Genomic DNA, 132,153 nt, shown 5'->3' with positions numbered 1-132,153 from the left:
TAGCATAGTATTTGCAATATTTAAATTAAGGAAAGAGTTTACATAGAGCCGAGGCCCTAAACAATCAAATTAGAGCCTATCTCAAAATTTTCATTATAAAAGGTTGTTTGATACCCAAATATCCTCAAATTTATCATCTCGACATCAATATGCATGGACAAGAGAGAAAAATGGATTTCAAGTTTTGTAAATAGTGCATCTTGTAATGCATTTTAGACCGTCAATTTTCAAGTTTTCATAGATAAGCTTGATTTACATTACTTTTTATGCTTTAAATTTTATAATTAAATATGAACATATATTTTAAGGCTAACAAAAAGATTTTCATTATTAAAACTACATTTCTCGATACTATTTGAAGGCGAGCTCTACTTTGATTGTTTGCACCCTAAAGGTTCCTGGTGGTGATAATTTTCTTTTTGATTTGCTCCAAAATATAAAATTTGTTAATGGGAGCTTTGAAGTGTGAAATAATGTTTTGAGTGAGAGAAAAGCATGGGAAATTTCCTCTTTTTAAAGTGTGGTTAGGTAAACATCACTTTCTCATCGAGTAATTGTCTCGCTCGATTCCTTCCATGTGAATTTAAGAACTTGATTTTAACGGGTGCCTCGGCTAGTTGGATTACTAACTCATGCCACTTGCTTGTTGTCGTATAATAAATATTGGATATGATCTAATATTAGCCTAAATCAATATTTTATTTTGGTTGGTCTGGCCGGCAAAATAATATTGGTGATTTTTTTATTTCATATTTTGATATGGATTATCTCCAAATTATATATATTGTCCTTACATTATTCTCTTTTTTTCAAAATATAGTCAAATTAGTTTAATAGTCGATCAGGGCAGTTTTGAATTGACTAGATCTCTAATGTTGTTGTTGTTGAACAAAGGTGATCTAGACATTTTTTTCATAATATGCTACTTGAGGAAATACAAATTAACAATTACGGGGTTTGTATACAATGAGACTATTCAAGCTAGTCACAATTTCTTACAACCATTTGATGTGAAATTTGAAAGATAGATCAATGTGATATTGTCGGGGTATTTATATATGGGCAAGCTTTCTATGCTTCCCCTACAGCATAGAAGTTCTATCTTTCCCCTTATCCAACCTTCCATTCTGAATGGAGGGCTAAGATTGCCCCACTCACAATGTCACGTCTCTACGTTATTTTATTTTTAATTTTTTTATAAACTATATTGACACCAACTTTTGGACGTCCATTCTTCTATGAAATCCGCACTAGAGAAAAATATTAAAAAAAGTTAAAAAATTAATAAAATAAAATGACTAAAATACCCCTGAATTTTTTAAGGGGTATTTTGGTCATTATATTTGATGGAAAATTTATTTTTAGTATTTTTTATAGGTGTGCCCCAATGAGAATATGGCACATACCAAATTTTATATCCATACAATTTGTATAAAAAAAACTAAAAATAAAATACTTTGAGATGTCGGATCTAAGGTCAAATGGTTAGTGGATGCTCTCTTGATCAAAATTTGATGGCTGGATGGTAAGAGGGATAGAACTTCTATGCGGCAGGAGAAACATAAAAAGTTTTCCCTTGATATATATATATATATATATATATATATATATATATATATATAAAAAATAAAAAAGTAAAAAGCTTGGGTAAGCCCACTAGCTCACAGGAAAAAATGAGCTCAACGGTCCAGATTGAATTTGGGCCGATCTAACGATCACGGATGTCCAATAGTATTTTTTTTTTTTTTTCTACAAATCCAAATCATTTGAAATTTTAGGCGTGTGTTATTCTCATCAAGCCGCACTTAATAAAAAAATATATATATATATAAATATTTGTGAAAACAATTGATCAAATACCCCAAAAACTTTTTGAAGGTATTTTGGTCAATTTATTTAATGTAAAATATTTTTTTTATATTTTTAAAAGATTTACCCATTTTTTATGTATACACGTTCCAAATTTCAAGTGATTTGGATTTGTAGACAAAAAAATTAAAATTCAAACACTATTGGACATCTGTGATCGTCAGATCGGCCCAAATTCAATTTGGACCGTTGGACTCATTTTTTCTTATGAGCTAGTGTGCTCACCCTAGCATATTATATATATATATATATATATATATATATATATATATATATATATATATATATATATATATATATATATATATATATATATATATATATATATATATATATATGTGTGTGTGTGTGTGTGTGTGTGTGTGTGTGTGTGTGTGGAAAAGTCTTCGCAACTCTTATAGGCGAAAGTAAACAGTGATTTCGTCTACCCTCATCACCGTCTAAAGTTCATCGCATGGTCACAATTGTCCGGTAGTATTTTACTTTACATTTTTTTTTTCTACACATCGGAATAGCTTGAAATTTGGAACGTGTCTACATATTAGTGAGGCGCACCTAATAAAAATATAAAAAAAATAATTCGTGAAAAAACAATTGATCAAAATACCCTTGAAGCTTTTAGGGGTATTTTGGTTAATTTTTTTATTTAAAATATTATTTTGATATTTTTTGTAGATTCACCTATTTTTTATAAACACTTTCTTCAAATTTCAGGTAATCCTGATTTGTAAATAAAAAATAAAAAATAAAACACTACTATACAATCTTGACCATACGATGAACTTTGGACAGTAATAAGGGTAGGCGAAATTACTGTTCATTTTCGCCTATAGGCATTTGTAGTATATATATATATATATATATATATATATATATATATATATATATATATATATATATATATATATATTTATTTATTTATTTATTTTTATTTATTTATTTATTCTTTTCACCCTTTTTCTGTCAGCAAATATCACTTACAAGCGGTCTTGTTATAATAATTATTGCTTTAAGACAATAAAAGTAAAACTAACAAATCGAATATCTTAAAACCTTGATGTCATTAAACTAATTTTCATTAAACAAATAAAATAATGGCTACTTCTCTCGTGCATGTGAATGTAAATACAATATAATTGAAAAGACAATAATAAAAAAAAGTATGTCGGATATTACCTCAATCGGACTAATTAAACCCCACACGGAGTCACTATAGTCCGATGACACAATCTCAACCGGAAACCAAGTTTCAAGGCAAACCCTTTAATGGCACTAGAGATTAGGAAGCCCCTAAAAATTGGGGTGTGCCACCATGTGGTGGCTTTGTTACCCCCCCCCCCCCCCCCCCCCCCCCCACCAATTCAGGCCACGGTGGGTCCTTGTGGCATCCAATGTTATTTTAAAATATTTTTAAAATTAATAAAATATTTTAAAACTAATTTGAATATTTTAAATATTGAAAAATTAATATATCCGTTTTTATAAATCTAAATTTTATAAATAAAATATCCAGAGATTTAGAAAAATTCAAATAATAAGTCTAAAATCATATCATCATAAAATAAATACAATTACATTTATTAGATAGGATAAGGATCTATTTGGTTTAGGAATAAATATTTTGGGGCACTCCACCTTCAATCGTGGATTACGGTCCACACTTGCTTTATCAACCGACCCAGTATTTCCCATGACACACAGTCCGGACAATGGCCCATTAGTGGGTCACCAAAGTCTGGTTGATGAGCCAATGGGTCGTAATGTCAGTTTGTGGATTTCAGGCTCTCCCTTAGAGATGTGACAAGGTCACCTAGACCTGATACGACCATGGCTCTTATGGCGCATAAGGGTATCTCTCGCATGTATGAGGTTTACCCTAAAAGGTGGTTTGCTTTCCCAAAATGACTATCATTATGCATGTCGTATGATGGTACATAGATGAGGCTTTGGCCCCCGTCTCTGAAGGCCGCCATCACACACAAGGGTCAGACAATCCATCAGCTCACTCATTTGGAAATGCTCAAACCTCTTCAAAGGATGACCTATTAACACCCTTATCGGATAGCTTTCTATGCCCAAGTAACATAGGTTTTTCCTAACCGACTAGCCTAGACCGTCAAACACAGTTCGGTATCAGGAAATGTTATTTGCTTAGTATGGTCACTCCCACTGAGTTCATGTTCTGAGGCCTTTACTGACCACACCATCCAACAAAATTTGATAGCTTGGATATATCACAAAGATGGAGAAAATTTATTTTGAAGTTTGAGCTTGGTCAATGGAATAATTGCATCAATCCAATTACATATCCAATGGTCAAGATTAATGTGACTACCTTGTATCAAAGGTAAATGGTAGCATCATATACTTTCCCATAATTTATGTATATAATTTTTTACCATTGGTTGGGACATCGAGTGCTCCATTTATTTCATTGACCATGCTCAAAGATCAAAAGACATTTTCTTGAACTTTGTGACATACCCAAGTTATCAGTTTTCAGTAATAAATAATTGTGACATCTTTGTATCAAAGGTAAATGGTCTCATTGTACATAATCCGTAAAATAAACCCCGCAATGTTAAATGAAATCATGTGACGCCTAATGGATATTTTTATTTTTTAGTTGGAATTACTATTTTTCTAAAAAAAATCAAGAAGCTACAAGGCGAACCTATTGCAAAATAAATTAGAAAAGATTACAGGAAGTTTTGACCACTCAAGTGCTAAGTTAAACTAGTAAAAAGTATGATAGCTAATGCACTTGGACAACAATTGTCCACGAAATGGAATTTGCCAAATACGGACCTCGTTTTTTTTTGTGTAATCGATTGGCACTAATAGAAACCTCATAATTGGGATAAAAAGTATTTTTGGCCATAGCGTATGGCACAATTATCAAAATTGGATTGAATCAGTAGTCAAATCAGTTGCACCGTCAACTAATTTGTTCAATATAAAAATTGGTTTTCATTGAAAATTAGTCAAAATTAATGTTTGACTGGTTTTGACAAAGTCAAATCAGCCTGATTTAATTCATTCACCCCACAAAATGAATTTGGATAAATTTTGAAATAGTAATGATCCTATAGGACCCTCCCATACCCATGTGTATAGGACTTCAAAGGATCACCATTAAAGTTAGCACATATCTCTAAAAAAGTTATCACATGATTGTGGGACTTGACTTTTATAGAAATCCGTACCAACTTAATGGTGATTTTTTTGGGGTCCTACACACATAGAGGGTTATATAGGACAATTTATTATTTTTAAAATATATTTTATATTATAAAATAAAATATTTATTTTGTATTCATTTTTGTTTTTTTTTATATCTGATCCAATTGGTTCAACTGACTTAACTAAACGCTTGAGATGTTAAGCAAAGGGAAAACAAACAATAAGTTTGATTAGATCTTAAATAACGAAAAGAGGTCATTAGGGCCATGCATTTAGAACAAAACAAACAAGCAAAGTTTCGTCATTTAGAAAACAAATATTTATGTTAAGAAAAACTAGAGGAAATATTATTTTCTTTTCTTTTTTTTCATTAACACCATCATTATGAATCGTAATCTTTTTCAAGGGGCTTGCCCTCGAGGCTTCGAGAGAAACATCGCATCCCCCCCTTTTCTCCCCCCTCTTTCAACAAAGACCAAATAAACTCAATAAAGATGCATTATTCCAAAGGTGCAGTTGGCATACAAATGCATCTGTAGCTGTAGAGGTAAGATGCACCTTCAAGTTTTATCATGGTATATAATTTTGATGTAAAATGTTCATAGGATTATCTCAAAATCTATTTTTATATCTAATGATAAAATTTTAAATTACAAAAAATGTTAAAATCAAGTAGATCTATAAACATATGAAAATCTTGAAAATTGATGGTGTAGATAATATGTTGTAAAATGCACTATTTATGAGGCTTAAAATCTTTTTATTTTTCATGGTCATACATCTCGATGTCGAGATGATCAATCAAAGGGTTTTTCAGCATTAAAACTACCTTTTCCGATGGATTTTTGAGGTACATCCGTAGTTCTAAATTATAAGGTTGAATCCTTATATAAACTTTTTTTCTTATACCAAACCATTCAGTGTGATCCAAAAAGCCCAAAATATTCCTAATTAAAATAGGAAAGGAAAGTTGTACTATCACTATATAAATGCACTATACAAATGCATAATCTCCGGTTCCTCTACTGTCCCTTCAATGGGACGGTAATGGATAAAGAGTGACCGAGTTCAACACATGAGTGACCTCTAATGTTTAAACTCTAATGTTTCAACACCCAGATCAATGGGGTGGATTGTTCATCTATATATCAGTGTGCGATTGTTGGATCAGCAATTCGGATCAAATATACATTGGTCTGAATTAGTGATCTAAAAAAATTAAAATAAACAACATAAAAAAAGTTTCAGGAAAAATCATGTAAATATCCGTTTTGGTTTATGTTATTAACAAAATACCAAATACTTTCTGTCATTACTAATATGTTTGTTTTTTTGACTTCATAATAATTATTTAAAAAAAAAACGGTTTTTCAAATATTGAAATGAGGCTAATTTCGGTTTTTAAAAAGCTAAAAATTTGTTTTTCAAGAACCATAATTTTTAAATTTTCGATTTTTTCAATAACCATTACCAAAATCATACGACTTGCTACCGTCTCTCCCTCTCTACTTCTTCATTTAATAACCTATGAACTCTAACGAAGATCATACAATTTGAAATATTTGAAAGAAGACATAGAATTTAAAATGAAAATCATACAATTTGAAAGATTTAAAAGAAAGAATTAAATTTAGATTAAAATTGGGAGATCAAACAATTTGGGAGCTAAATTTTGCAGAGAAAAGCTCAAAGATTGATAGTTTAGCCGGGTGTGCTCTTGTAGCAAAACCAAACTGTTTCATGGTTTCCTCTATTTATTTTTTTACTCGAATTACTCAATCTACTTTCTCTTCATGACACCGTATGGGGCACCCTATGCGGCTATATCCCATGGGACCACTATCTCACCATCCCATTAAAACCCCTCTTCATATGCTCTCTGCAAATCTATGGAGAGTGGATGTTTTAGTGAGAGAAAGCAGACCAGCCCCATCGAAATCCCTTTTTTTTCATGATACTCTATGAATAGAGGGAAAGGTACAGAGAGAATACGTAGAGGACCTACAAGAAAGAAAAAGTTTGGGTTATTGAAAACTCGAAATGTTTTTTAAAATCAAAATTGATCTGATTTCGGTTTATAAAAAAATAAAAATAAGTAGTTTCATATTTTTTAAAAAAACTTGTCATGAAATTAAAAAAACGGACATATCAATAACAACAGAAAACATTCGGTATTTTGGTAATAACATAAACTAAAACGGATATTTATGTACAATATTTTGAATTTTAAAATAGAGATCTAAGATGGGGATTTAAATGGATCTAAAAGAACATTAAATAAGTTTTAAAAAAATAAAAAATAAAGAAAGGCATGAGAGGCAATCAGGCGGGTACACGAAGCATCTCAAAACCAGTTCGGTTCTGATCGATTCGCTTCTAAATCAACAATTTAGAGTTTTTCAAAACAACGGTGCATTTAAATGAAGACAACGGAAAGCAACATTAGCAAATTAAAGGGTTGCGATCTTAACCACCGCACGGCGTGAGGGAATCCAAACCGCCCATTTCCTTCCCACCGGCAGTGCACTTGCAGCACGTGAACATGCACAGCAAAATCCAATGAAATACTAACGGAATACGTATGACGAGGTGTTCAATGCAAAATTTGTGGCTGGGTCGCAACAAATATCCTTAGGTTGTAAGAATGACCAAATGGTCTCCAAGTATTTTCTACCAGGCATTATAATAATTTTAGGCGTATTTTGATATGAACCGAAAATCATGCCCAAACCCAGCTTAGTTACTCGGACTCGACTATTGCCGAGCCAAATACTCGGGTAAAAGTCGGGGAAATAATAAAATAATAAAGTATAAAGCACTCGTATTAATTTGTATAATCATGTTATATATAAGGAAACAGTTTATTTAAGGATGGTACCTTATAATGTAGAACCACGGATGCCCCTCAAAACTCTATCGAAACAGGTAGTTTTAATATTGAAAAATCCTTTGATTGATCATCTCAACATCGAGATGTATGACTATGAAAAATAAAAGGATTTTAAGTCTAAAAATAATGCATTTTACAACATATTATCTACACCGTCCATTTTCAAGTTTTTCATATGTTTATAGATCTACTGGATTTTAACCATTTTTTAAATTTAAAATTTTATAATTAGATACAAAAATAGATTTTGAGATAATCCTAAGAACATTTTACATCAAAATTATGTACCATGATAAAATTTGAAAGTGCACCTTACCTCTACACCTACAGATGTGTCCGTATGCAAACTGCACCCTATATATAATTTCAAAATTTGATGATAATCTGTGAGTTCTTTTTGCTATATGCCTTATCTTTACATTGTCCTTTAAAATATCTCCATAAAAAAAAAATTAGAGTATTAATTTTATATATTTTTTAGCTGTTTGGTTTTTTAAATGTTGCTTTTATTTCCACATGCTTTTTCCTATTTTACTTAATATATAGCAAATTTTCTCAATTTTTCAATTTTTAGGCACCTTGAGCCCATGCACACTACTGGGGCGAGTTCAACAACACTCGAGTCACGCTCACCCAAGTTATTCAACTCATGCAGGGCCGAATCTAAGTTTTTAAACTTTAATTTTTATAAACTTCCCTAAAACTTTACCATCCCTTATTCGGTTAACTTCTTAATTTGTCATATGAAGATTCCTGGGCTTCCAAAGATATGTAGTTTGTTGTGGGATATATTGAGAGTGCTATTATATGGGAATTATGGTTGAAAAGGAATAGGCATACCTTTGAGGTCGTGGCTATTGGAATTGATGAATTAAAAAGCAATTTTTTTTTTGTGGAGTTGGTTAAGCATTTCAAATGTGGGTTGGGGGATTTATAGGAGTGATGTTGAACAAAATTTTGATAAATTAGTTTTGCAAAGATATATTAAGGTGAAGCCACGATATGTTTGGAATCTATCAACAATGGATTGTATGAAATTAAAATTTGATGGCTCTTCTTTTGCAAATCCTGGACCTTTAGGAGTTGGGGGTATTTGTCGCAATCATGAAAGTCAGATAAATTTGTTATGATGGGCCTTGTGGAGAGGTATCTGCTAATCATGCGGATTTGAATATTTGTTACGAGGATTGCTGATCTATAGGGATAAATATATGCCGAATAATATGATAATTGGAAGAGACTCTCACAATGTCATTAATTGGTGTAAAGGTATGTCAAGACTTCATTGGTGGCTTTTAACCATATTATACAAAGTAATTGAGTTATCTTCGGATGTTCTTGTTGCCTTTCATCACGTCTACAGAGAAGCAAATTCCACTGCTGATGATTTAGCCAAGAAAGGAGTATTGTTGGATTCGTATATGTTTTGTTATTTTAATTCAATTGTAATCATTTTTTATTTCTAATAATATTCATTAGTCCTGTAAGAAAAAGAAAAAAAAAAAAAATTTCCTAAAACTTTTTAAAATACAAAAATTAAATAGAGGAAAAGTCTTATGTAGAGCGGAGGCTCTAAACAATCAAATTAGAGCCCACCTCAAAAATTTCGCTCGAAGTCATTGTTTTGATGCCCGAATACCATCAAATTGATCATCTTGACATCAAGATGCACAGACATGAGAAAAAATGGATTTCAAGTTTCGGACCGTTAATTTTCTAGAGTTTTAAGTTTTCATATATCTACTCATTCTACACTATTTTTTAAACTTTAAATTTTATATTTAAAGATGAAAATATATTTTACAGCTATCACAAAGATTTTCAGTATTGAAACCGTATTTTTTTTTATAGTGTTTGAAGGTGAGATCTAATTTGATTGTTTAGAGCCTAGGTTCTATACAAACTGTACCCCTTAAATAAAGGGAAGAGTTTATATAGAGTCCAAGCTCTAAACAATCAAATTTGAGTCTATCTCAAAATTTTCACTAAAAAAGATTGTTTTGATGCTCAAATATCTTCAAATTGATCATCTTGACCTCAAGAAGCATGGACACGAGAAAAAAATGGATTTCAAGTTTGGGAAATAATGTATTTTGAAAAGCATTTTTGGATCGTCAATTTTCAAGATTTTCAAGTTTTCATAGATCTGTCGATCTACACTATTTTTGAAACTTTTAACTTTATAAAAAACTATTTTAAAGCTATCACACATATTTTCAATATTGAAACCACATTTCCCTATACCATTTGAAGGTAGGCTCCAATTTGAACCGCACCCTTAGAAAAAACACACGTGCGATGTTTGGGTTCCTTTTGGCGTTTACGAAGATGTTAAGGGTGTCTTGTCTTTTTGAGATTTTAGAAGTGCATGATATCAGGCTTCACATCCTCCGTGCCTTTCATTTTCCATCCCTGTTTGCTCAGACGCTATTGTTCTCTCTCTACGGCCGAGAACCCTAATCATTTACTCTTCTCTCTTCTCTGCAAATTCTCTCATAGCAATGGCGGCTTACTCTGCAAATTCTCTCAGTTTCTCTACTATCTATACACAGTCTCGTCAGTTTAACCAGGTTTCTCTTCACCTGACAGTCTTTGCAAATTTGTAGCAATTTTTTTTTTTTTTTTTGAGGTCCAGCTACTATTTAACGGTGGATCTGTTTATTTTCAGATTCAGTGTTATTTTCCTGTGAACTTTGGGTAACTTTTAAAAAGAAAAAGGTGGACTTTATATAGCGATTTGATTTTTTTTTCGTGCCCATGGTATTGATTTTTTGTCTGTGATAACTTGAATATGGATTGTTCATGAATGTTAATTTTCATGGGAAAGAACAGGAGTAGAGGCTGCATGCTTGTATGCTATGGCATCGAGTGTCATGCATTGGAGGCATGACACTATCTCCATTTGAGATTATATCTAATGAGATTGCAATTGCAATTGCTAAAATTCTATTGATTTGGTGGGAGAATGATGGAGTTATGGTCGACTATGTATGTGCATGTGCATGCATGTTCCCATGTGTATGAAACATGTGATGTAAAATGCACATGAGCATATATATACTTGTACAGTATGTATTGGCCACAGGTGTTAGATTTGATTTGATGAATGCATACTCTCTTATTTCTGGTGTACAGTTAGTAAATTATTGATGGAGTCAAAGTCTTTGAAGCAGAAGAGGGAGAATGCAACACTTCCCTTTTTTTCCTGTCTATTTTCAATTTGCCTACCATCTCATGTCCCATTACATATATCGGTATGGATTGACTTGGAGGAATTGGAAACAAGAGATTATTAGATTACAAGGGGTCAATATCTTTGAAAGTGTTATCCTATTGGATTTGCCTGAACCATTAAACTTGAACTTCGCCTGAGTTTTGTTGGGGTTTTGATTTCCTCACTTTGATTGATAAAACTTGTTCAACCAACCTACCTTCTATGGAGTAATGTGACCTTAGGTAGTCTCACATTGATATAAAACTATTTAACCAGGAAAAAGTTGAATGGGATGATTGAGGAAATGTGGTTTAATTCTATGTGAGGAGAATGGAGATTTTATGCCATATTTTGAAAAAAAAATGGAGTGATGGAGGTCAATTGGTGTTGATTGAGGGCATTGATGAGTCATCTCACTCTCTCTCATTCTCTTTCTTTTTCTTTCTTTCCTTTTTTTTAATGTTTTTTTTTTGGAGAAAGCGAAACCCTGTCTCTTTCCAATTTATGCCAGTGATATTAGTGGTATAATTACAAATCTTAGCTGTACTTTAGATGCCACTCAGTAACTCAAATGCTGCAGGCAACACGAGGGGCTCGGCCAATGTACTCAGTGATCTCTCTCTCACCCTCCCCCTCTCTCTCACTTTTTTTTTTTCCAGAAATTTGTGATGGAATGTTTGATGCGTCCCAATGGATTAGCGAGCGTCAGGAATTTGTGTTTAGTTTGCAAAAATTTTAAATTTTTTTATTTAAACTTTGGAAGTGTATTTTTAGTACTTTTGTCTATATTTTTATGATTTCTTTGGACTATGTGGGTGATAAAATTTGGGGTTAGTCTAAAAATCTGATTATTCTGAACTCTGATTAATGTGTTGATTTTACCTGAAATCTTAGGTTTGGAATTGCTTGACGATCTTATGGGTGATTACATATAGATTCAGATCTCCATGACATAAAAATTTGAAAAATAAAACATGGGAACAGAGAACTGGTAATAAGAAATGAATTTCATGTGGTTGATCAGAATTTACCTACCACAGCGGACGATAAGAAATGAATTTCATGTGGTTGACCAGAATTTACCTACCACAGCAGACTTGGATCCTTTTTTCTGTTTAAAAGATTCTGGTTGTTGAAATAGAATCATGAGAATTTACCTACCACAGCGGACTTGGATCCTTTTTTCTGTTTAAAAGATTCTGGTTGTTGAAATAGAATCATGAAATGGAGGTCAACCTAATGGCATAAAGTATAAACGATATGAGCATGTAGATGCTAAAAAAGTACCAGGCGATAGAGAAGGATCACCTACAGTTAGAGAACCTATTATTTTATTTGAGGCTATGTGTCTCTGCCATCAGGGTGTTCCTTTTTACTATGCTTCTGATGAATGGGGCTCCTTAATTTTTTGCCCTGAAAGCAAAGTTTAAACTAGTGATTCTGTGTTTCTTAAGGAATGAATGAGATGTCAAGATATTGTTATGAATTTCAGAGATTAGGGTTCAGGGAGAACATATACCTGGGAAAATTGTTTGACATGAAGTGGCCTCATGGATCATAACACTAGATACTAACTTCATAGCTTTTTGACATGTGCAAATAAAATTATTGTCCTGGTGTTTATTAGCTTGATTATGACCTATTAAAAGGACTGGATTGTTGCAGTACTACTGAAAATATTGGTCTTCTTTGTAGCAGTTTTGGAAAACCCTTTTTTCCTAACTAGACCATTGGTGGTCATCACCCACGACTTCTTATGAACTTGTTAGTTAGAGGACTGCCCATGGCGCTGTGTGTCGTGAGCACTCTGCTTATGTTATCAATCAAGTCTTATTTTCTTGTCAATTTAGGAGAAGCCTTACACATTCTTATGTTTTGTCCACTGCATTGATTTTCTCTTGATTCCATAGATTTGTACTTTTTATGAACCTTTATGTTGACTGTTGAGACATGGTATACAAGCAAAACCATTTCTTTCTGCTTATATGCTTATACTCAATTTGAACTACTTTGAATTGTGCATGTGCATGTTTGTATGTGCGTGCGCATGCGTATGTGCATGCGCCATAGGGTTATGTGCCGGAGACACACGTGTACACATACATTGAGGGCCTTTTTTTGAATCCAGGATCATTAAAATGTATGCTTCCTTGGAACTTTTTAACAGGCAACTGGCAGGCAATCTTCTCTGAAACCTTTCTCACTGTGCGCTCGTGGGAGTACATTTCAGTCCCTCCGTGCCTCTCCCCAGAGATTCCGAGTTCATTGCGCTGTATGTTCTCCATCATTTTTGTCAAATCTTTATTCTTTCATATTTAAATCATATGTGCTTCTATTAACCCATGCTTCTCCATCAAGGGGAAGTACGCTATAATCCAATGGTATATGATTTGCAGTGCTCCAAAGTGCCAATCACTATTGTTTTCATCAAATGATGGTGGATATTAACTGTACCTGGATGCATGCTAGGTGGGCCTCACCATGGTTAATCCGAAGTTGTCACCAAGAACGTACTGAGGATGCCCCTTTGGAGTACTGTAGTCCATTGGACTATTGTACAATAGGATACCCTTTGGAATACCCTAGTCGATCGGACTATAATATACTAATCCTTCTCTTAATTTTGTGTTTTCATAATTGTCATTTATGGTGTCTTGGTTGTGATCTTGCTTGTCTAATGAGACCAAGGCTTCCTAATCACGTGGACAGGCCAAGCCAGAAACAGTACAAAAGGTGTGTGAAATCGTGAAAAAACAACTAGCCCTATCCGATGATACTCCTGTCTCGCCAGAGTCGAAGTTTGCTTCTCTCGGTGCCGATTCCCTCGACACGGTATATATACTGTTTCTTTGCTACTCTCCTTTCTTTTTGTTATACATTGTTTTGCACTATCAAGTGTAATTGAGTGCTCTATAAGCTAGATTTAGGCCCCGTTTGGGCATCTTGCTAGTCATGTTAGAGCCTTATGTTTACCTGCTTTTATGAACAGTCATGAATTTAGGCACACTTCAATGCTCATAGACCTGTAACAATACCCTAGTTTTTGCCAACACCTATTGGAAAAGCCTCTCTATGGGTGGTGATTTGCCAAATAGCATGGTTACATTCCTAGCTCTTGAATAGCGCGTGCCAAGGTGGCACACCTCCTATTCAGTTGCAACTACGGAATTTTATTCCCATGACTCAAAAAATGGACTTTTGAATGGGGCTTAGTGAACTTGCGTGTTTTCATACGTGTGTGTTCATACATGCATGTGGATACATGAAAGCATGTTCTTACTTGGGAATTAATGTGTACTTGCATGTATGTTTTAATATATTATGTGTGTATTTATTCAATGTATGCGTGTCAATTTTTTATTGTAAAGATTGGAGCTTCTTTCTAACTCTTTATTTTTTTATTTTTTTTGGGGTGGTCGAGTGGTGGGGTATGAATCTCGGGTGTAGTGTTGCGATGGTCTACACCTCAAAACAATTAAGCCCAAAGCTGAATCTCAACTTCTAATGCATCGTTTCTTATTTTATCAGTCAGTGGATCTTTTATGTAATAGTAAAACATTTGAATTCAGGTGGAGATCGTGATGGGATTGGAAGAGGAATTTGGGATCAGTGTTGAAGAAGAAAGCTCTCAAAGCATCACCACAGTGCAGGAAGCTGCAGATATGATTGAGAAGCTCGTGGAAAAGAAGTCGGGCTAAAGAAGAAATAAGTTGAATTGATTGCTTTGAGGTCTCTTTTCTTTCCTTTTCTTGTTGACTGTTTATGGAGCCGAAGGGGTTTTTTCCATATTATTGCCTGATGCTTTGTTTATTTTGTTGAAGTTGGTTTTTCATTTGTTGTTCCTGAAACACTGGTTATATTTTTCAGCCATTGTTACACCATATGTAGGCTTTTCTTGCTTGTCATTCTCTGCCTTCATTCGTTCAAAGTCCCTGGTTAAAGTTAGGCGTGTTCATGAGTGATGATCTGACTCATGAAGGTGATCCGATTCCCCGAAGTTGGTGATCTGACTCACTAAGTCGGCGACCATCCATTCTATATCATGAATTAGGTTTTGTTTAAAATTTAGAGCTGAAGTTTTGAGACCATTGAAATTCCCCATAGTGAGGCTCCATCAGGGGTTATAAATACTAAATAGTATAAGCTTGGTTGGTAAATGGTTTTTTCTTAAAATTGGAGAAGAGAAAAATCCATTACTCGTTTGAACATGACCTTGAGTGGACTGGCAAATGGTTGGTATATCGTGCATATGAAGGTATCCCAAAACAAATTTAGGTATCCCAAAACAAATTTAGGTGAATTTATGGAAATCTTTTTAAAATATTATATTAAAAAGGGTGGGGTTTGCATAAGGTTGATACCCTGTTTGCATAAGGTTGCAACCTTAAGCAAAGGAGCACCTCCAAACTGAGTTACAAGATTCAATTGTGGCATAAAAAGCTCTTAGGGTTGTGTGAAAATCTATTTTTATATCTAATTATAATATTTTAAATTCTAAAAAATCGTTCAAACCCATAAGATATGTAAACAACATGAGAATCTTATAAATAGATGATCCAGATAATATGTTGCAAGATATATTATTTTTACGACTTAATTTTTTTTCTTTTTATCATATTTATATCTTCGAGATGATCAATTATATATTTTTTCAACACCACAACAACCTATTTCGAGGGATTTTTGAAGTTGTCATGTCTTGCGCTAAGAATTTATAATACTGATATTCTTGAGATGTGACGGTCAAAACATATATACATCTCTTGATAAGACAAATTTACAGAGGCGAATTCTTACAAAGTAACAAAAGAAAGTTTAAGCACAACTATAATATCTTTCAAAGTTGATTTTGACGAGCACTCAAAATGAAATCGCAGTTATCTTGAAAAAAATGTTTACTATAGTTTGATGAGTTTGGCTACTCAGTAAGTAATCATCATAATTCTAAAAATAATCATGATTGAAAGATATCAATATTTAAAAAAAAGAGATCTATTAACAGAAATGCATTAACAGTTTAACTTTCAAGAATGCATAATTAAGTATAATCCGAATAATTGAAATGCATATAACATTTTAACGGCAGTGCATAATTCAAGGGATTTTATAAATTACCCTACTGACGTCCCAAGAAAGTCACATATATACCCCATCAGCGTTCTGATGGGTCCACTTAATCCCTACAGGTCCATTTATACCTTACCGGCGTACCGGATGAGTCCACTTAATCTCAACCGGCGTACCGGATAGGTCCACTTATACCTCACCGGCGAACTGGATGAGTCCACTTGCATACTTAAAGTATTTTTACATATCTTTAAACATTCGAAAACAGCAATATCATGTACTCAACATATCACTGAAATTATTAATATGAATTTCACTGAAACCATTAATAACAGTCACTTTCAATAATATTTCAAAAGTAACCAGTCAAATATTTTGGGCTCAAATTTAGAAAGGTAGTAGTTCGTAAAGACATTTTAGCATAATTGCCAATCTAATATGTATAGAAAAACTCTTATAGAAATTCAAGAATACGGAATTATCACAATTTATGGGATGTCAATTCGCAAATAAACATTTCACAGACAATCCTATAATTAATTGTAAAAATATCAGTTTTCAAATAATAAGGCAGTCATTTGCATATGAAATTTATAATGTCTAAATATTCAAAACAGTAGAAAGAAATCTCACAATTTTACTAAAAGCAGAAATATCACATTTATTTTTAATAATTTTACAGTATCTAAAATTTTCCAACAATAGACAAAAAAAATAAATAAATTTATTTTTCTAAGAATTTACAGCATTTAAGATTTCTAACATAGATAAAATATCACAATTTTATTGAAAAGATTATTTTTCAAAATAATGAGGTAGCTTGCGCATAAAATTTATCGCGCTTAAAATTCATGATAATAAACGGAAGTAATTGTTTCATTTCATTTTTAAAAAGAACGGATCATTTTTCAAGATAATGAAGTCACTTACCTAAAATATTTGAGAAGGAGCTTCCGATAAAAATTCGGTTAGAAAGAAAGAGCTCACTGCGTTTCAACTAGAGAGAGAAAGATCTCGAAAATTTTCTTGGGTGGGAGTCCTTGTCTCTCCTATTTAAATTCTTAAGATATTTTATTATATTATTTTATTAAGTTACACTTCATACATGAGGTGTAACAATTATATTACACCTGAGCTTTTAAAGCCCATATCGACTAAAGGACGTGGTAATGAAAGGAAAGGTTAATCAAAAGTAGTGATGGTCCCTAAGGACCATCATACTTATATGGACCATCACTTATTAAAAGTTTTTTTTTTTTTTGAAAGTTTAGGATTGTTACATTCTTCTTCCCTTAAAGAAATTTAGTCATCTAAATTTGTGTACCTGATTACTGAAAAAGATAATGATATTTTTCTTTGATATCATCATTCCTCTCTTAAATGGTACTGCCATAATATACAGACCAAAAGAATTTCCTTGTTGCACAACACTTGTACCTTTCTATCTAGTATCAAAATTGGCTGCTCAATGAAGGATGTCCTTCCTAATCGGTAAAGGTTCATATTTCAAGATATGAGATGGATTTGGCTGATATTTTCATAGTGACGATACGGAAGACATTATGGATGTTTGCCAATTCGGGTGGTAAGGTAAGTCTATAAGCGACATCTCCGATTCTTTCCAAGATTTCAAATGGTCCGATGTAACGTAGGCTCAGCTTTTCTTTCTTGCCGAATCTCATAATGCCTTTTATTGGTGAGATCTTTAGGAAAACTTGATCACCTTCCCCAAATTCAAGATCTCTCCGTCGGTTATCGGCATAACTCTTTTGCCGACTCTGAGCTGTCCTGAGCCTTTCTCGAATTAATGCTATCTTATCTATGATTACCTGGACAATTTCTGGCTCCGAAAGCTTTCTTTCACCAACATCGTCCCAACAGATGGGTGACCTGCATTTCCTTCTATACAGGGCTTCATATGGTGCCATCTGAATACTGGCTTGTAAGCTATTATTATAAACAAACTCAATTAGGGGTAAATGATCATCCCAGCTTCCTGTAAAGTCAAAGACACAGGCCCTCAGCATATCTTCCAAGGTTTGGATGGTCCTCTTCGATTGTCCATCAGTTTGGGGATGCAAGGCAGTGCTAAAGGTGAGTCTCATCCCTATGGCTGACTGTAGCCTAGCCCAAATTTAGAAGTAAACCGCGTATCCCTGTCCGATACAATATTGACCGAAACTCCATGCAACAGCACTATTTCCTTAATGTACAACTGGACCTGTCGATCCAAAATGTACGTCGTACGAATCGGTAGAAAGTGGGTAGCTTTGGTCGGTCGGCCCACAATGACCCAAATGCTATCATGTCCTGAATTTGTTCTAGGCAAGCTAGAGACAAAATCCATAGAAATGTGCTCCCACTGACTCGAATTTGCACAGAAAAGTGAAACTCAAGCGAAGAAACATTTGGCACATGATAACCCAAAGGTCATCTTCATCATCATATCCTTTTTCCAATTAATTGAGGTCGGCTACATAATAATCGAAAGGTAAATGGTAATATTTCCAATTGGAAAAACTGCCTTACCAACTTTCCTTCCACTCGAATTGCGTATGAATTGGAAGAACCTAATGGTGTTGGGACCTTTCTAGACCTCTGCAAAGTGTATCTTAACTTAAGAGGTACAGTTTGATTTTTTGGCTAGCCTAGTTTGGCAGGCTAAATCTTTGACACTAGGAATCTGGGTTCTATCTCCCTTCGACTTTGTGGTCCTATTGCAAAAATGTCTTTTAAGCTTCAAATCATGTAGATAACAACCAAAAAAATAATAAAATTTGCAGAACATGAAATTATTCTTAAAACGAGAGAGAAAAGAATGAAAGAAAAAAAAAAAAAAACATAGAATAGGATGTTATCATACATCACCGATTTCGATCATTTTGTCAAGTTTAATGGGTTATGGCTAATTTATGGTATTTGATTTATTATTATTAATATTATCATTATTATTATTATTATTATTATTATTATTATTATTATTATGATTATTATTATTTTCATTTGTAAGATTTGGTACATCAAAATTCATTTGAAAGTCTTTTTATCCCCGTAATCTTTCAAAAAAAAAAAAGTTTTTTGGTCCGCGTTGATGAAAATATATGTAAATGTCGTGTGTGTGTGTATATATATTGTAAGCATCGGAGCTTCTATCCAAACTCTTTCGTTTTTTCCTTTCTGGGGTGGTCTATGGTAGGATACGAATTTAGGGTGTAGCATTGCAATGATCAACACCTCAAACAATTAAGCCCAAAGCCGAATCTCAACTTCTAATTCATTGTTTCTTATTTTATCAGTCAGTGGATCTTTTATGTATTCGTAAACCCTTTGAATTCAGGTGGAGATTGTGATGGGATTGGAAGAGGAATTTGGGATCAGTATTGAAGAAGAAAGCTCTGAAAACATCACCAAAGTGCAGGAAGCTGCAGATACGATTGAGAAGATAGTGGAGAAGAAGGGCTAAAGAAGAAATAAATTGGATTGGATGCTTTGAGGACCCCAAGGGGTTTTTTCATATTATTGCCTGATGCTTTGTTTATTTTGTTAAAATTAGTTTTTCCTTTGTTGTTCCTGAAACACCACTGGTTGTCTTTTTTTAGCCATTTGTTACACAATATGCAGGCTTTTCTTGCTTGTCAGTCTCTGCCTTCATTCACTCAAGTCCCCTGTTTGGAAGTTGAGCGTGTTGAGGAGTCCATCCATTCTACATCATGAATTTAGGTTTTGTTTAAAATTTTAAGCTCAAGTCTTGAGACTTCCCCATAGTGAGGCTCCATTGTGGGTAAGTAACTAGTACATATACTTGGTTGGTAAATGGCTTTTTGCTTAAAATCGGAGAAGAGAAAGATCTATGGGCCGTTTGAATACCTGGAAATACATCCCGAAATTTTGGGACATGAAAGTATTCGTTATAAATTATTTTCCTTATTTCAAGCCAAAACTAAAGAAATATGTATTCTTGTCTTTTCCCTTATAATTTGTCTTCCAGCTTGTTTTCTTACGGAGAAGCTAACTTTATAAGATATAATTAGTTTTGTCAAAACACCCCTACAAATTAAAATTCGAGAGAGAAACTATCTCAAATTTGGAATTTTACATAGTTTTTTTAACTTTTAGATAGAGAAACTACCAAAGAAAGTTTAGAGGGAGACTATCTCAAAATTCTTGATTCAAATTTGACGTTTTAGATAGAGAAAATAATTTAAAATTTAGAGAGACAGCTTCATCAAATTTTAGTGAGTACCTAAAAAAGTTTGAGAGAAATTATCTCAAAATTTGTAGAGAGAAACTATTTTAAATTTTAAATTTTAAAGAGAGTATTTGAAATTTTTTATAGAAACTATATTAAATTTTAAGTTTTAGTAAGAAATTATCTCAACATTTTTAGAGAGAAATTATATCAAATTTTAAGTTATATAAAGAGAAAGTACCTGAAAATTCATGGAGAGAAATTATTTCAAATTTTAAGTTTTATAGAGTACTTGAAAATTTTTAGCGTGAAATTATCTCATATTTTAAATCTTAGATAGAGAAACTATTTTAAATTTTACCTTTTGGAGACATGGTATTTGAAATTATTTAGAGAGAAACTATCTCAAATTTTCTAAAGAGAGATTCTCAAATTTTAAGTTTTAGAGAGAAATGATATCAAAGAGAAACCTTCTCCAATTTTAAGCTTTAGAGAGAAAAAGTGCTTTGAAAATTTTTAGGAAGAGAAACTATCTCAAATTTTAAATTTTAGAGAACCAAAGTACTTGAAAAACTTTAGAGAGAGAAACTACCTCAAAATTTTTAAAGAGAGACACAATCTCAAAAATTTTAGAGATAATATCAAAATTTAACTTTTAGATAGAGAAAATAACGGAATTTTTTTAAAGAGAAACTATATCTCAAATTTTAAACTTTACAGAGATAAAGTATCTTAAATTTTTTGAGAGAGAAATTATATCAAATTTAAGAGAGATAAACTACCTCAAATGCTAAATTTTAGAGAGGGAAAGTATCTTAAAATTTTAGAGAGCAAAACTATCTCAATGTTTTAAGTTTAGAGTAAGCAAGTACTTGAAAATTTTGAGAGAAAATATCTCAAATTTTTTAAAGAGAGAAACTATCTTTAAATTTTTAGAGAAGGAAACTATCTTAAATTTTAAGTTTTAGAGAGAGTATCTTACAATTTTAGAGATAAAAATTATATCAAATTTAAGAGAGGAACTACCTAAAAAGTTTTAGAAAGAGAAACTATCTCAAAATTTTTAGAGTGAGAGAGAGTATTAAAAATTTAGAGAGAAACTATATCAATTTTTAGACATAAAAAGTATGTTAAACATTGTTCAAAAACGCCGACCGCCTAGCATTTAGGCGGTCGAGAAGGCCTGGGGGCATCGCCCTGGCCTAGGCGGCCAAATTGGGCGGTGGTCCCTAGGCGGTACAGAAATGGCCCATGGCTTGCGCCCCGCCTAGAGGTGGAAAAGTTTTTTTTTTTTTTTTTTCATTTTTTTTCAAGATATAAAAGTTTAGAAACCTCAAAAAAATACATTTCATTGGATCAATCATCGAAGTGTTCTTACAGTTTGGAGTTCGAGCAACCAAAGTAAGTGTAACTTTTAGATTGCTTGTTTTATTTTAAGATGTCTTTTCCAGGAGTTAGTCAAAGTGGAGATCCAAGTTGGAAATATGGATACAACCCGATGTGAAAAAGATACAAAAGGAGGCATAAACCAGTTTCAGAAATATCTTGTCGGTATTAAGGGGGATGTTGCCCCTTGTAAAAATGTTCTTAAGCTATCAGAGATGAGATTAAGCAATTTATAAGTTATGTAAAACAAAAACAAGAAAAAAAATCCTTGCCAGAGATCTATTTCTGCTACTCCTAGAAAAAATGTTTCGGGTTGGAAGTAAGGGTACAACCCAAAACCAAACGATAAAAATTGTATAAGGTGTAATTTTTGTGAAAAAGATACCAATGGGGTATTAGCTGATTCAAAAAACACATTGCTGGTGCTAGAGATAATGTTGCTTTTTGTACAAAGGTTTCTGAAGCAATTCGGATGAGATTAGATATCTTCTGAATTTGGAAGAACCAGAAAATGATGAAAAGAAGCTTTGTTTTATGGAAGTATCTTCTCCAGGTTCTAGATGAAGTGGTGATCCGGGTTAGAAATATGGTTATAACCTGAATCCAAGTGATAAAAATCGTATTAAATGTAATTATTGTGGAAGTGATATTAATGTGGGCATTTACCGGTTTAAAAAACACCTTGCCGTTATTAATGGGGATGTTGCTCATTGTAAAAAAGTTCCTGAGGCTACCAAAGAGGAAATTATATAATATTTGATTTCAAAAAAGCACAAAGAAAATGGTAGAGCAGCCAAGACTTCTTGGGCCTCATCTGCATAAACTAGTAAGATGAAGGTAGAAGAAGAGGAGGGAGAGGAAGATTTAGAAGAAACAGAGGAGGACGAGCGTTATATTGAAGATGGAGATGACTCTGATGATGATGACCTCGACTCTGATGCGTATGATGAGGCTTGGCATATTAATATTCCTTCTGATGATGATGATGATGACGACGACTGAAGACTCTTGCCTCTTGGTGCTGAGTGTTGACTGTTGTGTCGAGTCATGAGTGTTGACTATTATTATACTGTATATTTTCTAAATTTATGTTGTGTTGAGTGTTGACTTTTATATCTTACCTACACTTGTATGGTTTTACAGTTTACTATTTTAACAATATGAATTATCAAAATTCTCTTCTCAACGTCTATATATGTATTTTTTTCAACTTGGAATATGATATATATTATATTGGTAATAATTTAGTATGGTTTTTACTTTTTTTCAAATTTCAACTGGCAACCGCTCAGGTTTTGGGCGCCCGCCTAAGTGCTGGGTGGCCTAGACCCCCAAGCCGCCTAGCGCTTTTTGATACACTGATGCTAAATTTTTATAGAGAAACTTTCTCAAAACTTTTAAGTTTTAAATGGAGAATATCTTAAAAGAGAAACTATATCAATTTTGAAAGAGAAACTACTTGAAATATTTAAAGAGAAATTATCTCAAATTTTTTGGAGACAAATGATATGCAATCAAACATTTAACGAAAAAAGTAAAAAGAACAAAGAACAGCCATGAAAATGTTATACATCCATATACCATCCAAACAAAAGAAATTTATTTTATAAGAAATAGTTTTTTCAAGAAATACATTTTAAAAAAATAGACTTTTTTCTGGTAATATTTTTCCATGGTTCCAATGGCCCCCAAAACTCGTTTGAACTTGGCCTTGAGTGTACTGACAAATGGTTGATATGTATTACATGTGGTATCCCAAAACAAATTTTGGTGAACTCTTGGAAATCTTTTCCAAAAGTATGACAAATATGACAATGTTACAATTTCTTCATAAAATCAATACTCTTAGAAGCAAGGTTTAAAAAAATGGATAGGTGACTTGAATCGGTCACACCCATGCATGTGTCGGATCAAGGGAATTGGTGGATCGAATCGAAAGAATCGATGGAATCGGTAATTTTTGTTTCAATTTTTTAAACAATAATTCAAGAAAAAATTGATCATCCTTTTTTTTTTTTTCGCTTGACTCGGTGAAGAATCAATCGGACTCCGTGATCGGATTCGGCGATTCCACAGAAAATTAGCAAATCCTATTTTTTGGCCTAATCCGAAGTGTCTTGGGCTATTCTCAATCCGGATCGACCGATTCCGAATCGAGTCACCGATTTTTTAAACCTTGCTTAAAAGTAATTTTGAATACTCCTAGTTTCAAGGTGTTCTTTAAATATTCAAAGCTCTTTTGAAAATAATGGGGTCTACATCTAGACTAGGAGATAAAATAGTGCGGTCTACACCAAGACTAGGAGAAAAAATGATGGGGTCTACACCTAGACTAGGAGATAAAATAATGGGGTCTACACCTAGACCAGGAGATGTTTATGGGATTGCAATGTTTATGGGATTGCAACTAAATTAAGGTTTAGACCAAAGTTAGCAAGTCAGAGATGGTGAATCAAGATATTAGTAATAAATTCGTTTTATTTTAAAAAGTCGGAGAAAAAATTGGGTAAAAAATATGGATCGTCAAAAATGAAGTTATAGAATAGTGAATATTTCAGATTTGGCTAAAAAAATGAAGTTTAAAAAACCGGATATGTAAATATGACATATTATAAGATTATGATTTATAATTAGAGAAAATTTCATATAGACCCCTATATCCTCATATTATTTCATGGTAGATTTTCGTTCTGTTTTTCTTTCAAGCAGGCATTAAGAAATCTTTAAAGATTTCACTATATCCTATCATCTCTTATCTCCCTCTTTTATTGAATTTTGACTATAAAAATTAGCTTATAACAAATCTTTTTATACCATTTCAACCCAAAAACTTTTTAACCATCTTTTTCTCTTTTCACCCATTAAATTTTTTTTTGAGTTAAAATAGTATAAAAAGATTTGTTGGAGCTAATTTTTGTGGTAAAAAAGTCAATAAAAGATGACAATAAGAGATGAGGGGGTACAGTTAAATCCTTAAAGATTTTCTTATGCTGCTTGAAAGAAAAATGGAAAGAGGGTCTACCATGAAAAATTAGGGGCATATAAGAAAATTGCCCTTATAATTATTGTATAGATGCATTAATGCTATTGAACAATAATTTTGGGGACGTACGTGGTGTCACTAGAGTAATAAATAAATCCAATAACAATGCTTACTCTATCGTCACAACATAAAACATATCATAAATTTATTGGGAGCATAAAATGAAACCACAAGAATAATGCTAAACATAAATACTACATTAGTAAATAACAAAAAAACAACTTAATACAGTGGCAACATTGTAATTTAACTAATAGTTAAGTGACGTTCCTTTGCTTTTTTAGGAGTTAACTAAGTACAAAATTCAAGCTCAAGTATAAACCAAAATCAAATCTCATGAAGCTTAATCTCTGATTTACAGTTATTTTCGTGTAGAGTGCTTTGGTTGAATGAGTGTTTTAAAATTGGAAAGGTATTCATCGTGATCATTTACTTTTAGTACAAGAATGTCACAATTACTCTTGTCCGTCGATTTTTAAATCGGGTGGTTGTAAGTGTGTCATTGATAATACTCGAATTTCAAAAAAAAGAAAAAATCTCGAACCTTATGGCATATTACAAATGATCCAATTTGACATCTAATGACTAGGAGCAATGATTTAAAAAACGGATCGGTGACCTAGATCGGGCACCCAAAAAACCGGTCTGGATTGGTGAATCGACGGTTCAAATCGCCATTCTACTATGCAAAAAAAATAGTGAACCGGCGAAAAAATATGTGATAAAACGGTGAACTGGCCAAAAACTATTCTGGATCGGTCACTGACAGTCTGAATTGCTGTTTTACTGTGCAAACCGCCGGTTCCCTTCTGGACTCGGCCATTTCCTATACATACACAAAACCAGAATGGGGTGACTGATTCCTTAGTCGGACCGGGACACTCCATTTCCATGCCGACCTGGCATTTTTTAAATCACTAGCAAAGAGTAATTGCGACCGCTTTGTAATAATAGCCAATGGTCTCATAATATTGGGTTATTGATCAACCACTCACTATACTTATCCGAATCAGCAATTTAGATCAGCCAAACCGATGAATAGTTGGTAAAAAAAAAAAATTGGGGGATCAATGGGATGGGGGCTAGTTAGGTTCCAGATCCGGATTGCCCTTGGATCATTGCACCCACTAAATACTCTTTGACGTGTATATTCTACCCTAATTCAGGTTTAGAGGCTCTTATCGGCGATGCATGAATGGGATTCATTGATCGTTTTGCAATTAATAAATAAATAGGCAACGGGCATTGGAGCGGAAGCTGAAGCTCCAATAATTCTTGGTATTTTAAATTTTGAAATTTGAAAATCCAAGCCGTCAAGGCTGAAGCTCTAATAATTCTTGGTATTTTATTTGAAATAATTTCGTGAAATTTGAATTTTTTTTTTTGGAATTTTCAGTCTTCAATAAATATAGGCCAAAGGCATTATGCCGAAGGTAACCTAATTTTTTATGGATTTAAATGGAATAAAACAAAAGTGTCAGATCCTCAAGAGAAGCTCCAATTTTTTGTGGTATTGTATTTTTACTCCCTGGGTTTATCCGATATAAAACGAAACTCATGCAAGTTAAATAGTGCAGTGTTATCCTTGGGCCTTTTGCCTGAATGAGACATATTTCCCCTTCTAATAATAGTTATCAAGATAGGACCAAATCAATGGTTTGACCAGTGGGACCATTAACTTTGGCCGATCTATTCCTAGATAAAAATTAGGAAAAATTACATAAATCCTTCCAAAATCAACTATTCATTCAACTTACCTCCACCTAAACTTTCCTCACTACTTTCTTTTAAAACCCACCTAAAAAAAATAGAAATCTAAGATAATACTACCCCTCCCTTACCCACCTAAAAAAAATAGGAATCTAAGATAATACTACCCCTCCCTTACCCACCTAAAAAAAATAGAAATCTAAGATAATACTACCCCTCCCTTACCCACGAATCTATTTTTACTCTCGCTCTCTCGAAGAAAATACCCCCTAGTTTGGCATTTTGAGGGTTAGTCTGACATTTTGGGAGGTCAGTCTGGTATGTTTAAGGTGTAGTCTGGCGTTTATGTCACTGGAACTGCCCCGTCCGGCATTCTGAGGGGCAGTCCGGTGGTAAGGGAGGCTAGTCCGGCATTCGTTTATTGCGGTCCGAGGATTTTTTCTATTGGAAGGGCATTCAGGTGTTTTACAAATTCGATCCGATAATTTCATTTTATTGGACCTAAAAATGACTTTTAAAAATACAGGAAGGGTATCTTCATCAAAAAAAAATTCACTTTTTGTATTGAGGGTATTTGCTAGGAAACATAGTTTTTGAGAAAATTAGGGAAGCTTAGGTGGGGGGTGAATGAATAGTTATATTTGGGGTTATGCAATTTCACCTAAAAATTAAATATAATTGAAACCCAGTCACAATCAGTATTTGACTAGTGAGACTAAGCGATGTAACCAGTTAGACCAGCTAAATGGTGTTGGGTAATTTTTTTATTTATTTTATATTTTTGGAAAAATTATAGATACCCTTAGTGTTACACTTTCTAGGTACTTGGTTTTAACCCACATTTCCAAATTGTGACACCCAATATGTGCCAGTTTGGTGGCACAAAATGTGTTGGATCGACTTTTGACAAAAAATAGAGCATTTTGTCGATGCACTACAAAATGCGCTAGACCGGATTATATTGAATTTATGTCAGTCTTGCACGTTTTGTGCCAAACTGGCTTATATTGAATTTATGTCGGTCTTGCACATTTTGTGCCAGACCGGCTTTCATATTTAAGTTTTGCTGGTCCAGCTTAGAGAGAAAAAATGGGAAACATGGGTTAAAATGAGGGAATCTTGGTAAAAAACAAAAAGAGTAAATATTATATGGGTAAGTATAAAATCAGACCATTTCTCTTTGGTACAAGGTGTTCACATTAATCTTGATCATTGGATGTGAAATTGGGTGTCTGCAATTATTTTCATTGACCAAGCTAATTTTCTCGAATGTTGTGATACATCCAAGCTATCAAATTTCACATCGGATGGCTATAAGTAATTTTGTCGACCTTGTATTGAAGGTAAATGGTCTCATTGTATACAATCCCATATTATATTAGGGGGTGGAATATCTATTATTTTTCCTATAGTTTTAACATACGATATCTATTTTTCTTTCTTCTCCTTTCTTCTCTTCTTAAATCCAGTCCAATCAGTTCGACCAGTGGTTGGAACAATTTTGATAAGATCAATCCCTTGCTGCTCGATGGCCAGTTCGATCCTGATAACCTTGCTTCAAATACGTCCAATATTAAGCATACCCCATGCATAGCACGAGTGTCATGTCGTCTATACTGTACCCTTAAGTTTTCGTGCTCAAGTATGGACAAATTTTTAGGAATAGGCTTAACGCTAGGTGCCTAAGGTGGTGAAGCACTTCAATATAACATCTAGAGTTCTATTTATACCATAGGTAGGAGATCCCCTCCCCACTAAACTACCCCTAAACGAAAAAGTATGGATGGTTGGGATTAATTGTGCATCTATTTGAGGAGATGATGATACTTTGGGTGGTACCAAAGTTGATCTCAGTCGTCGGTCTAAACAATTTCTGTCAACAATCGGACGGTCAATCTCAATTGAGATGGCTAGTAATAGTTCATGTACCACCCATAGTACTTGTAATATATTATTGAAAGGAAAGATTTAAAAACCAGTGGTCTAGATCGGGAATCACAGTCCAGATCGAAAGCACCTAGTTCATTGTCAGAACTTGGATCGGTCCGGTTGCTATTAGACTCACCCAATTCAGTTTTGGAATTGGGTGTGTCTATCAAGGATCCATATGATGATTTGTACTAGCTAGATCAAATTTGTATTTTTTTTTTTCTATTTTTATCTTTTTACTATGTTTTTTTATCGCCATTTCAAAGTGGATTTTTGGTTCACCGGACCCAAGGGTTTTCAATTCAAAGTGCCTAGCCAAGCACAACAAAGGAAATTTTTTTTTTTTTTTTTACTATGTTTTAACGCCAATCCAAACTGGATTTTTGGTTCCCCTTAATTTAGGCCTCATTCTTCTTAAAATAAATTATTTGCAAATATTTTTCCCTATTTGTCCGTATACATCCCATCTCCTCTGACAACGTGGCGACTAGTTATTGGTTCATTGCCAGCATCAAGGCGGAAAATTCGAATTTCACGAATCTATACTTATGTGAATTCAAGAAGCCCGTATAAAACGGCTACTTGTTCAGTCTTTCTCTCTATGCTTGGGCTTTGGTCTCGACTTCTAATTCCAAAGCAGGTATCTCCCTCTCTAAATTTTTTTATTTTTCCTGGTCTCTCTCTAAAAGTTTTTATTTTTCCTGGTTTTCTCTCTTGAAAGTCTCTATCTTTCTAGGTCTAGGAGAAAAAAATCTTCATTTTTTTTGCTATACCTCTGTTTTTAGTGGTACAATGATCTCACCTGCTGATTGTAATGTTGGGGATTATAGTTCACTGGAAATTTTTTATTATTTTTGTTCCTCTTTTTTGTGTTGAAAGTTTGAAAGTTTATTGGAAAGGTATGATTAATCATTATTCAGAGCTAAGGGCCGAAGCTCCTTTTTGTTCTTTTGTGAACTTCTCTTTTTGTTCTTTTTCACTTCTACTTTTCTATTTTGTTGTTGATTTTAGCTTCCATGAACATAGATCCCTGCATATTCTGTTAAAAATTTCAGATCCTAAAGCTTAGAGAGGTTTAGGGCAAAAGGGTGGTTTATTTTTGGTGATTGCTGAAAACAAAAATTGGGTTTTGGGTCGTTTAGAGAGAGAAAGAGAGGAAGAGGAGGAGAGAGATTGAGAGAGAGTGAGAGGACGTGGAAGAGAGAGATTGAGAGAGAGAGAGGAAGTGGAAGAGAGAGAGAGAGAGGAAATAGATAACATTCAAACCCAAAAGATAGGAAATAGATTTCGTTGATGATAGCTCTCTTCATATTCTATTCTCAATTTCTATCTCTCAGCTTATTCAATAAATTTATCTCTATCTCTAAATTCAACCAAATTCTATATTTTCTATATCTTAAGTGTAAAGAAAAGTAGGACTCCGGCCTTACCTATGTATCTTGAAATTTCAATTCTCTTTTTTTAAATTGGCATTAATAATTTAGATACAAAGAATATTAACGGTTCAAAATATTAAAAAAATTGCTATAAATAGTTGATCTCCATAACAGGTTTTGAGTTCTTAGAATAGTTAAGTATCCTATATTTTTATTATGGCACACATTACATGAAATAATTTCAAAATATTAAAACCTTTGCTATAAATAGCTGTTCTGCATAATAGGTTTTGAGTTTTTAGAATAGTTATTCCGTACATTTATCATGTCACAAATTAGATGAAAATAATAGAATTAAAATATGAAGAATGGGGTATGTTAGGACTACATCTCATGTCTTTCATAAAATTTTAGATCTATTATTCTAAATCTTTTTTAAAGAATATTCATCATTTAATTTTAAAAATTTTGTGGTTGATTAGATGATATACATAGGGTATTTTTGAAAACTAGTTGAAAAACCCAATTGATTTAATAGTGCCATAAATTAGTTTAAGCTTCGAAATCATAGTAACAATCAAAACAAGAAATTGAAAAATTAGGTCAATTTCATAAACTAATGCCCATCAATCCGAGAGAGAGAGAGAGAGAGAGAGAGCTTTCTCTTTGGTTAACCATGCTAGTGATATTCCCATTACTTGTTTCATTCATATGAAGCCCTCTTTTTTTTTTTTTTTTTTTGGAGAGAGAGTAGTTAAGTTCATGATCTGTCTGATATATGCGTTGATGATTGCAGATTTGCAGGTGATTTAAGTGATGATGCCTCAGAGGAAGCCATCTTACTCATGGTGGTGGGATAGCCACAATAGCCCAAAACACTCTCAATGGCTCCATTCCACTCTCTCTGGTCAGTATAAAAATCCCCATCACTACCATATTCACTAAAAAGTCCTCATTATTATTACCATATTCACTAAAAAGTTCTCTACGCTTCTGACTTTTTATAATAGAATAAGCTTTATATACTTTTTTTTGCTCTGATGGCTTCTTCTTTTTTTCTGAAAACGATTTCAATCTTGAAAATGAATACTTGGAAAATTCGTTTCATCAATTTGAATATACCGTGTTTGGTAAACATCAAACAAGAAATTTATTTCCAGGAAATATGTAAACAATACATAAGAGTGTAGGATTGAAATTTGAGAAATTTATCAAATTATCGATTAAAGATTAATAATTTAATACTTTACCCATATCTTTTGATTTAGTTTCAAAATATTCATGAAATAACACATGGTCCAGAAGAGTAAACTTGTTAAATAGTTTATCTCCTGTGGGTATTTTGATAAATTTCTCTTGAATTCTCATCACCCGATCATATTCTCACTCATTAAAATAGACATTGGATCATTTGAAAACCAAACAATGGTGCCCTGTCTTTCAAATTTTAGTGATTGGAGTTGCACCTGATAAGAATGTCATCCAGATGGCTGGTAATTTAGGGTTAGTTTCAATCTTTCTTCTTCAAAAGATATACATTAACACCATCAATTTCCTTTCTCTACATCTCTATGGGTTCTCCCCTGTTCAGACTTCAGAGGTAGATCATTGCATCTCTCTCTCTCTCTCTCTCTCTCTCTCTCTCTCTCCCATAATACTATTATTATTTATATGCTTGAATCATCATAAATTTCTTCAACATAGAATTGGATGAGAAGACTAAGGCGATGCTAAAGCTTATAGAGGAAGATGCCGACTCATTTGCCCAGCGAGCAGAGATGTACTACAAAAAGAGGCCTGAACTCATAGCCATGGTCGAGGACTTCTACCGTGCTTACCGATCTCTTGCCGAACGTCATGACCAGCTCAAATGTGAAACCGGGTGCTCTAAAACTCCACCGCCCCTAGAACTTTCTCACTCTAGGAAGTATCGGTCCCCCCCACAGCTTTCTTTCCCAACAAAGCCCTCACCGCTGTCAAACTCTTCTCTATCTACAAAAACCCAACCGAAGAAACTCAACTTTTCGGCAACAAGCATCAAGACCACTGAGCCCTCTGAGTCTTTTGATTCAGAAGAGTCTGAGGCTCCATCTACAAAAACCCAACTGAAGAAACTTGACTTCCCGGCAACAAACATCAAGAACACTGAGCCCTCTGAGTCTTTTGAGTCAGAAGAGTCCGAGATAGATGATGCTGAAGAAGAAATGGCTAACGTGGAGACTGAAGAAATGTTGATGTTGAGGGAAGAAGTGATGAGGCTAAGGGAGGAGAACAGGCAACAGAAGGAAGAGCTGATGGAGAGGAATGAAGAGAAGAGAGAAGTTATTAGGCAACTTTCTCTCTCTATAGACATACTCAATGAAGAGAATCAGGGTCTGGTCAGGTGTTTAAGGCAGACTAAGTTGGGTTTGTTTGAATTCATGAGATGGAAGGGAGCTGGGAAATCATCTAATGGCTCTTCACTGTGTCGCCGTAATCTTGTTGCTCGTTGATAAACTTTAGTTTGGTAATATGTGATGGGTTACTAGGGTAGTCACAAGTTTACAACTAAGTTTGCTTTAAGGTAAATTTGGGGGTAAGTGGTGATGGGGTTTTCTTTTGACCACTATATACTTTAATAGTTATTTATTCTTTATTTCTAGACATCATTTTACTGAGACTCTATCTAATTTAATGTATAAACTTTCCTCTAATGTGCGAACATAATTAATCTCTCTCTCCATTCCCTCTCTAAATAAAGGATAAGGTTTCTACTAGTCGGCCAACTCATCTATTTAAATGATTCCTCGGTTCAAAATCTATTTTAGAGATAGATTTGGATTCAAAAATTTTAGGTATGAAATGAGTATGAATTAATAAATTTTAAAAATAAAACATTAATATAATTCTAAGTTCTAACACATCAATTTGAAATCTAGATGTGACAACTATTTTCCAATCGGGATTGTTTACAAAGAGATTATTTATCTTTTGCATATAGAGGTTACAATCATTACCACTCGGATGTCAAAATGGATGGCTTGGAGTGAATCATAAGTCCGAAATTTTTTTTTTACAACTTTGTGTCTATTCAATGATATTTTTACAACCAACCATTTTGAAACTCAATGGACAAGAATGATTACGATCTCTATGTATAAATGATAAATTGTCTCTTTGTAGACAATCCCTTGTCAAATATCCACTTGTAGATACATATTTAACTTTTGTTTTCTCCTCAATAAACGATAGAAAATAAGTTAGCTTTTTTCTGGTTCACTTTATGTGGAATGGCCCAAAAAACATGTGGGAAAGAGAAAATAAGAAAAAGAGAATAAAAATGCTAAAGCTTAGAGCAACTAATCAAACTTTAAATGCCAATTAAATCAATAGAACTCATCAGTTGTCATATACCAATCATGTATTTATGCTACGCTACCATGCTTTTACATATGAGAGAAAGAGAGAGAGATAGCACAGAGGGAGAGATGAGCATGTATCAGCCAGTGCATTACAATTGCAATTCCAATCCAAAGGCATTTGAATTTAGCAGAACAAACTGCGAAATCCAGCGATGCATCAGATGACATTGAAGGCGGTGTCAAAGAATTCCCAAAGTTTTGCTCATCTGGGTTTGGTGTACTAGGAGAAGAGGGAATAGATAGTTGGAAGTGCATTTGGCGGCGAGTTGCCATCTCCTGCTGGAGATGGAAGTAGTGGAGGAACTATACCGGTGCCAAATTTAGATGGGAATACGGTGATGGTGCCGAAACCAAAGGAGACGATAGAGGAGATTTCACATTTGGCAATGAAACAGATGCCAAAGAATGAGATAGGCTGGACATGGAAGCTAAGATAACCATGACTAAGATGAGAGCTAAAACATCAGGGCCTCGAAAAAAAGTAATGGGGTTCGTCATGAATGAGTAGATACTTTCTTTTATTTTATGTTGCCTTTTTATAATTTGAAATTGAAAATGGGGGAACAATGTCCTCTAAAAAGGGAAAGCCATTTACCAAAAATAAGGATAGGATGGATGTAGTAAGATGCGCAAGATCTCATGGGATAATTAACAAGTCGAGGGTGTTTTGTTTTGTTTTTAGGTATTTTTTTATTTTTTCTAGTATTTCGTTTTTATGGTTGAAAGGTGGAAGAGGGGAATGGTGCCCTAAAAATGGAGAAATATCTATATGAATATAAAAGGGGAGTTGGCCAGCTTGGCATCGTGGTATGTTTCTAGTGAGAGTGTTGACAAAATTTGTTGGTTTCTCTCTCTAGGTTGGCAGTAATAAAAATGATAATATTTACATCTCTCTGTTAATTACTTGAAAGTACAAAAACTAGGTCAGTAAAATAGTTGAAAGAATGAAGGCTTGACAAACAAAATGAAATAGAAAACCAAAGTAGAGGGAAGTTTTCTTTCAAAAAGGAAAACATCTAAAACTTCTTGCTTGATGAATTTATGGAAATAGCATGTATACTATGCTCCTGCAGAAGCATACTGTACTTATTTCCTTGGGGAAATAAGACCTACTTTGGAAGATTTTTTTTATCTCAAATTTGGGAACTCCATAATATTCACAAATGATTATTCTCTAAATAAAAAATTTGGATGAGGCCTCTAACACTTAAAAAATTGGACGCCTTCTATTAAATCTTTGAGACATTATTATTCTTAAGCCCATAGCAAATGTAGTTCGAGAAAAAAAAAAGAAGAAAATTATTGGAGTTAGTCAATTGACTTGAAGAGGTTACATTAAATTGTAGTCATAAAAAAACTGTCAAATAAGATTTTATCAGAGGGAGTAAATAGACAGTATGCTCCTGCGGGAGCATAAATTCTTTTGGCATTCAAGAAAAATAGAAGACTCAAATTTCTTGCCAAAACCGGTTTCAATTGTGCAGTTTCCCTGAACAGATCATCGTAAACACAAAAATAACACCACCAAGTTTCATTGGAAGAACAAAGATACTATCGTACCAATAACATTTTTGCTTCTTACATAACACAATTACCCAAAATTTATAGAAAAGTGGAAGGAATACAGAGAGATTAATTGCACATTGAATGACATACACAAATCTTGAGAACAGTTCAATTTCTCATCGACTGAGAAAGACAATTATTTTACATATATATAAGCATACAGGGATTACCAAGCTCAACATATTTCCGCAAGGAAGTTTTACCTTATCTATAACCAGCTTGCAGAGAATACAGAGTAATAACTGCTCACCTCTTTAGGGCCCCATTACTTGATGAACTACCACTGAAGATACAGTAGATAAGAGAAAGCCTTTCAGAGAGAGATTTCGGGGTTCAACTCAAGCACAGCGGGGAAGCCTCTGTAACTCCGCAGCCACTTCTAAAGCAGCATCCACAATGGCTGAAAAGCTTGAGTTTTTAAGCTCAGATATAATGGCTTCAATCCTTGCAATATCAGGCAAAGATAAAGAGAGAATCATGGCCTGACTCCGGTATTCTCGACAAGAGACACCAAGGGCATGTAGAATGCGCATCAAAACCATTCGGGCTTGTTCTGACCCCTCATATTGAAGCCTATATGAATCCAGAACAGGGGTAATTTTGGGAATATTTGTCAATACACCAGTTGCCGCCTCCCTTGGTGCCACCTTTGCTAATAGTGAAATGCACTCAGAAGCCAAATCTGCAATTCTCTCCACTTGGTTTAGGCTCAGCTCCAAGAAAACTCCAACATAGGACCCAAAATCAGATATGTCCTTGATATTCCAGGACCCTATGGCACGCTGGATGAGGGTTTTAGAGAGAGAAAGTGTTGGTTCGAGGAAATCTTCCATGTATTTGGCAGCCACGAAAGATAGTAGATCACCAATTCTCCTCACGACTTTGAGCTGAGAGAGAGTCTTGACTTCTATTTCGGGGGACGATGCTAAAACTAGACAGAGGTTAACGTTGTTCACATTGGCTCCCGAGAGGTCATTTAGAAGAAACTCGAAGCACTGAGAGATGAGGTTAAGGTGAAGAATATCTGAGACTTGGATGTAATTGGAGTTGAGGAGCATAACCAGGAGCTTTTGAGCATAGACGGGAATTGGATCTTCGTCGTTTAGCAATGCTGGGTATAGCGAGAGAAAGTGAGTGCGTGAGATGGACTTGAGGTCTTTCTCTCTCTGGTCTTTGGAAGAGTTGGGGGTTTCATTTAGGAAGATTACAGTGATATCAAATAGAAGTTTTAGGCAGAGGAACCTGCCTTCTCCATCTGTGTTGGTCTTGTATAGGATCGTGAGGGTGGGGAGAACTTGGCTGATAAAAATGTCTGGACCCTCGAGGACAACAGAAGGCTCTTGTGTGACCGATTCAAAAATTCTTAATAGGGTGATTTGGAAATCATCCCTTCCCTGTTTGATAACAAGAAAACATCATGAATGATATCTGAATCTCTCTCTCTCTCTCTCTCTCTCTCTCTCATATCATGACAACCATGCAATGAAGATGAAGTAATGGAATACCTGGAAAGAGCTGGACTCCAAGAGCTTAAGGAACATCAGCAGCTGTTGCAAAATCTGGCTATTAATCACTGTATGTTTGAAAACAGAGCTTTCAAGGAGAAGGTGAATGACCGGGAATAAATGGATGCTGTTTTTTGGTTGAGTTCGGCTGGGTGTAGAAATACCAGGGCGCTTACCACCCATCGATTGCTGAATATCTGTTGCTATACTCTCCAGTATCCCAGGCACAATGCTTGCTACCACCTGCACCCAAGTTTAAGATTTTTTGCTGCTAAGAACCATGGCTTAATTATTACTGAAAGCCTGGGCTAACTTCAGAATACAATGCTTTGACTGATAAACCATTTTCAACTCTCTCTCTCTCTCTCTCTCTCTCTCTCTCTCTCTCTCTCAACCTAGAAACCTAGAAGAAACATATCTCTGAACAGATGCACACTTCCTGCAGCTAGTGGCAAGGTCTTTCCGGCTGCCATCTTCCCTCTTCTAAACAAACGGGTTATTTTGGCATTTCCAGAAATGATCTCAGAAAACAAAGGATTGATCAATTTAAACTCCAAAATTGATAACTTCCTAATATTAAAATTTGGTTAACCTGTTTCCCAAGGTACACGTGAATAAATAAAGCAAATTTAGGAATCTTGCCCAAAATTCAATTAGATTTGGACAGATAAATGTGTAAAACTCAAAAGTTGTGCTATATAAATTTTCTGAAATTTAATACCCTAAGCATAGTTGAAATTTAAAAGCCTAAAAATAGTTCAGCTATTCAGAAAAAAAACATAGTTTGTGTAATGTGGGCACCTGAACAAAAGCCTCCATACATTGCTGCACATAACCGTCTTTCTCCTTGGCCATTCTCTCCAATGCCGATAGCAACCTAGTGGTGCAAAAGAAGGGCAGCCATCTCCGGTTATTTTTGCAGAGAAGAGCCACAAATACAAAGGCTTTTCCACGCAAGCCTTCAGTTCCATGTTCGATATGAGAGAGTATAGATGGAACTAGTGATTTCTCCTCTGCTAGTGAGAGAAGATGCCTGCCCATGTTTCCCAACATATGGCTTCCAAACATAGCCATATTCAAAAGGTTTATGCTAATTTGTTGCTCCTTTGGCGTCCCCTTAACCAAGCCAGGCAAGATTTCTTTAAAGGGTAGCTTCTCCACCACTTGTTGAATGCTTGGTGGGTTGAACCGAACCAGGCGGACCAGGCAGGACCCAGCTGTGAGACGCATGCTCTCTTGTTTCCCCGACGCCTTAAATATGTAGCAAAGATTTGCTATAACATCTTGGGTGTTGAATCGAGATGCCCACTCCCCACCTTGACTGCAGATGTTCTCAATTGTTCTCAGTGCGTAAAGCTGAGTCGAATCATCTTCTCCTTTACGGAGAATGGATGACACAAATGCAATCAATGGGCTAGGAACCTAGAGAGAGAGAGAGAGAGAGAGCCCCCTAGGAAACATTAGTCCACATAATAAAGGAAGGAGCAAGCAAGATAGAGGAGAGCCAACCTCACAAAAAGGGGAAATCTCTTAAACATTCTCATTATAAACACAAGCTGTAATTAATTTTATTGCTCGTTTTCTTTATTTAAGAACTACAAAGAAAAAGGTTGTCAAACCATGTTCAGGAAAAAATATTACTTTTCCAGGTTAAAGGACACCACTATTTGTAACTGAAAAACTGTGAGGTGTTTTGGCATTTTGGAAATATGGAGGTATTTTGCTTCATGCAAAGAAATATGGGAAGTTTGACTGCACAAAGTTGACGAGACTCATAAAAGCATAGATGGGTTTACATTTGGTGAGTGTAAGTATTTGTATACTAAGGCCCCTTATATGAAATATTGGGCAGAGGCAGGAGAAGGGGGAAAGTTTTAATTAATGTTAGCCACAAGAAATTCCAGTATTTAAACCCAGCGAAACTATCCAAGCAAAGGGGATTGTTGGGATTCACACTAGATTCATAAGTTGGATATTCATTTAACCACCAACCATAGATTCCTGGTCATATAGATATTAATAGATCTGGCTACTTAATGGAAAGTAGAGCTATAACAGCCCAATAATGCAATTCAAAGATCAAAGACTAAAGAAAACAAACAGGAAGTCAAACTCTAAAATTTGTAGAACAGGATTATAGAAGACAATAAAGAAGATCCCAAAATGGTCAAAGCCCACAAGAAGCCACTTATAATTATGCAGGTATCAATAACAAGGATGAGAGCACTCCAGTATGATGTTCAGTCAAATGGTTGGAGTTGATTGGCAGTTCAAACTGGAGATGAGTTTATCTTTCCAGAATCAAGGACAGCAGCATTGAAGATCGACTTACAGATATGCAAAAAAGGAAGCGAACATGGACTCTTTTCCTACTTTAGACCACCTAATAAGCAATATTTATAGTCCCCCTTTGTTTTTGATAAAGTTTTCTTTATGTGCATGAGTCATCTTCACAAGTAAAAGAAAAAGGGAATATAATAATAAGGAAATATATATAACAAGACCATTTACTTTCGATACAAGGAGGCCACAATTATTATTGCCCATTAGATGTGAAATCAAGTGGTTGGGGATACGTCATTGATTGTGCACAAGTCCAACATAAAATTTCTCAAATATTGTGACACATTTCAATGTCAGATTTCACATCCAATGGCTAAGAATAATTATGACGGGTCTAAGAAGGGTGAGGACATTAAACTTTCCCTCAACCCGTCTCAATCCCCGGTAAAGGCGGTGGGTTGTGTTAGGTAGTAGCCAACGTAAAACTTTGCCAAAACTTCTCATGAATCCAGAATTGCAGATCAAGATTCGTGTAGCCGATTCCAATTAATTGGGAAAAAACTTTGATGATGATAATGGCTAAGAATAATTATGACATATTTATACCAAAAATAAATGGTCACATAGTATACAAACCCTAAAAGTGATCTCTTAAAATTATGGAAAAGCCATTGTGCATTGGGGCATCACCATTCGATAAACTGGATAGTGATGGAGAGAGAGGGACCACCGAAAGTGACCCTAATGGCGGGTACCATTCCCTTGCCATTGCCATCTATTGTTGAATTTGGCGGCGATGATTCAATAGACTATAATTTATCGGTAGTTCAGAGATAACGCTATACTTTCAAATGCAAATATCAGTTGCAATCCATAGTTACAACTCTAGACAAGTTCAAGAAATCAATGAGTAACAAGACAATCTCATAGAAACAGAACCTGCCAAACTGGTGTAGATCTGGTGTCTTTCGCAGGAGACTCGACACCACCGACTTCCTTTGAGGAGCTCTCACTTTGAGTGGAGATATAAAAGAGCAATTCACCCAAAGCAGCCATGGCAAACCTCCTGACCTTTTCCTGTTTATCCCTGAGACCATCTGCCAGTGCCCCAACAATCCCTGAGTTGGCCAATTCAGAATCAATGAACGTGGAGTGCCGAATCAATAAACCAACAACAGATACCAGTTGAACTCGTAACAATGAAGCCTTTGATAACCTTAACATCTTGACAAGCACCAGCATTATTGGCCCATTGGTTATTATATTAGCAGCATCAACATTACTACTCAAAATTTCCAAGTATCTAATGGCATTTTGCTTCTCGGAAAGAGGAGAATTCCCATTTAGACTAGCTATGATTCGACTGGTAAGTGTGGCCATTTGCTCAGAAGATAGCTTCACAAAATCAGAGGCATGCCAAGCATCAAAGGGAACCATGGGCAGCGTTTCTGAAGCTTTGTCGCCTTTCCTGCTAGGCATGACTGGCCTCACCGAAAGATCAGAGGGATGCCAGAGAGCTTGCGAAAGGAGTGAAGATGACTTTGAAGGATCTGAATCCACCACTATATTGGAGCCCACTTTACGCTGATCCTTCCTTTGGATGCCTACACATGGGGGAGTAGCAGGCACTTCATTACTGCTGGACCCAAATTCATCTTCTTGGGTTTTCAAGCCATCTGTAACAATCATGTTGGTTTCATTTGGGTTATCTGTTTTGAGCATTTCTTGAACGTTTTCTTCACTTAGATCACTGTCTCTGTATATAGAAGATGGGTTTTGTACAGGGAGCTTCACGTCACGGATAGGAGTTTTGCAAACCAGGTTATCCAAACTAACAGATTCATCATTTCCATTTTCCTCATTGTTCTCACCAAAATCAAGCTCCATATCGGTGTTTTCGAGTTTCACTTCATTCTCGTTCTCAGAGGCTTTAGATAAAGGCCTCCTATAGTTTTCATTCTCATTCTCCTTCTGCAAATTTGTCTTAACAATCCTCGAGAGCCTAACAAGATTAACACCCTTTGTAGGAGTTGAACACACGTTCTCATTCTCCTCAACAGCAATGCCAGAAGCTTTTGTTTGGGCTTTCTTTGGACCAGAAGCATTTTTTCCTGGTGTTTCAAATCCTTTGGCAGCCCCCACGGAGTTCTCATCTCGTCTAAGAATGCCACTAGCATCTCTCTCCTGATTCCTAGGAGGTGTGATCCGTGAAGAAGGTCTCTCTCCATTTCTTTCAGATAGACAAGACCTAGCAAAAAGGCGAACCATATCATCAAAAGCGGGCTGAGGAGCCAGGGGCACCATGCTAAATTTTGTTCTCCAAAAGTCATGCTCACAAAGCTCAGGCCACTGGATTCTTTCAACAGGGTCCTTCACAAGCAAGCGGTTGATCAAATTGGCAAATGATCTGGTTGGGTTGTCTGGGAGAGGTGGTGTTGGGTCTGATAGGATAGATTTAACCAGGTGGGTAAACTCGCTACCAACAAAGGGAGGCCTCCCAGCATAGCATTCATACAAGACACAACCAAGAGCCCAGAAATCTGATGCAAAAGAATGCACACCCCCTTCTTGGAATAATTCAGGAGCCATGTAACATGGGGTACCACGTTTTGCTTGAGGCAACTGAGGAAAATGCAAAAGAGAGAAATTGTGATCAATTCAAGGAAGGCTAAGCTGTCTCATAGTTATAATAGTCCGAATCAGCAATAGCTCAGCAATGTTGAAACCCCAAAATATAATCATTTGGTGGTAAATATTCCAATAAAAGAACCAGCAAAATAAGAATCACTATGGCAGGAAGCATAGAGATCTTTTGGCACTGACCCAATACATTATCATGTGGGACCCCCAAACATCAATTAAAAGTGTCACCTAATGGTGTCCAAATAATCTTATTCTGTCAAAATGTACTCTCTATAAAGCTACGATATCTGCAAATTCTGTTAAATGGAGCTTTAGAAAAAGCTACCATATCTATCATTCTTTTTGTTTTTTAAGAAGCTATAGAGCATGAAGAGGATGTACTTTCACAAAATTTTACTGTGTGGATTTTCCAAAGAGCGCATCATGCATGGCTGTGGATTTACCATGGACTTTTGATTGAACTCATTTTTCTAAAAAAAAAAAAGTAGAAGAAGAAAAGAAGGATTATTTTCACTAGACTGCATGCTTAGTTGCTTACAAAAGTTAAACACGGCACACATTTGTTTATTGGCAGCTGAAAAAAAGCAAATAGCTCAAGTTGAGAATACAAACCTGAGAGACAGAACTTTTAGATATATCACTTAATCTTCTTGCCAATCCAAAATCACATAGCTGAAACGGAGATAACCCCAAGTCAATAAAGGTCAGAATTAAAGACACCATCGCCCAATAAGCACATACAAGTAAAAGGAATATTCAAGCAAATAGAGACACAACAGCAGGAATTACCTTCATGCATCCATTCTCATCCAGTAGGATGTTTGATGGCTTCAAATCACAATATATAACTCCTCTCGAGTGTAGAAACCTGAAAAAGGGAGATAGTCAAATGATAGTTAAAAATGCTAAACGGCATTGAGGTTACTAGGTTCAAGACTGATGAACAATGCACATTACTGCAGAGCTCGGACAACATCACGTGCGAGATCGTGTATAGAATCCTCTGGAAGGCAACCATCCTGCAACAACAAATTTGTAAACAAGGTGCCAGTCATACAAGTTTAGAGGGTGAATGATCTTCAATGTAATTCCTAATATAAATATATAGTAAAAATAAACTAAATACACAGTTAAGTACATTTGTTTAATTCATTTTGAATTCTCAGTAATGCCAAAAGAAGAAGAAAATGCTTTAAAATGTTCACCTGTCGTAGTAAAGCAAGAAGATCACCCCCAACACAATATTCCAATACCAACCACAGGTGTGCAGAAGTCTCATACCTATAATGCAGTAAGAATGCACAAAACAAATACAATATTCAGAAAGGAAAACAAGAAGAGAATCTAAATGATATTGCAACTTATTTTTACTTAAGATGTCAGGACATACCATGCATAGAATTTCAGTATATTTTGATGATCTAGAGAATGAAGAATCCGTACCTGCCCAAATGAACAAAAAATTGCTATGAAAGACATATTCAAGTTAATATACTAAAGTGAGATTTCTTAATATACTAAAGTGAAATCTCTTAGTAACTGAAGTGAGTCAAACCATTTTCGAAGATCCCTGGATTACATAGGCAGGTATGTCTATCCAATGTAACATAAATATGTATGTAGATGTAAAGACACATACACGCATTAGTAAATCACAGTCCAATATCAGATTGTGGTTATTGCAGGAATGAATAGAATGGGCATTATTTCCGAACATTAGAGGAAACTAAAAGGAAAACAAGTCTTTTCTGAGATGTGAGTTTTTCTCTCTCAACATTGTCAATAATTTCTCCGCAATAACATCTTCCCAAGGTAATACGATTGCGTACTTGAGCCTCATTCACTTGAATCAATGCTTACTGAGGGACTATGGAGACCAGTCCCAGCATTCCATTCTGATCTTTGCTACCCAAAAAGGCACACATGACTTCATACATATTGAAACCCAGCCCCATTTTCCCTGTGCACTTGGTTTCTCACTATGTGCACTATGGAATCCTACTCCTCTAGGAAAGAGGATAGGAAATCTTTCTCCCTAAAAGGCACATTTTGCTCCTGATACCTAGAAAAGTGTTCCTTATCCTCCTATCTTATGTTTTTTCCATGAGTATCCTTCAATTTTGCCCCTGCTTCCACCTCTATCACTGCAACCCACCACTCTCCAATTTCTAACTCACAGTAGTTTTTGTTATATAGGTTCTCAGTCATTTCAGCATATGTTGATTTCACCCAGTCCTCTATTTTGGGTGCTCATTATATGAAAATTATGGATAACCTTCTTGTGCTAGTAGATGTTGTAGTACTCATGTTGGACATTCAACTATGAATTACAGTCTACTACTTTAAAATGAATAAGTGAGACATGAATTGTAAAAGCATAGATCATGTAAAAAATTAAGCAAATTCAATGGATTATGGTTTAACTTTCTTTGATAGAAATAAAATGCATATCAGGTTTGTAAGTAAGCAAATTCAATGGAACAGCTTAGCAAACTTTGACACAAATAAAATGGATATTGGGTTTTAAAACCACCATACATTTGAGACACTTCCCTTGATATCGGCTATTCGAAAGAAAAAAAAATGCCTTCTATTTGGACATGAATTTGACCAAAAAATAAAATAAAACTCAGTGATGGTTTTCAACAGTCTACAATTAGATTGGACTTGTTCCTGATATATGAATTCAAATCATTGCTCTGAATGAAAGCTAAACATATGAAAATCATTATGATACAGTTTGGTGGGGTATAAAGGAAACAAAAACAAAAGATCGTATTGCCAATAAAAAGAATAAATTGAGCCATAACTACTAGAAAAAAAAAAAAACTCCAGTGCTCTTAGAGGTAAGAAACAAAGATGAAGTCAACCTAATATTTACACTCGGTACTAAACCTTTGAGCAAGGAAATCAGCCAAAAAAAATATAAATGAATGCAATTACAACAAATAGAAAAAGCCACTGTATAATTTCTAGAGAGGAGCAACTTACCTCTTGCAAAACCTTGTTTCTCTGCGACTTATCAACACTCTTTATCGCATAATACTCGATAGATTTCTTCTTCCTCCCTTTATAAACAGTCTGATTAACCAGATTCAGACAAAAGTCATATGATCAATCAAACCAAGCATAAAACCTTCTATACCAAGTAAACCATTTAATCCACAAAACCCTCAAAATCCATCTCACATAATTAAAAAAAAAAAGTGAAAACAAATAATTACAGAGAATTTTCCTCTCCCAATGGCCTCATAAACGTGATACTGATTCATTTCAAACAGCGTTAATGGTGATAATAATCAGACTGCAAATGGAAAATATATCTTGTACAGAACAGAGAAATGTGGAAAAATCGGATACAAGAGAATGAGTGAGAACGGATTGGAATCGGAAGGTGGAAAAACGGGGATCTGAGATAAGTGATAAAATCAATGAACTAAGAGAGAGAGAGAGAGAGGAGAGAGAGAGTGAAAAGGGGGTTAGAGAGAGAAAAGAGGGACGACGATGGGCGGGAGAATGAGCTGAAATTGAAAGAATAAGGAAAACAAAATGACCAAATTAGGACTAACGTTTTAATTGAAGGACGATCTTATCCTCGGTGAGATTTGAAATAAGACGAAGTTGCCCTTTTATAACGCGCTAGTATGAAACGGACATTTTTATTCTTTAAACTTTTTAAGTTTGAAATAGAGAAATCAACCGGGCAGTTCTCATCCAATCACTCATGTCAGGTCGTTGTTTTGGATATGTTTCGAATCTATAATTGAAAAAAAAATTGAAACATAAATTAAGTAAATTTAAAATAGAGATTTATGAGGTGGGGATTTATATGAAAAAATGATGTGATATAAGCTTTGAAAAAAATGATAAGATATATAGGGGTGGGTTTTAGGGGAGAGCCGAGCTAGGTCCCATACCATCCTAGAGTTAGTTCGCTCACGATTGATTTCCCCCCGGTTCAAAGATCGCTAAGTTTTAAAAAACATAAGAGTGTGCTTGCCCCTCTAAAGCATTAGTATTTTAAAAGCACTCTTTTTAATGTTATTGCATTCGTATTCAATTAGTTCGCTATTTTTTAAAAGGAAAATGGTTTGATAGGGTTACAACCCTAACAAAATAAGTAAAGGCTCACCTTATAACTCATCAAAAATTACAATTCAAGCATTGGAAAACCTTTGCAATGAACATTATGGTTGAAAAAGCAAACTAGGATTTCAAGCTATGAAAATAGTATATATTATAATAAATTATCTAGACCATCCATTTTGCCCTAAAAATAAAAATTAAAAGATCCACATATGTGTACCATTTTTTTAATTTAAAATTTTATTTTCGATATTAAAATTTGATTTTAGAGCCATCATAATGATTTTTGTCCCCCAAAGTGCTTTCCAGACGAGGATTTAAAGTGAGACTTTATTTTGTTTTCATAAAGTTTAGGCCTTACAAAAACCTCATCTTTTTTAAAAATGATAAAAATGCCCATAATTCATATTTTGAAGGTCCAAATTTTATCAAAATTCGATAGGTATCATTGAGGGCCAAAAATACTAAGAACAATTGCGGACAAAAAAACTTAGGAATTTCAAAATTAGAAGTTTTTCTCATGAAGGAACAACATTCGATTTTCAAATTCTAAAGTTTTTGCTCAAAGGCAATACAAAGTTCAACAATATAAAAACAACGTCAGATTTTTAGATTCCGATATTTGTCGAACAACTTCGGATTTTAAAAACAAATCTGAAGGTTTTCTTTTTAAGGAATGCCACTTTTAATGGACTTTCAAGGGTAGGGGCAAGAGAGAGGGAGAAATGGGCAACCCACCTTTCTCTCTCAAGGTCGAATCAATCTGCAAATCGCACATATAACCAGGAAACTTGAGTTCATCTCAACCCATCTCTCTAGTTATGTGCGACATTCTTTCGTGCTCCTTTTTATGCTCTTATAATAGTTTTCATCGTATATACATATTTCATTATGGTATTTTATATAATGAGCTCATTTACTTTTAGTACAATGAAGTCGCAATTATTCATAACCATCCAATGTAAAGTCCTATAGCTTAGGTATGTACAAAGTTTGAAAAAATGTATTTTGAAGGTTGTACTTGATCAATGAAGTAAATACAAATATCTAATGGTTGATCGTGACCGCTTTGTACTAAAAGTAAATGGATTCCTCATATATTTTTTCTTTTGTTATTTCATGCCTCTACTTTTTAATCATTAGACTTTGATCTTTAGTGAGATGATCATTAGACTTGATCTTCAATGACAATGGTTTCCATGAAAATGTCATCGTGTTAATGGTATTTTCTCACTCTTCCCCCAAATTACCAAAAGCTTTTCAATAAATGTTTCTCGTTGCAAAAAACGATTGGAGTTTTGAAGGGTTGTAACTGAGATGGTGCACCCTCCTGCAGTCATTGGTGCACGTAGCTGAAGCTAGGGCTCAATTTTATAGTGGGATTTAGGGAATAATAGACGTGTTACGACAAAGTTTAAAGTTTAAACATCTCATCCTCTCAGGAAAATGATGAAGCATTTGGCATTGTGTATTTCTAATGATCTAATTTCTCATGGACCTGAGCTCTTGTAATCCACTTGAAACCGCTTCGAACCTCCCGATAAGTAGAGTTGCAGTTGCGAAGTGGTCGGTTCAGACCCGACTTGAAAGGGTCCACCTGGAACCATCGGGTCTATGACAACTGATTGGGTAACCGTCAAAGTGATGAGCATCTCTAATTTTTTTCAACAGATAACATTTTTGTGCTGGAAACCCGTATGATAACATCATTGTCTATTTTAACTCCTATTCATGGAATTTAAAACTCCACAAAGAGTGCAAATCGAGCACATCTGCATACATGCCTCAGAGATTAAAATGATTGATTGAAGGGTTTTCTAATGTTAAAAAGTATCTCATGACAAATTTTGGAGATTTCACCTTACTTCTATAGAATAAAATCGATATCTTATAGAAACTTTTTTCATATTGTATAAAAATATATACACGGAGTCAAGTTGGGTTCATCTAAGGTCCATACTTCTAAAGGCAAATCTAATCTCGGGCACAAACCCGATTATCAGGCCTGATAATGAGTGTCAAAGCAAGCCTTTTAATGAGTATCTAAGCAATTCCATTTGTTATGGTTAGTGTTGCCACCTACATATATTTGAATGGGGAATAAAAGACATTCTGGTCGACTATGTCAGCTCACTCACACAATTTAAGTGTGTTCTCTTTCCAAAATCTGTCTCCAATGTAGATGTTGGATCTAAATATAGCAGGTAGATAATCCATACAATCATGATCATTAATATGAAAAATTGTAAATTTAAAATCTTGATAGTAGACATTTTCATTTGTGTGTTTGGACCATTTGAGAACTGTTCAGCAAAAAAACGTGAAAACATAATGAACCAGCAAAAAACCGGTCCGGATCGGTGAATCGGCAATCCAGATCACTATTTTACTATAGAGAATCAATGTTTTAATATGCGGAACCGGTGGAACTGCCGGTTTCCTTCTGACACGGCCGTTTTCCTATATATACAGATAATCAGAAAGGGTGACTGATTCCCGGATTGGACTGGGCGATTCTCTTAGCCCGCGCTCCCGAGTTTTCAAGCACTGGTTCATCATTATATTATCTACCATAGTTTATGTTGCGAGTCTTCTAGAATTGATTTTAGGGCTCCCAGCCCAACCCCAAGTTTTTAAACATTGGTTTATTATGTTATTTTCCATTGTTTAAGCTGCATATGGAGAGCCTTCTAGAATTGATTTTTAGGGCGGAACCCTAACACGCAAGATGGCAAGGTGAGTACCAAGTGATTTGCATTCTGTTTGAAACGGGTAAGGGGTCCTTTTTCTCAAGGTGTAGGGATCCTTTTTATCTCAACTGTTCTTGCTAGGGTTTCAAACTAAGTTCCAATTCTCTTAATTGATTGATCATTGTTCACATTGTGTATATGCTGAGAGATGCAATGGTTTCAGATGTGTTTACCCAGAAAAAAAAAAAACCATTTTTGTCATTTTGATTAGTACATCCATGCAATGTTTAGCATTGTTATCGAACTCTCATATTTTATTTTTATTTAAATTGTTGGGTATATATAATAGAGAACATAATTCCCATTTGAATTACCATTTTCAAAAGAAGAAAGAAAATATTTTTTTAGTATTTAGAACAATAAAAGTACAAATATTTAGAAGTACAATTCTCAATGAAAATATATACTCTGATAATCTGCAGTCAGCAAAATAGAACACTGAGGGTGTGTTCCCCTCTTCCACAAAGTTTGGAGGCCATTTTAGCACGGAAGGGGTGGCTTGCATAAAACAATGTCGAAAGACATTTTCGCATGCTCATGGAAGCTGTGGATTCAATCTTGTAGCTTCCACGAGGGTGCAACAAACCTGTCAGTCCATTTGATGAAAATTGGGTTTCCCACTACTCAAAAGTTCCACCAAATCACTCATATATATATATATATATATATATATATATATATATAGATATAACACTGATAGATATTACATTTGTAGTAATACTCATATATAAAGAGAAAAAGATAAACTTCGCTCTATATCTTTTTCTCTCTAGATCCATAAGGCCAGAGATCTGAATTTTATCTTAGTGATCCAATGGGTACTCTATCTTCAATATCAAACTATCCCTATCCCTCCACCCTTAACGTAAGAAATTTTGCATCGATTAAATTGACATAGAAGAACTATCTTTTATGGGAAACCAAATACTATCATTAATTGAGAGAAAATAACTTTTGGAAAAGATAATTGTGCCCTACACTAATTTGTGGTGGTTCTTTTTATTATATATATAATGATGATACAATGGTATAATATATACTTTCCTATCTTGTTAAAAACAATATACACTTTCCTATCTTGTTTCATTCTCCTCTCAAAAGGAAATGCCAATACACTTTCTTAGCTTGTAACAACACACGATCCTATCTTGTTTGAATGGAAAACAATTGACTATTTCATATGTTGGTGATGCAAATATTGATGTTGTATCTGAAAAATTTAATATTTCTAATGTTCTTTTGGTGCCAAATGAAAAATAATGTATTATATGTTAGCCAGTTTACAAAATATTTTCCTTGTATTTTTTGGTTCTCATCAAATAATTTTTGGATTAAGAAAATGAGCACAAAGAGAACAACTAGCGAGAGTAGAAATGACGGACTTTTTGTACTTGAGGATGTGAATGAAGCTTTATTTTCTAATCGAAATAAGAGAGCATCAAAAGATGTGTAGCATTAAGGACTCAGATATCCTCAAAATAAAGTAGTTCGTTACTTATAATATTTACAGTTGATTAATGTTGATGCATGGAATAGATATCATTATATTTGTGCTAGTTGTCAGATAGGAAAAAGTTGTAAACTCCCGTTTAATAATACTGATAAGACCTCTACATAACCTTTTTTTAAGATCTATTCAGATTTATGGGGTCTTGCTCTAGTTTTATCTAATTAGAGTTATTTCTTTTGGATGATTACACTCGATTTTATTAGATTTATCATTTGAAAATAAAATCTGAATTTTTCTCTGCATTTGTAAAATTTCATTGCATGGTTGAAAGAACATTTGAGAAAATAATTCGAATTTTTCAATGTGATGGAGGTGGTGAGATTACTAAGAAATAATTCACTGTTCATCTTACTGAGAATAGAATTATGCAACAGATATCATGTCCGATAACCCCTGAACAAAATGAAATAGCTAAAAGGAAATATAGAAATATTGTAGAATTGGGTTTTACAATGATGTTTCATGTCAGAATTCCTAAACGCTTTTAGGTTGAAGCTTTCAATACAACAGTCTTTCTAATAAACGTGTTTCCCTCGATCAATTTACAAATGAATTCACCATATTTTTTGTTGTTTGTTCGCCTATCAGACTATTCTTCACTCTGGATTTTTTATTGTCAGTGTTTTTTGTACATTCGAGGCTATGTTATAGATAAATTTTGTCTTCATTCTCTTCCATGTGTATTTTTTGGATACAGTATTTAGCATAAAGGTTGCAGATGTCTGCATCCACCCACATGGCGAGTTTATATCCCGAGACATGGTATATTTGATGAAAATATATATCATTAAGCTAATCTCAATTCTTTGTTTGATAGTGCTCAGGTTCAAGGGGAGTTATCCACTTATGCATAATTGTTAGAGTATTATGAATCTGATATACATACTCCCTCCTCTTCTGATTCATCATCTCCACATAAACCACCGATATGGGACTCCCTTGACATATCTAGTCCCTCAGGTCCAGCTTTGCCGGTAACCAATGATAGCTCTCAAACTTCTCTTAAAGTAGAAGATGTCACTACCGCAACATCAATCCAAGATGTCCAGGATGATGCAACACACAATCACGATGTTTAAAATATTGCAAGAATCCATTCAATCTAATTTTTTACTAGCTTATGAGCATTCTCGTCATTATATGCTCACAAGATCTCAAGATGGTACTCGAAGACCTCGAATTCTCCCATATATGTCAACAATCTCAAGTGCTCCTACTTTTGAAGCTATCATTTCTGAACCTAAAACCATTAAGTCTGCCTTTGGTCATCCGAGTTGGCATTGTGCAATGAAAGATTAAATGGAAGCCCTACATGTTAACTCAACTTGGGAGCTAGTTCCACATCTTCCAAGTATGAATATTGTTAGTTCTCGTTAGGTCCCCAAGTTAAAGTATGATAGTAGTCTCTCTATACTTAATGCCAAACTAGTTGCTAAATGATACAATCAGGTTGTTGAAATTGATTTATTTAAAATATTCAATCATGTTATTAAGCCTGCTAGTATTCAGATTATGCTCACCATAGCTATTATGCACCATTGGCCCATCAAACAGCTTGGAGTGAAAAATGCTTTCCTACATGGTTTTATTAAAGAACCTGTATTTATGGAACAACCTCATGGATTTGTGAGCTCAAAATATCCAAATCATATTTGTAAATTAAAAAGAGCTTTATATGGTCTCAAGCAAGCACCACGTGCCTAGTTTGATCGATTTAGTGCCTATTTATTATCATTTGGGTTTTATTGCAGCGTAGTTGATTCATCTCTATTTGTTTCTCGAACTACTCAAGGTATTAGTATTATTCTCCTTTATGTTGACGATATTATTGTTACTAATGATAATTCAGATATTCTAGATTAGTTCATCTTCCAACTTGGAAGGGAATTTGTAATGAAAGATCTTGGACATTTTCACTACTTTCTTGGCATCGTATCTTATTTTTCAGGGGAAATTTTTTTCTCACAAAGCAAATATGCCCGAGATCTTATTGATCTTGCTCAGATGTTTAGTGCCAAACCTATTTCAACACCAATGGCAATGAAGAATAATATTCATGAGAATTACGATATATTTTCTAATCCATTTCTTTATCGGAGCATTATTGGTGCACTCCAATACATTACTATTAGCACGATTGGACATTTCCCATAATATTAATACAATATGTCAATTTATGCATGCCCTACAATTTGCACATTTTTAGGAAATTAGGCACATCTTTCGTTATCTTAATAGTACATAGTCCTGTGGTATAAGATTTTTATCTGTTAGTTCATTTGAGTTATTTGCTTTCTCTGAGACCGACTGGGCTGGGTGTCCAAATACTTGCCGTTCAACTACGGGTTTCTACACCTATCTTGGTTCCAACCGCATGTCTTGGAGTGCTAAGAAATAATCGACTGTAGCTCGTTCAAGTGCTGAAGCAGAATATTGGTCCATGGCCTCCACAACTGCAGAATTGACATGGCTTTCTTTTATTCTCTGTGATATTGGCGTGCTACTTCCTTAGCCACCAACAATTTTTTATACCAATATTAGTACTCTCTACATGACAGTTAATCCTGTTTTCCAAGCTCGGACAAAGCGTATTGAGTTAGACTATCATTTTGTGCGTGAAAAGGTTGCTATTGGTTTATTTATCACTTGATTTGTTTCCTCTCGCATCTTCACCAAAACCTTTACCGTGAGATATTTTTCAAGATCTTTACTTCAAACAAGGGCTTCAAATGCCTCTTGAGCCGAGTTTAAGGGGGCAATAGAAATAAAATTCAAACGACATGGAAAATGTATTGCTACAAGATAGGAAAGTGTATTGGTCTTTCTTTTTGAGAGGAGAATGAAACAAGATAGGAAAGTATATATTGTTTATAACAAGATAGAAAAGTGTGCATTATACCATTGTATCACCACTATAGATATAATGAAATGTCCCACCACAAATTAGTGTGAGGCACAATTATCTTTTCCAAAAGTTCCTCGGTCTGGGGATTGCAAGTCTGTGATAAAGCATGGAAATTAAGTGTCCATCAAAACAATCCTTCCAAGATTTACTGCATTGATGGATACTTTGTAATTGAGACTTTTGACATTACAACTAGAAAATGGGCAGTGACTGCAAATTTTATACCAGGGTATATAGAAGGCGAGTTCGGATTCAAACTGATAGAGGCCGGCGGGAATCTCTATATGCTTTTGAGAAAGCCGAGTAGTGATGATATTTATATCTTCTTATTTGATCTTAGTAAGATTGATTGTGGCGAGATAACGCGCTTTACTGTTGATTGTGTGAAGGGACGGTTGTTGCTGCTTGGCTCTAGTCTTGCTCTGCGGATGCTTCATATGTTCCTTCCTCTCTGCAAGTCTCTAAGATTAACAAAGTGGTTATGCCTCTATATGATTCTGTCCATACCATTTGGCTGGATCCAGCTTGAAATCGAAATTTGAAATTGAACCTGCTTCTTTCATTTATTTGCTATTCCAAGATTTCAAAGTTGTAAGTCAGTGCTCCCAGATTTGCCCAAGTCCACTCGGACTCAGGTCGAAGAGAGTTCCATGGATCAACTCACCCTTGTTAAAAACTTAGAAAAAATCATAAATGTTGTTAAAAATCACTAATATATGATTTTGAAAGACACTTTTATATGGCGTTTTTATGATGATTGGGGCATTTTTTTTTTATGACGTGCTCCAAATTTTTGTACTTTCTCTTTTTTATATTTTATGAAATATTTCAAAGCATAAATGAAAAATTTCAATATCCGTCTTTTGTATACCCTTTTCATCTTTTTGCAGTTTTAATGATTGTTATTACATATTCAGTTTTTGTCATTTTCTGATAATTTTTAACAAAATTTTGCATTTTTTAGAAGTCTATGGGTATTTTTTGTCCTTGTAATCAGCTCGGGAAAGGGCTGAGTCCAAGGCCCAGGCTGAGTTTCAAAAATATTCTCATTGGTTGGTTGTTGATCAACGATATCCTAATTTGGCTCTAGAAAGGCTCGAGTCCAAGACCCGATCCAAGTTTAAACAACATTCTAATTAGTTGCTTGCTGACTAAAGATATCCTAGTTTAGGAAATGAACTCAATTTTGGTATAGAGAAATACAAGGTTTACAACCTAGTTTAGGAAATGAACTCAATTTAGGTATAGAGAAATACAAGGTTTACAACCTAGTTTAGGAAATGAACTCAATTTAGGTATAGAGAAATACAAGGTTTACAACATAAATTAACAATGAAATGCAATGACAAGAGTATCATAAATGGGAAAGGTTTCTATACTTTCAAAATAGTATAGAAGATCTATGCTTCCTTTTATATATGAGAAAAAATTTATATAAGGATCCAACCTTATAATGTAGAACTATGGGTGCACCTCAAAAATCCATTGGAAAAGGTAGTTTTAATGTTGAAAAACCTTTTGATTGATATATGACCATGAAAAATAAAAAGATATGACCATGAAAAATAAAAAAAATTTAAGTCTAAAAAATAGTGCATTTTACAATATATTATCTACACCATCTATTTTCAATATTTTCATATGTTTATAGATCTACTTGATTTTAATTATTTTAAACTTTTATAATTAAAAATAAAATAAAATTTGAGGTAATCCTAAAAATATCGTACATCAAAATTATATACCATGATAAAATTTGAAGGTGCTCCTTACCTCTACCAACTACACCCATTTTTTAAATCAGTTACAAGTTATATGGATTTCTCTCTCTTTTTTTTTTCCTGAGAATATTTGTTTTACAATTGTTTTGGCGCGCTCGCTATTGAGAAACGTGGACCCCTATAATTTCGACGCCCAAAATTTCAGCGTTAATCTCATGAAATGAAATCAAAGGAATGAAAAACTAAATAATCTAATCGTAAGCTTCAGAATCTCGTTTTCTCAGGGGCACAGTTCTCTCTAAGCTACATTCTGGTACGATTAGGGTTCCATTTTGGGTAGTGTCCTCGCCGATAGTTTTTCATTGTTCACGAACCCATCAAGGAATAAAGCTAAAATGTGGTATGATCAGGCCCTCTACATTTTTCATAAAAAAATTTCAGGGCATGGTGTAATTTTTTTAATGAAACTCTATAAAAAAATTTCAGGGCATTGTTATGGTCTAATTTTTTAATGAATCTCTCTCTCTCTCTCTCTCTCTCTCTCTCTCTCTCTCTCTCGATGGATTGCCTTCATGCATGCATGCAATTTCTTTTTGTTGAAAACTATTGTTTAAAGGTTAAGGAGTAGAGCCATTGATCTAAATTTTAGTTAAGAGGTCTGTTTATGTTAAATATATGTCAGATCTAGTTGAATTTTGACAAATGGGATATGCCATCTGATCTTATTCGAATTCCTGCAGTAAAATTGTAATACCTGTTTATAAAGAGCGATAAATTTGATTAATTCTATGTGTTTGTCGAAATCATTGTTGAATTTTGGTTTATATAGATTAAGGATTTGCTGCAGTTTGTTAAGCTTGAGGTTTATTTTTGGTGGAATATTTCAGATACATTTCTCTCTTTTCTTCATCACTTTTGCATTTCTGAAATTTGCAATTTTTCAATATTAGAAAGAAAAAAAAGGTTTTCGAATATTGTAACGTGAGGTTAAAATCTTGTAGAAACTTTTGTATTAGAGATTCAGGGTAATGGTACTCTTCTCATATATTATCGCTAGATTAACATGTTGCGCTGCTTGTGCATTTTATCCAAGTGAAATTTGGTTCTTGTAGAATTTCAGCAATTTATAAAGGTTTACTTTAGAGTTCAGAGAAAATAATACCATGTGATATTTCTCCAAAAAAAAAAAATCCATGTGTTAAAAGATTGTCTGGAGAAAGCGAAAGTTCTGATTAGTTTCTAACTCGATCTCTGAATTTTTTTTTTAAAAGGTGAGGCGTTATTAACTTTTCGATGATTTTTCTTGATATATTGCACACGAATGCCAAGAGATCCCCTATAGTTCCATTTGTAAGACATTGTAATGGTAACTTTAAGGTTTATTCTCATTAATTATCTATCCAAAATCAACAAATTGAAAGGCTACCTTAGGAATTGCTAGGCAGTTTTGCACTTTTGTCAGGGCTTAATCTCACTGATATTTATCTTCTTATAAGTTTTAGATGAAATTCGACATATCCACTTATTTGTTGTATTTTCTTTCTATCTTTTAATCTTTATTTTTTGGTTTTTTATTTTTCTATGTATTACATTGAGATTTTAATCTTTTCTTTTGATGTTTTTGATATTATAAAGAGATGGACCGAACAAGAGCGAGGAGCCCCATTTATATCAGACAAAGCAGCACATCAAACAGCACAGACTCATCTTCTCCTGCAATGTCCCCTGCTTATCGTCATGTGCGTTCGGGATCCACTGGTCTCCCTAACTTCAAGAGATCACAGAACTATGCTGCTAAAGCTGCAGCCCAAAGACTCAGGCAAGTCATGGATTATCAACCAGCTGAAAGTGATGGAGAAGATGATGACCTCTCCTTTGATTTCAATCTCTCGGCCCAGTCTGGAGGTAGTATGGGTGTTTTGGCTGGAAGGGGAATGCAATCGCCATCTCCTGTGGTAACTGGAATGCTCTTTTTTTCCTTTCCTTTTTCTTCTTTAATTATCATTATTTTCAGTAAGCTTTTGATTTTATGTAATTCATAAAGTTGGTTATTTGTATGGCTTTAGATGATGAATATTTACAATGGCAATGCTAGTATTTAATATGTCAATACTTAACTAAATGGTTCCTTGGATTGTTGGCATGTCATAAAACATGCATTTCACATATTATTGCTATTACTATTTTCTGAAATGTCTATTGCTATTACTACTATTCTTCTCGTTATTGCTGATGTTGTGTGCGAATGTTTCATCATCATTGATTTATGGGAAAATTATGGAAAAGTCTCCTTACAAAAATTATTACTAAAACAAGGACCCAAGTCTTACTTTGTTTGTGCTGTTTTTATCTTTTTTTTTTTTTTTTCCAAATTATGTCAAGTTTGGAACTTCAGGTTCCAGAACGATACATTTTTTTCTTATATTTTTTTTATGTGAAAAAGCAGTTTGGAAGTTCAAGTTTCAAACCCATGTTTAAGTGAAAGCTGGGTTGGTAACTTGAAATGTTGGACCCAGATTTCATTAAAAAAAACTACGTGCTGGGTGTGGATATTGGAGTTCCGAACCCAACACACTTACTATCACTATTACTATTACTGTTGGTGGTGGTGGTGGTGGTGTTGCTGCTGCTGCAGCTGGTTTAGATGTTGCTGTTGTTTTAGTAAGTGTTTTGTATCATTATTTTCGCCGGCTTATACATGTGTTTGGGTTTATTCAATATTTCATTTTTCTTATTAGTTAGGTCGGAACCATGTAGAACAAGTTCCAGCCGCTCGCCCAACAAGTGCTGGTCGGCCGTCTATATCAGTTAAGCCACCATCTCCATTGGTACCAGTTAGCAGACCATTGCTGAAACCACAAGCTCCTGTGCCGCCATCGGAGACACCTTCAGCTAGATGGGAGAAAAGGTGAATGTGGAGTACAAAACTATCTCAATGGACTTAAATGTAGCAAACTCACCAAATTTTCATAAATAGTTTGTCCTACAATAAGTTTTTTGAGCTAAACTTCTAATACCCTCATTTCAGTGATGTTTAAGTTCACTGAAAGGGAGTTTTTGTGTTGATTTACTAATGCCATCCTAGATTATTCCTTCTATAATAGCAATGTGCTCTATTGTTAGGAACATGAAATGAAAGCAAGAGTGGAAGTTTCACATCAAAACACAATTATAGAACATGAGTGCCTGTAAGCACACATAGTCTTGCACATAAGTTAGTACTTGCAATTGTGTTCATGTTTTTCTTAAGGTTTTATATATACTATACAGACGCGTGCATCTGTAGCATACATATCCGGTGTATACACATATGCGTAGATGCATATGTCCATGCTTGCATATGTATAAGCCAACCTTTTTTGCATCTACAGGTGAAGTTTCTTGGACAACACATAATATGATCGACCTAAGTCAAGTGGAACAACAAATTTTGCTGTGTGCAGTGTGGCTATGTTTGTAATAAACACATCACTACCACTTTTGCAGACACAATAGTTTAAAGAAGGAACCCTCAAACAATTGTGTTTTTACCTCATACTTTAATTATGTAATTTTTCATAGATCTTATGTTTCTATAATCATTGGTTTAAAATGTTTAAAAATTATATGTCAGGGAATATTCTAGATTGAAGAAGAAATTTGTGAACTAGTGATATTGTATGTAGTCCCTTACATGCTTATTTACGCCATAGTGCTATTTCGGTTTTGTTTTGTTTAACATGACATGGTGTGTGATAAATATAGATCATAGGTTGTTCCTGTTTAAAAAAATCTACATTTGTGCTTGTCATATCTATCAAGATTTTCTGGGACATTTAGGCTGTTAGCATGTTCATACTACAGTTCGTCTCTTACATTTTGTGTTCCACAATACATGGTTTTGATTATCACTGTTCTTACGGATATCTTAACCAATGCAAGTTTCACTTTACATGTATAGGCATTCGGTAGATTTTGGAAATATGATTTCAAAAACAACTGGCAATCAGCAAGAGGCATCTGCTCTCCAAGATGAGGTTATTGATGTCTATAATCCACTTTATGGCATATTTAACTTTTCATTAATTTGTATTCAGAACCCAGTTGCTGTCTGATCATGGTGATAATAAATTATTTATGTTGAATTGCAGCTTGACATGGTGCAGGAAGAAAATGAAAGTATTCTTAACAAGGTGCAATGCAAACAACATTCTATCCTTCAGTTGCTTTTGAGATTTAGTTGAAATTATTGTTTATCTTCATCATGTTGAAGTGTGTCTTCCTGCCCTTTGGCTGGCAAATTATAATTAGTTCATTGTGTACAAATTTTATAATGATATATGTCATCATCCCAGCTTCGAATTGCAGAGGAGAGGTGCGAGGCAGCAGAAGCCAGAGCCAGGCAGCTTGAGAAACAGGTATTCTTCTACCTTAGCTTTTATGATTGGCAACTGATCATATTTGCATACAGAAATATTCATATTCCTGTGTGTTTTTGCTAAGGAAATATCCTATGTTTGCAATAGTTTTCCTCACTTCTTTCTTCTAGTAGCATAGATGCCACCCTTTCTTTATTTCTGAAATGCTATGGAACTGTTTTGGACTTTTGATTGGACGAACGTTGATTGCCAAGTTGACTCCTGCAATATTGAACTATGGCATGAAATTGAGGTGCTTGAGATCTTGTCAGAGCCTTATATAAAGCTCCTTTCCAACCTACAATATGTGGGACTTAATTCCAATAATGCAAATTTATACTCATGTGAATCACCATCACAAATCACTCCGGTACAGGACAGTAAAATTTTCTTAAGACACCCAGATACAGGATGCAAGTGGCCAAGACATGATGTTCCAGGATATTAGACACGGATGTTGTACCCATTTTCAAGTTTCTGTGCCTTCTTGGTAGTTTTGGATTTTAAATGGATTTAGTGACACTAATATATTCATTGTAAATGCGATTGCCATTTTTGTGTTTGTATGGGATGATTTGGCTAAAAATTGTTTTGTTTACACGTTGGGGTACTAGTTTTAACAATGACTCCTACAATTAGATAGGGGCCTGTATATTTTTTACCACCCATATGGTCATAGAAAGTGATCCCAGCTTACAATTTTAATTAATGAACTGTATGACCCTCCTTTTTCTTCATCATCATCATACCAATTGGTTGGACTATGATAAGCCAATGTTCATGGCTGTCAATATGACAATATAAATCGTAGTATATTTTTCCATTTAATAGACTTACCATTCAATGATTTCTTTCTTTCTATCTGTTTTGTCTTCCCTGATTTTCTGTGCTCTCTATGCCTCCCATTTGTGATTTCCTTAGTTCTGGCAGTTTCTTGACAATGATTGTTCAATAAGCTATTATGTTTATGTGATCGCTTTGTCGGTTAACTCTGTTTTTCGGTTAATATGTACATATACATGATATCTACAAAAACTTTCTTGAATGTGTTTGTAAGAAGTGTGATTCTTACTGTTTCATTCTTTTTTCTTCTACATGATATCTACAAAAACTTTCTTGAATGTGTTTGTAAGAAGTGTGATTCTTACTGTTTCATTCTTTTTTCTTCCACCAAAATGCAATTTGTTTTAGGTTGCTACTCTTGCGGAAGGGGTATCCCTAGAAGCTCGTTTGCTAAGCAGGTAAATCATGGCTTTGGAGTTTCATCTTACTTGCATACATTCAGGTTTTGGAACTGAGTATGTAATCTATAACTTTGATTTTCAGAAAGGAGGCAGCCTTGCAGCAAAGAGAGGTTAGTTTTAAATTATCTCATCCTGTTAATTGTGTGTTTGGATGCACACATGCATGTAAAGTTTGAAACTTGTTTTTCTTTCCCCTACATTGTCTTGCTATACATTGAACGTATATGGGAATAATTAGTTGCTTTAACATAAACATGTGTTCTGCCTAACCAAAAGTATTCTGATGTACGAGAGATGTACAAGTGACTGATATGCGGTACATTAATGCTGCCCATACATTTCTGAAACAAAAATTAATTGAAGGTTCACATAAATAATCTTCCACCTAATGACATATTAGGTGGACTATCACATTCAATACAACATTCTCTATTGAGTCTAGACAGAACTCCGATTGGCGAATCAAAACTGGGTAATGTGCCATAAGTGGCCCATCAATAACTATCATAAAAAATGGTATGTAAATGGAGCCCACAAGGGATGAATGATGAATGAATTTCATGATGAAGGTCCTTTATAACTTTATTGCTTATTATTTACTACAGAATTTTGAGAATACATATGTCTAGGATGTTGAAATTGTTTTCTTGTGCATCTAAAATTTCTCTAGTGAACTGATGTGATGTTCGTCTTGAATTCCTATATTTTTCTGATATGAGTCAAACAACAATTCTAATGACATCCTATGACTCAATGACTTGATAGATGTTTTGCTTGTTCCTGTATTTCTCAACAATGAAGGTTGCTCCTTGATCTGCCAAAACAGCATCATAGATTGTCGTCAACATAGCTGCCATAGTTTGTTTTAGCTCTGCACTTTCTTCTCAGTGGCAGAAGGGTGTTTTGTTCCCTTACTATGTGACATGACATAGTTGCCCTCCTGATCTGTATGCACCTCACATTCCGGGACCACTGATGGCCACATCAATGTTAATGCCTGTGCCTTGTTGTACCATTGACTGGTATCACGTCACTCATTGTAAATGTTATACTCGAGCAGGTTTTGGCATCATTCGTTATAGACTCCTCAATTGTATCAATGTGTAATTAAAATCATAGCTATCAAAAGAGGTAAAGGTAAATATAAAAGTTAGAAGTCATTGTTCAAAAACTCTAGCTTAGTTGCTGACTTTGGGCACTGCCAAAACCAAGCCAGCTTGCTAAGTCAAATATTTGGCTCAGAGAAACACTTAGTGAATTTTTAGGGAACTTGTAAGAATTCTAAAAAAGAAAAGGGTCTATAATGGGAGTTGAATCCAGCTGGTCACCAGAGTCATACAACAAAGCAACCACATTGGAAGAAACCATTTAACTGCTAAATGAGCATTTAAAATTATATAAAAGGCAAAACATAGATGCATCCCAAGCTTTTTATTTATAAACTTGCACACTTGATATGTTGAGTTGACTTGGGGGAGTGTTTCTATCTTGAGATGAGTTTTCTATCACTTCACATATAACTGTTATTTCGTACAAATCGAAGTAGACATAATGAATTTCATTATGTCCTTTGAGAATCCTGGCCAATGATGAATATTTACCAATGTTTTAATGGATTCCTCGGCAGTTATGTGTTTGCTTGAAGAATCCTTGGGAGCTTATTAAACATATTTATGGTTTTGCTTCACAGGCTGCTCTGAGGGCTCAAACACAAACAAAGAATCCTAGAAATGAAGAGATTCAAATGCTTAGACAGCAAGCAGCAGTAAGAGATATTCATATCTTGCTTCAGTTTAATCTTAAGCTAGACTTCAGCAAGTACTTTAAAATTTCCTTTTGATTAAGATTGATGTCTATGTATCTTGAGGTAGGCTGCAAGAGAAGGGGCACTATCTGTTGAAGAACATATGCAGGAAACCGAGTCTGAAGTGAAATCTCTCTGTTTAATGGCACAAAGAATGATTTTAAATCAAGAAGAAATGGTTTGTTGACAGTTATTGTTGAAAATGCTCATTAGAATTTATAAAAGATGATAATCTCGTTATTATACTTTCCACCAAGATCTGGTGAAATTTTATTATTTGTATATCAGGAAGAGGTAGTCCTGAAAAGGTGTTGGCTTGCTCGGTATTGGAGTCTATCGGTTCGACATGGTAAAATTATTCCAAGCTTTGGCTCATCTTTTACTGATTTTTCCATTCTCTGGCTCGTTTTGCTCCCTGGAAAAATATTCTTGAAATTTCCAAGGAGAGAGATGATTGAGGGTTCTGTGGGAGCGAGAGAGACAATGGGTTTGTAGGAGAGAGAGATGATTAGAGGTGAAGAGTATTCATTTTCAAAGAAAATTTTCCACCTATTTGATTGGAAGATCTTTTTCTCAAAGATAATGTAAGAACTAGGATGACAAGAAGATTTCTTTCCAAATCCCTATTTGGGAGTCAATCATTTGAAATCATTAGAGTGCCTCATTCCCAGGGTGAAATTCTTGTAAATTAAATTTCAAGGGCCCAAATGGGCCTTAAGCGTACAGGATATACATCCATCTTATTACCTAGGGCTAGAATTATATTATAAAGGATTGTCCCTTATATGTTGGAATATTCTTTTACTTGTTTAAATTCTGATTTCATGATTTTCAATGTGATATATCCTCTTCTCGCAGGCATTCATGCAGATATTGCCGGGCCAAAACATGAGTATTGGTCATCACTGGCTCCTCTGCCTTTTGAAGTTGTCATAGCTGCTGGACAGAGAGCTAAGGATGAACCTTGGAAAGGTTAGAATAGTGGTCGCCTATCGGCCCATTGGTTCTTCTGGCCTGATTTTAAGCCACACAAATTGCAATATGAGCTTTCATTTATACGTATAATGAATTGATTTGATTATTTTGATAGCAGATGATGATTTAGAGAGAAGGGCTGAAATTTCTCGGGATATAAATGATCTTATGGGGGAGGGAAACATTGAGAACATGCTTTTAGTGGAAAAGGGAATGCGTGAACTTGCTTCTCTAAAGGTTCCATTTCTTGCTTTTGGTTCCTAAACTGTTGAAGGCTCTTAAAATCCATTGTATAAGTTTTGTTTTTCCTTTGTAGTTTTTTTTTTTTTTTGATTGCTGAATCTCATAGTGTTAACACTTCCATTTTTCTTTCTAAGGTAGAGGATGCTGTAGTACTTGCAACGAGTCAGCATCGTCGTCCAAGCTTGGTTAGGGTTGGTCAATCAATCTCAGGTATGTTTTATGTCAAATTTGAGGAAGCTTCTTATTTTAGTGTATATATTAAGTCCATTTTTATGAAGGTCACCTTCGTTGCTAATTTTCCTGCAATGCTTCCACTAGATTTTCTGTTCATAGCACCATCAGTCCTAGACATTTTTCTTTCTTTTTCTGCCATATGTCTCAATCGCTTGATGACAATTGTTTTACTTGGAACAGTTTTGATCTCAATTTTTGGATTTTTATAATGTCACATGTAGAGTCATGCAAAGCTAAACTTTTATTGATATGTTCATTTGCAATACTGGGGCATGGCATTTGAAAGAACAGAGAATCAAAATTTTTGTCTTCACAGTTGAAATTGGTGTCTCATGTACGGAATATACTTATTCGGTTTTACTTCCAGATCAGAAGCTGCCTATTGATGGTCAGAATCTTGTGGAAGCTTTTGGTGAGTATGTGTAGAATATGATTTCTCAGTGTATATGTTCTTCTGGATGTAATCTTCTAGAGAGATTAAGACATGCCATTCTTATGTCCCAAAACAACTGAAGTATCCTTGGAATATGTTTGAAAAACTGTGTTACAAAACTCGCCGAGTTTGACCTGAACTAGGCCAAGCCATTCAGACCCTTCAGGGTGCTGGGTCCAACTGAAAAGCCTAACGTACCAGCCAAATCTTACTGGTTTGTGAGGCGTATTTATTATTAAGGATTGTACTTTTTGACTAGTCTGACTTGGGTTCGGCCTGTCCGACCCACTGACCGGGAGTTATGCCCTGCCAGGTTCAAGGGCCGAGTCCGAGTTTAAGAACACTGAAAAAATTATTGGGGGACTTGATCTTTCATCTTATTCAGTTATGACTTTGTGTCTTCTTTATTAGTCTGTGATGCATTTAGATTCTCATTACACACTGGACTGAGGTTGGGGAATCTTTTTGGCATTTTGCAGAGCTGAGCCAAGAGGAATATGAAGATGTCCTTTTTAAGCAGGTACCCATTCAATACCCTATAAAATCTTCTTCTTATTTTGATTAGCACTTATCATTTGCTCTATATACATTTTACCACTCTATTGATGATTGGGGGTGCCAGAGATAACTCAAACATTTTGCTTTTTTTGTTTGAGCTTTTTACTTCTATTTCATACATTTGCCAACAGACCATGTTTAACACTTGGTCACACCATTCCCTTGTTGTTTTGCTGACTAAGCAATTCTTTTTGCACGTTTTGGCATTGTATTGTTTCAGGCTTGGCTTACATATTTCTGGAAAAGAGCGAAGAACCATGGTTTGGAGGAAGACATTGCAGATGAGCGGTTACAGTTCTGGATCAGCCATAGCACTCAGACCCCTACATCTCATGATGTAGTAGATGGTAACCCTATGACCTACATGCTCATCCCATTCTTTTATTTATTTATTTATTTAATTGCCAACCTATTTCATAGAGTGAAGTTGTTGAAATTTGATGTGAGAATTTGAAACTGATCGAGTCTGACTAAAAATCTTTTAACAATGCTTATGGAATAATAGTTTCTCGATCATATTCCGGAATTTGCAATTTGATATTGAACGTCTTTTCATCATTTGCAGCTCTTCTCTCCCATACCTTCACTCTCTTTCACCTGTCAAGTTATAGTTCTCATAGCGTATTTCCATCAAGACTTATGTGCCATCTGAAATCATATTTTTCCTATGGTTTTCTACATACATGACTTAAGTTTTCATCTCTCCAGGCATTAAGTGTCACTAGTCTAGAGCACAGTAACAAATTTCATATATAAAAGCTTATGTTGCTGAGTGTTTGATGTTCTTGTATTTCGTTACAGTGGAGCGAGGACTGATCGAGTTGAGGAAACTAAGCATTGAAACCCAGCTTTGGGAGGCATCTCGCAAAGATATCAACCCAGAATCTCCAAATCTAAAGCAAAATGGCTAGACCGAGTAAACTGTGCATTTTAGTTGAAGATTATCATTTTATTGTTCTTTCTCTAAGTTCTTTTCCATGATGTCCATCCCATTCATTCTAATCTTATATTTATTTTTTATTTTTTGTTTGTTTATCTAAATAAGAGCCATATCTTATGGCCAAGGCAGTGTCCCCCTGTTAATCATCATTAACAAAGTTTACCCAGACGCGGTCATGTGTACCTCGCCTACCATCACATTCCAATGGTGGAATTATTCTTTGATTATTTTGAACAATATGAATGTGCTAGTTCATGTGTTAGTTGTTAGCTAATGGCCGGGGGGTTGTATGGTATGAGACTATTTATTTCATTTATTTTTGTATTAAGAATGTCAAAATACTTTTTAGCCATTGGATGTGAAATTCAATGTGACAATAGGTCTACATCAGGGGTGGAGCCCATACCTCTTTGTTTTAGTTATAAACGATTTGACTAGACACCTACAAGATGAGATATTGTAATGTATGTTGTTCACACAGTTTTGATTGATAAGACCCAAAGCAGTGTGAACATAAATTTAGAACTTTGGAGGGCTGCTTTAGAAGATAAAAGTTTTAAAATTAGCTGGACAAAGACAAAATATATGGATGTAAGTTTCGTAATAATAAAAGTAGAGATGATAAAGTAGTTAAGATTGATAACCAAGAAACATAAAAAGGGAAAAGTTTATATAAGGTTGCAACCTTAAAATGTAGAATTACAGATGCACTTCAAAAATCCATCGAAAAAGGTTATTTTAATGTTGAAATATCCTTTAATTGATCATCTCGACATCGTGATGTATGAATATGTAAAAAATATATTTTGAGTCCCAAAAATAGTGCATCTTGCATCATATTATTTAGACCGTCAATTTTCATGATTTTTGCATGTTTATAGGCCTACATGATTTAAGTAATTTTTGGAGTTTAAAATTTTATAATTAAATATGAAAATACATTCTTAGATAATATTAAGAATTTGTTACACCAAAATTACATGTTAAAATAAAATTTGGTGATGTGCTTTAATTGGATTGTTTAAGGTTGCAACCTTATTGAAACTGCACCCATATAAAAAAGAGATCACTTTCTATATATTTTGTAAAAGGTACAATTTGGTTGTAAGAGTATCTTTGGATAGATACAAAATTCTAAAAAAAATTAAAAAAAATCGCAAACTTCGTGACTCATCTTAAGCCATCTAATTTGACATCTAATGAGTGAGAATGAGTGTAACCTTCATGTACAAAAGATAAATGATCCTTTTGTAGACAATCTCTTTTTTAAACATTTGTGTTTAGCGGTCAGACTTGAAAGTTGAAAGTTAAAACCAATTCTTATAGAACGAGGATACGACGTCTCCTGGTCCTAATGGGGGAAATATATTTTATATTTTACAATCAAGTCCTACTTTTCTATAATATAAAGTGTATTTTAATTTGGAAAAAAATTATAAAAGTGTCAATGTTATACTATAATAAGGTGCACCTCAAAAAATTACCAAAACAGGTTGTTCAGACACTACAAAACTTCCAATTGATCGTCTTGACCTTGAGATGTGTTGACATGAAAAAAAATTAGTTCAAGTATTGAAAATAGTGCATCTTGTGGCACATTAACTAGACAATCAATTTTCAATATTTTCAAATGTTTATAGATGTACTTGATTTGCACCATATTTAGAGCCTTAAATTTCACGATTAGGGACGAGAACAATTTTTTAAACCATCACAAAGTCCCGAAAAGGAAAAAGTTTATATAGGTTGCAACTTTAATATGTAGAATTACATATGCACCTCAAAAATCCATTGGAAAAGATTGTTTTAATGTTGAAAGACCATTTAATTGATCATTTTGACATCGAGATGTATGAATATGATAAAAATAAATAAAAAATTGAGTCCCAAAAATAGTGCATATTGCAATACATTATCTAGACTGTCCATTTCAAGATTTTCATATATTTATAGATCTACTTGATTTTAACCATTTTTGGAGTTTAAAATTTTATAATTAGATATAAAATTAGATTTTTAGATAATCATAAGAATTTTTTTCACCAAAATTGCACGTTATGATAAAATTAGGAGGTGTGCCTTAATTGGATTTAAAATTGATACTTTATATAAAACCACACCCTTTTAATTTTATCTCTTTTTGGGTACATTAGATCAAACTCAAATTTGGTATGATTGTCATATGACTATAAAAATATTTAAAAATAATCTAAAATAAATAAATTTAACATGCTACCATATACTATCCAAGCCTAATTTGGTAGTTGTATTAATTCTAAAATGTTTTTTTAAATATTTTTCTTAAGTGCATGATAGTGAGAAATATGAATATATCAAATTTGATCTTAATCCGATGATAAAAAGAGGTAAAAGCAATGTGAAAAATGGAGTTGATTGCAAAATGTGAAATATATAATACTATTTTTAAATAAATAAAATATTATTATCACAAAGGATTGTCTATAAAGATATCATTTATCTTTTATACATGGAGTTCACAATCATTCTCCTTCTTTAGATATCAAATTGGATGGCTTGGGTGAGCCACAAAGTTTGAAATTTTTTTTTGTGAAATTTTGTGTCTATTCAATAACTTGGTCTCTTTGTAGACAATACCATATTACAAATGCATAGAAACACATTTCAGTTGGGCAACTTGAACATGGTCCACAATTTGAAAAGGGCTGCAAATGTAGAAAAATTGAAGTTGAGAGGGATAGTACGATCAACAATTATATCTCTCTCTCTTTTTGTTATTGTTGTTATTAATATTATTATGTAATCGATCGACATTCATTTTGGTACTTTGTCCTGATTAAAAAAGAGAGTAAAGTTTCACTTCGAAATCTTGTTCAAAAAATACTTTGGGCATCATAAAACGGCTCTAAAATAAATTTCCACACCAACTACAAAATTTTTGAAGCTCAAAAATAGTATAGAATGTACATATGTGGCCACTTGAATAATTCAATGCAAATGTGAGCTTTTCATGGTAGAACTTGTATATATGTATTTACCCCAAAAAAACAACCACAAAAATAAAAAAGAAAGGGACTCCTACCTAGGTCATGTTGAGCTGGGGTGAGGCAAGAAAAACTAACACTCAAAAAAACTATTGTTGAGCCGGGGTGAGGCAAGAAAAACTAACGCTCAAAAAAATTATTTTTTCTTCTCATTATTATCATCATTGTCAAAGCTTTCTTGTTTCAAAAAATATCATTTTAACCATTAGATGACTACAAAGTAAACCTTTTTTTTTTTTTTTAAATTGTATATAATGAGACAATTTATCTTTAATACAAAGAGGTTACAATTATTTACAACTATCAAATGTGAAATATAATAGTTTGGGTGTATTGTAAAGTTCGAGATTTTTTTAAAAAAAATTTGAGTTTAGTAAATAGAATAAATATGCCCACTAATTTCACATCTAATAATCAAGATTAATTATAACTACTTTGTACAAAAGATAAATGATCTGGATAATATTTTTTTATTTTTTTATTTTTTTGACCTTTTTTTTAATAAATATCTTAATCCTTCAATTGGGGTAATGACCTAAACCATAGGAAAATGATTGTAATGATTAGGCCGCTCTCCTCCCTCTACATGGGTATCTATTTTAAATTTGTGTCCTCTCTTCTGTGGAAAATGTTATAATGTCTTGAGGTCTTTTTCGTCATTTTCTATTCAATACTAACCCGTTGTATTGATCATCCCGAGAGTAATGTGGTAGATATTTACCCCTTCGAGAACCTTCGTTCGACTTCTGTCTTATGCATTCGACGCGCACATGTCCTTGTCAAATCCTTTAATGCCCCACACAACCCTTCATTTGATCCAATTTTTGTGATCCATGAAATGCTTCACACTATTTACCTAAATTGCTCTCAATTTATTTTTTCTTATTTAAAAAAGCAAAATAACCATGATGTTTGAATTCTTGGGACATCTGAATAAGTCATGCAATTGAATATTATTGGTATTGAAACCTTCTTTTTATTGGGTGCAGTTTTACAATATTTGGTATACTGCACATCAAAACTCTATTAAAAATGTAGTAGTATCATAAAAGACCCTTAAGGTGGCCTTAGAATAGTGTCTAGTAGATATATGAACACTTGAAATAGACAATACATTAAATTGTATTACAAAATAAACGTTTTTAATGGTTAAATTCTTCTCTTTTGTGGATCAGGGTTAAGATGATCTTTTTGCATATTTTTTGTTATATGCTATGAAATACTTTTCTTTTCTTGGTTTCACATACAAATCACATCGATACATGGGGTTGGGCTGAATTGGGTCGGCCTTGTCCCATGCCACCCCAGTCAACCCTACCCATAGGCTGTAAGCCAACCCTACCCATAGGCTGTAAGCCAGGATCAAGCCCTATTTTTTTAAGGTTGGGCCAGGCCACCCCTCTCGATATTTTAATTTTTACTATTAATGCAAATAATGTTAGTTGAACAATCCAAGGGGGGTTAAGGATATACAGGACATTATGAAACTTGTAGTAGCATGTAAGAATTCGACTCATCTTACCATGGGAAAGTATATTCCGTGATAATTGCTAGCGTTTTTTACACTATGATACCAGCTTCCTGACCGTTGGATCCTACTAGAGTCTGGCTGGTTTCCGGCACAAGTTCGCAATCTGACGGTTGTAGAGGTGGTAGTACATTATAGGAAAATGAAAAATACGAGAAGGGAGTAGGTGGAGGTGAGAGTGTGGGAGAGAGGAGTATTTCATGTGATCGATAAACCATTGGTCAGATGATTGTTGATAGCTCTTTCTCTCTCTTCATTTGTGCAGGGTGATCTTTCTCTCTCTTCATTTGCGCAGGGGTGTCCTGAGGTACGCCTTTCCACTTTAGAGGAGTTAGGGTTTCTATCACTTCAATTTGATCTGTTCTCGATTATCTGCTCTATCAATTTTGTAGTTTATTTGTTTTCTATGAACTCTCTAAAATCTTATGCTTCATTTGGTACCTTGATTCTCTCTCTTCTAGGTTTTGATGGTTGTTCTTCATTCTCTAGTTTACTGCATTCACTATCCTTCCATTTTTTTCTTATTGTTTTGATTTTATAAGCTACGACAATCGAATCTGATGATTTAGACTTACTTGTGGGGTTCTCGGGTCTCGAGTTTTAAGATTTATGGGTACTTAAGTTTTAGGTTTTTTCTGTTACTGGTGGTTGTAAATAAGTTTTTTTTCTGTTTTCTTTTTTCTGTTATGTGCCTCGCTTTGTTATCTGAATTGATGGCTTGATCTCATTTTGAGGGGTTTTGAAAATATTATTAATGAGAAACTGAGGAAAATCCTGAGCTGTTAATGGGGAGGGAAATAGTTTGGTGATGCCTAAGAAGTTGTGATTTAGTGATCTTTCATGTTGATTTAATAATAAACTTATTTTTTATCCCTTCTTGATTTGATCCTCTTTAAGGGGTTTAGGCCTTTTCAAGATTAGTATTTTTTCACTTTTTCTATTGGGTGCGATAGAATTTCTCAGAATTTAAGCGAAATTTGTCATTGTCTTTTCTAATCATCCATAATTTTGGCGGTTCTTTATTGTTTTATAAATAAAACTTATTGATTTGATATTACTGAAAATAACTGTTATTGACTAAGATCGTGCTAATATTTTGCAAACATTGCTTTTGTGAATTGAGGGTATATAGTGGAATCAGGTGTGCTTTCAAATTTAGAAACTGAACTACTCGTGTATTTTTCATAAAAAATGTTGATAACATCCTGATAACCCTGGAAATATTCTTATATATATATATATATATAGACCTGTCTTGTGTCTGCAAAGTTTTGTTGTTCAGGTCATCCATTTTGAAACATTTTGGTGTTTTAATATTTGTTTTGAGTCAGATGTGTTGACATTTTTATTTATTTTTGATAGTTTTGGTTTATGTGGAGCATCTGTTTTTCTTGTCATGGTCTGTGGAGCCTGTGTTGAGTGTTTGAATTTTAAGCTGCTTGCTGCCTTTGATGAGGTGAATTGTGCCTATCCGGTCAGGAAAAGAAGTAATATTTGAGGTTCTTAGTTATTAATCTTGCCTTCATCCCCTTTAGTTAGTAGTCTCTTTTTTCTTGTAGCAGATCACATATAAGATGGTGAAGGCGGTAGCTGTTCTTGGTAGCAAAGAGGGTGTTAGTGGCACAGTTTTCTTCACTCAAGAAGGAGATGGTAACCTTGTCTGTTTTTCATTTCTTATTTTGATTCTCAGGAGAGGATACATTTTTTTGTTGGATGGAGGATGGTAATTCTATTTCAGCAAATTTTTTATATTTTCATGTGACTGCACTAACAGACGGCATCATTAGTAAACATGATTTCTTTCTTGTAGGACCTACTACTGTAACTGGAAGCCTTTCTGGCCTGCAACCTGGGCCCCATGGTTTCCATGTTCATGCCCTTGGTGACACCACCAATGGCTGCATGTCGACTGGTACGACTTCAGTGGGACACCTCCTTTGTTTTTTCTTTCTTTTCTTTTTTGTTTCCTCTCTTCAGAGGATGACTTTAGTGGGACACCTCCTTTGTTTTTTTTTTTTTGCTTTTTTGTTTGCCCTCTTCAGAGGGAGGGAGGGAGGGAGGGAGGCTACTTTGACACACACACATGCAGAGTGAGTCGCAGAGAGAGAGCGAGAGAGAGATTAACAGAGAGGGAGGCTACTTTGACACACACACATGCAGAGTGAGTCTCAGAGTGAGAGAGAGACTAACAGATTTTTCGATTACCAGGCCCACATTTTAATCCTGTTGGCAAAGAACATGGTGCACCAGAGGATGAAAACCGCCATGCTGGTGATCTTGGAAATGTCACTGTTGGGGAGGATGGTATTTATTATTGACTATTTCTCTTGTGTCTATTTCAGTCGCTTTTCCTTTGTTTCTCTGACTATTATTGGCGCTAAAATTTCTGTTGTCATTACCTTCTTAGCAAAAAGGAAATGCCCTTTTTCCCCTATTGTTACGAAAAGGGAATGCTTTCTTTCTTCTGCTTTCACTTTTTATGGATTGGTATCTGATATCATCCTATATAAATGTAAAGCTATGCTAAAAAATCATCTTCATGAGTAAAGCTTGAATTGAGGATTGAGCATATCCTTTGCATGCATAATTACTCTAAGATTTAATGTTGGATAGCAGCGGCACAGTTGTCATAATTGGGATCCTAATTATCATTTCTTTTTAGCCTTAAAGAGAGACCTCATAATTTCCTTGCCTCTCTCCCCACCAACACGCACATGTAGACAAACATAAGACATAGACATGCACATGCAAGCGTGCACACCATACTTTTGCACACATATATACTGGGGGCTTCTCCTTTGCTTTGGTTATTTATTTGGTGCATTCTTGATGCTTTCTTGCTGATTTCCTTCGTTCTTTTGTTTAGTGATGAGATTATGTTTCACGTGGTCTAGGTCCTTCCCATTATGTGGCTTTAGATTAGTCTGCAGCATCTGTTATTCTCTATTTTATTTTCAGCTGGCTCGTTGACATTGCTAATTTTTTATAACATCATCCATTGCACTTTTTCTTCTAATAAAATGCTCTCCGGATATGTATTACACATGCTCGTTAGTAATACATCTTGTTTCCATTTTCATCTTAAATACAATGTTCATATGCAAATAGGTGTAGATAGATTAGGACTATGAATTTGGGCATGTCACTTACAGCCATCCTTGTTTGCAGGTACTGCTAATTTCACCATTGTTGACAGCCAGGTAACTTGCTATGTTTTGTAAGCTATTTTCTATGTGTGTGTGTGCTTGTACGCACATTTATGGGGTTTCCTGGTATGTGATTCTAATCAGCTTTATGTTTGCAGATTCCACTCTCTGGGCCAAACTCCATTATTGGAAGGGCTGTTGTTGTCCATGCCGATCCTGATGACCTCGGAAAGGGTAGGACTATCTTTAGTTCTGTTGTTCGTTAGGCCTACAGAAATATGATTATTCTTCCTTATTTTTACCACTCCATAAGAATATTCACTATCTCTAAATCGTTGCTGTTGGACGTACGCATGTACAAACTCATGTGCTCCAAGTGTGTTACCCACAATGAACTCTTTCTGCCCCATTATTTAAGCACTTCATATTTCTTCTGAAATGTCAGTAGCCCCCTCATTTCCAAAGAGTAATTTGTTTTCTCAACCTTGGGTCAGTTTCAGTATATTTCATCTGAATTTTGGCTATAATTTATACTACATGGGACCTGATTTTAGTGCAATACCACAACTAGTGATTTGTATGACGTTCAACGAACATTTTGGCCAAAGCCATAGCCCTGGCACTATCATAAGCAGAGTGCATTATTAACTCTCTTCAACCGTGATTTGTTGAAAAAATTGTTTTTTTTTTTTCTGGCTTACTGTTAAATAATCTGTGTAGGTGGACATGAACTCAGCAAAACCACTGGAAATGCTGGTGGCAGAGTTGCCTGTGGTAAGCTCCTTCACTATAATTCCCTTCATTGTTGTGTCTGATCAAGTGCAATAACTATTCTTTTATCATGAAATCTGAGAATGAATATTGATTGCCAAAAACGAAAAATATAGTCACTGATGATTCCTGTATATTTCGAAACAAAAAAAAAAAATTGCAGGTATTATTGGTCTCCAAGGCTGAATACCTGTTTCTGGATTCTGATGATTTCAACCTGAGGTGGTGATTTGCCTAAAAATCTAAGAAGCATGAGGCGTCAGGCAAACTTTAGGTGTTTTTGTTTATGAAATCTTCATGAACATTTAAATAGTGGAAATAATGGACCATGTGTCATGTGGATTGGAGCTTTTCTTTATGTGATCAATATACTGTTTGTTATAGCCTTCTATGTCAAGTTTTCTTTGTATGAGGTTGGACCAGATGTTTCTGGTACCCTGTCTGGGTTTGAGTATTCCTAATAATATTTACCTTGGATTTTTCTCTATCTTCTTTTGTTTTAGAGCAGATAAGAGTTTGGCAGGCATTAAGTGTTAACGTATCATGATTGGCTGATACATCACTCCTTGTGATGAGTCTTGCCTTCCTAAGGTGACTGATCCGAAGAAATTCATAATTATAAACTCGGAATAGTGAATAGAAGAAAATTTTCTCTCTAGTTGTAGTTCATTCATGTCGTAGTCATTAGGTGTTCAAAGAGCCCATGGGGCATCTGCGAGGTGCTTTTTCTAACCCCTAGATTGTTCTCCCAGATTTTGTGTTTAAAAGATGATGGTTTAAAATGGAGCTCATTTATTGATCACTTTACCTTTTTCGGATCTTTAAGGTGGGTGTGTGAAAATCTGGATACCATTAAAGTGTTTGCTCACGGAAAGAGCCTGTTGGTGATAAAAGGATGTTCAGGGCATTCATTGGCCTGCCTGGCAGTGCTGATAATGCGTGTGGAGATCAAGCGGCACTTCTGTCTTTTAATGTTAACACTAGAATTACATGGTTGCTATGAGAGGAATTTGATCATAAAACATCCACTGAATGTAATTTAAATATATCTCATACCTGGCTAGACTAATTTCTATTCAATGCACACTCTTTTGTGTTAAGAGCCAAGGGGAGCTCAGATAGATTGGTTTTATGGCTGATGTGAAACTGGCTTTGGTTGGATTTTTCTCTCTAAAATATTGTGCTTGCCCAAGAAAAAAAGAAAAAGAAAAAGATTTATACAAGGTAAATTCTGAACACACTGCAAGAATTACAAGAAAAAACTTTTGAGGATTAAGATATGGAAAGGCATTTGATGAGTTGATTGACTCACATTATTCTTGTGCAGTCTCCTTGCAAAATATATTTCAGAGATGTATTTTTGTTTTCAATAATCCTAACCATGATCTAAATTTGAATTCTTTTTTTTTTTTAAAAAATATAAAATGGCAGTTTAACTTTTAGTGGATGAAATATTTTTTGACATCTATCTTGGAGATGGACATTAGAGAGACAAGGGATCGCACAGTAATAGGTGGGTTGGCAGACTCACTAAAACCGTGTCTTTAAGATATTCTGATTTTGCCAAAGGCATAAAATAGTATAAATTTATGTTGAAGGGAAGTGTTTTGCACAGCTGCAGTTGCATGTGGCAGCGTGCCCTTGCGCTGTCCAATAAAATGGATAGTGCAGAATGCAGGGGGCATTCATCAATATGAAAACTTCTTAATCTTCAGTTTAGGGAAGGATTTTCTCATTTGGAAAATTGTTTCATGCCGGCTGAACTGTATTTCTACATATGCGGTGTGGTCCAGAAAGGTAATGCATCCATCGATATATAATGGAAACTAACGGTTCAAAATTTTTTTTTGTTAGAATTATTATTTCTAATTTTAATATTTATTTATTTTTTCATATTCATGATCTCTATGTTAGAGATCACATGTCTTTAAAAATTAAGTCTCAAAATCCATCTTAAAAATAGATTTATTAAGAGGCTCGCTTTTTTACGTATGCGGGCTTGGCCGCATTGAAACCGGGTCGTCCTTATTTTCCATCATTTCCTACCATATCCCATACGGGTCTTGGCTTGTTTTGCTATGTGCAAATGGAGCAATTGGGGCCCATTTGTTATATGAGTTTGTGACAGTGATCATTGGTTGGGACATTGAATTCAACTTCTGCAAATGGGGTGAGAGTTGGTATCTTCTGTTCAGCCAATGCCAAATTGTTGCTCAAGAGAATATGCGCCAATTTCACATCACTGTTTTCAACCCAGTTTTAATCACGAGCAAGCATACTATGCTCATGTGGGAGCATAACATAAATCTACTCCTTCGGTTAGAAGACCTAATTGCAATATGAAATTTTGAAAGCTACCCAAGAATCTCAAAATGAAATTTTTATTGAATTTTCTAGCATTTAAATCTTGCAATTTAAAAATTGAACTGTCTTTATTCGATCTTGAGACATTATTTTTTATTGAAGTATATAAAAAGCATTTAAGATTTTTTTTATTGAGGTTAATCTATGAGTTGAAGTGGTTACATCTTCAAAATTTGAGGTCCTAAAAATAATCCCTAATGGGGTTTTACCCAGGGAGTAAACAGACAATATACCCACGTAGAAGGATAATGTCTTTTGGCTTTGATCATGTATCATCAATCTAAGGATATTACCGAACAACGCTAACACATTTGGTACGCGTGAAAATATTTTAGTGAAAACATTTTTACATAAAAGAACTGCCTTGTGTGATTAGGTGTAGGTGTTTTTCCACATTAATGAGTCCGAGCATATTTTTTTTTTATAAAAAGGTTCTTTCATGCGAAAATACTTTCACAAAATATTTTCATGCATATCGCTGTGGAGCGGTTTTAAACCTGCATCAGATAAAGAAATCATATTTTGGCCAAAAGAAGGTATTGGCACTCAAAATGGAAATCAACTATTCCCGGCCTCTGATTTAAACTCTAAGGCCATTCCAAGTCTGACATTCTAAATTTCCAATTCAAACTAATGCAGATTGAATTCACCTATAACTGTGTTTGAGAATGCCTTTTTAGCATCATTGACACAACTCAATGCCAAAAGATCTCTTTGCAAAACGTTCTCAGGCGTGCTTATTCAGATTTCTCTTCTTGAATTGAACTGAATTTACTTGGTCTGTAAAATAGAGAAGTGTGTTGATGATCTTAAATTAAAGGTTATTTGGTTCCCAGCTCTGGTTATAAAGTTATTCTCTCTATGGGGAACCTGTAGTAGCTATTCAATTTTTCTCTCTTTGCGTTGGATTTAATTTATCTAGGAATGGAGAAGCTCTAACTATTCAATTCTTCTCTCTTTGGGTTGGATTTAATTTATCTATGAATGGAGAAGCTCTAGCTATTCAATTCTTCTCTTTGGGTTGGATTCAATTTCCTTTGTAACTAAATTGGAGCAATAGTGTTCATCAAGGCACCACGTCTTGGATTGTGTGTTTGAGAAAGGGCCTTAGTCCAGATACCCTAGTCCCCATAAATTGGAGCAATACTGTTCATCAAGGCACCACGTCTTGGATTGTGTGTTTGAGAAAGGGCCTTAGTCCAGATACCCTAGTCCCCACATTGTGGTTTTCATTTCCATTGAAACCACGCCACTAACGCTTTAAAAAAACTAAGGAAAAAGTTTATACGAGGGTAAGATCCTAAACAATCAAATTAAAGCACACCTCAAAAACTCATTAGAAAATGTTATTTTAATGCTGAAAAATCCTCAATTCGATTATCGATCTTAAAATGTATGGACATGAGAAAAAATAGATTTCAAGTTTCAAAAATAGTGCATCTTGTAATAATGCACTATCTAAACCGTAAAAAATCAAGATTTTCAAATGTTTATAGACGTGCTTAATCAACACTACTTTATAACTTCAGTTTTATAATTAGAGATGAAAATAAATTTTCAATTTATTATAAATATTTTTATACTAAAACAACATATTTCGACACCATTTGAAAATACGCCTACCCTGATTGTTTAGGGCCTCGGCCTTGTACATTCCACACCCAAAAAAACTCAACTCTTAAACCATTTGAAAAAATAGACGGGGGCTGTCTTCTTTACTGAATTACCAAAAAACAAAAAAAACAAAAAATACCATGGATTGTGGCCCGCAGAGATAATTAATAGGGTACCACTAGATGCGTGTGAGAGAATTAATAGGGCACCACTTGGCATTGATATGGGCATGGTATGACCCCTTTTCTTTATTTGTTTTGATTCCAAACCGGAATTTTGAGCGGGGAAACAATTAATAGGATGGCGGTTGCTATGGAAAATTTTAGGGCCCCATTCCCTTAAAAGTATGTTAACTTACCTGTAGCACAAGCATCCATTGGGTATAAAATTGGACGGTTGGGGTGTATTACACTACACTAAATGTCTAAAAAATAATTCTTTTGTATTTTGCGACACAATTTTAGGCTCCTAATTTGTGGCAATGGGTTGGGTCGGCCTGAATCCAACTCGGATTCAAGGTTTTGGCCCCGGACAAGACTCGGACTCGTCTTGGACCTAGATTAGACCCGTTTCAAGTCCAGGTCTAGAACCTAACAAAAACATTATATATATATATATATCACAATTACTTATAACTATCCGATGTGAAATTTGATAGCTTAGGTGTGCCATAAAATTCAAAAAAATTTCATTTGAATCTCAAACTTTGTCTATAAAATAAATGCAACGACCCAATTTCATGTAGTTGATTAATTGTGACCATCTTATACCAAAGATAAATAATCTCATTGTATATATTGTGGGATGAAGTTTCTATAAGGCCTAAACTTTACGAAAAGAACATAAAGCCTCACCTCAAATCCTCGTTCGGAAAGCACTTTCAACAATGAAAATCTCCATGATGGATCTAAAATCAATTTTTAACACCGACAATAAAAATTGAAATTAAAAAGATGATACAGATCTTGTGAATCTATAAACACTTATTTTTAGTATGAAATAGAATAACTTGTTATAATATACACTATTTTTATAGTTTAAAATTTTAATTTTTTTTTGACAACCAAAATGTTCAAGCCAAGATATTCCATTAAAAAGGTTTTCCAATGCTTCAGTTGTAATTTCCAATGAGTTATGCAGTGAGGTACTTATTTGAATAGGGTTGCAGCCCTATCTAACCATTTTCCGTAATTATGATTCACCCCTGTACCAAGCTAAAGTGAGGTTGGATGAACGCGGCGTATTAAATGTTCCTGCCTGCCAAGTTCAACAGCCGCTAGAGTTATCAGTTGCAGAGTAGCAGCTCTGAATCCAAAGGTAAGAGAGAAATGCCCCTCCAATCCCCATCTTCTTACACACAACATGCCAAGAAAATGGAAATAAGGAAAACAAACAGGAGAGAGAAACCCAACTGAACAAAATTAGGAAAAGAGAAAGTGAGAAAAGTTCGGTTTAGACATATTATCTTTTTGGTTTTCCAATAACCAAAATTGATAAATTTTGTTTTTGAAAAACTTAAAAATACGTGGTGTTTTAAAGGAAAACATTTTGGGATTTCAAAAAACGAAATTGATATATATTTGGTTTTTTTAAAATAAAACATTTATCAATTTCGGCTATTTAAAAAAAAGAAAGAAAAAAAAGAGAGAAGTAGCTTTGCCTTCATGAAAGGTTAAAAGATTGTTTCAAAGGTCCAAATGTTCTTGTGGATTGATTCTCACCATTGATTAATCTCCGTAAAAGAGGTGCTACAACAGTGGGTTTCACCAAGAATCTAAAAATGGGACGCATCATTATGGGCATGTGCAATACTTGGAAGGAGCAAAATAAGAGAATTTTTGTAGATAAGGCTACTGATTTGTCACGTTTGAAATGTAATATAATGGACATGGCGGTAGATTGGATTTCAGTAAATAAGAATTGGAAGTTCATTCCGATGAGCCAAATTATACTAAACCCCTTGGAGGCAGCCCAATTATACTTCTCTAGGCGGAGGCATACCTTTCTTTGGTCTCATCCACCTGTGGGTGGTGTCAAACTCAATTTTGATGACAACTCCTTTTCAAACTTGGGGACGGAGGATTTGGAGGGCTCATTAAAACCTATGATGGGCTGATTTTTATGTCTTATTCTGAGCCATGTGGTATCCGTTGTGCTATGCCACACTTTCAAGAAGTCCAACACCTGAGACAGATTCTCTTGCCAAGAGTGGTTTTCACCATAACTCATTAGGTGATAACTAATTTTGGCTAATTGTTTTGTTTCTCTTTCTTTTCGTCTTCTCCTCTTGTACTATTTTTTAGAAATTAGTAAAATGGCAACAATAATAATAATAATAATAATAATTGATATAGATGTAATACTGGAAACTATACAGTCAATTTGTATTATATATATATATATGGTGTGGTTTCTATAAGGTTGCAACCTTAAACAGTCCAATTAAGGTGCACCTCCAAATTTTATCATAATATGTAATTTTGTTGTAAAAAATTCATAGAATTATCTTAAAATCTATTTTTATATCTAATTAGAAAATTTTTAATTCTAAAAATAGTTAAAATCAAGTAGATCTATAGACATATGAAAATCTTGAACATAAACGGTTCGGATAATGTGTTGCAAGATGCACTATTTCAGGGACTTAAAAACTCTTTTTTTTTTTCATATTCATAAATCTTTGATATCAAGATGATCAATTAGAGGGTTTCTCAACATTAAAACATCCTTTTTGATAGATTTTTGATGTGCATCTGTAAACTTTTCCCACATATATATATATAAACAATCCAATTAAGGTGCACCTCCAAATTTTATCATAACATGTAATTTTGTTGTCATAAATGTTTAGGATTATCTTAAAATCTATTTTCATATCTAATTAGAAAATTTTGAACTTCAAAAATGGTTAAAATCAAGTAGATCTATAAAACATATGAAAATCTTGAAAATAGGCGGTCTGGATAATGTGCTGCAAGATGCATTATTTCTGGTACTCAAAAACTATTTTTTTTAATATTCATACATCTCGATGTCGAGATGATTACTTAAAGGGTTTTTCAACATTAAACAACTTATGATAGATTTTTTAGGTACATATCTAGTTCTACATTTTAAGGTTGCAACCTTATATAATTTTTTTCCATATATATATATATATATATATATATATATATATATATATATATATATATATATATAGTAATGATCCTATGAGACCCTCCCACACTCATGTATCTAGAGACCCTCCCACACTCATGTAGCTAGGACCCCAAATGATCATTAAATATGGCATCGATCTCTAGAAAAGTTATCACATGGATGTGGGATTTGAGTTTTCTAAAGATCTATACCAAATTTAATGGTGATCCTTTGAGATCCTACACACATGGGTGTAGGAGGGTCTCATAGGATCGTTACTCGCGTACACACACACACACACACACATATATATATATAATGAATACTGTTTTATTGGAAATGTGTCGAAAAGAAATAGCAGAACTCTTACACAGAAAGCTCATACGACCAAGTTCTTCACCTTGGAGTTGTGCAGCTTTTTATGTTAATAAAAATGCTGAAAAAGAAAGAGGAGTTCCTAGACTGGTTATAAATTATAAACCATTAAATAAGGTGTTAAAAATTTTCCCCAAATACAAAGAAAAAGAGAAAACTCCCAGTATGTTATAAGTGTGGTAAAATAGGACATTATAAACACCAATGTAAATTAAAAAAGACAATAGACTCATTAAATTTAGATGAGATAACCAAAGCAAAATTAAAAAATATAATTTCATATGATTCTTCCTCTTCCACTTCTAGTGAATCTTATACACAAGACATAGATAGTAATGATCTTGATTTTATAGAAACAGATAGTTCTTCCACTGAAACCAATACAGAATCATCAGAGGACTGTAGTTGTCCATTACCTCAACATAATATTCATACACTCACTCAGGAACATAATTTTATTCTGGACATTATAGATAAAATAACTGATCCTGATGAGAAAAGAGCTATCATTACCCAATTTATCAATATTAAAAAAAATAAATCAAAATCATTATCTATCCTTAAAAATCCAGATGAATATAATTTCTCTGCTATTATCAAAAGGGTAAGTGATCAACATACTTCTCAAAAAGAACCTACAATCTCTGATCTCAAAAAAGAGATTAAAGAAATAAAAACTGAAATAGTACAATTGAAAGGAAGAATTCAAATATTAGAATTACAACAAATGTCTCAACAGGATTCTGAGACAGACGAAATAGAATTTAATGATTTAATCACCGATAATCCAATAGATATATATATATATATATATATATATATATATATATATATATATATAGAAAAAGTTATTGTACGCTCATGTGCGTACCGCTACAGCAAACGCCTAACGGCTCAGATCGAATCTGGGCCGATCTGATGGTTACAGTTATCCTAGAGTATTTAAATTTTAATTTTTTTTTACAAATCAAAATAATCTAAAATTTATAGAATGTGTACATCTTAGTGAGACGCACCTAATAAAAATATAAAAAAATAATTCACAAAAAATATATTGATCAAAATACTCCTGAAAGATTTTGAGGGTATTTTGGTCTACGTATTTCATGTAAACTATTTTTTTGATATTTTCATAAATTCGCCTATTTTTTATGAACACACGTTTCAAATTTCAAATCATTTTGATTTATAGAAAAAAAAAAAAAAGTAAAACACTACCGGACATTTATGATTGTTAGATTGGTTTAGATTCGATCTGAACCGTTAGATGTTTACTGTAGCGGTACACAAATCGGCCTACCGTAGCATCTTCCTATATATATATATATATATATATATATATATATATATATATATATATATATATATATATATAAATCAATGTATAAAAATTTTACATTCCCATTAGGCAATGATGCCAATTCGCATTACCACCTCAAACGTGAAATTGTAAGCGCGTTAAACTCTACCACTTCCATGGAATTATATATAATGATGGAAGAAAAGGAAGAGAAACGGGTACTAGGATGAGGTTCCCCCCCCCCCCCATTCTAGGGCCCCTATCCCCCCTCTAACATAACATAACATAACTAAATTGAATGAAGCTTACAAATAATGGACAAGTAAGGTTCCAGTAACAATTGAGAGACATCGTTTTCTGTCGTTAGAAAGAATGAAATCATGTCCATGTACATATTACATACACATCTTCACTCGACCCAAAGAAAAACAAAATAGAAAGAAACAACGAATAGTTGTAGAGAGAGAAGCAGACACTAACAAGGACTATGAGAGAGAGGATTCCATCACAGCAAAAAGAATGAAATCTATGTACAATGTATCACAGATCCTCATCTTCGGCATCAAAACAGACCCAAAACTAAGAGAGAGAGAGAAAAGAGAAGAAAGAGTAGAGAAGAAAGAGGGGGAGGCCGAGGCTATCAACATGCCGGGGCGGCGCTGCTGTCAACACCAACACCGCCGCCTCGGCATCCGAGGAGCATGGCCACCACCTCCTTCATATCCGGCCTCTTACAAGGCTTCTCCTCTGTGCACCTCAGCCCCACCTCCACCAGCCCCTCCACCTGTCTACCATAGAGGTTGATGCCTTTGCCCTCCTCCATACACAACCCCTCATGCACAGCCCCCCTCCAACCCTTTTCCTCCACCACCCTCCTAACCCACTCCACCAAAGTCTCCTCATTCCCCACCGCCCTCCTCCCGGTCAGCACCTCCAAAACCAGCACCCCAAAACTATACACATCCCCTTTCGTAGTCGCCTTCCATGTCTGACCATACTCTGGAGCAACGTATCCCACAGTCCCGGCAACTACTGTTGACACATGCGTGGAGCCCACTCCAACCACACGTGCCAACCCGAAGTCTCCGACACGAGCACCGCCCCCGTCCCCCTCCAACATAATGTTGCTCGCCTTCACATCCCGGTGCACAATCGCCGGCATGCACTCGTGGTGGAGATAAGCGAGCCCCTTCGCCACTCCATACACAACCTCAAATCTCATGCGCCACCCCATAAAAACCCCTTTCTTGCCTTCAAGCCACTCCTCTAAGCTCCCTCCCTCCATGTATTCGTACACAAGCGCCTTCTCCTCGCCGAACATACACCACCCGTAAAGTATCACAAGATTTGGGTGTCGTGCACCGCGGCTCAGGGTCTCCATTTCGGCTTCAAATTCTCTTTCAGCCTCTGCCCCTTGTTGCCTCAGCCTCTTCACTGCCACGTGGCGGCCATCGGGCAACATGCCCCTGTACACGGTGGCGTATCCTCCCCGTCCAATTATCCGTCTATCTGAGAAATTTTCCGTCGACTCTAGAATGTCCGAATAAGTGAAAGGCTTGCTGTCTACACGGAAAACGTAAACGGAATCGGACGAGTCAGGCGACGTTGAGGAGAACGTACTCGATGAAACTTGGTCGTGGCGTCGCTTTGATGACATTAGGGCAAACACGGTCGAGTATTCCTCATCTGGTTTGCTAGGGTTTTTAGGAAAGAAGAAGACGGTTAAGGTAGCTAACCATAACAGAAGAAAGACTATGGAAACCGATAAAGAAGCGAGGATTATGGCTAGGGTTACAGGCCTTCCGGCAATTCCCCTACTTCCCTTTTTGCCTGCTTGCTTAGAATCGGTTGTCCAATTGTTTGTGCAAGCTGCCGAGTTTTTCAGGGACTCTACACAGAGGAGCGGGACGCCTAGGAACGAGTCCGCCTCAAAGGTGCCGAGTTGACCAGATGCACGAACCGTGCCAGTGAGGAAGGGGTTATACGAGAGGTTGAACTTGCTGAGATCGGTCAATCCTCTGAAACTCGCCGGGAAATCGCCTGAAAAGTTGTTGACGGAGAGATCCAGGTTCTGTAGGCAAGCCATGGAGCCTAATCTCGCCGGAATATCGCCGGTAAATCCATTTCTCGAGACGTTGAGCACAACGAGAGGGATTTGAGCGAGTTCAGGTGGGAGATGGCCCGAGAAGTTGTTGGATCCGAGATGGAGGAGGCTGAGCTTCTTCATATTTCCGATTGTCGTGGGAATCTCGCCGGAAAAATTGTTGCCGGTGAGTTGCAGGTAACCGGAAACAGTCAGGGTTCGAGGTGAACTCCCGGAGTTGTTGAGACAAATCGGAAAGAGACCATAACCCTTCAAAACCCGGTCCCATATTCCTCTGCAACTTTTTCTGGTGAGAAGCGTGTACACAAAGCTAAAGGGCGGATAATTAGCGGGAATCCATCTTTTCATGGCCAAGCATTCGCCTGAACCAACTGCAACTTTCATGTTCGCTCTGTTATACTCGAAGGTCAAGTTAGGGTTTATTCCCATCTGTGCAATTTCATCCGGAATCTTGCCTGAAAGTTTGTTATCAGCGAGGTTTACCCAAAGCAAGCTATTGCAATTGCCAATTTCCGGTGGGATTTCGCCGGAAAGTGAATTTCCGGCCAACATTAGCCATAGCAGAGAACTCAGTTTCCCAAAAGTAGCCGGAATGCTGCCTGTTAATTTATTGTAAGAGAGATCCAGGGCTTGAAGCTTTGATAAATTGCCAAATTCAGGTGGTATATTTCCTGAAAATTTGTTGTAAGCGAGGATTAAGAATTTCAGGCTTGACATTTGTGCGATTTCTGCCGGCAAATTGCCTGAAAATTCGTTTAAGCTCAGATCGAGCCGAGAAATATTAGGCATATTGAGAATTCCGGAGCTTAAGAGCCCATCTTTATATCCATTTCCATGTAAAACCAAGAGTTTAATCTGAACAAACTTGCTTATAACTGGTTGGATTACTCCTCCGAAATTATTTCTGCTCAGGTCGAGGAACCTTAAGCTTGTACAGTTTTCTAAACTAGCTGGAATTTCTCTTGAAAAGCTGTTGTTTCCTAAAAAGAGCGACACCAGATTCCTCAAAGACCCGATTTGAGATGGTATATTACCAGTAAAATTGTTTCCCCATACATTCAGCCACTCTAGGGCTTGACAGTTTGAAATTTCTGGTGGAACGGTCCCCTGAAAAGCATTTTCCGACAAGTCCAGGAGATGGAGGCCGCAATTTCCGGCAAAAATTCCGGCACTAATCTCTCCTGAAAGGAAGTTTTCAGATACAGAAAACTCTTTCAACCTTGTAAAACCCTGCCATATGTCGCCTGAAAAATTATTCGAGCTTAAGTCTAAGCTCTGTAATTTTTGACAGTCATCAAAAGAGCCAAGAATATTGCCTGAAAATCTGTTTGTGGACAGATTGACGTTTATCAAGTTGTTACAGATGGCGGGAAAACTCAGCTGAATTCCTCCATTGAGCCTGTTCACTGTGAGATCTAGGGTTTCGAGGCTTGGTAAACCAGTCAAGTTCAAAGTCCCATCCAATATGTTGTAAGAGAGATTCAGTAACCGGAGATTGTTGCATAGGCTGAAATCAAATGGAATTGGACCTGAGAGTGTGTTTCTCGAGAAATCCAGGTACTCGAGCTCTGTTAAACTTGAGAAATTTGCATAAAGTGGACCTTGAATGTTACAGTCTGAGAGAGAAATTCCAGTTACTCTATCGCCTGTGCAATTAATTCCTGGCCATTGACAGTGATAGATGCTCTCGTTCCAATGGTCGTATCTTCCTCTGTTTACTGGATTTTTCCTCAATAGAAAGGACTTGAAATTCAAGAGGACTTCTCTGTCTTGTTCTGTGAGAAAAAACCAGAAATGTTTTAGCCGAAATACTCGTTACGATCACACATAAGAGAAATTTTTTGGCATTTAGAGCTTTGAATTAGTACCTGGTGTTGAAGCAGAAGCTATAGTTACAAAGAGTATCAGTGTGATGAACATAAAGAGCCTCCATGAAAGCCTGCTAAATCTGGAGCTTCGTTCTCTCATGATGGCCATGCCTATCAGAGTCTCTCCATGAAAACGGATATTCTGAACTCCTTTTTCGCTGTTTTTTATTCAATTCTCTCCCTTCCTGAAAACCAAGCCCTTTTCTTCGAATCGTGAAGCGTTGTTCATTCATGGAGGCCGCACCAATCAGAGAAACTCCAGGATGACATTATCTTTTGAGCTCCCTCTTCCTCTGGTTATTGCTCAGTTCTTCCATCTGGTTATTGTTCAATTCTACTACTGTTTGTTACGCTGAAATTTTAGGGTCTTGTGGTCGAGATGGCCGCCTATTTTGACTGGTTTTTAGAAGACGGCAGCCATGAATGAATGGAAGAAGGTGGTGGTCAGCTTCCAAACCAAGGGCTTTTGCATGGACTGGAAGAATGAGAGAGCATGGTAATACTGGTCTCAATATTCTGGACCAGCTTAACCTTGTCTTTGCTACAAATGCCAAATAGGGCCACTATTTTATTGCTACATTGTCTATTCTAACATTTGATTTATGGGATCGTATATATCGAGACCATTAAAATTTGATGCAACCTGATCACAATTATTCACAACCATCTGATGTGAAATTTGATAGTTTGGATGCGTCGTAGAGTTCGATAAATTTTTTTTTGAAGTTTGAGTTTAGTAATAGAATAATTATCACTACCCAATTTCACATCTAATGGTCAAGATTAATGAGACCACCTTCTACCAAAAGTAAAAGGATCTCATTTTATAATTTCCCTTGATTTATTTAGATATCAATGATTGAGTTGCTTATTTTGTTTAAGAAAGTTGGCATGATCCCAACTCATCGGACCCAATTAGTGCCTTGGCCGGTAGGTTCAAAGAAAAAACTAAGTTTCGTAAAATATAGACAGTCTAAACCGATGTTTTCAATCCAGTATAAGGGTGAATTTTTTATAATATATATTATTTTTAAGATTATTATTTTTATTTTAAAATTAAATCTTTGAACCGATTATGAATAAACTAGAACCCATACAAATCAATTTATTAATAAGTTTTAAATCATAAAAGTGATGAATTATTTTCCCAACAACCCAGGGCTTCTAAGTCTTTTTGCCGATTTATCAAATTGAAAGATAGAAGATTTTACATTGGGATTGAACGGTTTGAAATTGATTTTTCCATTCCTCATTGTTTATATTTTCTTGAATACCCTCAAATATTTATTAATTTATTAAATTAAGTCTTTTCCATAACGTGTAGCTCTCAAGAACGAAAGAAAGGTCATCTCCATTGAGCGGGTGGATTTTTCCACATTATAATTGTTTTCAATTGCTACGAAAAATTGCAATGTTTTGACGAATTCCACGTTAGCAAATTCAGGGTAATTCCATCAAATATATTTTATAACAAAATGTGCTTTTTCCTAATAGGCTCCATTGACCGATGAGAATGTCGTTTTCGTTGGTTTGTTAGTTTAGATTGCAGCTGTTCTGGACTGCCCTTGCCATGTGAGCACGTGTGCGAATCTACACGAGGCCCCTCTCCCTTTCTCCCCCTCTCTCTCTCTCTAAGATTTTCTCTCCTCTCTTTCTAAGGTTCCCTCTAGCATTTTTTTCTCTCCCCTCTTTTTACGGCCGTATTCGTAAAATCGAACCGGAACAGTTAGCCGGACATGGATTTGGAAGCGGTTTAACCGACTTAATCGGTAAACCAGTCGATTCAACCGCTTTAATCGGACAAGTCTCGGACGGTCAAAAAAATGTTGAAAAAAATAAAAATAAATATGAAAAACATATAAAGAATGATTAAAACAAAACACATTCAAATAAAATTGAAAATTAATGAAAAAATGGGTTTTAACCCATTTTTTATATTTTCGAAGAGCTATTTTTTAAATTTTCTAAAAAAAATAGGAAAATATAGAAGTGAGTATTAATGACCAAATTTTTTTTAATATTTACTCTGATGTAAAAAATATTTAAAAATGCATTACAAATCAAATTTTTTACTTTTGTAAATTTACATACATTTTTTTATTTTTTTTTAAATACCAGTTGATCACTTTAACCGTCCAAAACCAAAACCGGCAATTGGCCGGTTCCGATCAAAGCGGATAACTAGCGGTTAGATCTAACAATTTTGTGAACAATGCTTTAAGGTTTTCTATGTCCCCTCTCTTTCTCTCTCCCCTATCTCTCTCTTCTCTTTTTAAGATTTTCTCTCTCCTTTTTTCTCTCTCTCTCCTCTTTTCCCTGTTTTGGTCAAAAAAACATTGTTTAGGTGTTCGAATTTCGAGGGTGGTACATGGACCTACATAGCGTGGGAAGCGTGCGACGTCGACCTCTCTTTCTCTCTCTAGAGTGGAGTTTCCAAATCTTTTTCTCTCTCCTGGGCCTGGGAGCGGTGGTGTAGAAGTGAAACCTCGACCTCTCTTTTGGTCAAAATCTTTTGGTTTAGGTAGGCCCTCATAATCTCTCTCTCTCTATACCTACTTGCATTTGAAGCATCAAATGCAAAAAAAATTACAAGTGATTTTCGTGTGATAAGAATTATGCATAAATAGTACTAGAAACGAATTAAGGGGTCATTTTTTAATTTAGATTTAGGATTAAAGCTTTGAAAGAACTTAGGTGCGGCTTCAATAAGTAATGAGATGAGAGAACGTAGGCTTAAATGCGCAGATCAATATAATAGCATTAAGGATGTGTGATTCGGTTCAAATAGAAAGCTTCTAAAAGGGTAAAGAAAAGGCACACAAATATATAGATGGAAGTAATAAGAAAATATTGGGGACTTCTAGTAGTTTTAGTGAGGATATACCCCTTGATAGAGCAGAATAAAGGGACATGACCAAAATAGTTGGAATGAAGCTTGATGATGATGATGAACCTTTAACTATTGAAATAAGGTGCATTGTAAAAAGACTCCCAAAGATATTGTTGACTTTAGAATACCTTCTAATCGACCTCGCCCTCGAGATGTATGTATATGAAAAAAAAAAAAAAAAAATCCAAGTCTTAAAAATAGTGCAACCGGTAACAAGTTATATAAACCATTTGTTCAAGATTTTTAAATATTTATAAATTTGTTCGATCCATAATATTTTTGAAATATTAAATTTCCTAACTATAGAATGATAATAGATTTTCAAGCAATCATGTATGTTATTGGTGATACTCGAACCACCTCTCACAGCAAAATTTGTATATGCTCAAAACATTTTCCTAAAAATAATTATTACTAATCTGAATAATGAAATGAGATTTCTATGAAATTTTCATGGATAATATCTTTAATTTATTGGAAAAATGACATTTCTCATTGACTAAATCCACCTAAACTAGACCATTGCCCGCCCCCTTATCTTTCTATTTTAATACTCAGGTCACTTGGTCCCCTCAAAATGGCCGACATTTCAACCAAAATATCGGTCGGGGCAGCCCAAATTTTGAGCCGTTGGTTTAGAAGATGAGGAAGCTTGATATTGAATATTTGACGTCGACCAAGGAAAGCAAAATGCTGTCTCTTTTCTTCTACTCTTTTAAATGAGAGAAGTTAGAGAGAGAAAGAGAGAGTAAGAGGAGAGAGAAAGAGAGAGGATATTAGAGAGAGTAAGAGGAGAGAGAGTCCCTGTATTTTCCAAGTTTGAAAAAATAAGGTGGTCGGTGATCAAACAACCAAAATAAGTTTGCATTCAAAGCATTTAACACGACTTTTTAATGATTTCGGCGACCATAAAATTTTCGTCTATGTGGCAATAAATTTCGGTAGAATCTTCTTCCCCAGATATTTTTCCACCCAACGTTAACGTTATGGGGCATTTTTTCACATTTTCTTGGCATATTTATGCACCCGGTCGTATATTTTTGGTACAATGAAGTCGTAATTATTTTTAGTTATTAAATGTGAAATTTAATATATAAAAATACATTATAAAATGTAATTTTTATGAGTGTAATGATCATATATGACCCTCCTCCACTTATATGTTTAGAACCTCAAAAGATCACATTTAAATTTGATACAGATGTATAAAAAAGTTAGCACATAGATGTGGGACTAAATTTTTCGAAAAATCTGTATCAAATTTAATAGTGATTCGTTAGGTCCTATGCACATAAGTAGATGAGGGTCTTATAGGATCATTCTTAATTAGGTGAATATTTCCTAATACCTTCTCACTAATTTCATGTTAATATGTGAATATTTCCTAATACCTTCTCACTAATTTCAAGTTATTGTTTTCTTTTTGCTTCAAGCCATAGAAATATATATATATATATATATTTTGGACAAAAAGGCCCTTAAACATGTCAAAATTAGATTACAGTCTCTTATTTTTAGTCTATGTTCATTTATGTTTTATGAATCGAATTATTTTAGAACAGAACCGACCCTCGGGGAAAACATAAAACAAAAAGAAGCATTAAATTAATTTTCACGCATTTGACTGGTAAAAGCATTTTTTATATGGCAAAAATATTCATCCAGGAATTGATGCAGAAGAAAACTATAACACAAGTAAATGTAAAACAAAATTAGTGGGTGGATGTGTGAAAAAATTTTAAAGTAAGGGATTTACATAAGTTTCCCTTTTTTACATAGGTGCAGCTAGCATAAGCCTATAATGCCAAAAACCCCTAATAGGGCATGGCATGAAGCCCTAAATATATATTTTCACGTCCTTATTAATAAAATTTAACCTACAAAAATAGTGTAGATCTCTAAACATTTAAAAATAAACGACCAACTTTTTTTTGGGTAATTTAGGGGAGAATTCAGACACAACCTTATAATTTAGAACTATAGATGCATCCCAAAAATCCATCGAAAAAGGTAGTTTTAATGTTGAAAAAGGTTTATTATCTCGACATCGAGATGTATGACCATGAAAAATAAAAAGCTTTTAAGTTTCAGAAATAGTGCATTTTACAACATATTATCTACACCGTCCATTTTCAAGATTTTCATATGTTTATAGATCTACTTGATTTTAACTATTTTTTAAATTTAAAATTTATAATTAGATATAAAAATAAATTTTGAGATCTTCCTAAGAATATTTTACATCAAAAGTATATACCATGATAAAATTTGAAGGTGCACCTTACCTCTACAGCTACGGATGCATCGGTATGCCAACTGCACCTTTTTTTAAATAGTTAGGTTTTCAAAGCTGCAAGTGGGATCGGAGAGCAAGAAAGGACCAAGTTAATGAGCTATAAAATCATAATTTTAGGGGAAGAGTTTGTATACTTCCCCTATAACATAAAAGATCTATGCTACCTTTACCATCCAGCAGTCCAATTTTGATCAAGAGAACCACTCATCGTTTGATCTTAGATCCGACATCTCAAAGTATTTTATTTTTAGTTTTTTTGTATACAAATTGTATGAATATGAAATTTGGTACGTGACATCTTCCCATTGGGGCGCACCTATAAAAAATATTAAAAATAATTTTTTGATAAAATATAATAATCAAAATACCTCTTGAAACTTTCAGAGGTATTTTAGTCATTTTATTTTATTAGAATTATTTTTTTAAATATTTTTCGCTAGTGCGAGTTTAATATGGATTGCAAGTCCAAAATTTGGTGTCAAAATAATTTATAGAAAAAAATTAAAAATAAAATAGTGTAAAGACGCGACATTGTGATTGGGGCAATATTAGCCCTCCATTCAGCATGGACGGTTGGATAAGGGGAAGTATTTAAGTTTTATGCTGTAGAGGAAGTATAGAAAGCTTTGTAGAGCTTGAAATCTTTTCTTTTCTTTTTTTTTTATAATTTCGAGCTTGAAATCTTTCCTTTTCTTTTTTTTTATAATTTCAAGATTAAGATGATCGATTTCAAAGTCTTCCAATCAAGATGTAATTTCTAGTGGGATTCGTAGTCAGGCTTTACCTTATGCTAACCTTTCCGAATATCTATATTTTATAGAGATTCTAAAATATGCTGGGCTTTTAGTTATTTACTTATTTATTTGAATGTTAATATTCTGGGCTTTTAGATGAACCAAATTCTACTTAAGTTTGAGACGAACAAAAAGAGTGACGTCTGAGGAGTAGTTGAATAAAGCTGGTAGGGTTTATGCTTCTTTCTTTATCCTTCCCTTTGCTTTTTGTTGTTATTTTTATAACTGGAAGTAGGTGATGTTTCTCTCTTCTCCACTTTGACAATTCTTGGGTACAACGGAATAAAGTAACCAAAATCTTTAAATATTCTTAAAATCTCTTAAAGCCAAACCCCACATTTTTCTTTTGTTCCGTATGTCGTTAAGACTCCTTTATTTTTTAGAGAGATTAATGGTGATACACTACTTTTTCAAATATATAAAAAAATTGATTTAGAGATCTAAGAAGCTTGAGGACCTAAAACTTTCTTTTACCTTGACTCAAGCTCGGATAAAGGAGGGTGGGGTTGTGTTAGGTAAGTAGCTACTGTAAAATTTTGACTTTGCATGAATCCTGAATCTACGTTATGTGCTTATGCTAGGACCTTCCCCAAAGTAATGTGTTAGATCAAAAAAACAAATGGTAGGCTAAAAAGTATAGTTGGAAGTAGTGAAAAAAAATATGATGACTTATGGCCTCACTGAGAGTATTACATTTAATAGAATATAATGGTGGATCAAGATTCATGCAGCCAATCCAAAATAGTTAGAAAAAAGCTTGAATGGTGATTATGATATATAAATAAATTTACAAATAAATGGTAGTGAGTGCCATAAGACGTCTTGATTTTTATTCCTCTCGTGGGTAACGAACCTATTCCTCCCCAATAACCTACCAAAAAAGAACAAAAAAAAAAAAACAATTGATGCACTATCATATCGTTGGTATACAAAAAAGGCTGAGATGGATCAACAAAATTAAAACCAAATGATCCAAAAAATATAACCAAGTCTCTAGGGGATTGTTTATGCGGGCGCCAGAGTGCATTCTTCATGTCACCCTCGAGCACTATTTAGGTGCTGCTACTTATCATGCGTGAAAACTGTGAAGACTGATTTAGGTGCTGCTACTGGTGATGATTAAATGCCAATGAAGATTGGCCTTCTAATGGTTGTTAATTTCCTATTATTATCATGTTGTGCACTCTCATCAAATAAGCATAACTATCATTCTAGTGGAAGGACGGTTTACCACACACTTGCTCAACTAATGCCTTCAATTATATAAGCGAGTTCAGTTTTAGGTATTTGTTTTCTTCTTGTTTCTAATTTCTAGAATGCAATTCTTTCATGGAGATTGAATAGGTTTACAGGAATCTCTCTCTCTCTCTCTCTCTCACGTTTGATCACACAATTCAAAACCAAGTGTCATAAAACAAATGTAGAATTAATCTCTTTGAATGAGATGAGCTTCGAAACGTTAAAGGAGCTATTTTCCGACAAAAGAAGAAACAATCAAAAAAATAAAAAACTCCAAATAATTTGTTTTCAGCTCATGGCTAAAAATCAAAACATTTTCTAGTCCTGGTATAAATCCCAACTTACCCACCCCTAACCTTAAAATATATAAAAAATAAAAAATAAAAAGAATAAAAAATTATCAAATTATCCATAAGAGATTCTTATGAATCATTTAACACTTTACCATCTTTCTTTTATTTAATTTAAAATACTCATAAATTTTTTTGATTTGGAATAGTTGCAAATAGACAAAATATTAAGGGTACAGTTTTATTGCAACCTTAAACAATCCAATTCCTCCAAATTTTATCATAGCACATAATTTTAGTATAAAAAATTCTTCGAATTATCTGAAAATCTATTTTCATTTCTAATTATAAAATTTTAAACTCCAAAATTTGTTAAAATCAAAATCTTGAAAATGGACAGTCTAGATAATGTGTTGCAAGATGCAATATTTCTAAAACTTATAATCTTTTTTTTTTTTTTATATTCATTAATCTCGATGTCAAGATGATCAATTATAATCTTTTCCGATGGATTTTTCAAGCGCATCTACAATTCTACATTTTAAGGTTGCAACATTATGTAAACTTTTTCCAAATATTAAAGGGTGTTGTTTCTATAAGGTTGCAACCTTAAACAAGGCGCACCTCCAAATGTTATCATAATATGTAATTTTAGAGTAAAAAATTCTTAAAATTATCTGAAAATCTATTTTCATATCTAATTATAAAATTTTAAACTCCAAAAATGGTTTAAATCAAGTAGATCTATAATCACATGAAAATCTTGAAAAAGGATGGTCTAGATAATCTGTTGCAAACTACACTATTTCTGAAACTCAAAATCTTTTTTTTTTTTTTTTTAATATTCATTAATCTCGATGTTGAAAAGATCAATTAGAAGGCTTTTCAACATTAAAACAATATTTTTTGATGGATTCTTGAGACGCATCTGTAATTCTACATTTGAAGGTTGCAACCTTATATAAACTTTTTCCAATATTAAATACCTCATCTTTTATACGCATTTTGATAAATATTCCAAAAAAAGAAGAGAAAATTGAGGACCGCAAAATCATTTCATTTAAAAAATAATGTTAAATATGCCATAAACAGCTAGTTCTAATATGTTGTACAGTGCACCATTGCTGGCATCCACAGTTTATTCCCAATAACAAAAGGCAAAAATTATTCTTCTAAGAGGGTAAATTTTTATCTATGGAGACATTATTAATCTCCGCCATCTGCTGTCAGAAATAGATGATGGATGCTCCTGTCGCATACCACACTATACATAAGTGATGTGTGGTACACTTCCTGTATTTCTTATAAATAACCGACGAAACACCAAAAGGAGGGCATAGACAGAATAAAGCGAGCAGCACATTTATATTATTTGTAAAAAAAATTAATTATAGAATAACACAAAAATAAATAAATTTACTGATACAACAACTTCATAGAGCCCGGCTTCTTCTGCCTATCCATACATTATACATGAAAAAGAAAAAAATAACAATGAGAAAAAAAAAATCTCAGTGAAAATTAGGCTTCCCTCCATTAATGGCTGCAAGGCAAATGTCCCCTTCTTGACCCATTTCGATTATTTTCTTCACGTTCTACTTCTGAGCTCTTCAGTGAATTCATGCCCAGAGGAGACCGTCAAATCCAATTTCTAAATTTGAAGCAGGGATGTCATCTAAATCCCCGCTCAGGGCTAAGTCATCTTCTGAAGAATCCAAGTACAGTTCTGCTAAATTGGAGGACCTTTCAAATGGGATTCCGTAGTCCTTCAGAATACGAGGTGATGCAATTGAGGCTGCTTCTCTATCTAGAACGGCAAGGAAGTTGTCTTCAAATTCGAAGATCAAATACTCATCTTTACAGGCTGCAAAAATGATATTCGGTGAAGAACACGTAGATAAGAGAGGAGTTCCTTGAGGCTGAGAATAGTCATCAATGAGAAGAAAAAGTAAACCATATTCCTATGGAGTATTAAGTAATTATCCAAGGAGCTTCCACCATCCATTACGGATGAAAGGTGGAATATTACTGCACTGAGTCAACACCCTTGTGGAAACTACAGTAATCTCCACCTTCCATCATCAGCAATGGATGGGACGCCCATTTTGATTATTGTACACCATACTCCTGAATACAGCATACTTTACCAAAACATATAGTTGAAAGCATCCTTACTGTCCACAAGATGGGCAAGATGCCGAATGTTCTTTATCTTGGTCCCATTGAACTTCAAAACCTGCATTTATTTATTGTATTTATAAGACACGAAATCAACAAAGGGAAATCTTAGAAAAGGAAACAATAATTAAAACAAGGGAAATTTATCAAAATACTCATAAGAGATGAACTATTTAACATTTTACCCATTTGTAACTAATCTAACTCCAGATCATGTGTTTTTTCATCGATATTTTGAAATTAAATAAAAAATATGGATAACGTGTTAAATTATTCATGTCGCATGGGTAATTTGATAAAATTCCCTAAAAGCATAGTATAATAGTAATAAAAATACTAAGGCTAGTAATAATAAGACGAGGAGGAGAATGATAGGAAAACAAATGCCCATAGGGATGCAAGAGAAGCATGCCTGCTGATTGCCCATGTCTTCATATCCGATGTTTGCTTCATTGGCCAAGACCTTTTGCACAAGGAATAAAGTTAAGCTATCGATAATTTGCACAAATGCGAGGCTAGAATAGCCAAATTTATAAACTTAACTCAATAAAGGAATTTTAACAGTTTAAAAGAATACAAATACATCTGACTCCATCAACCCAGTTTACTTTCAAAAACCAGGGGATTACAATACGAGGAAAGATACAAAATAGAAAAAGGTCAATCACCTATGAACTTGAAATCTGCATTGTGAGATGTCAAGGTGTGGAGGGTATAGTTAAGTCTTGGGTAGTTCTAGTAAACCCATAGATGTTAAGTAACTACCTCTTGTAACTCCCTCTGATGTAACTTCCCATGGTGTATTGTGTTTATATCCTTGTTTAGGTTCATCACTTGTACAACTCTCAATCAACAAGTGTGATGATTTGTTCCACAACTTCCTCGCAAATGTTGAAAGAAAACTACCGCCAGTGAGGACTCTCTCTCTCTCTCTCTCTCTCTCTCTCTCTCACACACACACACACACACACACACACACACACACCACCACCACACACACACAGTCAACATGATACATACAAGTTGATATGTAGTGCCAAGCAGTTTTTCTAGTATATGATGCGTCTTCAAATTACAACTTCATAATGACAAACTTGTAGCACCCCCATATATCAGTGGATCATGTTAGCAGTCATAAGAAGGATGAAATAAAAAAAATTAACGGTAAATTCACATTTTTATGGTTACATACTACAAAATGAATTATTCATGAATACACCCCGTCATACATCACATCACTAGTTCCTTGGAAACACAACAACTATATAACCCTGCTAACTAGATATCATTGCAAAGACGATCTTTGGGAGTCGCCAAACAAAACAATAAATAACATCCTATAACCGTCATTAAGATTCATTAATTTCTAGGTGGTGAATAAATATACCCTGTCATACATCACATCACTAGTTCCTTGGACACACAACTATATAAACTAGCTAACTAGATATCATTGCAAAGATGATCTTTGGGAGTTGCCAAACAAACAATAAATAACAGCCTATAACCATCATTAAGATTCATTAATTTCTAGGTGTATTTTGAAAAGAAGCTAAAGGTTTTTTTAATTAATTGTAAAAAAGAAGCTTGACGTTTGCAGCATTTCCAAGCTACCATTTTGAGGACCACTTTCAAGTCTGTCAGTTGCGAGGACCATTAATGTCTTTCTAAATATAAAATTGAGCAGCATGCTCAATTGTATAGAGGCTAAATGACATGGGGGGGAAAAAGAGAACAATTTCCTAACTCCACTAGGAAAGGTGATTGCTAACCTGAGATAATAGAACAATTTGTTCTCCTTTGAACTTCGCTAATGAGTACCGTGCTTTTGCTAGCAACTTAAGCTGATAGAATGAAAAACAAATGCACTAAATAAGTCAACCTAAGCAATTGTGCAAAAAATAAACTCCAATAAATAGAAATCCATAGTTTAATAAAACAAAACAACGATGCTATGAGCCAAAACATACCCCCATTGAGTCCTCACACTCTTCGCTGCAGTTTAACCGAAGGAAAAAAATTAAGACAATGGCTACCAGGTTCTTATATTTTCTTTCATAATGGATGTGCCTTACACATGAAATAACAGGGAATTGCAAAAATACAGAAAAACGTACTCAACCAGTGACAAGTGAACTTACTCAATGAGAGGTTCCGAAAGGGGAGTGAACACCAAACCAGCAATTATGAGGTACGAAGGTTGTCCTCCTTCAATGTGATATGGGACCTTAAAATGGAAGAAACGTAAAGATGGGAGGTAGAAGAAACATGTTAATACAAGTTTTTTTTTGGGAGATATATATGTTAATGCAAGTTGAGGTTTCATAATCAATTAAAGAAAAACCCACATCATGAAGAAATAGATTCGGTTCCTCTACAGCATTGGTTACCACAATGCTACTTTTGAGAAGTTATTTTGCCTCTTCTCTTGACTTCTTTTTGTACACTGACACACTTTTAATATAGCTAGTTGCCAACAACAAAAAAGTGGAACAAACTCTTCAAGTACATACAAGATGCACACGCGGATACAGAAGAGTTTTGACTTTCATATGAGCCCCTCCTCGAATGATTCCAAGCTCCGCTGTATCGCCTGCAAACCTGAGATTACATTTGATTTTTTGTTCAAGATCCATAGAAAGCACAAAATGCTACTTAGGAAAAACTGAACCTTTTGAATAGATGGTTTATGTTTAACTTCTAAAGTGATCCACCTAACATGACTGATGGTGAAAGAGGCCTTACTTTTGACTGATGAGGTATCGGAAAGCAATACGCTCAGTGGAACGAAATGGGACAGTTCCTTCACATCCTACTGGTATGCCATCAAAACTTACAATTACATCCCCCTAAGCAATGGCACATTCAAAACTGTATCAATTTCTCAAATTTCTAATTAAATTCCAATCTAAATAATTTTTCATGATAAGAGTGAGACCATGGCATCCCAAGGATCTGGACCAAAGTATTTAATAGCTGTCTCAGTATTGATGATAAGAAATATAGCTGGTACCAAGATAACTTTGAACTACCACAATCTTTTGCCCTCTTATCAATAACTTGAAAAGTTCAATTTCAAAAATGAAGATTCACATACCTCCTTTAAGGCATCATGTGCAGCAGCAGTTGGTTCAATTCTACGTACTAGTACACCCTGAGTGCATGTTCGAGATTAAAACTAAGAATGAAATTGCAACATTCAAATAGCAGTAACTACTAAAAGTAATAAGAAAGTAAAATGTTCATTTGCAATAGATTTACTACTAAAATGTTCATTTGCAATAGATTTACTACTAAAATGTTCATTGGCAATAGATTTACTACTAAAAGTAATAAGAAAGTAAAATGTTCATTTGCAATAGATTTGCTATTAATGAAGGATAGAAAGCAGTAATTAAAACCTGAGCAATATTATCAAGACTCAACTACTAAGCAAATTGGAAAAGGATGCAGTCTAGTCCAATTAGACAAAGCAGCAGAAATGTTTAAAAAGCAAAAAAGTACATCTAAATCGTAAAATTAAAGTTTTCAGAATTTTTTTTATGTCAACTAAATTTCATTGATTCAGAAAATTTTACAATTGTGTCATATATACTCAAAAATATCTTCACCGAATTCAGACCAGAAAGCTATTTGTGCACTAGATTGACATCACCCCAAATCTATAATGAGTATACCACTCATCTCAATCTACAATCTGTATTTTATGTGTCTGTCAACAATGCTGATCACAAACAACCAATGTTTCAAAAAGCGCTAGGCGGCACCTAGGCAGTCGGGGAGGTCCAGGTCGCCCAACGCCTAGGCGAGCACCCAAAACTTAGGCTGCCCAATATTTTTTTTTTTTTTTGGGGTTCTCTCTCTCTAAAATAGCCTCTAATGGGTTTTTTTGGGCTGCCCAATATTTTTTTTTTTTTTTGGGGTTCTCTCTCTCTAAAATAGCCTCTAATGGGTTTTAGGTTTCAAATGAACCTAAATGCGCCTTTAATAATAAAAAATGATCCAAAAATACCCTCAAGGAGCCACATTTCTGCCCCTGGGTGAAGTGCAGGCCCTGGGCGGCCACCTAGGCGGGTTCAGGCGGGCGCCCAGGGATATCTACCTAGGCGACCGCCTAGGCACTGGGCGGTCCACTTTTTGAAACAATGTTATGAACAAAATTGGTTATTGAGATAGGGACCTTTGAAACTCTTGCTTTGGCCAAAGAGTAAGCCAATTCATTAGACTCCATCCAAGTATGTCAAAACTCTATATCTCCACTATTCTTCAAATATCAGCAATTTCTTCATGTACGTTAATCGGTCTCCAACGGCATTTGTCCTTTCCAGTTTCCCAAGGAACCACAGAGGTAAAATACCATTCACAAATGACTCTACTCCACTCAGGGCTTAAATTTCTAAGACCCAATAATCAGGCTCAAGCCATAGCCTCTATTGAATTGCAATGACAGAAAGAAACGGATTAATTAGCAAGGTTCTTCCCTTTCCATCTCTCACTACCCCTCTAACACAGGCATCCCCAGGTTTACCATCCGAACTTCCATCAAAATCAAGCTTAACTGACCCATTGGGATGCAGCAGCCAGTTACTAGACTTTCCTTCTCTCTAGCAATGCCATGCACAATTTCCACCCATTTGTTCTCAAAATCATTCTTTGTGTAATCCCAAAATTGAAATTTTATATTTTGAGTGAAGGTCAGATAGGTAAATAAGAGTTACATATATAAATTGCACTATACTATATAGTGAACACAAAAATTGGGAAAGTCATTCCCAAAACCAAAAGAGGCTGCTTGGCCTTGCAAAATGACAAAGGCAGTCAGAAAGGAAGAAAAATAGCAGGTGGCTCACACTTTAAGGTGGGTTGAGCATTAGAGATGCATTGAGAGCACCTTGTTTCATTATATCATGAATTAACCGCGGTATCAAGGTTTCAAACAACACTAGCCTGCCCCTATGCAGCCGGCCTGGCTCCCAGTGCCCAGAACCTTAGGCACCCTGTTGTACGAATTATGTAGATATGTAGTATATATGCATATATTTGTGTCAATTTTAGAATTTATTACATTTGAAAATATTGTAACATATTTTTTTATGTACAAAAATATGACATATCGCATGTTGAGAATAAATTTGTTCAAACTATCAAAATTCAAACCATACAAAATTTAAAAGTCTAATAGGATATGTATTAGTAATAATCTCCAACTCTCCATATTTCATAATAAATGAAAAAGCTTAGGAAGGTTCTTCAAACAACAAAAAATACTTTTGATTCTCAAAAATCAGGTATAGCTAAGAGATTGAGAGTTTGAGGAATTTTCTTTTTAACTTTGGGGGTTGAAAATAACCCCCATACCAATTTAAACCTCAAAATTACCCCATTTCCTTTTTGGGTATTTTTTTATTTATAAAAATAAAAATGAGAAAAAAATATAAAAAAAAAGCCACATCCTTAGGTGCCCTCCTAGGCACCCGCCTAGCCCGCCTGGGCGTCCGCCCAAGTACATCCGCCCATGTAGGGCCGCCTGGGTTTGGGCATGTGGTATTTTGGTCCAGGCCACCTAGGACAGCGCCTAGGAGCCGGGCGGACCGTTTATAAAACATTGTGTGCTCTCACCAAATAGGATGAAATGCAACTTTGAGAGAGGCACTTGTTGAATGCCACTCTTCAAAAATCTGGTCAAGTCTAGGCTGGTAGAGACTCTATTGGCCCAATTGATGGTGTTTTTACAAGTACTTATCACCATTTATTAACTCTTATTTTATTCATCCGATAAATAAACTCGAAATGATTGGCATCATAAAAATCCACAAACTGAAACTGCATATCATCATTACACCAGGTACAGTCCTCAGAAAGCAAGGCAAACCATAATCCGCTTCATCTTAGGGACCACCTTAGGTTCTTGGTCCCTAGGGGCAACCGTCCTGACAACGAATGGATCCATAATCCACACCTACGCCGACGCTCCTATTCCGCGCCCCGAGGCTTCCTCCTTGGCTGACGTCATTGCTCCTGACGCAGCACCCTCTTCCACTCCATTAATTAGTCCCCCTGCCTCCTCAGCCTTCATCCAGTGGCCACATGACTCCCTCTCTTTTCCCCCTCATACATGTGTCCTCTTCACACTCCAGCCCACCTACAACCCCCCGACCTTCCCCCTTCACTCCTTCTCCCTCCGTCCACCTCTTACCTCCATGTGTACCCTTCCTCTTCTACCCCCCCCCCCCCCTCCTCCATCCCCCCACCTCCATCGCCCTTTAATTCGCCCTCCCCTCCCACTCAATCCCCATCCTTCATCATCATGGCCATCACTTATCAATGAGCAACCCATACACCTTCCCCCTTTTTATCCTGTGAGTTGACTTGGCCAGAAGCAATCATTTCTCCCTCCATCAGCTGGTACCTCCCCACATGGCATTTCAAACTCACTGCCTCTCTTCCCGCCCAGCCTCCACACCATTGCTTCCTCTCCCGGAAGCTCCTCTTCCTGATACCCCTCATAGTCTTTCCTCCTTGCATGGCTCAACAACCAGGGTCATCTCATCTACCACCCCCACCCCCACCCCCACCCCCATCTCCTACGAACCCTTCAACCTGAAACCTCCCCTTTCCTCCTTTGCGCCTGCCTCTTCCTCTCCTCCCCCTCACCTGCCTTGGGAAGAACCCCACCCTTCCACATCGCAATGCCCAACCACCTCTTCTCTCATCCCTCTTCCCCACCATCCCGCCACTATTCCTCCGTCGACCCCCTCCTCTTATGACCTGCCGCAACCGCACCTTCTAGACACCCCCATCTCTCTCCCCCAACTCTTCTCGCCTCTCCGGTGTCGAGGTCCTCCCTTACATTCTGGAGTGGCCCTACCCCACATCTCTTCACCGATGCTCGGCAACCCCTTTTTTTCCCCCTCCCCTCTGCCTTTCCATACCCTCTTCCATGCCTTGCCTTCCCTTAGTCAGCCTATCCCCTCCATGCTCCCCCCCACCCCCATCCCTTCTATCCACCACTCAACTTCTTTGCCTTCAACCCCCTTCCCCCTCAATCCCCAACCCCCGCCTCATTCTCTTCTTTGAACCATAATTTCTTCTCTCCACCTCCTCTAGGACCCATCCCCACCCTGAGCTCTCTCCGCCAAACTTTGATCACTCCCTAACCTTTGTCCTCTTCAGATCTTTCTATCCCCAGCTGCCCACTCACTTCCTATCTCTTCTCCCTTCACTCCCTCGTTCGTTGTGCTTCCCCCTTCTTTCCCTGGGCTCCGCCTTTCCTTGAATTTCGCCACAGCAGTGGCGCTGGATGGAAATATTTCTCCCTAAAACACTCCCCTCTCCCCTCCGGTGAGTCCCAACAATAGGTCGTCCCCCTCTTCTCCCAGCCACTCTTCTACTCCATCTATTGGCTCAAGTTTTGTCTCAGAATGGACAAAACACAAGGGGATATCAACAAGGTTATGAAGGTTATTAGTTTCAAATTTGATGGTTCAAAGGAAGATGTGGAGGCCTTTTTCAAGTCCGACGCTCAGAGCAGATTTAAAGTATGCAGGAGAGGTTCTCGTGCTCTCAAAAACCTAGCTTTCGAGGTCAACTATGACCTAGGACCTCCTTGTCCTTCCTGTGCTCCATCTTCTCCAGTGTTTGCCCCTGGCAGCAACATTCCTAGACGCTCGTTTAGACGCCCCCAACCGAAATATTGACATGTGAAGCTCCAGGTGTGGAACATTCGTAGGCTTAACACTCCCTAGATGTGCAACTCAGTGCGACCCTTTTGCACCAAGTTCTCTCCCCCCATCCTTGCTCTCATTGAAACCAAATTGTCTTCTCCCTATTTGCAGCAAGTTCGTTAGGTTTGGGGGTGTAGGCCCTATGAATGGGTGGCTTTAGAAGCCAGAGGGGCATTCGTAGGTATCGAGGTCATTGGGACCCCTTCTCCCATGCTCACACCTTCTCCTTTGTAGCTTCCTACTCTGCCACTGTGTCTCTCTCCAGAATCACAGATGGCCTGCCTTGGAAATTTTCGGCCATTTACGGGCCCCCAACTGAAACAGTAATAGGGCCCAGTTGTGGGATGAGCTTCATGACATTGTCTCTCGACCCCCGACCAGATGATGCATCGGAGGGAACTTACAATGTCATGAGATGGTCCTTCAAGAGAAGTTCTTCCAGAGTTTCTCCTGCTATGCTTGCTTTTTCCAATTTCATCACTCAACAAGAACTCATCGACATCCCCCTCTAAGGGGCGGTGTTTACTTGGTCTAACCACTCCTTGTTTCCCTCTTTCTCCAAACTAGACCGTTTTCTTTGTAGCCCTGATTGGGACTCCTTTCCAAGTACACACTCTCGATCTCCTCAAATATCTCAAATCACAAGCTTCTTCTCCTAGACACCCTTCCGGCCCTTGGTGGCCCCAAAACTTTCCACTTTGAAATGTCGTGGCTCGAGGAACCAAACCTCTCTTCTCCTCTTCCATCTTGGTGGTCATCCTATTCCTTGAGTGTCCATGGATGGGCTAGTTACCGACTCCAAAGAAAACTACAACTACTCAAACTTTCCCTCAAAAGCTGGAGTCATCATTTTCTGGGTAATTTCCATAACCAAAAGAAGCAACTTCTCAGTTCCATCCACCAATTGGACCTTGTGGAGGAGTCTTGACCTCTTACTTCCAACGAATCTTCCCTCTAGTGCCAACTCAAACTGAATTATCACAACACCCTTAAGAAAGAGGAGATCCACTGGGCTCAAAGGTTGAGGGTCAAATGGCTGAACAGTGGAGACTTGAACACTGCCTTCTTCCACAAAATTGCAAACTGCAGAAGAAGGGACAACATTATCACCAAATCCAAACTCAAGGCTCCACCTTAGTGGGACATGAGTGCATTCATTCCAGGATCTCCCCCAAAATTGTGGGTCTGGGAAGAAGGCCTATGACCACATGGACTGGGCCGTCCTAGACAAAACCCCTCTCAAGATGGGCTTTGGACATCGCTGAAGAAGGTGGATAAGTAATTGCATTCTTCAACCCCATTTTTCGGTCCTCATCAATGGCTCTCCTTAGGGTTTTTTCCCGTCTTCTAGGGTTCTGCGGCAGGGGGACCCCCTTCCTATTCGCCATAGTAGCAAAAGTCTTTAGCATGGCCATCACAAGAATGTACTAACAGGCCCTGTTAGAGGGCTTCAAGATCGGAAGGAACGGCCCCATCATTTCTCACTTTCAATATGCCAACAACGCAATTATCTTTTGTGATGCATCGGTCCAACAGGTGGATATGCTGCTTCTCTTTCTCAAATGCTTCCATTTTGCCACAGTCTTCAGACTTAATCTCACCAAATCTAAGATGATTGGCATCGCCCTAGATCCTGAGACCACACAGGCTTTTAAAGACAAGTGAGGCTGCCAGATTGATTCTCTACCTTCCACCTACCTAGGGTTATCCTTGTGCCATGGAAAACCAAAGAAGAGCCAATGAAGCCACATCATGATAGACTTGAACATAAATTTGCCACATGGAAGAGGAGATACCGTTCCACAGCAAGCAGGGTCACTCTCATCAAGGCAACCCTCTCCAACATCCCTATCTACCAAATGTCGTCGTTTCACATGCCTGCATCCGTAGCCCAGTGCCTCGAGCAATTGATGCGCAACTTCCGATGGTTTGGTGATAAGGGAGTCAAGAAGTATCACCTCGTCTCATGGTGTAGGGTTTGTATGCCCTGAACCTTAGGTGGTTTGGGAATCCGCAGCCTCCAAAAGAACAACCGTATTAGGCAAATGGTGGTGGAGATTAGCCACCCAAGAGGGCTTGTTATGGCACCGGGTACTTAGCCACAAATATTATCTTCATTCCTCCCCCTGGTTTCTTCCCTAGAGGGCTATTCACCAGTCCTCGGGGTTCTGGAAATCCATTCTCTGTTGCCTCCACCCAATATTCAAATGGCGTAGGCACCCAACTAAGTGTTTTGGGGGGCCTAACTGCGTAGGCGGCTGGGCGGGTGGACTATTAATTAAGATAAAAGTTATATTATAATTATTATTTATTAATTAATATCCATAAGATTTGATTTTGGATATCAAATATTCACAAAATATCAATTTCATCCAAAGTTTATGACTATTCAGGAAAGCCCAATTTCATCGTCCAAAGGAGAAAAAATTCGATAAATCACAAAAAAATTCAATCTTTCAACTTCAAACATGTAAATACATCGTAGAAGAAAGAAAAAGTAAAAGAAAATACAAATGATTCACAACATAATACGTTATAGCAAAATCAAATCAAAACCCTTATTCGAATATGATAGTACTTCAAAAATATCAAAATCAAATTGTTGTCGGTGCAAACCTTGTCTATTGGGTCGCCAGAAGTCCTCAAAATTAACTACTAAAAGCTCCAAAAACACCCACAACCTTTGTTTTAGGAAGAAATTGAAAATTTATCGATCTTTCAATGATCAAAAAAGAGGTTTTTGGGGAGTTTTTCTCTCTCTAAAAAGCACTGTCTTGGTTTTGGGGGTTTAGAATATCCCCCAAAACCCTTTCCCCTCCCCTTTTTAGAGGGGGGAATGACAAATTTAGACCCATGCCGAGGATTTTTTTTTGCCATTTGACAAACTGTCACGAAGCAGCGCCTAGGCGGCCACCTAGATTGTAGCGACTAGGTGGGCGCTTAGATGCATGATGCCTAATAGTCCCGCTTAACTAGAGCCTAGGCGTTTTTTAAATTTTTCCGCCTAGGCGGGCGAATTTTTGAACATTGCCTTCACCCCATAAAAAACCTCATTCGCTTTCATCCTAGGTGGGCAATAGAGTCAGATTTTGCAATAACGTTTGGATAGGAGACATTCCCTTGAAACTTCGCTTCCCGAACCTCCACCGCTTAGCTAGAAACCCCAGTGCCCTAGTCGCTGACCTCTTTGCACCTGCTGGAAATCCCTAGGCCTGGGATCCTGACTTTCGTGGGGAACTCCAAGAAGAGGAGCTTCCCACCTTTTTGGAACTTTCCTCTATCCTCCACTCTATCTTCCTTCCCTCTTGGGGCCATGATGGTATTCTTTGGTCCCCGGCCTCCACAGGTACATTCTCTGTTTGTTCTTTCTACCATAAGCTCATCAACCCTGCTCTAGCTTCCTCCCCAATGCTTTCAATCTTCCCCGAGCTTGGATGCCTTTTATTCCACCAAAAATCCAGGTCTTTGACTGGATCGCATTGTCGGTGTGAGCTCTAGCAGTCAACCAACTTCAATGACGAGGCATGCAAATTCCCAACCGCTGTCCCATTTGTCTCAAGGAAGAAGAATAGGGTTCACATCTTTTGCTCCACTGCACCTTCGCTACCCACCTATGGGACGATTGGCTACAATCTTTTGGGTGGTCTTGGGTCACACCTGAATCATCACTGTTCCATCAAATGCAATTCCTCCCTTGGCCTAAGGCCAACTCTCTTCTTTGGAAAGCTTCAGCGGCTGCAACTCTTTGGACCATTAGGAAAGAACACAACCGTAGAATTTTCCAAGGACAGGTCTCACACTAGCACTCTCTCAATGAGGCAGTCAAGTTCATGATTATTTTTGGGCCACCAATCACAACCATTTCAAGCTCATTTCGTCCACTGACCTTCAACTCAACTGGCACACTATTCTATTCCACAACCCCAGACCTATCCCCCACTCTTCCCTTTGGAGGCCCCTGGATCCCTGGCAAACCAAACATAATTTCGATGGCTGCTCCCTCGGCAACCTAGGTCTGGCGAGCATTAGGGGTAACTCCTATCGGCTTTGCGAACTCCACCACAGCAGAAGCCCAAGTGCTCTTGGAAGGCCTCAAACTCTTCGATTCATCTTGGAGCACAGTCTTGGTTGTGGAGGGTGACTCTAGAAATGTCATGTCCTGGACCTCACGTCAGGCTACTCCTCCCTGGAGACTCAGAGAAATCTTTGACGGGATTTTTGATATTTGCAAGTACTCAGGTCTCATGGAGATATATCTGGCGGGAAGACAATCAGGTGGCCGACGCTTTGGCTAAGGAGGGCGCTTCTCAAGCTCTATCATAGAAGACTTTTGCTTTGCTCTTTCTTGTAAAAGCGATGTAATTTTTGGCTTGTACAACATTTTTTGACTAGACCTATCTACGGCCACTCTCTGTCCCAGTGAGGGCAGCATTCTTTGTATACCGTATAATTCTTTAACTTAATACAAAGTTAACAGATTCAAAAAAATCATTACACCAGGTGAATGAACAATCATGAGATTATAGGCAGAAGACATACCTCATTCGAATTCACTTTTAGGCATGCACGTAAAGCCGGATTTTCCAATTTTTGAAGCAGTACACCAAGGGAAGGAAATCCTAAAGGAATTTAACCAGTTCCATTGTCAGCCATCTCAAACCAATCTTCAATGTTTGAATTGTCAGGGTTCAGTGTTTTCAAGATGTAAAAAGTACAAGAAGCATTGACTTGCATTTCTAGAGTCAGCAATCACATAAATGCATTCACTTTGAAAATGAATAGAGAAATGTAATTAAAGTACATGGTCATGAGTATTATCAAATTGTGCTTATCAAAGTCGACATAAGGCTCATCCAATCTAATGACTATGAGTCAGCCTAATACAAGGAGATCAGCCTAGTAAAAGTTTTTTAATTCAGCTTTTAGACCTTTTAAAGGTTTGATTGGAATCAGCTGACAATTTAAGGTAGCAAAAGAACCTGGTTTCGGTTGGAAGCATTTATTGAGGTTTGCAAGTGTTTTGGTGGCCCAAATTATCAGTGGATACTTAACTTGGCAAATATGTGCCCACAGGTGATATAAATTGCAATTCTTTTACCTTTTCAGTAGTTGCTTTTTCTTCAGCTTCAATTTAACTTGCTTAATTTGGGAAAATTATTTGTTTATCCTTGAAACTGCACCATAATAATTTATTAATTAAAGGGCCAAAATCCCCAAAATTTTATATTCTTTCTAATTTCAGCCATGTATTAGGATGGGACAACTTGAATAGATTAGATACAAGGAGATCACCCATTTTCCTCTAGACATGGAGCAGTAAATAGTAGCTCAGAACTCTGTCAGCATGCATAATACAAGCTTAAAGAGGTTGCTTATTGGAAGAATAACTCATTTCCCGAAAGGTCATAACAATTTGTGCGTGCTTTGGTGACAGATTGCTTAAGGTGTTGTAGCAATCACACTCTTAAGGAGGACAATAGCACATGCTAGCTCGGAGCAAGCTATTAGTTTATGGATAAGAAAAAATAATAATTCATCTCAAATTCCCCATAACTTTTTTTTTTTTTTTTGCCTTCTTTTTTGCTTAAAGGTTTGATATGGAGATACATGCTTATTTAATTCAAAGATCCATTATATAGATTCCAGAAACATCATATAACAAGAAAATAATATCCATGATTTGCAAGGATTTTATTTATCACACAACATGCATAGTGCACAGATACAGTCCAATAAAGTTTTAAGTCAAGAGAGCATAACCCCGTATTTAAGCACAAAATTTGAATTCAAAGAAACCTTACCGGTGTACTTTCCATTTCTTTCGTAGTCAGTCAAGAAATGAGAAACAACAGTGGTAGGAATCACATATCCAATATTTTCAGCTTCATCTGATCTGAAAACCTAAGAATCAAGGATTTATATAAGTCAAAATAGTAAGCTAGGCACCACATTTAGTAAAATGTCTACTTAACAGACACATGAATGCCCTAAAAGGAAAATATATTCAACCTAACACAAGTAAAACTGCCATCAAAACATAATCAAACAACATCATGACAAAAAGAAAGCAGTCATAGAAATAACAATATCCATTAACCATACCAAAAGTGACAAAATAATGTACACAAGAATACAAGATAGTACAGATTCAAATTAAACCATCCAACTATCCTTCACAATGATAACAGACAGTTGAAAGCAATGCTGAAAAACTGTGATTTTTTGCATCAAAAAAAAAAAGTTTTGATTTGATGGTAACATTTTACCGTCCAATCTGATCCTTTGTAATGTTGGGATATGTGGCCTTTGAAGGCGGCCTTGAGAACATGTAAATATAATAAATGATAGTGAATTTTCCAAAGCGGTCTATGGCCCAGGTCATATCCAAAACCATTTTCCATAGGCATAAGCACTATCCTTGAGGGTCTTATGGAGGGTCACCCTTTGTTGAGGTTGGAGAGATGCCTAGGGACATTGTTTCTAGGATAGGAGAGTTTTGTGGCCTCCTGTGTGGGGATGTAGACCTATGAAAGCAAGGGTCAAATCCTCATCAAACTTCCGTACGATATGTGTATATGACAACTGCATTTTTGGGAAACAATCCTATAGAAGGATAGTTGACATATGCATAGAGAGAGTCACCCATGCACTATAATGATATGTGCATAAGACTTGCTCTTATAAGAGAAACCTTAATCAACATACTAGGACCATGGTCCCATTGTTTATTAGCCTGCGTTGGCAGGTCAATCATGAGCCTTTGCACATGGTTGTGGGCCACAGGTCCCATTGAGTTGGTTTGAAAAGACAGTTGTGGATCATGGATCTTGGCACAGGTGGAGTGCCCTGATAGGCATTCATACTTGACCTGTTGATATCACCATCTACTTCTAGAGATATTTCTGTGTTCTAAATTTTTTAAGAACTCCAAGAATGTTGGTTTCAATTGTAACCAAGTTTCTATGATTTTTGGATATAATTCATATTCTTAAATTGTTTTGTAATTGAACAAAAACCTTAAAAGGTTATTTTTGAAATTTTATGCAAAGGGGGTTGTTTTCGAAATATTGTTTCTTTGTGGAAGGACCCATGTGGGAAGGGGGGGGCTAAAGGCCCAGCCCTATATGTGTGGGGCCCACATGGTGTGGGACGGGCAGCCCATAAAGGTCACACGCCCCACATTTCCCATTAATTTGGGAAACTTTGTGGGGAGTCAAACTGTTATTTGAAAAGATACTAATGTAGTTAAAAAATCTTGAAATATCTTTGCGAAATTTTTTTGTGAGATATTTTAGGAATCTATCATTTTTTTACCAGGTTTTTGTTTTATTTGAATTCCTAGATATTGCTTTTTTTAGAAAAAAGGAATTCCATATGATTCCAAGAGATAAGATTTGACTGGTCAAGCTTCTAGATAGATTAAAAGTGTATATAGGTCAAGGATTCAAGGGCTAAAGTTCCTAGAATTCTACCTAAATCATGACGGTAAATTTCAAGAATGGATGGCTCAGATTACTTCTCTCTCACCTCACAAATTATTCAGACATTCTTATAGATAATATTGAATCCTAATATGATTGGAACATCCTAGTGTCCTTGAGGCCTATATAAGGAGATGACTTCCCCCCCCCCCACCTTCCTGCTCATTCTCCATGGTTCTTAGATCCTCTCTCTCTCTCTCTCTCTCTCTCTCTCTCTCAGTGGCATGTGATCCCCATAAGGATATTGGGATGGCACGCCGCACCCAAGATAAAGATAGAAAGGGGGCCCCTAGACTAGGCTAGGAGAGGTGCCGCTCAAAGGCATGGCCCAAGGATTAAAAAGGAATTTTTTAGAAACCCTAATTGTGATCCATGCTCTTAGCCCCATAGCTTTGTGATAAAGGTGTTCCAGAGGTGCATCCTGGTTTAATGGATTCAGCAGGATCTAAGGATTGAGTGCGTCAACAATTAGGTGATCAGGTGTGGGGGATGCCAAGTCCTAAGGGGGTAACCCATCGTAAGGGGGTAACCCAAGGAAAAAAGCTCAATAAGTCTTCCTAGTGTTATTTATTCTATTTGTTTCTAATTCATATATGTTTTCTACACTATAATTTCAACCTCAGGTTTGAATAAACTTTTATTTTAGGTTTTAAAGATCCTAGACTACAATAGGTTTATTTCTACATTGTATTGGGGCAAGGGAATGGTGGAAAAACAATTAACAAAGGTAGATAATTGTAAGTAAAAACTCCAGTTATTAATAAAAAATAACATAAAATTTTTGAATTTATACTTTGGAATTCTACATAGCCACACTTTCATTTAATTCAAGGTAAGGCACACTATAACCTTATGGAGAATGAGAAATCATATCCCGTTGGGTCATAGCATCCATTAAAATGATTAATGGTGGAGAGAGTGGTACCCATTGTTCATGTCCTAGTTACTGTACCCCATTCTCTCTTCAATCACCATCCTTTATTTCTACTTAACAATGATGACCCATTGAAATAAGGCTTTCCCAGAGTCCACTGTTTGGGTTTTTAGCCAGATGCCAACATGGATAAATATCTATACCTTATCAACAGTTAAACTTTGCAATTAAGTTGGAGGTCTTAATGAGAGTTTTTCTCATTTATTTGTATTTGAAAAGGAAACCAATACCATGTGGACGTTCATAATACAGAATTATTTATAGAGTTAACTTGTACAACTTGCATACTAGGGCTTCAGATATTGAAGCATTTAATTATTTGGTAAGAATACCATAGCAATAGAATTTATTTCCAAAGTTGAAGCATCTAATATCATCAACTGTGGCTATCATGAAAACTGAAACCAAAATGCACAGAACTGGAATCAGAAAACAAATTGAATAAATCTTATCGAGATGGAAGCTTGAAATACAAGAGTTTAAAGGGGAAACCTCTAAGCTTTGAAAAATGGAACAAAAGAACAACCTGAAAGGCCACACCAATGCACTCCCCCTGGTCATTGAATGCAGGACCACCACTATTCCCTACAAGCAGGACAAGCAAACAACAATTGAGACATTTTGAAGTACCAAAAATAAAACTTAACCTCAAATATGAGAACCAATCCTCTTTGAAGTTTTGATTTATGATTATGCAACTAATAATATAACAATGGGTGTGATTTGTATAAGTCTCAGGCCTTAAACAATCAAAGTAAGGTGCATCTTCAAATGGTGTCGAAAGATGTAGTTTCAGTATTGAAATCTTTGTGATGGCCTGAAAGTTTATTTTCATATCTAATTATAAGATTTAAAGCTTCTGAAATAGTATAGATCGAGCAGACCTATGAATCCTTGAAAATCTTGAAAATTTACGGTCTAGAAAATGCAATACAAGATGCTTTATTTCCAAGACTTGAAATCCATTTTTTTTACATCCATACATCTTGAGGTTAAGTTGATTGATTTGAGGATTTTTGGGCATCAAAACAACCTCTTCTAATGAATTTTTTGGTGCACCTTAATTTGATTGTTTAGGGCCTCAACCTTATATGAATCTTTTCCTACAAAAATATATCTTTGAGAAAGGAAAGATCTGACAACTTCATGTGCAATTACCAGGATTTATTGCTGCATCAATCTGAATTCCCAATAAATCAGATGCACCGTGAGCATATGATGTCACCTATAGATAAAAACACACACACTAAATATCTGCATCATTAATAGAAAATAATAGTTTGGATTTCACCAGGTCACAGTAGAACAGGTGAACTAATCAAAACTTCAGCATCCCTTCAGAATATTTGAGTATATCAATGCAAAACACGAGTTCTTTTTTCAAATATGTGACAAAATAGGTATAACTAGTCCGTAGAGCAACAGAAGCACAAGCTACTTCAACTGGTAAATAAAATCCATTCTGGCTATAAAAAATTGATGCGTCTAACTCCTGGAAGGAAACATCACATAAATAAGCCCGCCTGCTTTTCAAAAATTGACGATGATATGTGCACCATTTGAAACAAAAGGCAGGTTGGGGAGCTCTATCAAACTATTTTCTTTCATGCTCTTGAGGACATTTCTTTGAAGCATTCTAGTCATGCTCTGGACTCAGGAGGATCAAAAGATTCAAAACTGCCATTTTCCAGAGGTCAAACAGGATAACGTTACATAAAATCAAACCAAACATTTTTCATGTTGTGCATGTGTGTGTGTGTGTGTGCACGTTTATTTCTTCCTTTTTTTTCTTTTTCTCTTTTTTTTGGGTGGGGGGGACAGGTGAAGGGGGGGGGGGGTGTGGTGTTTGGACTGTTGAAACACATTGTCAGATTCCTGAAACACATTGCGGGGCTCCTATTGCAAAATTCGTTGAGAACAAAAAGGTTGTTTTATATCTTTGTGCACATGCGCAAAGACGCACACACACATGCAGCCTCGCACGTGCAGGCACACAAAGCATGAGTGGCTTGGATGCCCCGTGTCGATCAATGTGATATTTGCAAGTTCGGGCAGAAACTCATATAATTTTAATTTTTTTAATTATTGATAGGTTTGGAAGGAGATTCGGCAGAATGTCTCTCTCCGTTGTACTACATATCTCAAGAAAAAATTTCGGAAATAAGTCTCTCCATCGCTCTCTCAGAATTTAGATTTATGCAAATAAGTCTCTCTCTTTGAAAGCTTGAAATTGTTGAAGTAATTAGCATAACAGTTCATGAAACCCAAACAATTGCAAAAACTTGTATAAATACAGTGTCGTTCTCCATGTATATAAGACAAAGAATAAGAAACAACCTATCTCTCGACAAGTCCTCACAAAGTCGATTTATAGTTCTTCATCGTTTTCTCAAAACAGAAAGTGTACACCATGGAAATGGAATTTACTCTCTCAAGTGAAAATAATAAACAAACCTCTATTCGTGATACCACACCCTTAGTAACTGATATAGTATCTCCTCCAAGTGGATATCCTACAACAGTCACAGAGTCCTACATGACAGTTGCATACAATAGATCAGAATACTCCAAAGTAAGAATTCCATACTAAGCATTCTGATGTCATAATCAGAACTTCTCTAGTGATCTTTGAGATAATATCTGCACAGAGAAGCTTAATCAGCCACAACTACAGTGAAAAATAGCATCCTAATCACATACTCATCTACGAAGCCAGATTGTTCAAATGGCCCATATCAGACCCTATAATAGATGCATGACAAAAGAAAACAGTAACCAGGTCAGTTATTAGAACTTACAAAGCTGTTAAGACCTCTCATAGTATAATATTTATGTTCAATAATTTTTGCTTACGAGTAATAAGCATTTAAGTAAGATGTCAAAAACAAAACAGACAAAAACACTATCACATCTAGTCAGCTGGCATGAGCCAAAACTACTTGTACAAGCACTGCTGTGAGGCCCAAATGCCAATGTCCAATAATTTCTTTAAAACAAAAACAGCACTCAGCATTAACTTTTCCAGTACAGTAGTATTCCAATAAATGTATGTGAAACCTCTTTTCATTAATCTATATCAGGATAAATTTAGCACCTGAAGACATGGCAAACGCCCAAACTTAAGTGGGTCAGCCCCTTTCCAGAATTCCTCACTCTCCACATAAAGCAAAGCAATATCGCACTCTACACCTCTAGCTAAGACCTGTTAAACGGATTATTTAGAAAAGAGTCAGACAATGCAATCTATAACCTTTAATAAAATATAATTTTCATGCACATTTTAGTGACGTGCACTAAACATGAGGAAAAAATTTAAAAATGGTCGCACCAAACATCAAAACAGGTGATGAATGAAACTCAAGCAGGTCCATGGGGAAATATCAGTCATTATGTCTTCCATCTAGCTTAAGGGTAAATTTTACATGATGTCGACAATTTCAATAATAGATCAAAAACTGAAACATATCAAGATAAGAACTGTATCCTTGGTACATAATTACTGCAGATATGCAATCACAGATGTGTCATGATAAAAATAAAAAATAAAAAATTTGGGACAATCAGCAAGTAGCAAGTTCAAAAACACGAAGATGGCAGCCATAGTGTAAATTCAACCATCATCTTTCAGGATGATGATAGTCGATGGGAAAAGAAAAAATATGTCACAAATCTTTAACATTTCCCAAACTAAAAGCCCATAAAATTATTTTATAAAACCTTTATTTAGAACCACACATAAAAGGCCTTCTCAAGAGGATGTATATTTTTGTATCAGACAATGCTCAAGCTAGTGATATTAACTTTAAAAGGATTTGAGTAGTTCAAGGACAATGTGCAGCCCTTGACAGCTACATGTTCAAATAAAAAAGGTCACAGAGGACCACAAAAGCTAATCAATTAGGTTACTAACTGCAGTTAATTTCATTGAGTGAGAGCTATATGTAATTATGTAAACATGCACCTTAATAAAGTAAACTAGAACGGCAGAATCGAATACACTGATCTTCTAATCCACAAATATTTTATATTGAAGCAGTTATATTCAAGTACACATTAAGATAGAAGACATCTTTATTTGAAACAGAAGAAATAAGGATGGGCGAAAGAATGGAGTCACCTTTGCCACGTATTTGGTGTCATCTCCTCTTCTCTTGACTTTGACCTGCAGGGACATACATATGTATCTACTTATATGATTCTATTGAGCAAACAAGGGACCACCTTAGTACAACTGTGGGAAGTATGATTTGAAATAGCCACAACGATCTAAAACCATGTTACATTATGGATTGTAGCAATCCAAACAAGCACATTCACTACGTACATATGTATCTACTTATATGATTCTATTGAGCAAACAACGGACTACCTTACTGCAACTGTGGGGAGTATCATTTGAAATAGCCACAAAGATCTACAACCATGTTACATTATGGATTGTAGTTATGCAAACAAGCACGTTCACAATGCCTAAACTAGTCAATGTTCCATATGTTTGCAGCAGTCATGCAACTCAACGTAAAATCAATGTTCCATATGTTTGCAGCAGTCATGCAACTCAACGTAAAATCTCTCTCTCTCTCTCTCTCTCTCTCTCTCTCTCTCTCTCTCTCTCTCTCTCTCTATATATATATATATATATATATATATATATATATACACACACATATAAAGATTTCACCTGCCCCAGGGCAGACTGCTCCAGCATCCAGCCACCCATTTTGGGGGGTCATGGGAGCATTCATTTGGGCCCAAATTTCGCAAGCATGCTCTCTTGGACCCAGCAAAGAAGCCCATAAAAAAGAATAGACAAGAGCCCCTATACTTTTGAACTCAGTGTCCACAAGCTGTCCACTTTATGAGCGGCTAGATCTGGCCTTTAAGAATTTCAAAATCAAAGAAAAAGAATTTCAAATTGTTCATCTGGTAGAGGTATCTACAAAATCTGGGGTCAAGAACCCACCCCCCCCAGGCCCTCAATCTACATCATTTGTATTGTATTTTCTAAAATGGTCCCTTTCCTTAAAATGGACAATCTATATCACTGCATTTTCTCTCTCCTCAAGAAAAAGTTGTTTTCATTTTTTTTAGAATTATTTTCACAATCTTGTTCGCAAGGTCCAAGAGAGTGCACCAGAAAAGCTTGGGCCCAAAAAAAGGCTCCTAAGACCCCAAAAAATGGGGTGGATGCTTTAGCGGCCTGCCCTAGGGCACACGCGCACATGCACACACGCCCCCCTTCCCCCCCCCCCCCCCCCCCCCCAAAACCAAGCTAAATTGAGCACAACAAGGACAAATGGAGAATCATCAGCACACAGATTGGAGTGTGACATGAATCGACCAAGGAGTGCCAGCTAATTTGGAACACATATTGAATTCCCATTTTTTGTTATGGAATACTAAATCCCACACTCAATTGTTACCATCGTGCACAAAAACAAGTCATCTGTTGGAATCTGTTTGCTCTCTCATGGGCATCCATTTACTTGTCAGAAAGAAAAATGATGCTCGTTAAGTTATTTACAAGAGAACTTCTAGAGAGAAAAATTTACACCAGAGTCATGGAAATTGAATTTCTGAAAAACTCGGCAAATTTAAAACAGAATGCTGCCGATTAACTATCACATCTTAATCCAAGATCTCGGTTGAAATACAAATGTCAAGAGCATAACAAATACAAACTCCTACAATTTCTGACATGCTTTCACCTCTCCAAGAAAAGAGCTTAAGTGGTCCATTCACCTGTGTATAATGCTCAACACAATGTGCATTCGTCAAAAGCTTCCCATCCCCAATCATAAAGGCGCTGGCACAGTCAGTAAACAGAGCTTGTGAAAAGAATAATCAATTGAATTTGCCCAGTGTTTACGACACATTCCTAATGTTTATTTGAATGGAACAACAAAGTTAAATAAATAAAATAATTGCAACTTGCCTGCCTGTACTTGTAAATTGCCTTTGCTTTTGCCAAGGAAGGGAGTAATCTGGAGCAGTATGAGTGCAGTAGACCTAAAAACAAAGTAAACCAAATATCTTAACGGCCATAGAAGGAATGGTTTTCAGAGGAACCAACACATGTAAGTTACATTTATGAGAAGGAAAAACATTTCACAGCTCCAAGAGATAATATTAACATTTACAAACCTAGAGGCAAGAGAGATGTTCAAATATCCATATATTTGACTCATCAGCAATACCTACTACAAAATAAAGCGATTTTGAATCAGCAATCTTAACGATGCCACATAAATACAGCAATTCCATTTTCTTATAAAAGAGAACGCATAACACATGATGTGACGAAGTGCCTTGAATACAATAGCCGAAAGAGGAATATGCTTTGAGCTTAGCTTTGATGCGAGCAGTAAAAAAGTCCATATCACTGGACAGGATTCAAACAGAACCACAAAGAAGCTACCTCTTCAGGGATTCATGATGCTATAAATCAGTTCTGGTCCATCAGTCATTGTGATCTTAGTTTCTTTTTCTTTTCCTTTCTTTTCTTTTTGCGAGGTAGAGGGTGTGGGGGGGCACAAGGTTTAGACATGATCTAAGCTGCATAAAGGACAGAGCTGTCAAGAATTACAGATGAACTTGACATGTTAAGAAAACTTTCATACATCTATGGTGACATTATGGGGTGCTAATTGGATAATTCCCCTTTCAAGACCTGAATGAGGAAGGCAGGGAGGAACAATTGCTTCTTATAAGGTTTTTTTGAGATGTTAACGGTTACTTCCTATAAGAATTGTTCAAAAGGTCTAAGTGTAGGAATCTGATATATATTAAGACAGTATCAGAACATGAAACCATAACTTATATGGTAACTTATATGGTAATTAGTATGTTCCTTTCATTTACACTAAACGCAAAGAGGTCGGCAGGTCCCCATCTGTTGTATAACCAGGAGAAAAGAAAAAGTACAAGAGTTCAGTAACACATTGGTTTTTCCACTATATATTCTACCGCTCCTTTATGTACATAAGATCCTGACTGTGGAAAGTCTATGTGTGACAAGAGGATTTGGGAGCTCGACTTCCCATCTCTTATAAATGGTTCTTTCCCTTTCATCTTTTAGTGGCACAAAAATACTTTCTGGCATGCTATTCTTGATCTTCCAATTTACCTTCCTTAGAAACCTTTGGAAGGATTTTTCTGGGTAAATAAAGGTAGGTCATCTTATTTGGTTTTTGGGACAAACTTAATGGATTTGAACCCTTGAACTGCCTTTTGTAGTTTTAGGTGAATTCATTTGCCCTCCGATTTCATTCTTGCAACATTACCCATATGGTGGCAGGAAGTGAGACTTTCCAAATCTTGGCAAGGTATTTGTTTGTAAATTGCCTTTTGAACCAATTTGATAGGAAGCTAGGGATACGTGAACCAGCTATAGTATTGATATTGAAGCTCCACAAGATTACTTTGCATATTTTATTTACATATTTGCATGAAATGGAAAGGGAACCATGCCTCTCATCATCGACTGTGCACAAGTGACAAATATTACCCCGCCAGAGTCCCCTTCTTGGAACAAATGACAAATATTAAGTTTCTTCCATATTTCTTTGTGATTCTTGAGCAGCTTCTACAATAAGTGGGCCTACCTCCCTCGGTTGAAACTTCTTTGTTTTCCAACATAGATATGAGTGGAGTTCGGTGATTCAACATCAAGATCAATCTCAACAAGGACCCGAGCTTATTGCTTTTGTTGGTTCTATTTAACTACCTCATCTTTAAAACCTCATCTATTTAAAGGGGGGTAGCAATTGCCAAAGAGAACATCCACAATAAGTTTGGGTGCTGACAACATTGTGGCAGGTTTGACAATCAGATCCACAGGGGGACGTCGCTGTTATTTGTGCTTTGAGGAAGTTTGCCGCAATACCATGGTTGAAGTTTGAGAGGCCTACTGTTGGACCCCTTCCCTTAGCGCCATGCCCTTAGGGGAAATGGGGTGCTCGGTTCCCCTTGGCAACAAGACAAATTACAAAGGGCACGCAAGTCCTCGGTGGACTTGTGCTAGTTTGACAGAGTAGCTATCTCTCGCAGCAAGCCAGTTCTTTAGACCAACAAACATACATAAAGAACGCGAAGTCCCTTAAGCCTTGACCGAGCAAGAGGCGTGGCTAGTGCAATGTTGGCATATGGTGCGCACACATGTGGGACTAATGGATAAATGCACTAGGTGTGAGACCTTGTGCAAGATGGTGCAAAATGCGAATGGATGGCTAAGGCCAACTCAGGCGAAGGCTTGGCTAGTTGAAATATGGCCAACTCAACTTGACAACACATGGGCATAGTGTTTTAAAATGCGAGATGTGGACCCAATGCACTCGGGGGTCCGATGCATCTCTATGCGGGCACATCACCTCTAATGCAATGAATAATTTAAAAACAAAAGTATCAGATTCAATATTTGAGGACTCTAAGTCCCCTAATAGCCTGCTAAAGAGTAGTAGAATTTGTTGTTCTAACTTCTAACCTTTAATAATTTAAATGTCAAACACAATTGACATATAAAACAAAGCAATCCATTCCAACTCATATAAAATGTCCATAGTTCTAAACTTTAAAGTTCAAACTCCAAAGAGGCAGACTTCAGGACATAAAAGAAAATGATAATCCACTCTTAAACTCTCAATTTGAAAAGTCATCAAATACTTGAATTTCTTCCATCAATTCTTTTTGTCTCATTTCTTCTTTTCTTTGCTTTTCTTGGCTATCTTTATATTCCCTTATCTCTCTTCTAATCTCATCAGTTACTTGTGGACATGCTTTAAGATTCCCAGTAATACCGGTTTAATCACCTCAGGACTGTGTAAAATGGTTCTAATGTGTTTTATTGTTCACTGTTTTTCCTTTTTATTTTTTTTTGTGAGTGACCGGGTGAATTTTGCCCAAGCTCATGGGCTCATTTTCCGCCCATGAGCACAAAGCACATATACGGGTGCACGTGCATTGCTCATGATGCAATGCTGCCGCATATGCGAGTGATGAACGAGCGCATCACATGTCCACATATGCGATAATGCATTATGCGACTGCATAATGCACTCTAGCCTCATTTTAAAACTATGAGGCATGGACCATGTGCAAGAGGCAAGCGCATTTGAATTTGATCCATATAATTGCACCAAACATGAATTTGTGTAACAGCCATTAGCCATGTGAGAATGAGTGTATGCGTATCTAGTGGACTGACTATGCAAAGAATCGTTGTAAGGGACTAAGAGACCATGCAGGTTTGAATAGACACGTATGGGCAATTAAGACCCTTAGATTGGGCTGACAAGATTTGTAACCTCCCTTAATGAGCCATGTTTCTATGCATTGGAAGTGTGGAGAGTGGGGTAGTATAACTACCACAACAAGGCTGAGGATGGTGAATATGGTGCAAGCCTTAATGGCTATTATAACAGTGGGCGACAATGTGGGGAGTGGGCTCGTGTGTATGTGGGAGCAATATAAACACCTTGCTAGGCAGGACCCTTGAGAAGGGAGATCTTGCTTGTATGCTCGTTTGCTCTTTCCTCGTCTGGCTTATGGAAGGCTGGCCTTGCCTTAGTCAAGCAGTGTTACCCCAGCACTCCATATGGGGATTAGTATAGCGTGTGGACATGTGTCGACACATAGACAAGATTGACATGGTTAGGCACGGCACTCATCTGTGACTGTACATGTTGGAAGACAAACAATTCTGAGTAGAGTATCAACTTATTATATAACTCTTCTATTCATTGCCAATAAATCAAAGAGTCTAAGTGATAGTGTGGAGATGTAACATAGAGGTTCATGGGTTGGAACTCCACTAATGCCAAAAGGCAAGGACAAATTTCCCACATTGACACTTCGATCACATTATCTTTTGATAGGTTGATGTAGTGCCTCGAACCATGGATCTCTCTCTCTTCGTCAGAAAAGAGCACGCTACCATCTAAACCACTTATGCAATCACATTAGTTTTAGGATATTATATATATAAAAATGCAATATATTGTACAGTCGTGTCGAAAAGTTAAGACTTTTTTACCTTCCATTCTAGATATTCTTGATATGCATAGACAACGACACGTGTGAAGGGATCTATGAAATAATGTAGTCAAAGTAGGACTGTGACGTCATGCCATGCAAGTTGGCTAAATGATAGATTTGGCCCTGTGACATCTACCACCAATGACCATGGTACTCCTTTCAAGAATTTTTCTAGGTCTTTGTTGCTTCCAAATTTCAAAATGAAGTGCCTGCTACCACTTAGTGTTGCTTGGAATGGAGATCACAGCTTCCAAATTTGCTTGATTTGAGCAATGGTGTAATTCCATGGTGGTCGCAGACCATTGAAGTAGGTGACCAGGCAGTTGTTCAAGTCATTCATTGATCTCTTGTACATCTTGTCGGGGTAGATTAGCCACTACTCAGCCCTCGAGGCTCTGCATTTGGAGGTAGTTACTGCAATTAAATCATATATGTTGTTTCTTTTGTTGTTGCTAGGTTGGCAGTTACAGCCATTTTACGAGATGGTGAATGTGTACGTTTCTGCTAGTTTGATGGGGTGAAATGAACATCGTCTCCCCCCCCCCCCACACACACACGCTCTCCATCTTCTCATGGTTACTTCATGAAAAGAGATTCTCATGTAGTACATACGTTCTTTGTAGGGAGAAGTAAAAGACAGTTAACTTCCGATTAGTGCAGTACAAAGTTCAGTTGGTTCTTAAGGGGAGGAATGCCAAGCTTGTTCTATGTTTTATAAAACTCCAAGAACTACTTGAAAGAGAAACATGAAACTAGGGTTCTGCAGCTGAAAAGATAAGGTACTAAGCTCTACATTAAGGAAGATGGAAGTTCAAAGTTCTATAGTAGGGAGGATATCACCTATATAAGAAGATAGAAGAGGAATCTTAGGTGTGCCATGAAACTAAATTTTACAACTTCAAGTCTGCCAAGAACCTGTACAATCTCAACAGAAAAGCACTGAAATCAGTGACATAATTTTTTATGCAAATAGAGAGAGAAGTCATAACTGTTTAGAGAGAATTTCTTCTCAGCCCCCAAAAATGTTTGCCATACATGGTTAATTATTGCAAGCCATCTAAGAGACAGCTTCCAAGAAGACAATTACTTTTTATGACCATTAAAATTATTATTAAAATTTTAACTTTGCCTTATAATATATGTGATGAATAATTTGTGCAATGAAGTATTATTGCAAATAATATCCATTGCTATGGTCTGTTGGCTATCCACTCTATTTCCACTTTACTTATACGAATGCTATTACTACCTTACGAACACATCCAATGATATAATACAGAGCTTTTAAGCTACCAGATACTAAAATAAATCAAATATGGAAATGAACAGTAACACGGTATCTTATTACAACGTGGCAAGTATAAAGAAATCTTGTTGCAAGAAAGCAAATACACCGCATCAAATGACTCTACGGAATTTTAGAGAAAACAGATTCTATTTGTAGTGAAAAAGAATCTGTAGTGAAAAAGAGATCAAGATATTGTTCCATGAGATTAAACAGTGCGAAGTACTGATCTTCATGAGATAATTACCAGTATTGCATGAGATTGAATTGATCATCAAATAAAATAAATGAGAAAGAACGACAGAGGAAGCTATCACCTCAAAACATAGAAAACAATCATATAAAGTTTACTCAGATAACAAAGTTGTTCATCTGTCTACGATCTACTTGTTAGTATTTAAGTTGTAAGTCTAAGGAATACCTTTACAACAGCATTTAGGAAAGCTCCATCTTGTAGAGTGCTAGCTTCATTGATCTGAGAATACAAATCGCCTCATTAGAATGCACTAAAACCAAATCCCAAACACATGGTTTAGGAATGTAAGCTTTACTGAGACACATAAAGAAGTACTATAATAAGAAGTCAGAAATCAATAAAAGTCATTCCCGATGTAACAATTTTCATTTCTCTCAAAACTGTGAAAATTCATAGAAGAACGCAAAATCTTAGATCCAAACATTAGGTTCTCAAGCTAAGATAGAAGACCTAATGCACACTCCATATTAGAAAAACAAAATCAAAACTCATGGTGAGTGATGAGCTACAAACTATACATAAAGGAGAAACACATGAACACATGCACATGCACATGCACACACGTCAGAAAGCCAAACATTTCAGTTGTTCACTGAATCCCCAAATGCTTAGAAACGTTTCCAAAAATGAATTGGAGTTTTCTAAATGTTCTTAGCTCGATGAGATTTTTTTTTCCCCTTTCTTTATTTTTTTTTCTATAATGTTGTAGACAAGAGTTATCCAGTTATGCAAGCTATTTATAGTAGAGGTCTTCTATTGTAACTTCCTTCCCGACACCTGCTTTTTCTAGCTTTAACTGCGTAGGATATCTATGCCCTTGACATGTCTTCATCTAAAAGAAGTTGATTTCCTAGAGACATGCCTATAGAGAAGCTAACTCAGAAGCTGATCGTCCGGCAAAAGACGGAGCCTCCCTCTATATACTCTCAGACATTTGCTTCTGTGCCAACTCTCTGTCTTATGCCTCCCCCTCTAACGGCTGGTTCTTGCCTTGTATTTTTTGGACCCTTCCAGGCTTGTATAGTGTGACCACTTTGGTCACCACCTTTTTGTATTTTACTACTAAGTAATGCGATTATAATGAATTTCTCTCAAAAAAAAAAAAGAAGTTGATTGCCTCTAATTAATTCAAGTAACTTAAGTTACTCCATATTCCAGGGGCATCACCAGACTTTTTAGGTTGCCACAAAAACAGTGCTCCATGAATGAACAGATTTATCTTGCAGTGAGTCACTATTCTCAAAGAGAAAACTTTGAACTCCAATTTGACCATGGTAAGTTGTGAGATAACTTGTTCAGTATTGTTGAGATGAATCAGGGGAGTAAGGTCAAAATCAAGACCAAGTAAGGCTTAGACCGGTAAAATTTCAAGCTGGTATGGCTGAGTTATGATAAAACAACTGATTTTTCTTTTCTTTTTTTCCTTATATCAGTAAAGTTCAGCTTTATTTCTAGTTGGCATACTCTTATTCTTTAAATTTATATGCATCAGTTTGATGAGTGTCAAAGAAAAATTATGCCACCTTGTCTACACAACAACATTGATTGTATAAGAACATAGTCTTATTCAAGACTAAGTAAAACTCTGACTGGTCAGATTGCAACTTAATATGGGTGAGCCATAACAAAGCAACCGGTGTTTTCATTTTTCCTCTTATCAGTAAACTTCATTTCTACTTGGATACTCTTATTATTTGATTAATATGATTCACTTGCGCCCACATGTATATATTAGTATATCGATTTCATAGGCCATAGTTCACACCTTTAAATATTAAAATTTTTTGATAAAACGGTTGTGCCAATTTAGTTGTTTTATTCTCTCTCTTTTTTCCAATTTCATGCACAAAGGGTAATTTGATGACCACATTAGAACTTGAATGTAATGGAAAAACGAGGATGTGAAATAATAGCAAACCACATCTCTTTGACGAAGATGACATGAATATAGTTGCAGCAAGGATCTCTAAATTCAAAACTGGTGATTTTCAGCTCAAATATTCACAATCTACTGCTTTTAAATTGTATTCTAACAGAGCATACAAAAGATACATCAGTCTAGCATTAGTTTCAAAACTACTTTATTATATTATACAAGTACTAATACAGAAATATTTTGTATCATGAAAACATCTCCCTCCATAAATAAGCATTGCTGCAATCCAAATGATGTCCCAACAAGTAATAAAAAAGGACAGGTTAAACAGACCTGTTGCTCTTTCAGGTCATGTACAATTGCTTTTTCCTTCCTTTGCATCCCAAGAGACTTAAAAGCCATTGATTTAGATTGGCTTGTTTCCCCCTGTGTACCATCTGAAGGTCCATAACCTCTTTCATTTTTGAACTTACCAGACAGTCTTTTCTGTGATGCCACTGAAACATTCTGAAATTTGATATTAAAAAAAAATAACTTTAGAGAAGTCAAACCAAAGTTCACACGCTAAGAATATCAACCATAACAAATTCTAGATTGTTATTAGTACTTCATTCTGTTCTATGCTAGCATATCACTCTGTTAACAAGCTAAGACCAATATTAGTTTTTCTTTTTTTTTTGGTCATTAAATTTATTACATTGATAAAAATTGGTGTGCATGTGTATTTTCATAAAATTGAGTTATCGATGTACAAAATGGAATATCAGTTATATACAAAATTGACATGAATTTTGTAATTACCAGACCTTGTTTCCACACTCCCTCTTTTGCCAACTTATAGGCCTCCTTGTTCACCACACTCAAAATGTGTTGAAAAGTCACACTAAGAGTACTGACTTATTTCAAAAAGGAAAAGTCTATCGCCCACGTCATGTGGACCCTTTCTATGGCTTAAATTAAATAGTATGTATCCAACGGCAAAAATCTAGTTCCGGTTTTTATTTATTATGTAAATATTATATTTATCCGAAATTTTGGTTGTAAAGTAATTTATAAGAAAAATATAATAAAAATAAAGACTAGAAAATGACAAAATATTTTTTATTGAGAAGTTTCCTACTTCTCATTTGATTGAGAAGTTCAGGAAGAATAGAAAATATTTCTACATGGTCTCTATTAATTTAGAGAAAGCATATGATAAAATACCTAGAGAGTTAACTCGGTGAGTGTTAAAAAAGAAAGGATCCTCTAGAGGATATATTGACATGGTGAGAGACATGTACAAAGGAGCATTGACAAGTAGTGGAGAGATAAGTGTGTTTCAGTAAAAAGAGGCCTACATCAAGGGTCAACATTGAGCTCATATCTCTTTGTTTTGGTTATGGACGAATTAACTAGGTATCTATAGGATGACGACATACCTTGGTGTATGTTGTTTGCAAATGATATAGTTTTGATTGATGAGACTAGAGACAGCGTCAATCCAAAGTTCGACTTTGGAGGAATGCTCAAGAATCTAAAGGTTTTAAAATTAATCAAACTAAGACAATATATGGAATCCAAGTTTAGTAAAAATAGGTCAAGAAACGAGGTAGTAGTTCAGATTGATGACCAAGAAGTACCTAAAAGATATTATTGATATCTTGGGGCCAATAATCCATGAGAATGAACAGATTGAGGAAGATGTAGCACAAATAATTGGAGCTGGGTGGGTGAAGTAGAGATGTGCTTTTGGAGTTTTTTACTAGTTTTATTTGATTTCCCTTATAAAAATTAGTTTATGCCCCAAATTTTAGATAAATATATTTTCAAATAAAAGTAAAAATAAAAAACAAAAATATTTTGTAGCCCTTGGATGAAGCTAAGTTCAATCTGAACCATTGAAGGGTGCTTGCGCGCACATTTCAAGCATCCACATGCTATGGACATTATACCATATCTCTTAGAAAATTATTCCAAACCAAATGTGCCAATAATACGATTTCAAACACTTGTGCAATACGTTACAAGACATGGACTCATGTGTTAACTTCTGAAATGAATGAGTGACATAACTGTGAACTCCAAAATTGAACACTCAAACATGACACATTTATATGTCATTTAGATATGGGGAGTGGGAATTCGACAAGAAAGGTAAAGAATAAATGTCTTAAGTTTCTATACAATCGAATGTCTAAATTTCTATGATGTCAGATGTAAGTGTCATGACCTTGGTTGGTCGACACATGCCAAAAACCATGGACACGCATGTCTATATTACATAGCTAGCTCGTGAAGTTTAGGGAAAGTATCCCATACAGCAGTGGTGTATGGTATGTGGCATTCCATAAGGTTGTATGTTCCCAATGATGGACAGTGGAGATTAACTCTGAGTTATTTATTGTCAGGAACACACAGTGGATGCCTTTCTGATGTACCATACACCATGGTGTGCGGTACACTTGGGTTTGTTTCATTAGAATGTTAGCCCTAAAGTGCCTCAGCGTAGAAGAAAATTGAAAACTGTTACTACTTATCTTATATAAATTCGCTTGTTAAAACCTAAAGACTCTACTTCGTCATGTCAAGCAAAGTTCATCAATAACAAACCAACAAAAAAAAAAAAAACAGGAAAGCACACTCCATACAGTTTGTGTTCAATAAGGAAACATGGTCAAGAACCAAAGCATTTGGTGACCTTTCACCAAAAAGAAAAAATTAATCCAAAACCCACATACTCAAATTACAAAATAACCCTATTTCAATATCATCAAGCAAATGCCATAAAATAAGTTCAAAAATTAAGTCATCAGGAAATATACAGATATCCTGAAAGAAAAAATGCAGAGAAAATGGGTACCTCATAGCTGGGATTTCCTCTGTGTATTCCTCTCTGGGAAGCTCTCCTTCCAAAACCCTCCGTGCTATCGGAACAAAAGGGCGTCAGGAGTGTACTGGAATTGAAACGACAGGTGGATGAGGAGAGAGGGAAGAAGAGAGAGTGACAAGAAGGGGTTAGAGAGAGAGAATAATCTGGATAGCAGAAGAGAGAGATACAACAAGACGCCATTAGAGTAGGCAGAATCACTTGCAGTCTTCCTATTTGTGGATGATGTCAAGAAGGAGAGGAGGCAACTCAGTATCCCACTTCCTCTCTCTCAAGTCTCAACTGGAAAGAGAGAAAAACAGTATCCTTGCGAAAAGAGAGGATAGCGCGCTCTCTCTCTCTCTCTCTCCAGTTCTCTCTCTCTAGATTAAAATGACAAATAACAGTTCCTACGCCCTTATCCGCGCTTCTTTCTTTCTTTTTTTTCCCAAAAGGACAATAATCAAAATTAGTTTTAACAACCAATATCTTTAGAGGTTGTATAAAATCAGACCATTTAACTTAGGTGGTCGATGTAAAATTTTATAGCATGGATGTGTTACATTCGAGAAAAAAAATTTTGAAGTTTGAGTTTAATTTATGGAACAATTTCAGCCACCCAATTTTACATCCAATGACCTACATTGATGTCACCACTATTTACTAAAGGTAAATGGTCTCATTTTATACTTTCACGTCGTATTACTATTTAGCAATTAACCAAAAAAAACATGTGTGATATGACTATTTACTTTTGATACAAAGATATTATAATCATTATAGACAGTAATATTTGAAACTTGGTGATTAAGGATATGTCATTGTTTGAGTATAAAGTCCAAAATTAAATTAGGAATGCTGTTGGAGTCGTGGTAGTAGCATCCCCACACCTAATTACCATGTGGCATCTATTCCTACCGCTGATCCAGTTAACACTTTCGAAATGTAACTCCATAATCTATTGAAAAAATGTGTAGGTTATTAACTTTCCCACTGAATTACCTAAAAAAAAAAAAAGTCAAAAATAAAATTTATTGAATGTTGTGACACATTTTTATCTATTGGATTTCACATTTATTGACTACAAATTATCATGAACTACTTGTAACAAAAAAATTATCTCATAGTATACAATCTCTTGACAAAATGGATATCTACTAATAAAATCATTCCTTAATCAAGATACAATAGTTTTTGCAGTTGACCACTAAGGCTTGAGGGTAGGGATGGGCTAGATAGGGGTACGGCCATGGCAGGGCCAGCCCAGCCCAACCCTCATTCTCTTACTTTTTTTCTCTTTTTTTATTGGATTGTATTTGGCCTGGCCTGGCCTAGCCCGGCATGATAGGACCAGGGCAGGCTTGAGTCAAGGCCCTTATAGCCAAGTTAGGACTTGGTCGAGTATGTAGGGGTTAAGATTGGGCTAGGGCCAAGGCTAGCCTGCCCTAGGCCCGAGACATTTCAAGCCCAGTGACAAACAAGGCACCAAAAGTTCTCTTAGGACATTTGATTCATTGGAAAGCACTCTTTATGAGGGCAAATTTCAAGAAATCGGTTTCGTTGTTTCCTGGGCATGAAACCTTTTTCCGAGATACATTTTCAATAAAATTTGGTTGATATCTTAGTCGGTATGAAACTATATTCCCATGAAAAGTTGGAGATTTCTTACAATTTAGCAATTTGCTCCGATGTAATTTTCCAGATAAATATTTATCATGAACCAAACATGAGAACTTGACTTGCTCAACAAAACCTATTTCCTGGAGGGAAATTTTCAAAAAGCATACGTTTCCTTAAAAGTATATGCTGGACCAAGCCATCTGAAATTCACTCCTAATGGCAGCGGAAGATAAGATACACTCGTTATGGCAGCTGAAGAGAAGACACGCTTAATAGGATTACCAAGGAAATTTGGTCCATCAAAATGGACCCAAGGGGACGTTTGTTTCATGGAAGAAGGGGCTGCAAACCGCGGCTTCTCCAAACAACATCTAAATTATATTGAATTGGAAGCACCGACGCTGCACTTTCCCGCAGATAAACATGGGAACTGCACTAGTGATGGAAGTTGCAACTCCCAGTAAACAAATACCTTTACAGAAAAAAGAGCTTCTTATGTCTGATATGCTAGCAAACTATTAAATTAAATAAATGATAAAGTAGCCATCCAAACACTTCTCTCTATCTTTTTCAAATCAGGTTTTTTTTTTTTTTCATTTTACATCAAATAGAAGATTGTTCTCTTATCCTTTTGTTGTTGGTTGTTGATGTTGTCCAGCAAAAAGTGGAACTCCTAACAAGAATAGGGTTCTCAATGATTTGGGTCCTGATTAGGATCGAAGAAATCATGGAAGGTACGCCGGGTCTTGGCTAGCCTAGGCATACCTCAGAAATACGTCGGGCCTAGTAAAAGCTTGGTCCGAATGTGGGTCCGGCCTCGACCGGTTCAGGCTAGCCCGGCCATAGCTCGAAAATACACCGAGCCTAGTAAAAACCGGTTTGAAAGTGTGCTTGGCCCGAGCCTATTAGATTTAAGAACCCTCTTAGATGTGGAAGCATGAATCTCAAAAATTGGATCCCACTAAGATAGTGTACTTATCCAGCTAAAAACAAAATATGAGAGAGCACGAGCCATGATACGATAAATAAAACATGAAACACACCCCATAATAACACAAAGATTTACGTGATTCACCCCAAGAGGGTTGTATCCACGAGCACGCTAAACTGAAATCCACTATACCAATGAAAGTTACATAATAAATTTTGAGATATAGAGATACCTCTCTAACCTTGACAAAATCCAGTCGAGTAATCCTTTTTAGACCCAATCTCCCAACTGACACCACCTGTCGATCTCTCATATCTATTCCACAGCTAAACCACTGTTAAAAAATAGATACATATCATCAGTAGGAGAATCTTGAGAGCAACTGAGACTTTATCTCTCTAAAAGGGGAAACCATCCAAATTCTTAATGGGAACCGCATCTATATATGAAATCAATCTCTCAATCTACAGGAGGCACATCTATGATGTTTCTCTCTATAGGAAACTCTCTTCTCTCTAAGGCGAGGCCTTGGCACACACAATTTATCTGTAATTTGATCTCATATACATAAGGTTCGAAATCTACATCAAATAGAAAACTTATTATATATTTTACATATATCTCAAAAACCAATAGATATCCAAGGGTTATAATATTTTTTTATTTCTATTTTATTTAAGAAACTTATCAATATCAATCCAATCCCACTTAATATGAGATTTCCTTATGTGGGTGATTTTGGATATCACTATATCAAACAATCTTCACCTTGATATCCAAATTACCTGCTCACCGTGCTAACATCCATTTGATAGCTATATGAATTCTTCATCTCTTACCTAATAAATTTCTTTCATCATTCTTGCTGGAAAGATTGTGCTTGCTATCATATGTTTCCACCTCAAATAAAACGCTCATATATATTTTTTCATGTGCATTTCTTCAACCAAATGCACAAACACTAGCCTTGTACCACTTGTTATAATTTAATAACCCTCATGGATACAGAAACAAGAATCCCAAAAGTTGTATCCCACCAAGATCATGTACTTATCCAGCTATAAGCAAAATACGAGAGAGCACAAGTCATAATACGAATAAATAAAGCATGAAACACATGCCACGAGAACACAAATATTTGTCGATATAGCCCTCTTGGGGTGAACTACGTAAATATTTGTGTTGTGGCAT

At 35.7% G+C, this 132,153-nt stretch overlaps 7 protein-coding genes and 1 long non-coding RNA gene across 36 annotated transcripts; 5 read left to right on the top strand and 3 right to left on the bottom strand.

The window, feature by feature from the left end:
* The first annotated feature begins 10,316 nt into the window (after positions 1-10,316).
* On the top strand, positions 10,317-15,061 carry LOC18445199 (acyl carrier protein 1, chloroplastic). The gene is made up of 4 exons (XM_006855340.4): positions 10,317-10,512; positions 13,324-13,428; positions 13,866-13,988; positions 14,726-15,061. Exons 1-4 carry the CDS (start codon positions 10,444-10,446, stop codon positions 14,852-14,854), a joined length of 426 nt encoding a protein of 141 aa, XP_006855402.1. The 5' UTR covers positions 10,317-10,443; the 3' UTR covers positions 14,855-15,061.
* A 13,942-nt stretch (positions 15,062-29,003) lies between these two features.
* NET3C (Kinase interacting (KIP1-like) family protein) lies at positions 29,004-32,549 on the top strand. Of its 2 annotated transcripts, none has more exons than XM_006855339.4 (3): positions 29,004-29,120; positions 30,653-30,763; positions 31,561-32,549. In XM_006855339.4, exons 2-3 carry the CDS (start codon positions 30,673-30,675, stop codon positions 32,346-32,348), a joined length of 879 nt encoding a protein of 292 aa, XP_006855401.2. In that variant the 5' UTR covers positions 29,004-29,120; positions 30,653-30,672; the 3' UTR covers positions 32,349-32,549. The 2 variants fall into 2 exon arrangements, with proteins under 2 accessions (XP_006855401.2, XP_088715287.1); XM_088859161.1 differs by lacking the exon at positions 29,004-29,120 and adding an exon at positions 29,158-29,379.
* A 2,214-nt stretch (positions 32,550-34,763) lies between these two features.
* LOC18445197 (kinase family with ARM repeat domain-containing protein) lies at positions 34,764-44,804 on the bottom strand. Of its 2 annotated transcripts, none has more exons than XM_006855338.4 (11): positions 44,479-44,804; positions 44,246-44,335; positions 42,645-42,697; positions 42,460-42,535; positions 42,212-42,273; positions 42,044-42,122; positions 41,867-41,926; positions 39,551-41,233; positions 37,130-37,750; positions 36,329-36,571; positions 34,764-36,217 (listed from the first exon to the last, which is right to left on the bottom strand). In XM_006855338.4, the coding sequence occupies exons 1-11, from the start codon at positions 44,524-44,526 to the stop codon at positions 35,162-35,164; spliced, it is 4,071 nt and encodes a 1,356-aa protein (XP_006855400.1). In that variant the 5' UTR covers positions 44,527-44,804; the 3' UTR covers positions 34,764-35,161. The 2 variants fall into 2 exon arrangements, with proteins under 2 accessions (XP_006855400.1, XP_020529810.1); XM_020674151.2 differs by having other exon boundaries at positions 42,207-42,273; positions 44,479-44,794.
* A 9,544-nt stretch (positions 44,805-54,348) lies between these two features.
* On the top strand, positions 54,349-65,316 carry LOC18445196 (coiled-coil domain-containing protein SCD2). 7 transcript variants are annotated; one of them, XR_016049930.1, is made up of 18 exons: positions 54,349-54,539; positions 55,862-56,181; positions 56,965-57,134; positions 58,167-58,242; positions 58,357-58,398; positions 58,561-58,623; positions 59,815-59,864; positions 59,950-59,977; positions 61,558-61,632; positions 61,735-61,849; positions 61,960-62,020; positions 62,530-62,643; positions 62,765-62,883; positions 63,024-63,099; positions 63,491-63,535; positions 64,036-64,076; positions 64,335-64,461; positions 64,916-65,316. XR_016049930.1 is itself a non-coding variant. In XM_020674205.2 (18 exons), the coding sequence occupies exons 2-18, from the start codon at positions 55,864-55,866 to the stop codon at positions 65,023-65,025; spliced, it is 1,626 nt and encodes a 541-aa protein (XP_020529864.1). In that variant the 5' UTR covers positions 54,349-54,539; positions 55,862-55,863; the 3' UTR covers positions 65,026-65,316. The 7 variants fall into 7 exon arrangements, 3 of the variants coding, with proteins under 3 accessions (XP_020529864.1, XP_020529865.1, XP_088715286.1); XM_020674205.2 differs by having other exon boundaries at positions 61,739-61,849; XR_016049931.1 differs by having other exon boundaries at positions 54,435-54,626.
* Positions 65,317-69,828: 4,512 nt separating this feature from the next.
* CSD1 (copper/zinc superoxide dismutase 1) lies at positions 69,829-74,009 on the top strand. 10 transcript variants are annotated; one of them, XM_088859155.1, is made up of 9 exons: positions 69,829-69,912; positions 70,968-71,061; positions 71,168-71,255; positions 71,416-71,517; positions 71,814-71,909; positions 72,774-72,805; positions 72,910-72,985; positions 73,472-73,525; positions 73,686-74,009. In XM_088859155.1, exons 2-9 carry the CDS (start codon positions 71,002-71,004, stop codon positions 73,706-73,708), a joined length of 531 nt encoding a protein of 176 aa, XP_088715281.1. In that variant the 5' UTR covers positions 69,829-69,912; positions 70,968-71,001; the 3' UTR covers positions 73,709-74,009. The 10 variants fall into 10 exon arrangements, with proteins under 10 accessions (XP_088715281.1, XP_088715278.1, XP_088715282.1 ...); XM_088859152.1 differs by having other exon boundaries at positions 71,165-71,255; XM_088859156.1 differs by having other exon boundaries at positions 69,829-70,042.
* A 20-nt stretch (positions 74,010-74,029) lies between these two features.
* On the top strand, positions 74,030-74,577 carry LOC148783403 (uncharacterized). The gene is made up of 2 exons (XR_016049927.1): positions 74,030-74,113; positions 74,349-74,577. It is a non-coding gene; the product is annotated as an uncharacterized LOC148783403 (long non-coding RNA).
* Positions 74,578-82,644: 8,067 nt separating this feature from the next.
* LOC18445194 (Leucine-rich repeat protein kinase family protein) lies at positions 82,645-86,828 on the bottom strand. The gene is made up of 2 exons (XM_006855335.4): positions 86,289-86,828; positions 82,645-86,195 (listed from the first exon to the last, which is right to left on the bottom strand). The coding sequence occupies exons 1-2, from the start codon at positions 86,395-86,397 to the stop codon at positions 82,957-82,959; spliced, it is 3,348 nt and encodes a 1,115-aa protein (XP_006855397.2). The 5' UTR covers positions 86,398-86,828; the 3' UTR covers positions 82,645-82,956.
* Positions 86,829-95,136: 8,308 nt separating this feature from the next.
* Positions 95,137-128,928, bottom strand: DEG2 (DEGP protease 2). 12 transcript variants are annotated; one of them, XR_016049923.1, is made up of 21 exons: positions 128,406-128,927; positions 125,897-126,070; positions 123,853-123,906; positions 118,050-118,123; positions 117,857-117,920; positions 116,232-116,276; positions 115,209-115,316; positions 114,569-114,646; positions 113,273-113,339; positions 112,607-112,699; positions 109,501-109,600; positions 108,239-108,318; positions 99,073-99,129; positions 98,721-98,824; positions 98,489-98,576; positions 98,117-98,202; positions 97,946-97,970; positions 97,748-97,819; positions 96,388-96,438; positions 95,973-96,033; positions 95,137-95,661 (listed from the first exon to the last, which is right to left on the bottom strand). XR_016049923.1 is itself a non-coding variant. In XM_006855334.4 (21 exons), exons 1-21 carry the CDS (start codon positions 128,613-128,615, stop codon positions 95,417-95,419), a joined length of 1,902 nt encoding a protein of 633 aa, XP_006855396.2. In that variant the 5' UTR covers positions 128,616-128,928; the 3' UTR covers positions 95,137-95,416. The 12 variants fall into 12 exon arrangements, 6 of the variants coding, with proteins under 6 accessions (XP_006855396.2, XP_088715274.1, XP_088715276.1 ...); XR_016049925.1 differs by having other exon boundaries at positions 109,501-109,592; positions 112,641-112,699; XM_006855334.4 differs by having other exon boundaries at positions 112,641-112,699; positions 128,406-128,928.
* Positions 128,929-132,153: the final 3,225 nt, after the last annotated feature.

The sequence above is a fragment of the Amborella trichopoda genome, chromosome 2, assembly GCF_054954075.1.
Source record: "Amborella trichopoda isolate Santa Cruz 75 chromosome 2, AtrichopodaSantaCruz75HAP2 v2.0, whole genome shotgun sequence".
In the NCBI taxonomy this organism is placed as follows: domain Eukaryota; kingdom Viridiplantae; phylum Streptophyta; class Magnoliopsida; order Amborellales; family Amborellaceae; genus Amborella; species Amborella trichopoda.
This window is presented reverse-complemented; position numbering and strand designations above follow the sequence as displayed.

What these genes read in the sequence shown, in the direction of transcription:
- DEG2 (XM_006855334.4), bottom strand. Translation starts at nt 128,615, where the DNA reads ATGGCGTCTTGTTGTATCTCTCTCTTCTGCTATCCAGATTATTCTCTC. An exon ending in ATGACCTGAAAGAGCAACAG is followed by an intron (nt 123,907 to 125,896) that starts GTCTGTTTAACC and finishes TTGTATTCTCAG; the next exon opens with ATCAATGAAGCTAGCACTCT. An exon ending in TAAAAGTGAATTCGAATGAG is followed by an intron (nt 99,130 to 108,238) that starts GTATGTCTTCTG and finishes ACATGCACTCAG; the next exon opens with GGTGTACTAGTACGTAGAAT.
- CSD1 (XM_088859152.1), top strand. Translation starts at nt 71,002, where the DNA reads ATGGTCTGTGGAGCCTGTGTTGAGTGTTTGAATTTTAAGCTGCTTGCT. An exon ending in TGCTTGCTGCCTTTGATGAG is followed by an intron (nt 71,062 to 71,164) that starts GTGAATTGTGCC and finishes TTTTTCTTGTAG; the next exon opens with CAGATCACATATAAGATGGT. An exon ending in TCACCATTGTTGACAGCCAG is followed by an intron (nt 72,806 to 72,909) that starts GTAACTTGCTAT and finishes TTATGTTTGCAG; the next exon opens with ATTCCACTCTCTGGGCCAAA.
- LOC18445199 (XM_006855340.4), top strand. Translation starts at nt 10,444, where the DNA reads ATGGCGGCTTACTCTGCAAATTCTCTCAGTTTCTCTACTATCTATACA. An exon ending in AGTCTCGTCAGTTTAACCAG is followed by an intron (nt 10,513 to 13,323) that starts GTTTCTCTTCAC and finishes ACTTTTTAACAG; the next exon opens with GCAACTGGCAGGCAATCTTC. An exon ending in GATTCCGAGTTCATTGCGCT is followed by an intron (nt 13,429 to 13,865) that starts GTATGTTCTCCA and finishes TCACGTGGACAG; the next exon opens with GCCAAGCCAGAAACAGTACA.
- LOC18445196 (XM_020674205.2), top strand. Translation starts at nt 55,864, where the DNA reads ATGGACCGAACAAGAGCGAGGAGCCCCATTTATATCAGACAAAGCAGC. An exon ending in GAAGCTCGTTTGCTAAGCAG is followed by an intron (nt 59,865 to 59,949) that starts GTAAATCATGGC and finishes TTTGATTTTCAG; the next exon opens with AAAGGAGGCAGCCTTGCAGC. An exon ending in GGTTGGTCAATCAATCTCAG is followed by an intron (nt 63,100 to 63,490) that starts GTATGTTTTATG and finishes TTTTACTTCCAG; the next exon opens with ATCAGAAGCTGCCTATTGAT.
- LOC18445197 (XM_006855338.4), bottom strand. Translation starts at nt 44,526, where the DNA reads ATGAATCAGTATCACGTTTATGAGGCCATTGGGAGAGGAAAATTCTCT. An exon ending in TTGGGAGAGGAAAATTCTCT is followed by an intron (nt 44,336 to 44,478) that starts GTAATTATTTGT and finishes CTGGTTAATCAG; the next exon opens with ACTGTTTATAAAGGGAGGAA. An exon ending in ATACTGAAATTCTATGCATG is followed by an intron (nt 42,536 to 42,644) that starts GTATGTCCTGAC and finishes ACTGCATTATAG; the next exon opens with GTATGAGACTTCTGCACACC.
- LOC18445194 (XM_006855335.4), bottom strand. Translation starts at nt 86,397, where the DNA reads ATGGCCATCATGAGAGAACGAAGCTCCAGATTTAGCAGGCTTTCATGG. An exon ending in AGCTTCTGCTTCAACACCAG is followed by an intron (nt 86,196 to 86,288) that starts GTACTAATTCAA and finishes TTTTTCTCACAG; the next exon opens with AACAAGACAGAGAAGTCCTC.
- NET3C (XM_006855339.4), top strand. Translation starts at nt 30,673, where the DNA reads ATGATGCCTCAGAGGAAGCCATCTTACTCATGGTGGTGGGATAGCCAC. An exon ending in GCTCCATTCCACTCTCTCTG is followed by an intron (nt 30,764 to 31,560) that starts GTCAGTATAAAA and finishes TCTTCAACATAG; the next exon opens with AATTGGATGAGAAGACTAAG.